We start from the raw sequence: 142195 nt of genomic DNA, 5'->3' as shown, positions 1-142195 counted from the left end.
TGTTGCAACTACTTGCATGACCTCCCACTGCTTGTTCTTACCAAAGGATTTTAATGATGTTAAGGTTGAGCTAAGGCACTTTACACAGCATTTAGAATATGGGATCAGCAACCTCACTGGAAGACTGAATGCTGCTACTGTGGCTATAAAAAGCATCATCTATACTATCTTCAAATCATTCATAGGGAGTATATGCATATTGTAAACATAAACAGAGTAGGAAGAGAGCCTTAGAATTCATCCACTCATTTCTGACAAACAATTAACCTACAATGTCCACGCCCATCTTGACTGCTAAGACACCAGCACAGGAACAGACAGATGCAACGGGTCTATGTTTGAAGTGCATCTTATGTTACTAAGTTTATTATGCAATCAAAATTAGCCCAGCTGATTAATTTAGACATATGAACTATTGTAGATACACTTTCACTTCCAAAGGATACCCAGAGAAAGATAAAAGTGCTGTAGATGATGTTGTAGATTTTACAGCTGCAGATAATGTGAAAGCGAAGCTTATTTAGTCTTTCAAGGAGAAGTTAGATTTTAATTGAGGTTAGGATGTCTAGAGTATGTAACTGAGCCTCCATTCTTAAAAGATCCATCGCACTTTGAATGAGCCTTTATCGTGTTAGTGGTAGACATGATTCAGCTATATGAAAGGAAGTTCACGGCCCAAGTAAACAACCTATCCAGTTAGTATTTGTCACAGTTAAGATAGTGGCATAACTTGGTTACAAACAAGCAGCTCTGGTACAGATGCTACAGTATGTTACAGCAAAGCAGCAGCTCTGCTTTAGTTAAGGCGGGGAAGCCCTTTCTGTTTAAAGGTTGGCTCTTAGTGCTCTAAAAGCCCCATGTTTACTTGAATTGCCTTGAAATTTGGTATGCCTCATGAGGATGGTGGGTAGAATTCATGATCCAAAGTTGGAGTTATTTGAACAAGGAGTTTGAGATCCAGCATTCCTTAAGGTTGACATTCTACCAATGGCTTTGTGTAGAATCAAACTATGTCTCTGATTGTGCCCCAAATGTCTGTCTGTCACTCAACATTTAGCCTAGCTACTGTAGAATACCTACCAGCCCTTGGGGGAAGTAATAGTGAAAATGTTATTCAAAAAAGTTAAGCTGTCTAGATGTGTACTAATGCCTTGCCACAGTAGTCTCAACTGCCAACCTACATAATGGTCACATAGGTAGCTGTAGTTATTGACAACAAAAACATTTTTCTGTTTTAAAAAAACAAACTGCTATTTGCTGACAAAATACTTAACATAGTTAGGGTTGGCTTGTGGTATTTCACACCCTTCCAAAATGAGTTCAGTGACATTCTAACCTATGAAAACCAGGAAGTGAATAGTTATGATACATACGTGCACGCACACACACATTCTGCCTTTGGAAATAGTGAAGAACACTCAGGGAATAGGGCATATGGACACTGGAAGACCGAGTATAAGGCAGATTGCCTCATATCACAATCATAGTTGTTCTTTGACAGGTGTTGCTCATGTCCATCCATGTTAGGTGTGTGTGCTTGCCACATGCACCAGTGCCGGAAGTTTTTTCCTCAGTGGTATATGTAGGGGACCAGCTCTGATGCCCTCTGGAGTGGCGCGCATATGTGCCGATATAAGGGGCTCCTCCGGCTTCTCCCTCCCTCAGTTTCTTCTTACTGCCAGTGACGGTGCTGGAACATCTCCTTGCTTCAGCAAGTACTCTTCCTATTATTCATTCATTGTGTAAATAGTTCGTGAGATAAGTAGTTCTTTTTGTTCTTTTAATAGTTAGCTAATAGTACTGTAGATAAGTTAGATAGTCCCCTAAAGGACTTAGCCCAGGGATGGGGCATGCCCTGGTCCCCGGGCTTCAAGCCTTGTGATGGCTGCAAAAAGCCTATGCCAATCAGCAACCCTCATCAAAGCTGCTTGAAGTGTTTGGGGGAAACCCTTGTTAGTGATAAATGTTGCATCTGCAAGAGCTTCAAGACAAGAACTAAAAAGGAGCGGAACATAAGACTTGGAGCACTCCTCATAGAATCGATCCTTGTGCCGGTCTCTGAGCCACCAAGATTGGACTCTGCACTGAGCACAGTGGCATTGGTGCGAAGTGCACCGCCGGCACTGGTCTCCCAACACCAGTCCCTGGTACTTGCTAAGAAGCAGAGGAAGCACACCGGGAGAGGGCATTCCCGACATCCCATCCTGAAAAGAGACCAGAGAGCAGCCTGTGTGGGGCAACATGTCTCTAGAGCTCAGCCAGGCATGTGCATCACTGGCTAGGCTATCCAGCCCTCCTAGGGACCCACCAGCCACCCTGGGTAGTGGCGGAGGTCCCATCCATGCTGGCGGACTTCGAGGCCGCAAAAGATATCATGTCTTTGCCATTGCCACAGACGCCTCGTCAAGACCTAGCCATCTCTAGAGGGAAGCCCAGCACTGGGGCCCATGCAATGGGCTCTGTCTGGGTGGCCTCGCTCCCCGGCACTGCGGTGGTCGATATCGAAGCAGTGATCACTGGGATGTGTTTCCGAACTGCTCATACCGACCGGAGTTCCCGGCACCATTCGCTAGACTCTCGGCACCGGTTGCCCGAGATGTGGCATCGCTTGCACAATGGTCGGCGCAGAGCAGTAGCACACCACCGGTCCCTGGAATCATGGCACTAGTCACTGGAGCAAGGGCATCACTCCTTGGGGCAAAGAAGTTAACCAGGACCATGATACTGATCCCTGGGACCATAAAACCGGTCCCCGGCACCCAGACGCAGATTGCCGGATTCATGGCACTGATCCCAGGGGTCGGGGTGGCGCTCTCTGCCATCTCATTCTTGGTCGCCGGACTCCCAGCACCATTCCCAGAGCTTTAGCCGTCGATCGCCACTGTACCGTTGCTGATCCGCCGAGCTCTGCCACTGGTCCCCAGACAGGCGACACCGGGACCCTGAGCCCCAACTGCAGATGCTGGGATAGTAGGTGTGGAGGTGATCTGGATGTAGTGTTGGCACTGCAATGGTCTCCAAGTCAGGAACTTTCCTCCTCTGGCTTGGAGGCTGAGGAGATAGTGGGTCTCTCGTATTGGGTGCACCCAGCCAGATCGGGCCACCAGCCAGAGCAATGGCCCACAACGTGGTACTGTTGGAACCTGTGGGGGTTCCCCCAGGCATCGGAGACCCACATGTAGTGTTCAGGGTTGGGGCATCAGAGAGGAGGTCAGCGACAGTTTTCCGCCGCCTTTGGACTCGGAGGCAGGTTCTGAGCAAAGTGCCCAGGAGCACCCTCTGGCCTCAGTGTAGGCCTGCCATGCAGGGGATGCTGAGCCTGCCCCTTCCCCCACCCTCATCTCCTCGTCATCCTCACCTGACGAGGCAGTGGCGGGACCATCCCAGGCAGTGCCACAGGACAATGCCAAGGCATACCAGGAGCTGCTAAAGTGGGTGACAGCAAACCTAAGATTGGAAACAGAGAAGTTGGTGGAACTCTGACACTTTATTTGACAGTTTAGCTGTGATGACCCTGTCTAGAGTGGTGCTCCTAGTACACAAAGGGATAGTAAAGCTGGTGAAAGCCTTATGACAGACCCCATCCCCTCTCCCACCTATTTTCAACAGGGCTGAGAGGAAGTATTACATCCCAGTAAAGAGGTTTGAATATTTATATTCCCACCCAGCTCGGAACTTTTTAGTGGTCTCTGTGGCCAACGAGAGAGATAGGCAGGGGCACCCCAGCCCAACTCCCAAAAACAAAGACAGCAAGAGGCTAGACTAATTTGGCAGAAAAGCTTATTCACCTGCCAGCCTCCAATCATGAGTGGAAAAACATCAGGCCTTACTCAGGAGGTATGATTTCAGTGTGTGGCAGTCTGTGGCCAAATTCGTGGACTTGCTACCGGGAGACTCCAGACAAGAGTTCTTGCCCATTTTAGATGAAGGGAGAAACGGGGCCAGGGCATCCCTTCAGGCTGCCTCTGACACGGTGGACTCAGCCCCTAAGATCATTGCTATGGCTGTGTCAATGAGCATCATGGCTGCTGTCTTCCAGGCTATTGATGGAGGCTCAATAATCAATCCAGGACTGCTCCTTCCATGGCCTTGCTCTGTTTGCAGAAGAGACAGACATGAGGTTACATGGGCTTAAGGACTCTAAGGCTACTCTATGTTCCCTGGGTCTCTATAGACTGGCCCCCGATAGAAAGAGGTTCAGACTGCAGTAACTTCAAAGACCAAGCAGTCAGGCGCGACCAGAACCCTACCACAAGAAGGGCAAGGGCTATAAGAGCTGTCAAGGCCAACAATCATCCCCTTCCTCCCACTCGGGCTCCTCCTGCTTCCCGCCTGGAAACAAGCAGGCACTTTGAGGATGTGCCCGAGGCTGACCTCCCGGTCTGCAACCAGAATCCTGCACCCCTCTTGTTTTCAAACAGCCTTTTTCCTTTCCTCCCCACTTGGGCTGCTATAACATCAGACCGGTGGGTCCTCAGCACTGTGGCAGTGGAGTATACCTGCAGTTTTTCTACCCCACCCTTCCCCATCCCTCTTCAGGGACCCTTCTCATGAGCAACTTCTTGCTGAAGCGGTGCAAGCCTTCCTGGGAGTAGGAGCCATAGAGGAAATCTCCATACATCTAAGGGGGAGGGGGTTTTACTCTCGGTACTTTGATACTGAAGGCCAACGGGGGTGGGAGGGAAGGGGTCTGCACCCCATATTGGACTCGCGAGGCGTCAACAGATATCTCAAGAAGTTGAAGTTCCTCCTGGCCTCCATTATCCCCTCCCTGGAAACTGGTACACCACCCTCGACTTGAAGGACGCGTATTTTCATATTTCCATTTTCCACGGACACAGAAGGTTCCTCTGGTTTGTAGTAGGACAAACCCACTACCAGTTCGCAGTGCTTCCATTCGGCCTGGCAACTGTGTCAAGGGTATTCACTAAATGCATGGTGGTGGTCACAGCCTACCTGAGGTGCCAGGGCATTCAAATCTACCCATACCTAGACAATTGGCTTATCAAGGGTCGTTTGCGGGCATAAGTCCAGTGCAGTGTCTAGTTGGTGCAAGCCATGTGCCAAGCACTAGGTCTGTTGTAAATGAACAAAAATACACATTGGTCCCAGTACGTAGAATAGAGTTCATCGGGGCAGCTCTGGACTCCACCCGAGTCAGGGCCTTTCTCCCAGAGTCCAGATACAAGGCAATGTCAGGTCTCATCACCCAACTCACCAGTCATCCTATCACCACAGCCAGGATATGCCTCAGGCTGCTAGGGCACATGGCGGCGAGCACTTATGTAGTTCAACATGCACAACTACATCTCAGGCCACTCCCAGATGTGGCTGGCATCAGTCTATACCCCAGCCAGGCTCCATCTGGACAAAGTCCTCACAGTTCTGCTGCAAGTACTTACTACTCTGGAGTGGTGGTCCAACCCGGTAAATATATCCGAAGGAATATCCTTTGCGATCCCAAAACCCACAATGGTGCTAGTGCTGGACGTGTTGGACTTGGGCCTGGGAGCCCACCTTGGATCACTAAAGACCCAGGGGCGGTGGTCCTGGGAAGAGCTGGTACTGTACATCAATGTTAGGGAGCTCAGGCCCATCCAGTTGGCTTGTTAAGTGTTCTTTTTGCAACTGTCCCATCAGGTGTTACAAGTGTTGACGGACAATAGGGCCTCCATGTTCTATGTGAATAGACAAGGAGGAGCATGGTCCTCGGCCCTCTCTCAAGAAGCCCTTTGACTGTGGAACTGCATGCCATACACACTGAAGCTCTACATCTCCCTGGTGTCTGAAACATGCTGGCGGATTGCCTCAAGCAAGTGGCTCTTTTCTCATCACGAGTGGTCCCTCCACTCAGAGGTCGTCAGAATGATTTTCCAGAGGTGGGGAACTCCCCAAGTGGACCTGTCCGCCACCAGGCAGAACAGGAAGTGCCATCGGTTCTGTTCCCTTCAAGGGCTCAACAGCAGATCACCTAGTCCTCTCTAGGCTCACTGGCCCTCCCTTCAAGCCTCTAGCCTCCTGTTCTCTTTCACAGCAGTCCTGGAAGGTTACTTTCCTTGTGGCTATCATTTCAGCGAGGTGAGTCTCCGAGATTGAAGCCCTTACATTGGAACCCTTGTACACAGTGTTCAACAAGGTTCAGTTGCATCCACACCCGGCCTTCCTGCCAGAGGTGGTAGTGTCTTCTCATGTTAGCCGGGACATTTTCCTCCAAGTATTCTGCCTGAAGCCTCGCTCGTCCAATGAGGAGAGGCGCTTGCATACCTTGGATGTCCGGCAGGCTCTGGCTTTCTACTTAGAGCGTGCCAAGCCCTTCCTTAGATGACTCAACTCTTCATCGCAGTGGCTGACAGGATGAAAGGCCTCCCAATGTCTTCTCAGAGGCTTTCATCTTGGATTACTAACCTGCATCTCTACTTGCTATGAGTTGGTGCAGGTCGTACCTCCACCAATAATAAAATAATAATATATGGAGATATCCTATCTCCTAGAACTGGAAGGGACCCTGAAAGCTCATCGAATCCAGCCCCCTGCCTTCACTAGCAGGACCAAGTACTGATTTTGCCCCAGATCCCTAAGTGGCCCCCTCAAGGATTGAATTCACAACCCTGGGTTTAGCAGGCCAATGCTCAAACCACTGAGCTATCCCTCCCCCATAGTGACAGTCCATTCAACTAGAGCTCAGGCATAGTCAGCAGCCTTCCTAGCACAAGTCCCTATCCAGGACATCTGCAGGGCTGCAATGTGGTCATTGGTACACACCTTCACAACCCACTATGCCATCACTCGGCAGGCCAGAGATGACGCTGGCTTTGGCAGTGCTGTGTTGCAATTGACACGTCCATAAACTTTTACCCGCCTCCAGAGATACGGCTTGGGAGTCACCTAACATGGAATGGACATGGGCAAGCACTTGAAGAAAAAACAGTTACTAACCTTCCATAACTCTTGTTCTTCGAGATGTGTTGCTCATGTCCATTCCATGACCCGCCCTCCTTCCCCTCTGTCAGAGTTCTGGCAAGAAGAAACTGAGGGAGGGAGAGCCCCTTATACAGTTGCATACGCATGCCGCTCTGGAGCCAATCCCCTATGGATACCACTGAGGGAAAAGCTTCCGGCACTGATGCATGTGGCGAGCACACACACCTAACACATCTTGAAGAACAACAGTTATGGAAAGTTAGTAACCATTTTTTCTACCAAGTTTCTCAAACGAATCCCTCCATCATTCAATACAGCTGTACCTAACGGTGAATGCATCTGTAGTACATGCAGATAATTCTTAGTGGATAGTGCCAGCTCCAAGGGGGACAATTAAGGGTGCATTGGAATATACCTATACTTTGTGTGTTCTGGTTTTTCTTTGAGTGATGGTCCCTATGTGTATTTACTATGGGGTCACCTACATTCCATGTGCCTGCGATGAATTTTTCACTAGCAGTGTATTGGTCTGCACCTGCTCCTCCTTATGCTCTCAACCAAGGGCTTGAGGGGCAGCATACACTGACCTCCTATCCCGTTCCTTTCTACCACTTACCATCTGAGACAAAACTTCCTCAGTGGCCACAAGCTTTCCTAGCATTCCTGCTCTTAGGTTTAGCTGTTGTGAATAGTTGCTCTTTAGATAGTGTTTAGTAATCACGTCAGAGCTATGGTTTCCCCTAGTACCTGTACACTTTGTTACTTTCTCATCCTCAGAGGTCAGACCCAAGGACTCATCCAAACTCAGAAGTGAGGAGGGTAAAGGCAAGCACCCTGATAAAAAGTAAGAAGAATCACCTCCCACATCCTCTAAGGAAAGGGCTTATTCCCCCATAATCTCAGGCTCTGGTGAGATGCCATGTGCTGGTATGGGTGTATTTGGAGCTCAGAGAGCATGGTTCTCCTTTGAGTTGTCATCTGGTGTGAGAATTGGGTCTACAAATGTACTCTAATTGAGTTCAACTGTAAAAAGTGAGTAAGTTCATAAGATGTCACAATAACCTATAACAACCCAGACTGAGAGGAACAGGTGCAAGAAAACCAGACAAACTGAATTAGTCCATACAAAAAAGCCTGCTAATATAATTGACTCTATTGAGATCATATTTGATAAATCAGAAAATGTGGATCTGGAAATTAATTAGTCAAATTGGTGTGTTGGGTATTAGGACTAACTTATGGACAGAATGACAGGATGGGCTAGTCTACCTACCACACCCTTTTGTGTCCTTGAGACTTTGGGGAGAAAATAACAGATGGAGGCTACTGCTGTGAGCTTCTCCATCATGGCTGCCATCCCCACCATTTGCTGGGACCCTGGATCATCTTCATCCTAATCCTGAAAGATCTCTCGATCAGACCAGAGAGAGGGACCCAGGTAACATTACCACGTCTACTAGCTGTAGCTGAATCCCAACAGCACTTGGATGAAATGGGATCAGACTTTAACAACGACAGTTCCAGCCCACCTCAGCTATCGTCTTCTCTTTTCTCCAAAGGGAAAGTTATTACCATCTCTGACAAGGGGGTTTTCTTTCTAAAAATGCTCTCCTGGAAAAGAGAAGAAGTGATGGTAAAAAAAAAAAAAAACAAGCCTTACTTAATACTTTACCTTTCAAACATTTTAACAGTTTTTTCTTTAATAAAAGGTTAAAAAGATGTTTAATGTTTTATTTGCCATGGTATGAAGCAGCCTGAGGTCTCTGTGTACCAAACCTCAGACCTTGTTTTACACTGTATAATGTGATGGTGACTGGAGGAGAACATCTTTGGCCCACATATTCCATCTAAACTAATACATGTCACTCTGGGTGCTTCACCATAGGACTTGTGCACACTCAAGCACTCTTGGAGATTTTAATCAGCAGGGTCTGAGGGGCTACACCAATGTTTCCTCTAATTTTTCCCACTCTATGCAGAATGAATTTTATGTGCACCAATATGGAGGTGATGTCTGACACATCACCTTCATATTGGTGCACATAAAATTCATGGGGTGGGGTGGGGCTGAGGGGTTCTTGTGGGAGGGGGTTGGGGCAGAGGGTTGGGGTGCAGGTGTGTGAGGGCCCTGGCTGGCAGTGTGGGCTCTGGGGTGGGGCAGAGGGTTGGGGTGCAGGCGTGTGAAGGCTCTGGCTGAGGGCTTGGGTGGGGATGAGGGGTTTGGGGTGCAGGAGGGCACTATGGGGCTACTGCAGGAGAGAGGACATCCCCAATGCTCTCTCCCCGCAGAAGCCCCTAGGCTGGGGGGGAGAGGGGCCTGTCCCTTCCGTGGGATCTCTGGGGTTGGAGCTGCAGGATAGGTGCCCCTCCCCTAGCCCCAGCAGATCCAGGCCATGCCTGCAGCTGCTGCTCCCACTGCGCCGCCCCACCTGCAGCTGGGTCTGGGCTGCTCTGGGGTCGGGCTGGGCCCCAATCTGGCTGTGGCTGGGTCCGTGCCACTTTAGCCTTGCTTGGGCCCAATCTGGCCGTGCCTGGGTTTATGCTGCTGCGGCTACGCTGCCCTGGCTGCACCTGGACCCGATCTGCCCATGGTAGGTCCGGGCCACAGGACGAATTGGGGCCAGGGGAGGGATGCCGCCTGGCTCTGGGCGGGTTCCCTAAGCGTCTGCATAGTGCTAAATAGGCTGCTGCACGGCTGTGCAGCTTATAGGGAAGTTAGCTCTACACCTGCGCTCTATACATCCTCATGCTCTGGTGCGAGAGTATATAAAGAGGGACCCATTCCCTTCCAGTTCCTTCTCAACCATCCTCAACTCAAGCCAGAGCACTGCAGTGTCTGCTGCTAGTTGTCAGCATCCTTTTATCAGTATTTAATTCTATTCCTTATTATTCTTTTACTTAGGTTTGTGCTTCTGAGAGTAGGGGGTGTTTTCCAGCTGCCCCTTTTATTGTGCTGCCAGGGCCTTCCATTCTTGGCCATTGTTGTCTGGGGCCTCCCTGGTTGGGTTATGCCAAACCCCCCAGGCTTCAAAGTCTGTCAGCTCTGCCACAGGTCTTCGGCCCTCAGCAACAGGCATTCCAGCTGAGTCAAGGAGTGTCTCATCCTGTGAAAGTGTAAGGTCTACACCTCATTTAAAAACTGATCTTGCAAGGTCTGAGAGCTCCTTGAGGCTCGTGGAGCCTAATCTGTCCCAGTACACTGGCATCACACATTCAGGCGACAGTGGCGTCTTCCACAGCCCATGGGGCAGTTTTGGAAACTAACCATTCAAAAAGGAAAACCAAATTCCTGCAGAGAGACTCCAAAAGAGGGGGAAAGTCACTGTTCAAGACTGGAAATAGGGAGAGCTCATGCTCTGGTAATGGGTACTGCTACTGGCTCTGGTACCAAAGCACCAATACCCACCAAGACTTGTGGTCTACTTGCACCAAGAAATCTTCTAGCAAACCATGCTGAGAGGGATCGTCGTCGATACTGAAGCTGAGCCCTCTAGCCCCAGAGATTTCTCCAGGTGCTATGACTCTTAAGAAACTTTCTTCTAAGGTTCTGGTATCGCCCCCTTTAGGTCACAGCCACAAGAAGTGCATGGACCATCCCTCTGCACTGTCTCTGGTATATTTCTCCTTAGGGTGCATAACTATGGAGTGCATGAATCGTACTGCTGCACCCTCTTCCTGGTGCAGTCCCTGGCTTCTGCTGAGCACTACTCTGGCTCCCCACTTCTGTCCAGATTCCTCTCTCACAAAGACCACCTGCAGAGGAACTGGAATCACCCCTCTTAAAGGGTACTGAGAGAAACTCTTCCCCAGTATTGCTAAAGTTCTCTATCACTTGCAATACATCCCAGTATCAAATCTTGACTGCTGGTACCAACCCGATCACCAGCCGCACCTTTGCCTCCAAAATGGACATGGTTCCCAGTACCACTGCCTGGAGCTCCTTTATTGGATACAGGAGAAGATACCTCCTCTGACTTGGACATTTCTGTCCAGGATTGCACCTCCATCCCAAACCCATCTTCTTCACTGGAGGTGTTTCCTGGGGAAGAGATATGTTCATATCACCCCGGCAGAAATACCCCGAGGACCTTTTCTTTATGCACAACTGTAGTGGGTCTTCTGGAACCCCATGGCTCCTTAAAGTGAGCAGTATTGTAGCTTCCTGTAAGAGAGCCATTTTGGACCAGCAGCCACTGGTACCACACTAGCCTCACCCAGAAGTAGCCACAGAGGGGCAAAAATCAGCAGTTGAGGAGATGGCTCCATCTGTTTACCCCAAAATTTGGATCCAAGGCACCCTAATAATGGTCTGTCTATATCTGTAAACCAATTGCCAATTTTGCCCACCTAAGTAGGCCTGCCTTAGAGAAATTACCTAGGTTTTATCAGGCAGTTTGTCTCTGACCCTCAAAGGACTCCCCAGAACAGACTAGTTTTCTTGAACCTTGGGAGGACACAGATACAGACCTCCACTCAAAGGATTGACACTCAAGCAGTAATTCTTTTAAAACAAAATAATCATTTATGTAAACATAATATATAATCAAGAAAGAACACAGTATAACAACAAAAGCTACATAACAATACAATGGTGCATTGCATACACTAAGACAGCACAACATACTACATAAATCATAATGGAATACAATGTTGCATAATATAGTATTTAAATATACCACAATGTAACATATAGATACACGAACAAAGCCTTAAACATTACAATATTTATATATTAAATGGCAAACCTTAAACATTACTGAGTGGTGATCAGTCACTTACAGAATACATGCAGTGATCTTAAAATCCATTCATACACAGGCATCCAGATCGACAATTACCCCCATACATTCCTTATAATTAAAAAAAAAAAAAAAAACACTATACTTACTCTTATTCTTCTTAAATCCCATTGTTTCGTCTAAGGTCCTTCTGTTCTGTCAGGTATGGTGATTTCAGTTCTACTTCTGAGCTTGTCTGTTTTGCGGTCTGCTGTTGTTTTCTCCAGCCACTGCTCACCCACTGTGAAGCCTGTCAGCTGTCTTATATATGATTTTTGACTCTTTCTGATTGGCCAAACAGGTATGCTAATGACTGGCATTGAGAGAGCAACCAATCAGACATTCCGATCAATCAAGCTGGACCTGTTTGAGAACCTGCCTCTTACCTGACTGACCCCTCCCTTCATGTATTGGAGTCAACTCAATCTCACCTTAGTGAACTTTACTTCACCCTGTTACCCTACAATTTGGACCTCAGGCACTCCAATAATGGTTTGCCTACAACTATGCAATTTATTCCATCCAAATGGGTAATAAGTAAGGCTAAGATTATGTCAGGGGGGTCATGGTCATGGTCATGGAATTTGTGACTTTCAGGGACTTCCCTGACAGTGGGGGCCCCCACAGCTGACCAGCCACCCTGTAGAAAAACTGCTGACTGACTGTGCTGCTTAGGGTGTACTGAGCATGCTCACACGAACTGAGCATGCTCAGTAACATCTGCTGAAGCCAGTAGAGAGGAACCCCTGCAGCCGTCCAGACTCTGCAGGTGACTCCTGCAACTGGCCAGCACCGGCGGGGACCCTGGAGCACCCCAGCTGCCACCGCTGGTAGGGCCCCCCCGTGCAGCTGCTCAGCCACCACTAGCAGCCGATCCCATCCTCTCCCCCAGCCCCCACAGGCAGAGGGATCCCGGAGCTGCTCAGTGGCTGCTGGAAGGGGCCCCCATGGCTCCCCAGACACCAGTGGCGGTGGGATCCCCGCAGCTGACTGGCTGCCACCGCTGGTGGGGACCCACGAGCTGCCCAGCCGCCGGTGGCAGAGGAACCCTGGAATGCTCAGCAGCCGCAGGGACCCCTGCAGCTCCCCGGCTGCTGCTGGCAGGGCCGCCCCCTGCAGCTGCTCAGCCGCTGCGAACAGCTGCCCCCCACCTCACAGCTCCTGACCACCTCCGGCCACAGCAGAGGGACCCCGGAGTTGCTCAGCGGCTGCTCAAAGCACCCACCCCCAACTCCCCAACCAACGGTGGCAGAGGACTCCCCCGCCCCCTGCTCCAGCGCCACAGCACAATGGGGACCCTGCAGCTCCCAGCTGCTGAAGGCAGGGGAGAGACAGGGTGGTGGACCCTCCTTCGTCCCCATTTTGTCAGGGATATTTTTAGTAAAAGTCAGGGACAGGTCACGGGCAAGAAACAAAAAAATCACAGAAGCTGTGACCTGTCCCTGACTTTTACTAAAAATATCCCTGACAAAATTGTAGCCTTAGTAATAAGGTGGTGGCCAGTCCTAGAGGAATTGCCAGGGTCTTATCAGGGGACTTGTCTCTGACCTGCAGAGGACTCCCCAGAGCAGGTTAATTCTGCTAACCCTTGGAAGGACACAGATACAGGCCACCACTCAAAGGATTGACATGCAAACAGTAATTCTTTGAAAAGAAAGCATCATTTATTTAAAGGAGATAAGCAATTACAATATATTTAATAAAGCAAGAAAAATACATCATTCTACAAAACATAATATGTAAAACGGCATAATAAAATAAGAGACAGCATAGGAAACATATCATACATCGGTCATATAGCAGGTACAATATGATGCTTAAGGCACACAGAGATCTCTCGGACACATGCATAAAGCCCGAATACGTTATATTGCACTCATCATAAAGTAACAAACAGAACTTCTATGCATATGTACAAGAAAATATTACAATACATTAAAGAAACATTATTATTTACATTAACATTCTGTGAGCGGTGGCCAGACACAGAATGGGTGGGGCAGATCTCACTCAGAGGCAGGCATCTAGCTTTTATTTACAGGCACACCCAGACTTTTTTTTTTTTTTTTTTTTTAAATTAGACGGAAAAATCAGACTTACACGTACTCACTCAAAATCCCTCTGATTCGTCTCCAGGGGTCCTTCTGTTCTGTCACTTTGGAGATATCTGCTCCGGGGAGGACTGCTGCTGCTGCTTCATGAAGCTGCTCTTGCCGCCTGCTCTGAAACGGCCATTGCTGCCTTAGAAGCTACTTGGAAGCTTCGGTTGCCGCTGCCTCTGTGGGTAGCTGCTTCTGGAAGCTTCTGCTTTTGCTTCAGATTTATTCCCTACAGCTCTGCAGCTCAGGTACTATATATGCCCACACACTTAAGCCTGCTGGCTATCAGCCTTATATATTGGTTGCTTTCTCAAATCCAGCTCATTTGCATAGGTCTTTCCTGCCCAATTAGACCAGCTCAGCCAATCAACTTCCAGTTATTAGCATAGACTCTCATCCTGTCTAGATCCTCCCCTTGCTGCATAGATTGTCCCCTGGAGGTCATCCTTAGCATAGCTCCTCCCTCTCATCCTCCCCTGGAGGTCTTGGGAGACTTGCTGAGTCATTCCCCATTGAACTATCTAAACCTGTATAATTGCAACCACCATTTTGGTTTTCTGACTCTAAACTATCATTAATTCCTACTTATGTAAAGCCTTAATCCTAAAACTAACTATAGTTTTATGCAAGCCAAAGTGTTATGATATTGCCAACACCATTGTCATGCCAATCTGGAGAGGTGCAATTTATGATGTTTAAACCACGTTTTCAGTTTTTGAATGCGAGTCTCTAGCCAAGGTGCTGCAAGGATTTTCAGAGCAGCTAAAAGCAAAATCTTTTGTTACAACCCCAGTTACCTGTCTGCTATTGATTTTGATTTTTCTTAGTAAAATCATTATGCCCGCCATTTTGGATTTCTAGCTAAATCTGCTATAAATTATCACTCTAATATTTGTAAAAAGCCTTACATCTATAACCAACTATATTTTATGAATGTCTAATATTAATACTGTCACCACTTTTGTTATGCTAATTGGGGCAGGTAAAATTCACAGTTTTTCTCGCTCTCTGCCTGCTTCCAGCTGTGTGGCACAGTGCTGTCTTTGGTGCTGATTTCTTTACATGGGGTTTAGAATAGCTTAGAAAGCCTCTTGTATCACATCCAGTAAATTGTCATCCTGCCTTGCTGAGGGGGTTATGCCCCTGCCCCCATACTCTGCAGATGAAGAGATTAGACTCCCTCTGGAGAAAGTCCAGGAACCGCCACACTTCCTGGTGAACATTCTACTTCCTAGGGCGAGGTTGTCTTACCCTATTTAGGGTAAGTAGATTTACTATCACCAATCTACTGTATGGCAGACACCTGCCATCATCCCATCCATGTTGAAGAGGGCTGACAAACAGTATTATGTACTGGCCAAAGGGATAGAATTTTTTCCCCTCCCATCCTTGGTAGTGGATTTTTTCCCCTCCCATCCTTTTTTCCTACCAACTCCTGGGTAATGGATGCAGTAAACAAGAAGCCATTGAGAAGCTTGTTCCAAATCGACTCTCTCAGATAAAGGGCTCAACTGGCTGGAGCTTCTGGGCAAAAAGAGCTACTCCTCAGCTGCTTTGCAGTTTAGGGTTGCAAACTATTGAGCCTCGATAATGAAATATGCTTTAGATTAAACACGTACATTTTATTGACTATCTGCCACAAGATCAAAGAGTCATTTTAAGCCCTTATTTCAGAAGGCCAGATGATCACGAAGGCTACCTAGATTCAATAGCAATCGCTGTCATTCAGTGAGCCTCGGCTATAAAACCTCCAGCATTCCCACGGAGGTTTAGAAAACAGTGAAGGACCTTCTTTTTGAAGCTCTTCAGTAGTGACACCAACCGCTCACTCCACTCTCAAGAATTGCAGGATGACTCTGAACTGTTGGGATCTATAGGCCTGCAACAAAGATGATTTAGCAAACTGCAGCCTGCTCAACAATCTTGACCCTTTCAATATCAGACCTACAGGAGTCCTGCAAACCCCTCCAGAAAGAGGTCCAGACCTCACAAGAAGGGGCTCTCACCCTTTATGTTGACCTCCCAGTCTGCACCTTCAAACAGCCATTTTGACTGCTTGGTCTAGGGTCACAATCTACCCCCTTCTTTGGCTCTCATGCTGCTGAAACCCCCCCTCAATTGATTCTTTGGGGACTCTCTCTCCAATTATCTACCTGACTGGGACTTCATCACACAGATAGATGCTAAAGGTGGTTTTAATGGGACATTGTATCCAACTCCATTCCCTCCACCCTTCCCTTCTCATGAAGGTCTCCTAAGCAGGAGGTTCGACCTCTCCTGCTTCTGCAGGTGATAGAGCTAGTTCCCCCTGAATTTGCCAGAAAGGGGTTTTATTCCAGGTACTTCCTGTTTCCCACACAGCCAGAGGATGGAGGTAATCTGTGGATCTGAAGTCTCTGAATACTTTTATGTTTCGGCAATATTATTTTTATTATTAATTTTGCAAAATTGCAATTTAGCAGTAATAACTCAATCCTTAGATCCTGGGGACTGGTTCGTTGTTTTCAATCTCCAGGATGCATACATTTACGTAGGTATTCACCCATCTCAAAGACACTCATCATTAGCATGGATCATTACCAGTATCCTATCATCCCCTTTGGCCTTTCATCTTCCACAAGTGTCTTTCCAAAGGTCCTCTTCGCCATCGCAGCTCAGCTGCATCAGTGGGGAATAGCTGTCTTTCCTCATCTGGCTGATTGGTACCTCCAGAGTTGTTACTTCCTTGAGATCCAGGCAGCAACCATCAATGGTTTTTGTCTAAACATGGAAAAAAATATCTACCCTTCTACTGGTACAGTGCATAGAGTTAACTGGAGTTACTCTGGACTCAACTGCTAGAATCTACCTACCTATAGAAAGGTTTGCCATGATGGCCAGTCTTATCTCTACCCTACAGCAGAGCCCACAATTTATAGCAAGGACTTGCCTACAGGCCCTTAGGCCACATGTTGGCCTGCACATGTGTGACCCCTCCCCTTCCTCCCATGCAAGGACTACAACTTCAATGCCTTCAGGCCTGGCTCAGGACTGTTTATATCCCTGACAGTCTATCCAAACAAGTGACCAGATCTCCGAGAGTTCTCTGCTCCCTTAACTGATGCAAGGATCTTTTCAAAGTTTGTGTGGAAGTTGCATTTTTTGCATCCACTCCCCTAAAGGTTCATTACCATGGATATTTCCCTGCTGGGTAAGGGTAACCACTTCCAAGGCTCTGTAGGCCAGGGGAAACGGACTCCTCAAGAAGTTTCTGTCCAGATCAACATTCTCAAGCTCAGGGTGTTGCACCAAAAAATGGATTTTTGGCATTCCTAGCCTACTGCCCATGTAATCTGTCTTTCCCGAGGTATAAGTTTCCGGAGTTGTTAAGGAAAACACTAAAGGACATGGATATAACCTTCCAATAAAGTAATTGACATAGGCAGTATACTTTTCCAAAATAAAGTATTTTATTAATGTAGCTAATAATCCCTAATCCAGTATGATCTAAAAATCCTAAACAAGGCACAAAACCTCTTATACTAGTGGTTCTCAAACTGTGGGTCGCAACCCCCTTTGAATGGGGTCGCCAGGGCTGGCTTAGGCTTGCTGGGGCTGAAGCCCTGGGCAGCAGGACTCAGGCTGCAGACACCACACCTTGAGCTTCAGCTTTGGCTCCCCCTGCCCAGAACAGAGGGGCTTGGGCTTTGCCCCCCCCTCTGGGGGGGGGGGGAAGACAGTGGGCCTTGAACGGGCTCAGGCTTCAGTCCCCCCTCCTGGGGTCGGGAAGTAACTTTTGGTGTGAGAAGGGGTCATGGTGCAATGACGTTTGAGAACCCCTGCCTTACACAAATCCCTTATTGGAAGTTTAAAAGAGCATTTAAACTATGACAGCATATGGTGTAAATGATTCCAAGAAAGCGCTTTGCTACAAATGTCCAGTTTGTAACAAATCATGGACAGCAGTTCTTGAATTTGCTCTAAATTTTACATAGATAAGTCACAATTAGTAACAGTATTTTATGCATTCTTAGTTACCCCCCCCCCCATATGCTAAGTTATAGTTAAAACTAACATGCTTACTTTATAAATCCTTTGGTATCCTTCTTTGGTTGCTGATGAAGTGGCTTTTCTCCTCCTTTGCACAAAGGTGGAAAGGAAGGACAGAGAGCACAAAGCCTGTGGGTCAAAGGGTGATTTAGTCAACGCTGAGAGAACAAGGTTGAGGTCCCACTGGGGGCAATAGGTTGTGTGTGGGAAAGTCCTGAGGAGACACTTCCAAAACCTGGTAGTCAACAGGTGTATAAATATGGAGTGCCCTTCCACGCAGGTAGTGGGGATGGAAGACACTGATAGCCAGCCTGCCATGGAATTGAGGGTGAGTCCAAACGTCTTCAGGGACAGGAAGTAGTCTAAAAGGAGGGGAATGTTCACTTCCTCGGGGCGAAACCCCTCTCTGCTGGGCCCAGAGGGTGAAGCATTTCCACTTGGGCTGATAAGAACGCCTCATGGACTCTTTCCTGTGGCTCAAAAGGATGTCTTGTAATGTCAACAAACATTCCCGTTCTAGAGAAGATGCCCATCCAAATACCAAGTTCTAATATGAAACGTCTGTGGATCAGGATGTCTTATCCTGCTGTTGTACTGCATGAGTAGTTCCAAGAAAGAGGGTAAGGGAATTGGGGGACGGGCCAATGTGGAGAAGTTTGGGAAACCAAAACTGGCGGGACCAGAACAGGGCTATCAGGATGGACCTGGTCCTCTCCCGTCTGATTTTGTGGAGGATTCGTGGAATGAGAGAGAAAGAGGAAATGTGTAGTTGATCTGGTCTGACCAGTAGAAGATGAAGGCATTGCCTTGAGAATGGATACCAACCCTCCCTGGAGGGGTATGTACTCCATTTGTTGTTGATGTGAGAAACAAAGAGGTCTCTGGTTGGAGTTCCCCATTAGCAGAAGATGTTTTTCACTATGGAGTTGTGCAGCTCCCATTCGTGATCAGTGATGAATCTTCTGCTTGGAGAGTCTGCAATCATGTTTTGAGTCTCTGGAAGATAGGCTGCCAACCCGGAAGTAAATTGAATAGAACCTTATGCCCTGATAGAGCACGTCCCTTCAACCTATCGCTCCCCTTTGTAGTAAGAAGTCCACTTCTAGGGTGAGGATGCTAGCTAGGGTGAGGGTGTGAGTGTGGTCCCTGAAAAGGGATCGGGGCAGGGGATGTGGATGAAGTAGTGTGGTGAACTCGATTGTATAGTCAGACATCCAGGACCCACTTGTCCATTGTTATTTTACCAGCTTGGAGTGCAAAGGAGTGCTAGATGACCCCCAAAGGGGGTGGGTTGGTTGCATGGTGGTAGGCACAGCAGATACATTTCAACAGGTACATTGTCATGGCAATGCCCCCAATGTTATTTCCTTATCTGGTATTTCTCCATCTTTCTCATAACAAAGTTATTTTTCACAAACAGCTCTTGATGGCTTAAAACCTCAAATTCTTGCTTCGGTTGTCAACACGCAACTCACGTCAAGTACACTTTATCCACACTAGGCCTATATTACATGGATATACAGATTATGTATGGATATACATCTCCCAACACCTGGTGTCAACAGTACGCATTCTATAACTGGAGCAGAGAACTGTCCCCGAACGAGCAGATCCCTCATCTTAATGGAGGCTGACCCTGAAAATGTGCACGGCTTGGTACCAGCAGATGTTGGTCTGCGCAATTTTTTATCATGCTTGTGTGCCTTGGAACGCTGCCACTTCTCTGTGGCTGGAACTCATGGAAGGCACATCATCCTTTGGCTTGGAGGAAGACTTACTGCTGTGCTTATGTGCATGCTTCCTTGCCTCCCAGCTAGCTCCAGCACTGGGTCTGTAGTTGCAGTACCACTGGAGCTGGAATTGAGCTCTGCAGCCAGAGGCGCACTCCTGAGTTCCACAGGCCAATGTATGGGGGTGGGCGGGGGCAGAGGAGTGTTCCCTGTCCTGGTTTTGACTTCAGACTCATGGCAACCTCTATGAGGTGCTTCTAGAGGTGAAGATCCTGGCCTTCCTGGGTACGGCTTGGGAAGGACTGGCACATACTGCACCTGGATGAAATGTGGGCATCTTCCAAGCAGTAGAGGCAGCGTTGGTGCTTGTCACTGACTGAGAATGAACTTGGGCAGGAGGCACAGATCTTTAAACTTGGAATCTTCATCATAATCCACTACCTGCATGTGGGTGCTGGGGGAAGGGGGAGAATTGGAAAACACATTCCCCCAGAGTCCAAATCCTACTAAAACTACTACTAAAAACTAGACTATGACAAAACAGCAACAACAGTAGACTAAAACTAGCTATATATAGAATTTCTAAACTTGTTTGCTTTTAAAAGTGCATCAAAGATGAGAGGACACTAGCAGCTCCAACTCAGACTATGCAGCGGTGAGAAGGAACTGGAGGCGCAGTCAGTTCACCCTACTCTTTATTACCTTGGACAAAACCATAAGGAAAAGCAAGGGTGCATGTGTGGATCAATGGACACTACTACTTTCAAATTCTTCAGCTCCGCAGGCATGGCATGCTTGCATAACCCCTCAGTGGAATACAATAGGGACCATCACTCGAAGAAGAATAAATGGATTAAAAACTGGTTAAGTGATAGGTAGGTTTCAAGGTGTATTTAAAACAGGTAATTAACAAATGGCTATGGTTCTAGTGGGGTCCTCTGAGAATTGATTCTTGGCCCTATGGTATTTAATCTTTTTATCAATGACTTGGGGGAAAAAAAAACAATTATTAAAAAAATTTGCAGATGGACACAAATTGGAAGATAGTAAATAATGAAGACAAGTCACTGATATAGAGCAATTTGGATCACTTGGTAAGATGGGCTCAAGCAAGCAATGTGCATTTCAATATGACAAATGTAAGCTTATACATCTAGGAACAAATAATTTAGGTCGTACTTACAGCATAGGAGACTATCTTGGGAAGCAGCAACTCTCAAAAAGACTTGGGTGATGTGGTGGATAATCTACTGAACATGATCTCCCAGTGTGATGCTGTGGCCAAAAAGGCTAATGTGATCGTGGGATGTATAAACAGAATACAGAGTAGAAGTAGGGAGTTTATATTACCTCTGTATTTGGCACTGGTGTAACTGCTACTGGAATTGTGTCCAGTTCTGGTGACCACTTTTCAATAAGGATTTTGAAAATTTGGAGAGGATTCAGAGAAGAGGTACAAGAATGACTGCAGGATTGGAAAACATGCCTTGTAGTGAGACTCCAGGAGCTCAATCTATTTAGCTTATCAAAGGGGGAGACTTGCTCACAGTCTGCAAGTACCTACATGGGAGAACAGACATTTGGTAACAGATGGCTCTTTAATCTAGCTGACCAAGGTATGACAAGATCCACTGGTGACTGCAAGTTCAAGCTAGACACATTCAGACTAGAAATAAGGTGCACATTTTTAACAGTCAGGGTAATTAATCATTGGAACATCCCACCAGGGGTTATGGTAGATTCCCCGTCACTGCAGATTTTAAAATCAAGATTGGATGTTTTTCTAGAAAACGTGCTCTAGTTCAATCACAGCTATTGAACTTCAAGCCAGAATTATTACAGGGAAATCCTATGGCCTGTGTTATGTAAGTCAGACTAATTGATCACAAAGGTTATTTATGAAACCTTAAAAATCAAAAACAGTGTCTAGTTTAGCCAAGAGTTACTGGGATGGATGCAGGAATTAGTGGGTGAAATTCTGTGGCCTATTTTATGCAGGTGGTCAGACTGAAAGATAAGTTGTCCCTTGTGGCTTTAATCTTGTATGAATTTCAGATTTTTCCCAAACGTATTATATTGAAAAGCATGACATATAGGTCACTACCTTGTAAAAGGCTATCAGACTTCATGAACCACTGATCAGATCTATTGTAGCAAGACTGTCAGTTGTTTGCTGGGAAACAAAAATAAAACAACCCACAAGTTTTGCTGGTTCAAAATTTTTTTTAAAGAAAACACTGAAGTGACTATAAGCCATTTATATATATATATATATATATATATATATATATATATATATATATATATATATACACACACACACACACACACACACACACACACACACAGTCAGAACCTCAAATGAAACTGTAGGCAGTCCAGGCTTGATCATATTGTTGCTTGCAGTATTTCTTAATCTTCAAACAGATGCACCAAGTTTTCATAAAGATCACTAGATCGCTACAGTTGAGGTTATTTTTGTACACTATGCTTTATTATTTAAACATTAGTCAGTAAATTTCTAAACATTCTATCTCCTTTATACAGGAAAATAAGCCATATGTATGTTCTCATATTTTTCATGTAAAGAGAATACTTAATGCAGGCCATTCTCACAGGGATGGATTTGCTGAACATTGTTTTTCCAAAACAAAAAATTAAAGTTTGTTTGTTGGAGTAATTGCTGCAGTGTTTTTCTACCTTTACTGTAGAGTGTCTTACTTTTATCTCTAAGTAACCCTTGTAATCTTTAGATGACATCTTCCAAACTAAATTCTAATTTCCTAGTCCCAAATCATTAAGCTGATCCTTTCTGTGAAAGTGCACTAGAAACCATCTAGGTTATCTGCTTGCATGGGATTATTGGCTGCATTTAAAAAAAAAGTTAGACGTTGCCTAAAATGTAATGCCTTGTCACCACTTCCTTTCTCTCGCTAATATAAGAACCTGGACAAAGCCCAAGTGCAGCACAAGCTATGAGTTTCATAAATATGGTAGCTCTATTATAGGTTTTTGTGGCAGTTCAGCCCAAAGAGGCTAAGTCACCCTCAGAAGCTATAGATTTGTTACAACAGGTGAGAGCAAGGAAAAAAACCTTTTGGAAACAGTAGCTTTTGTCAGAGAAAAATGCCAGAGACAAAAGAGAGGGGAAGAAGAAGAAACAGAAATGCTCGAAACACTGTAAAAACTATTCTTTTGCTATAAAGCTTTGTCAGAAGCCTGGATTGAAATACTTGCCTGGGTCTGAAGAGAAACTGATACTATATGAACTCAGAGGATTTGCAGGGCAATGAATAAGAGACATTACAAAATCATAGAATATTACAGATACAAAATTAAACAGAAGATGGGGCAAATTCAACATTAGTTCCTGGTTCTTTTTAGCTTCTGTTTTGAGAAGCCAAAAGGGTAATGGTACATTACAGCATGCATAAACTTTAGGTATTTATACTGTTTTGGTACAACAGTTAAGACTTAAGTTAGTACCGCAACTTTACCTTGACATATAGGATTTTGAACTTAAAGTTGTTTGTAGTTAAATTAAAAAAATCCCCTTAAGTTTAGGAATACAAACTATTTAGAAAACAATGCTGAAACTAGAGGTCCTGAGCTTCTGTTTTGAATCAAATGCTTATCAGACATTCACTTTCAAATGGAAAAGTCTTCTGGTCATGCCCCAAGCACTGGAAGCTAGTTGTATCTATAGATTAAAGATAAAAAGTGAGGGGAAAAATCATTACAAATGGTGAAGCAGATCCAACCACCCTCCTGTGAATAAGAAAGTGCTGGTTTAGATAAAAAGTTAATTCCTGTGTAGTAAATCTAGTATCTTGCTTAAAAGGGGCTCAGTTAACTTAAATCACATGCTCTAAAAACTGTTCTCCCTTAGTTAAGTTGCTATCATCTTAGAAACCTTAAAAATCTGATTTGAAAATCTATTTCTAAGTTATTGGTGTAAATGCTCAACAAGCAGTCAGCCTATTTGTTTTGATACACAAAGGTATATTTATGTGCTTTTTAGGCACTCATTGGAATATAATGGCCTTGGTTCACTTACAATTTTTTGATGTACTTTTTCCTATTTGTAGGTCTCCAAAGGCCATGCTTAATGACGGAAGAAAAACTTAAAAAAAAAAAAAAAAAATCTAGTCCCCCAAATACATGTGCACAATTTTGATAAGTTACAATAGTCTATGTAACCTAGAATTTGGTAATTAACACCTATGGGAAAAGAAACGGTTTCATATCCTTAATCGTATCTCAGTATCCACTTTTGAATATGGAAACAGATTTTCCTGTATTTGTCAGACCTTTATTAGAGACTGTATCTGTTTAGAAACACACACAATAAGTTGCCCCCACACCTAAGCATACTGAAAAGGCAGGTACTTACTGTTGCAGAGATTTCAATTCAGAAGGCAAATCGCAACCTACATAAACTCCATTTGCTAGGCTGTATTCCAAAAGAGCACTGAAACAGGGATCCTACCCAAAAAAAAAAAAAAAAAAAAAGTGATGTTTAAACACAGTAGCACATTTTGAATTCATTTGTGTATTTAAGAGAGTATTAACAGGTGATGCAAGAGTACAGGAGACCTAAATTTATTTGAATAAAGTATGTGTCAAAAAATAGAACCTGCAGACTGGTTAACAAAAGGTAATTAAATAATGTTGCTGCATTTAGCTGGAATTTACATTCTCTACGGATAGATTAGTATGTGCTCCTAAAAGTATGAGACATTTCTGAACCCTACATTCTGGAAAAGCACACTAACATTATCTTTTTGATCCATTATAAATGATAAAGCTAATACACACAGGCAGGTGGTGATTCTAAATACACAGAATGCTTATTAGCTGTAGTCCCCTCCATTTCCTTACCTGGAAATGAAAGTGTTTTGCTCCATCCTCTCATCTTAGTCAACATGGATTTACAAAGCAGTATTTTTAGGTAACAATCATGATGTTTAGGTTGATTTGGATACATTGTTAATACCGTGTTAGATTCCCTTTAGGCTTAGTATTCCTAAACTAATCCAAGGACTCTTAGGGCTTCTTTTGGGAAGATTGATTTCTAAATTATAAATCCATATTGACCAAGATCAGAGGAGAGACTAAAACACTTTCATTTCCAGGTAAGGCTGAAGATGGTAACTTAAAAGAATGATGCTTCACACTAATTTTATCCATCTAAAGTAGGGTGACCAGATGTCCCGATTTTATAGGGACAGTCACGATTTTTGGGTCTTTTTCTTATAGCTCCTATTACACCCTCCCCCTGTCCCGATTTTTCACATTTGCTGTCTGGTCACCCTAATCTAAACATATCTAGAGTGTCCCTATAGGGTAGGGAAGATCGTCAATAGGATGGCTTAGACTAAGGAAAATTCTGGCTGTCCTACTTCTATGTATTTGCTTACCCTTAGGTCCTTTAGAGATGCAGAAGACATGGACAAAAAGCTAAATATTCTAAAGACTTGTAAGTGATATCTGAAAGTATTTTGACATTGTGGATGCCAATGCCCATTATATTTCTTAGGACATGGAAGTCAATAGCTGTAGTACTAATATATACAAAGTCCCAGCGCCACTGAAGCCACAAGTTGAGAAATTAAAAATATTCTAGGAAACTAGAAACAGTATGCTAAGGTTCCACCTTGGTGGCATCTCTGGTTTCTAGGTGAAATTTACAAGTAAAAACTCTCCCCTCCCCCAACTGCCCATCCTCCAAACTCTCTCTGGGATCTGAAAGTCAGGTCAGATGCTTTCACGTTTGTACATCACCACCATCAATAGGAGATCATACAGGCCAAATTCTAACTTTATTTTACATCTGTGCAACCCCATTGAAAGCAACATCCAATGGAGCTTCTGTACATGGGAGCAGAATGTGGCTCCACAATGAAAACAATTATAAAATCTACTAATACATTTGCTAAAAGAGAATCCAGCTCACAAACCTAGCACTGCAGAGATAATGCAGCTAACATGAGTAAACAAAATGTATGACTTGACTTTTAGTGACATGTCACTAAAGTCAAGAGATAAGGTGCCAGCTATGCATAGGGACAGGTATACGTTAGGTTAGAAGATGCCACTTTAATCACTTTTCAAAGCAGAACTACACAAAAAAAAAAGATAGTTACCTTTTCGTAAGTGGTGTTCTTCAAGATGTGTTGCTCATGTCTATTCCACAATAGGTGTGTATACTCGCCATGTGCACTGGTGCCGGAAGTTTTTCCCCTAGCAGTACGGGGGGGAAGAGCCCCCCGCGACCTCTGGAGTGGTGCCTGCCTGGCGCGGTATAAGGGGAGCTGCGCGCTCCCCCCACCCTCAGTTCGTTCTTGCCAGACAACTCCGGCAGAGGGAAAGGAGGGCGGGATGTGGAATAGACACGAGCAACACATCTCGAAGAACACCAGTTACGAAAAGGTAACTGTCTTTTCTTCTTCGAGTGATTGCTCATGTGTATTCCACAATAGGCGATTGCAAGCTATACTTTCTGGAGGTGGGTAGGAGTTCACAAGTTCTTGGGACGGAGTACCGCCCTGCTGAACCTGGCATTATCCCTGCTTTGGGAGACTATCGCATAGTGCGAGGTGAACGTGTGAACCGAAGACCACATGGCGGCCCTACAAATGTCCTGTATAGGGACGTGGGCCATGAAGGCAGCCGATGAGTCCTGCGCCCAGGTCAAGTGTGCCCTCACAATGGGCAGTGGGGGGACACCCGGCAGCTCATAACAGGAGCAGATGCACAAAGTGATCTAGTTGGAAAGCCGCTGAGTGGGAAATCAGCTGGTCTCTCGTGTGCTCAGTCGAGGGGATGAACAGTTGCGAGGACTTTCTGAACGGCTTGGTCCGCTTGAGGTAGAAAGCCAGAGCCCGCCTCACATTGAGTGTGTGGAGACGGCGCTCCTCACTAGTTGCGTGAGGCTTGGGGCAGAGGACTGGTAGAAAAATATCCTCTGACCCATGTGGTAGGCAGAGACCATCTTCGGGAGGAATGCAGGGTGTGGGTGGAGCCAGACCTTGTCCTTATGAAAGACCGTATATGGCGGCTCAGAGGTCGGCCCTGAGCTCCGAGACCCACCTGGCCAACGTGATAGCAACCAGGAAGGCCACCTTCCACGAGAGGTGAGACCAGGAACATGTGGCCAACGGTTCAAATGAGGGCCCCGTAAGATGAGCCAGCACCAGATTCAGGTCTCATTGTGGGACCAGGGGCTTAGAATATGGGTAAAGCCGGTCCAAACCCTTAAGGAACCGGCCAGTCATAGCATGGGAGAACACAGTGTGTCCTTGCACCGGGGGATGGAAGGCAGATATGGCCGCCAGGTGTACCCTGACTGACGAGGGTGCCAGGCCCTGGGCCCTCAGGTAGAGGAGGCCATCAAGGATAAGCTGGATCGGGGCGGCCGTTGGGGACACACTTTGTTCCGTCACCCACCTAGAAAAACGAGACCCATTCGCCATGTAGGAGCGGCGAGTGGAGGGCCATCTACTTTCGAGGAGGACACGCTGAACCTGTTCTGAGCATGTCCTCTCCTTGCCACCTAGCCACTGAGCAGTCACGCTGTGAGGTGAAAAGCTGCCAGGTTGGGGTGGAGGAGGTGGCCCTGGTACTGAGAGAGCAGGTCCAAGCGGAGTGGCAATGGCCATGGCGGAGCCACCGCCAGGCCCGAGAAGGTCCCGTACTAGTGTTGCCTGGGCCACGCTGGGGCAATGAGGAGGACCCTGGCTTTGTCCATCTTTGTTTTCTCCAGGACCCTGCTTATCAGAGGGAATGGGGGAAAAAGGCGTAGAGAAGCTGACCTGACCAGGACAGGATAAAGGCATCGGAGATAGCGCCCTTCCCTAGGCCCCCCCCGGAGCAGAACTGGGGGCATTGTCGGTTCTGCCGGGTCATGAACAGGTCCACCTGGGGAGTTCCCCACCTTTGGAAGAGCTGGTGGGCCACTTCCGGGTGTAGAGACCACTCACGAGGAGAGGAAAAGTCTCTGTTCAGGAGATCCGCCCTCATGTTCTGGACGCCCGGCAGGTGAAAGGCTTTTAGGTGGATGTCGTGGGCTATACAGCAGTCCCACAGACTGAGGGCTTCGTGGCAGAGAATTGGGCCCCGCCTTGCCTTTTGATATAGAACATTGAGGCCATGTTGTCCATGAGGACCCTGACGACCCTTGCCCTTCAGGTGCGAGCGGAAGGCCAGACACGCCAGTCAGGCCCTGAGTTCCTTGATGTTTATGTTTAGGGTCAGGTCTTGCAGAGACCACAGGCCTTGGGTCTGAAAATTCCCCACATGGGCCCCCCAGCCCAGGTCCGATGCATCGGACACCAGGTCTAACGATGGGGCTCTGTCCCTGAACAAGATCCATTGGAGCATATTGCTTGGTGTGGACCGCCACCGCAGGGAGGCGATCACTGAGTTCGGCACGGTGAGGACTTTGTACATTCTGTCCGTGGCCTGGGAGAACTGCGAGGCCAGCCAGAGCTGGAGGGGCCTCATCCTGAGTCTGGCATGGCGGACCACATACGTGCACGCCGACATGTGACCTAGCAGTTGCAGGCAAGCCCTGGCTGTCGTTACCAGGAACACTGTCTGGGGGCAGAGAGGCCCTGGCCGACGTTGCCTCCAGGACTGCCCCGATAAACTCTATGCATTATACCGGGACTAACGCGGACTTGGTGTTTACCAACAGGCCCAGGGCGGTGCATGTGGACAGGAGGAGTGCCACATGATCCCCCACCTGCGATTGGGAGGTGCCCTTGACCAGCCAGTCGTCCAGATAGGGGGAATATCTGGACCCCCCGGCGCCTGAGGTAGGCCGCTACCATTGACATGCACTTTGTAAAGACCCTGGGGGCAGTGGACAGACCAAATGGGAGGACCGTGAATTGGTAGTGATTCTGTCCCACCACGATACAGAGGGAGCACCGGTGCCCTTTGAATACATGGATGTGGAAGTACGTGTCCTGTAGATCGAGGGCAGTGTACCAGTCCCTGGGATTCAGGGAGGGGATGATAGAGGCCAGGAACCCCTGCGGAACTTGAGTTTCACCATGTCCTGGTTCAAGCCTTGCAGGTCCATGATGGGCCCAAGCCCCGCTTTGGCCTTCGGGATAAGGAAATACCGTAATACCCCTTGCCCAGGAACTTCTTGGGCACCGCCTCTATCACTCCTAGTTCCAGGAGCCGCCCGACCTCCTGCTCAAGCAGAACCTCATGTGATGGGTCCCCCAGGAGGGACGGGTTGGCCGGGAGAAGATAAACTGAAGGATGTAACCTTGGGAGATGGTTTTGAGGACCCATCGGTCTGAGGTGAGCCTGACCATTCCAGGAGGAAAGCACACTACCGATTGGAAAAAGGGAGCTTTATTGGGGGTGGATCCCTGCTGAGAACTGGCGGGGTACCCCCGAGTATCCCGTCAAAACCACCTTTTACCCGCCTGCTTGTCCTTAGAGGACCCAGGCTGGGGGGCAGGCCGAAACTGCCTTTGCAGGCATTTTCTATAGTCCCGCTGCTTCTTATGGGCAGCCTCGTACTTCGGGAGGGCGGCCTGGGCGAGAGCCTGCTGCGGCTTGAACTTGAGTTTTGACGGAGCAGGGACATAGAGGCCCAAGGTCTGGATGGTCGTATGGGAGTCTTTCATGCCGTGCAGCCTTGTGTCTGTTTCTTCAGCAAACAGAGCCTTCCCGTCGAAAGGGAGATCCTGCACTGACGACTGTGCTTCACTGGATAGCCCAGAGAGCAGGAGCCATGATGCCCGTCTCATGGACACCGCTGAGGCCATGGACTGTGTGGCCATGTCCGCTGCATCCGAAGCAGCTTGCAGGGATGCTCTCGCGGCAGCTGCCCCTTCCTCCACAAGCACCTTAAACTCCTTTCTATCATGCTCCCGGAGGGAGTCCTCAAACTTGGGGAGGGATCCCCAGAGATTAAACTCGTAGCGACCCAGAAGAGCCTGATGGTTTGCTACTCTATCCTGGAAGCTTGATGACAAATAAACTTTTCTCCCGAATGCATCAAGCCTCTGAGAGTCTATGTTCTTAGGGATCGGGGCTGGCTGCCCCTGTCGTTCCCTGTGGTTGACCGACTCGACCACCAAGGAGTTGGGCACCAGGTGGCTATACAAATACTTGTGCTCCTTAGTGGGTACAAAGTACTTGCATTCCGACTTCTTAGAGATGGGTGCCAACAAGGCTGGTGTTTGCCACAGGGCATTTGAAATTCTTGCCGCCCCTTCATGGAGCGGCCACCCTGCCCGGTGCCGAAGGGGACAGCACATTGAACAGGGAGTCTGAGGGCTCTTCTTCCTGAAGGTGGAGGCTCACTGCTACCCTTTTTAAGAGGTCTTGGTGGGCCCAGTAGTCGTCCTGTGGGGCTGCAATCAGCTCCTCCAGATAGGGCGAGGAGGCCGGTGCGGTGCTTTGGGTGTCGGCTGGCACCGGAGGATCCACCACCTGGTCGGACTCCGGTTGTGGTGCCGAGGACACGAGTCCCACCCACTCCTTTCTTGGCGGTCTAGGGATGGAAGCCAACAGTGCTTCCGACGTTCCAGCCACCGAGCGAGTCCCCACTGGGAGCTGCGCCGGCGGCCACAGTGCCCAATGGGCCGGCCACGATGCTCAGTGCCACTGAGGGTTAGGGGAGCGCGCAGCTCCCCTTATACCGCACCAGGCAGGTGCCACTCAGAAATCGCAGAGGGCGCTCCCCCCTACGGGTACTGCTAGGGGAAAAACTTCTGGCACCAATGCATGTGGCGAGCACGCACACCTATTGTGGAATACACATGAGCAATCACTCAAAGAAGAAGAAAGCAGTGTTCAACACTGTTTTGAAAAAAGTTTCATATAAAGGAGAATGAAGAGGCATTGTTTTTCACACCAAGTACACAAAAACTCAAAACAGTTCATAGCTCCAAAATACCATACAATTACTGCACACATTTCTGTTGTTTTTGTTTTTTCCCTGTTTAAAAAAAAAACACCACCTTACTTTTACAAGAACATGAGGATTTCCCACCAGAATAAGCAAAGCCTTTGGTCTGGTAATTGCCACATTAAATCGTTTTGCATTAGAGAGGAATCCCAAGTAGTATCTATCATCATCAAATGAGCCCTCATTTGATCGTACCTAAAATTAATAGACAAACAAAGCAACAGTCAATAAGTGAGAAGGAAACTCACCAAAATGTACTGCAGTCATAATTTGTTTTCTTTTCTACTGTAGTAAGGATGGATCAGAGTAAGCATATAAGAAGCACAACTTCACCCCGCCAACTATGTTGCCACTCTAGATAGCCCTACACAAGGCAAGTTCTCCAGATGAGACTGCTTAAGGAGAATGGTGTGTAAAGTGGTCCCAGTGAAGCAGCAATCAGGAGTGTCAATCCTAATTCATGAGAAATTAGTAGTACACATCTTAATGAAGAGTACCATCTTAGTACATTATTTAATTGTATTGGTGAAGGTAGGTAATGCTCAGGAGAAGTTCTACTTGATTGACCCACAGACTAAGCTATAGTATTTGTATATGGAATAGTATTGCACGCTTTCTTACAATGCCCAGACATGCCTCAAACCTAAATGGAGGGACCATCTTCTACAGACAACTGGTACTCTGGGACCACAACTTATTACACTTCACATTGTTCCCTTGTACTCTCCCTGTATGTTATATCCACCTATTGTCTCCTATTTAGATTAGGAACTCTTTGGGGCAGAGACCATTTTCACTTGTGTGTGCGCACGCATGCACCCAAGCTCAATGGGACGTCATGGTTAGGGTGCTAGCATGGAACTCAAGAGCTAGCAATACCTGCTCTACCAGACTTTCTATGCAACTCAGGGCAAGTCACTTATCTCTGTACCTCAGTATCCTCACAGGTGTGTTGTGAGGATAAATAAGGCCTGGTCTACACTAGGCGTTTATGTCGAAGTTAGCGCCGTTACATCGAATTAACCTGCACCCGTCCACACCGCGAAGCTATTTAGTTCGACATAGAGGTCTCTTTAATTCGACTTCTGTACTCCTCCCCGACGAGGGGAGTAGCGCTAAATTCGACATGGCCATGTCGAATTAGGCTAGGTGTGGATGGAAATCGACGCTAATAGCTCCGGGAGCTATCCCAGAGTGCACCACTCTGTTGACGCTCTGGACAGCAGTCTGAGCTCGGATGCTCTGACCAGCCACACAGGAAAAGCCCCGGGAAAATTTGAATTCCTTTTCCTCTCTGGGCAGTTTGAATCTCATTTCCTGTCTGGACATCGTGGCGAGCTCAGCAGCACTGGCAACGATGCAGAGCTCTCCAGCAGTGATGGCCGTGCAATCTCAGAATAGAAAGAGGGCCCCAGCATGGACTGATCGGGAAGTCTTGGATCTGATCGCTGTGTGGGGCGATGAGTCCGTGCTTTCCGAGCTGCGCTCCAAGAAACGGAATGCAAAGATCTACGAGAAGATCTCTAAAAAGACATGTCAGAGAGAGGATACAGCCGGGATGCAACGCAGTGCCGCGTGAAAATCAAGGAGCTGAGACAAGGCTACCAGAAGACCAAAGAGGCAAACGGACGCTCCGGATCCCATCCCCAGACATCCCGTTTCTACGAGGCACTGCATTCCATCCTAGGTGCGGCCGCCACCACTACCCCACCACTGACCGTGGACGGGATATTGTCCACGGCCGGTTCCTCGGACATGTTAGCGGACGGGGAAGAGGAGGAAGGAGATGAGGAGGACAAGGCAGTCGACAGCGCTTACAACGCTGATTTCCCCGACAGCCAGGATCTCTTCATCACCCTTACAGAGATCCCCTACCAACCGTCCCCAGCCGTTAACCCGGACACAGAATCTGGGGAAGGATCAGCCAGTAAGTGTTTTAAACATCTAAACATTTATTTTTAACAGAACAGGAATATTAAGAACAACAAAAATGGGTTTCTCATGATTAGTTTGCCCTAGGCGCTTAACGTTTCAGTCCTGGGCAGTGCAACTATTGAAAAAAAAATCTAACAATGTCCGGTTTAGCATGATTGTTCTGCCCAAGCCGCTCTACTGTTTAGTCCCTGCCAGTGCAGCTACAGTAAAATGCGGTCTATATGTCCGGGGATAGAGCAGAAATCCTCCTGGGACATCTCGAGGAAGCTCTCCTGGAGGTAATTGGAAAGCCTTTGCATCAGGTTCCTGGGGAGAGCGGCCTTATTGGGTCCTCCGTAGTAGGAAACGTTTCCGCGCCACGAGACAAGCAAGTACTCAGGGATCATTGCCCTGCACAGCAGGGCGGCATACGGCCCTGGTCTTTGGAGGCTTTCCTGAAGCATTCTTTCCTTCTCACTGTCTGAGATCCTCATCAGGGTGATGTCGCTCATGGTGACCTGCTTTGAATTAGGTAGGGGAATGTTAGTGTTGGGACTGCTTGCCCGTTCCTTTACTGAACTGTAACCGCTGGTTTGCAGCCACGTGGTGTAGGCGTGAGAGGGGCAGCATACAGGGATCTTTCCCGGGGACAGCCATGAGGGGGTGGGACAGGGGCAGAGTTCCTGCTTGCCGGATTGCTGGCAGCAGGGACTGACATTGCTTTCAATGTGAAATGAGGCCAGTGCTAATATTAAAGTTTTAAGCTGCCACAAGTCTACGGCTTACCATGTCTGCCTGCTACAGAAATTCCGGTGTCCTGCCCCGCTTCTCAAATCTGCTGTGCAAGACCCCAGGCACTGAATGCGAAGGCCGAGAATTCGACCTTGTGCTGAGTGCGCATGTGATAGGTGCTGTGCATGGTCTTGTTCACAGAGAAAGACTATGTTCTTTGTTCACAACTACATTTATCTTTCTGAGGAATTCACTCCCTTTTTCCCATTCCCACAGCCACATCTGCGACTGTCTCACAACCTAGCCTGGCATCACACTCCCAGAGGCTAGCGCAGATTAGGCGTAGGAAGAAGAGGACACGGGAGGACATGTTCTCGGAGCTTATGGCCTGCTCCCGAGCCCAGGCAGCACAGCAGATCCAGTGGCGGGAGAACTTGTTCCAAATGCACCAAGCAAACATGGATCGGGAGGACAGGTGGCGGCAGGAAGACCAGCAGGCGACTCAAACGCTGCTTGGACTACTGAGGGAGCAAACGGACACGCTCCGGCGCCTTGTGGATGTTCTGCAGGACCGGAGGCAGGAGGACAGAGCCCCGCTGCAGTCTCTCTCTAACCGCCCTCCCCCGCCACCAAGTCCCATACCCCCCTCACCGAAAGTGCAAAGAAGGAGGGGCGGCAGAGTCCGTGCTAACTCTCACTCCACCCCTGCAGAGAGCTCTAGTAGTAGAAGGCTCTCATTCCCCAAAATTTGACAAGTTCTTTCCTTCCCGCCTCACACAAGCCCCCGTCAAAGTTTCACCTCCCAGTTCCATGTGTAGTTGATAATAAAAAATACGTTTCTGTTAATTACTATTTCCATCATGTTCTTTTGGAGGAGGGGGGGAAGCGGTTGGTAATTGGACAGGACAGTCACCTTTGGCAGGGTACATAGGCGGGGGCAGGTCCAGCAGCAGGGCACATACACAGTGCAGTGACTAGTTGCCCTGGTCAGTCTGGGAGGTGGTTTTCATGTTCTGTGGTGGGGAAGGGCAGTTACAGATCTTAAGCGGCGGTCCTTATCCTGGATCATAGAGCCACGCAGCAGGGGATCTGTAACCGTCCTCCCCCCGCCACAAAGTCACATCGCGCCCCCCCATACACACAGTCCCGAGGAGTGACAGGCTCCGTTGAAACAACCAGTCCACCACAGCGGAGCCTGTCAATCCTGGAGTTTAGAAGCTTCATTTGCATCAGTACACTACACCCGCTCCCCACCACAATCTACGTCCCAGTTTTAAAACATTCCCGCGAAAACAGTAATAAAGACAACGGTGTTCATTAACAAAGTAGAAGTGATTTTATTTCTAAACGTGTGCTGGAAGGGGGTGAAGGGGGTATGTAACTGGAGAGGATAGTCAACATTAACTGGGTAAAGAAACGGGGGCAGGTTCAGCTTCTCTGTACACTAACTTAAAAATCACAGGTTACCCTGCTCAGTCAGGAACCTAGCTTTCAAAGCCTCCCGGATGCACAGCGCGTCCCACTAGTCTCTTCTAATCGCCCGGCTGTCTGGCTGGGCATAATCAGAAGCCAGGCTATTTGCCTCAACCTCCCACCCCGCCATAAAGGTCTCCCCCTTGCTCTCACAGAGATTGTGGAGCACACAGCAAGCTGCTATAACAATGGGGATATTGGTTTCGCTGAGATCACAGCGAGTCAGTAAGCTTCTCCATCTCCCCTTGAGACGGCCAAAAGCACACTCCACCACCATTCTGCACTTGCTCAGCCGGTAGTTGAAGAGTTCTTTTTCACTGTCCAGTGCGCCAGTATAGGGCTTCATGAGCCAGGGCATTAGCGGGTAGGCTGGGTCCCCGAGGATGACTATAGGCATCTCCACATCCCCAACAGTTATTTTGTGGTCCGGGAAGTAAATACCTTGCTGCAGCCGTCTAAACAGACCAGAGTTCCTGAAAACACGAGCGTCATGAACCTTGCCTGGCCATCCGACGTAGATGTTCGTAAAACGTCCCCTGTGGTCCACCAGTGCTTGCAGCACCATGGAAAAGTACCCCTTTCTGTTAATGTACTGGCTGGCCTGGTGGTCCGGTGCCAGGATAGGGATGTGAGTTCCATCTATGGCCCCACTGCAGTTTGGGAATCCCATCGCTGTGAAGCCATCTATGATCGCCTCCACATTTCCCAGGGTCACTACCTTTGACAGCAGTACATCAACGATTGCCTTGGCTACTTGCATCACAACAACCCCCGTGGTAGATTTGCCCACGCCAAAGTGGTTCGCGACTGACCGGTAGCTGTCTGGCGTTGCGAGCTTCCAGAGGGCTATGGCCACTCGCTTCTGGACAGTCAGGGCTGCTCGCATCCGGGTGTCCTTGCGCTTCAGAGACAGCAACTCACAAAGTTCAAGGAAAGTTCCCTTCCGCATGCGAAAGATTCGCAGCCACTGGGATTCATCCCAGACCTGCAGCACTATGCGGTCCCACCACTCAGTGCTTGTTTCCCGGGCCCAGAATCGCCATTCCACGGCATCAACATGACCCATTGCCACCGTGATGTCCTCGGTGCTGGGTCCCGTGCTTTCTGAGAGGTCTGTGCTACTCTCAGACTTCAGGCCCTCACCGCGGTGCCGTAGCCTCCTCGCCTGACTTATCTGCATCTGCCTCAGGGAAAGGTGGATGATGAGCTGCGAGGCGTTGAGAGCGGCCACAACTGCAGCGATGGTCGCAGCGGGCTCCATGCTCGCAGTGCTGTGGCGTCCGCGCTGTCACTGACTAGAAAAGTGCGCGAACTGATTTCCCGCTGGCGCTTTCAGGGAGGGAGGGCGGGAGTGATGAACGGATGACGACAGTTACCCAAAAGCACCCTCGAGACATTTTTTTTACCCAGAAGGCATTTGCGGCTCCACCCAGAATTCCAATGGGCAGCGGGGACTGCGGGAACTGTGGGATAGCTGCCCACAGTGCACCGCTTCCAATGTCAACGCTTTCCCCGTTACTGTGGACTCACAAAGTCGAATTACTGTCCTTAGTGTGGACACACACGTTCGACTTGCAATATCGATTCCAAAAATTCGATTTAAGTAAAATCGAACTACTCTCGTAGTGTAGACATACCCTAAGTTAAAGACTGTGAGGCACTCATACTATGGTAATGGAGCTAAGATCGAGATAAGTACTATCACAATACAAGTAATATGGCTTGGAAGCATTAGATTTTTATCTGTAAATGTTGATAAATGTCAATTTCACCATACAGAAACCAGTGAAAAAGTATTTCCATTGATAATAGAAATTCACAGATCGGTAAAGCAAGAAAAATGCTGCTTGAGAAATTAGAGTTTGATTTAAGGCTATTTAGTTTGTATATTTTGACATACGATACTGAAATTTGGTTTTAATGGTTACGAGGCTTTAACTTTTTGAATCTCAAAATCTACTGTCATTAATTGGCTGACCCCCTCATAATTTTCTGCAACTCTGAAATTTAAAGTTAATAAAAATTTAAAAAAATGCTTAAAAATAAACAGATTATCCATCAAAACTATATAAATAAAAATCAAATTCTGCCAAGCCTACAAATTTACGAGATGATAAGATAGTTCAGTCTCCATCCATGTTTGGTGTTGGTGCTTTTAGAGAGACTACCAGCAAAGGTATCAAATAAGGCAGTGATTCTCATTAAGAAGTGGGCTGAATGTTAACTTTCACCTGTAGACAGGTTCATTATCATAGTGATTAAAAGTGTTCTCCTCTATAGTTACTAGCTTAAATCTACACAATATTCAATACCCCGATTTATGTTTAAATGCATTCTAAGTTTGAAGTAAAGTCATACCCTTGTATAAAATAAACCTTGTGACTAAAATGGAAGAGATAATTGTTACAATATAAACGTAAATATTTACCAACTACTACAAAATAATATCTGACATACTACAGTATTTGCTTGTACTTAGAAAAGGAAGTAGTATCTTAGGTGCTGTGATACATAAGTGGTAGATAAAAAATATGTTGCCTTTTAAAATGGGGATTACTGTTGTATAAAAAAAAATTGCATTTTTACATACTGTCGATATGATGATCACCAAGTACTCCTGCCCTTGAAACTCCTCTACAGAACCAACTTTAATATCCATCAAATCAACATTTCGCAGAAGAAATCTAATTTTTTCTACCTATAAAACAAAAATATTTGAAGGAATTTGTTTTTAGATGAAATAACTAGTATCTTTCATACAAAGTGTATCAAAAATAGGACCTAATGTACAAAATTGTATACCTCTCAAAGTATTTGCATCTGGATTGAGAGCAAATGTTCTAACTGGGAATGATTAACAAGAGCTTCTAGATAAAGTACAAAGTTAACATGGGGGAGTGTCATACCTGTTGCCAACCTAATAGGTAAAGTACCCAATAACACAGTTTAGGTGTGATTATTTGTCTATGGACAAAGTGAATCTCAACATTTTAACCTGCATCTGATACTTTTTCAGTTTCAAATTAGTTCACACTTCTTGGCCTTTTCATCACATTAATATAGCTCTCAAGAATTTCAACATTACAAAATTTCTTGGTGTGAATTGAGTTACTATCCAGTCTCTCCACAGTTTTCTCAACTGCTTCTGTAAGTAGGCAGAAGACCAACTGTGATGGATCTGGGGACTTTAATGAGAGGAAGAGGAGCAGAATGTGTCTTTTTTCATTATTGCTAGCTTTTTATCTGATAGTTTAATAGAAATATTAAATATGATTGACAGTACAATACATAATGCGGCTAGAAAAGTAGTCCAAAGTTAGCAATATTTTCTTGCAATAAACAGCACTAGTAGTGAATCAAAAATATGAGTTTAAATACAGAAACTTATCATTTATAAGCATCCAAATCAGACCTGTTTACGATACGGTGTAATCACCCCAATATCAGTCACCGACACTGCATTGTTAATGTGTTTCGCAAGAAGGCAACAATAACGCATTACTTGAACTGCTTCTGTAGGATTAAACCAAGAGGGGTTGTGTCCTTCACGTGTTTCACTGCCCTGCATTAGGAGAGAAGACAATAAAGACCATATATTTAGGGTTGTTGCAAATTTAGTGATGAATACCTGCTGATTATCTTCTTAATACTTAGGAGTTGGTTTGGAAAGGAGTGTTATACAGCAGTGTTGGCTAATTTGATTAAATGTATCTACATGGTCTAGAATTAGATTGAGGAAAAACAAACAAGTCCTTCTCCAATTACTGCACTTCCAAGCACATGAAATTTATGTTACTAGAGAAGAGTTTCCCACCTATCAAATCTTCCTTAATTCCCCAACCCCATTTTAGTAAGAATATTTTACGTACCCTCATGCCATGAAAAATTAGTGGAAACCCCTTCCTCGGTAATTTTTCCCAGCCCAACAAAGAAGTTACTACTGAAGGGTCTGCACAAACTTCCAGCTCTTTATGATAAAACAGTTTAGATGGCAACGTAAGCAGTGTAGAATGTGATCTGTAATTCTTCAAAAGCTTTGTAACCTGCAAGGAAGAAAACTCAAAGTTCATGAAATGAAACTGCCCACATACCATTACATCCTGCAATTCTTGTCTTTCTCCCAGCACAGACAGAGAAGTTTATTGTCTGCGCTTTTCCTCTAATCCCTTCACTTGCCCCAGTGACCCCATCCCATCACCTGATCTCCTCCACACCTACTCTCATCCCCTCACTCTTTTCCTTAATCCCTCTCCCTCACATCTAACTCTTTTTCCTGACAATACAAGCATACTTAAGTCTCTCCCTTCTTTAAAAAAACCCTCTTAAACCCATTTGTCTCTCCAACTACCCATCTCCCTTTTGTCTCTAAGTTCGTTGAATGTGCTATCTACAGTCACTGTCTGGAGTTCCTCTACTTCAGCTGCATCCTAGACCCTGTTCCAATCCAGCTTATGCCTCTTTCACACCACTGAAACCACTCCTGCTAAAACCTCTAATGACCTCTTCCTAGCTAAAGCTCAGGACCAATACTACATTTTCATGCCCTTTGGCCCATCAGCCCCATTTGATATTATCTACCACACTCTTCTTCCTGAAATATTGTCTTCCGTGACTATCTTCTCTTAGTCCTCCTCCTACCTCTAATTGTTCTTTCAGCGTGTTCTTCAGGAATCCTCTCATCTTCCCTCCAACTTTCTGTGTCGGTTCCACAAAGCTCTGTCCTTGGTCCCCTTTTCTTCTTCTACAATTTATCTCTGAGTAATCTCATCCACAGACACAAATTCAGCTAACATCTCTAGGAAGACAACTCACCGATTTATGTGTCTACTCCAGACCCGTCTTCTTCTATTCATATTAAAATATCAACCTCTCTCTGTGACATCTCCTTGTGGAGGTGTAGCTGCCAGCTGAAGTTGAATATGGCTAAAAACAGCTTCTAATAATCCATCCTAAGCCCTCACCATTACCTCCTCTCTCAATCATTGTAGACAACTCCACCATCCTCTCACTCACACCAATAACTGTATCATTTTTTACTCTGCCCTTTCTCTAGGTCCTCACAGATTGTGTCTATATCTTATCTAAGAGAAGGACTTGCCTATCTATCTACACAGCCAGAACTCTTATCCAATCTCTCATCATCTTAAATCTTGATTACTGCATTAAGATTCTTATCCATTAAGAATGCTGCTGCTAAGATCATTTTCCTAGACCATCGCTTTCTTTTGCACCCCTCCACTGGCTTCTTCTTCTCTACTGAATCAAAAATAAGTTTCTTGTCTTCATTTTCAAGGACCTTCACAGTCAAACCCCATCTTATCTATCATCTCTCATTCCCGATCAAGCTGACACATTCCCAATTGGCCCATAATTGGAGCCAGTCTCCATCACTCACTTGTTAAATTTTCAAACAACCACCTTCATGCTTTCTCACGTGCTGTCCCTCAGGCTTGGAAGGCTCCTCCCCTGTAAATATCTGCAAAAACTACCTCATCATCAACCCTTTAAATCCCTCCTCAAAATGCTGCTTTGCTGCCCTGCCTATAGAAAACTTGACAATGGTTAGGCTGCTCATGTGCAGAGATCACTGCCTATCACACTAATTCCTTGTACTCCCCCATCTAGCTACATCTATCTGTCTCATCTTATTCTCAGATTATAAGCTTATGAGGGCAGGGATCTGTTTTTTTTGCACTGCACCTTGATAAATGGGGTCTATGACGAAGGCTCCTAGGTACTACAGTAACATAAACAACACTAATTCATCTCCATAGCACAGCAGCAATTCTTGGCTGCTCTAGTGCAGACTATACAAACTCATGGATCTCTTGTGCTTAAAGAAGAATAGAACTGATTTTTTTGTAGTAAAAGTTCTATGACAAGATCTACTGTAGTTTTTTTTTTAAAAACTGTTTTTTATTAAATACTTCTTTCTTCCCAAATGCTATAATGTAATTCCCAGTAGACTCCATAATATTTAGACTCAGCACTCAGCTAAAATAAATCTTAATGAAAGGGAACCAATTATGGGATTTTTAACCTTGCTACTGAAGAAAGAAAAGGGGACAAGCTCATTTTACGTGCATACAATTATACAGCCAAAAGCCTAAAAAAGAATGCTAAACGCCATCTTCTTGCCCTTCCTCTCTTCTCTGTGGCTATTATTATCCGCTGTGACCCTGTGTGATCTCAGGTTAAGTAAGGCTGGGCTAGTTCAGCCTCTTGGATGGGGATAACTGCTGCAGGAAGCGGTACTGGTGATTTATTAAATATTTTTCTTTCAAGTGAATCAGTACAACCAATGCTTCAGAATGACATCAGTGGACACCGTGCTACTTTGGGCAAAACGTACCACAGGCTCAGATCACTTGTGTTACTTAACTATTCTTTGCCTTTTTGGAAAAAGAAAGGTGCTAGCTTGAACATCTGAGCGAATTCCAATTCCAGTAATCATAATCAGTTTAAGTTCTCCTGCTGTTTCCATTGAACATGCTATTAGAGTTTTTTTGTTTTAGCTCTGTGGTGAATGAAGTAGTTTTACAGTTTTGTTATACAGTAGACAATATAACAGAGAATCACTTCTTTCCAGCAATTCTATAAAAGCTCATTTTCTGCTGCTGCAATATTATCTTTCCACCTTTTATGTGGAAAGATTCACAGATTTATACTTTCTATGTTAAAAGGTGGCCTAAAATTGGGAGGTGGGGCAATTGTGCCTGTGGGGCATCTTTATGGATAGATGAATGTCTGAACATTTTTCTTACATTTGTTTTTATTAATATTAAATACTGGGGTAGGGTTTCTGAGTTGCTTTTTCTACTAAAAAAGCAAGTCCTGTTTATCTTTGGAGTTTTATGGAGGACTGAGGAACTACTGGAGTTATGAAATCACAGAAGACTGAAGGCTTGTCTACATGAATACTTAGTTTGCAGCAAGATAGGATGTAGATCTGACCTGCACTAGCCTAATGCGCATTAAGTGTCCATGTGGACCCTGATGCCATACACTAACAGTTCACTAGTGCAGGGGTTCTCAACCCTTTTTCTTTTTGAGCCCCTGCAACATACTATAAAAACTCCAGGGCCCGGGGAGGCTCGGGACTTCAGCTGCAGGGTGGTGGTGGTGGTGCAGTGCATGTGTGTTTCTGGGATTCTGGCCTGTGGGGCACAGGGCTCCAGCTGCTGGATGGTGTACTCGGGCATAGGTATAGTTTGACTTTCTATTTTAGGGATCAGGGCCAGGCGGGGCTCGGGCCAGCTCCGGGAAGGGAGCACCACCCTTCACCCCAACTCACCTCAGCAGGCCACTCAGCCTGTCTGTGTTGGGGGTGTGGGGCGCAACCAAAAATTATAACTCAAAGAGCATGCTCAGCTCAAAAAGTATGAAAGGCGCTCATGGTGCAGGGAGAGAGGTAGCTAAGGGCTATGCATGGGCAAGAGGTAGCTCAGGGTGCAGGGAGAAAGGTAGCTAGGAGCTGTGTGCAGGCAGGGGATAGCAAGGGACTGTGTGCTGGGAGGGCCCCCCCAGACCTGCCCTGTTGTCTCTGCTACCGAAGGGCTCTGCTGTCCCTGAAGCCAGATTCCCCCGTCCAGGCTGCTCTTACTGGCTGTGTGAGCAGGCAAAGGGGGCTGGGAGCTGAGGAGCAGCTGTAGACCCAGGCACCAGGAGACGGGGGAGCACCATGGCTGCCCACTCCATGACACCAGTGAGAGGAGCAGCTGTCCTGTACTGCCCAGGTGTGGCTTCCCATTGTTGACCTGGGCAGGTGGTGGGAGTGAGTGAGTGAGTGTGCGTGCTTTTCCAACGTTTGTATCAGATCTTGCAATTGTAGTGATGGTGTAATGATGAGTGAAGGTATGCACAGAGGACCAAGTAGCTGCTCTCCAAACATCCAGTATGGGTACACCCGTTAGAAAAGCTAGAGATAGATTGAGATCTCATTAATGGGCTGACAGTCTCTGTGAAGGAGGGGTATTCACTATCTCAATACACTGTAATGATACAGGAAGTAATCTGTCAGGAAAATGTTTCTGCTGAAACTGTTTGCCATCTTACTCTGTCAGCACACAAAACAAAGAGCTGAGGAGATCGTCTGAAAGGCTCAGTCCTCTCCAGGGAGACGGCTAATACTTACGTATAAAGTATGCAGATGATCCTCATCCCTATTTGAGTGTGGCTTCAAGAAAAAAACATAGGTAAATACATTAAAATTTTTGGATGTGCTCTCAAAGCTGCCTGGATCTTTGATAAACAGCATATATAGAGGTCCTGCTATGAGACCCTGACGCTCACCCACTCTTCTGGCTGACGTAATAGGAATGAGGCAGGATGTCTTCTGATACAGGTGAGACAAAGAACAGGCGGCCATAGGCTCAAATGGCGGCCCATTAAAGAAGCTATAGTCTGGGGGTCCAAATGGAAAATCCTGCCTAAAACTGAAATATGTAGCATCCGTCTGCAGAAATGGTTAACACATTTTTATGAAGGGATTAATCCCCAAGAGTGATTTGTTGGTGTGTTGTATTATGCAGTGGTAATTGAGAATGATGGGTGCTTTTGTAAATCATGTCAAATTGCCTTCATGGATTTCTTGAAAAAGTCCAAGTAATGACTCTTCTTTAATACGTGTATAATTATACATAGATTTCATCCCACAGTAATTTCATGATCGCAAATTTACTTTAAATATGTTCTCTGCTTGTTGTTTTGTCTATATGTGTAATTTATGATTCGCTTACATAATATAATGTGATTATTTTACCTGCTATTCCAACAGTAACATCTATTGGGTACTGTCCAGTGCTGCCAACATCAGCTATTGAAAAGAATACAGCTTTCACTGTAATGAAGAACGTCAACAAGATGTCTAGGACACTTGGCCAAGATTACAGTGTTTTGACATTTGATGAGGCTATATATTGTAAGGCTAAAGAGATTCAGGGGAGATGCCCAGAGGAATTTCAGACAACAGACAACTGAGTTCAGCCACACTCGAAGGATGCACAGGCAAAGCAAGGCATGTTGGGTCACACAAGTACTTGTGGCCAGATGGCCTAATAGCCTTAGTTATGGTTAGATTGTGATAGTGGGGTCTGACTTAAGAGATAAAGTACAACTAGCGAATAGTCTGAGATTTCTCTAGAAAAGAAAATCCATTGAATTTGCAGAATGGAGTAGGGCCCCTGTGACACTGGCAGATCAGGTGACCTCTCATGCCAAGGTCCCCACGTCTCAATTGAACACTGACAATTACATAAATGAGCCAGACTGATTCCAGCTATGTGTTAATATTGTTAAAACAGGTATTAAAATTATAAGTATGTGTTTGGTATTTAGAGGTTATTGAATGCTTGTGAGTAGCTATGTGCATTAATCTTCACTTATAACATCTATATCCTACATTGTAAAGGTAATATTTGAGCAGTTGTACTGTGAGTGGGGACATCACCAGACAGGAGAGATACATTAATTAGTGTGAAGGCCTGATCTTCAACAGAAGGTATTACCCCCCCCCCCCAAAGGAAGGGTCCATCGATACCAGATAGATTATTGTGGGACGTTACAACTGGAATTTCCCTACATACGGTCAATAAGAGGACAAAAGATGCAAGCGGATTCCTCCCATCGGCTGAGTTTGCAGCTCAGACCACGTGGCAGATGGGGCGAAAAATCCCAAGAGAAGGAAAGGACAGTTACCTGTTCCGTAACTGGCGTTCTTCAAGATGTGTTGCTCCTGTCTATTCCACAGTAGGTGTGCATGCGCGCCATGTGTACTGGTGCCGGAAGTTTTTCCCTTAGCAGAACCCATAGTGGGAGAGCACCACTGTGACCCCTGGAGATATAGCCTCTATATCGCGCTATCAGGGGAGGTGAGCACTCCCCCCACACTCAGTTCCTTCTTGACAGACAACTCCGACAGAGGGGAAGGAGGGTGGGGTGTGGAATAGACAGGAGCAACACATCTCGAAGAACGCCAGTTACAGAACAGGTAACTGTCCTTTCTTCTTCGAGTGATTGCTCCTGTGTATTCCACAGTAGGTGACTCCAAGCTATATCTGACAGAGGTGGGTAGGAGTTTAAAGGTTATCGGGACGGAGTACCGCCCTAGCAAACCCGGCGTCATCCCGTGCTTGGGAGATAATTGCATAGTGTGAGGAAAAGGTGTGGACAGAGGACCACGTGGCAGCCCTACATATGTCGTGGATAGGGACGTGGGCTACATAGGCGGCCGACGAGGCTTGCGCTCTCGTGGAATGGGCCTTTACGATAGGTGGCGGGGGAACCCCTGCCAAGTCATAACACGTGCTTATGCACGAGGTGATCCAGTGGGAAAGGCGCTGCATGAAGACCGGTTGCCCTCTCATATGCTCGGCCAACGCAATGAACAGTTGCGAGGATTTCCTGAACGGCCTGGTCCGATCCAGATAAAAGGACAGCGCCCTACGTACGTCTAGCGTGTGTAGGTGGCATACTTCGCTGGAAGAATGGGGCTTAGGACAGAGTACCGGTAGGAAGATGTCCTGTTCCATATGGAAGGCGGAGACCACCTTGGGGAGAAACGCCGGGTGCGGGCGAAGCCGGACCTTATCCTTATGGAAGACTGTATATGGGGGTTCCGAGGTCAGGACCCTAAGCTCCGAGCCCTGACGGGCTGAGGTGATAGCCACCAAGAAAGCCACTTTCCAGAAGAGGTGGGACAAAGAACAGGTGGCCAGGGGCTCAAAGGGAGGGCCCATGAGGCGGGATAGCACTAGGTTCAGATCCCATTGCGGGACCGGGGCCCTGGTGTACAGGAACGTACGGTCCAACCCCTTCAAGAAACGGGAGGTCATCTTAAGGGAAAAAACTGAGTGTGAAAAGCTGAAATGGCCGCTAAGCGTACCCTGACGGAGGCTGGAACCAGGCCTTGGATCCTAAGGGACAGGAGGTAATCTAGAATAAGTTGGAGGGATGCGGATGACGGGGAAGCGCCCTGGTCTCCCGCCCACCTAGAAAACCTAAACCATTTGGCCAGGTAGGTCTGTCGAATAGACAGCTTTCTGCTCTACAGCAGAATATGCCAGACATCCTGCGAACACCTTCCCTCCTCCTCGTTTAACCATGGAGCAGCCATGCTGTCAAGTGAAGCGCGGCTAGGTTGGGATGGAAGAGTAATCCCCTCTCCTGGGAGAGGAGATCCGGGCAAAGCGGCAGCCTCCATTGGGGGGGGGGCGTTAACAGTTGCAGGAGGGTCCCGTACCAATACTGGTGGGCCCGATCCGGGGCTATGAGTATGACCCTCGACCTGTCTGCCTTTATCTTCTGAAGGACCTTGCCTATCATTGGAAACGGTGGAAAGGCATAGAACAGCTGGCATCATGAATCCGGGCAGAGAAAGACCTTGTAGTTGGTATCACAATATCAACTGTAAATCAGTACTCAACTCTGACGATCATTCTGGTACCAGGGCTGAAGAATGTACTGGTGCCGACATGCTGTTTACCGATGCCTAAAAGGGTACAAACATGCTGAATCCCTGCCATATTTATTAGCTTGAACAGATACGGATACTGCTAACAGTCTCTGCACAGGAGCTGAGAAGACAGATGGGCCTGATACAAGAAAAGCAATGCCAGTGCAATAGATTCCTGCTTCACAGGAGAGCCTGGGATGGAGATGCATAACAAATCCTTTGCTGACTCATAAGCTTGCAAGGTTGTCAGTACTGAAACAGCATCCACTGCCCGTCCTGATGACGGTACCGGAGTTGACGGCATAGTACAGATATCCATGGTATCAGGGAGACATGGGTCAATGGCCCAGTTCCACCATGAGTACCTAAAGAGTCCCAATGATGTTCTAAGTCCTTTTTTGAATAGGATATTTCTTCAACTTCAAGGGGTTTTGATCTGACATGTCCCCTCTTTTGGGTAAGCCCCTGAGAGGAAAGCTAACCCTTCTTTCTCCGTGGAGAAGATTCTCCAAGTCCAGAGGTTTGTCAGAGACAACCACAGCAGCAGTCCGCACAAGGGTGGCAGGGTGTTTGCTTAAGGGCCTTGGGACTGAAGCAGTCCTTATCACATGCTCCATGAGGCACTGAACAGGCACATGTCTCTGGAAATCTGTGTTCTTTTCTTGAGCAAATGGCAGATATTGCACCCCTCCTAATGTGTCCCTTGCCAAGGCACAAAAGGGAGCGTGTATGGTGATCACTATTTGGGATCACTGGGCTGGCACATGAGTGGAATGTGCAATCATTCAAAGAAGAACTTTTAGTGAGCAGCAGCAGTTTCACATGCACACAGTGCACAGCAGGCTACTGCGGGGTGGATTTACATCCCAGCTTGCCACAACTAAGTATTCATTGAGACAAGCCCTGAAAGGTGGATAATGGGAAAGGGAAGGGATTTTAACTCAACGTTAAGCATTTTGTTTTTTTTTCCCCCTAACATTTATATTACTCACTGTCTAAACACATAGTTGAGGGGAAAAGCCATCTTTGAAGGGGTAGACATGTTAAATCTTTAATAAATAAGGAACAAGAAAAAACTCATAATACACACTTGAAATCTTCCAACAAAACCACAGAAGACCAAACTTGGTGTTGCTTTCTGATGTATAAATGAATAAGACAGGTGAAACACCCCCGCTCTCCCATCCACACATTTTTTCTTAGGGCAGTTCACCTTTTTTTTTTTTTTTAAATAATAGTAAGAAAACTGCAGTTTAACTTACCAACAGAGGATTGTACGATCCATAAACACCAAAAGTATCCTCATTTCGCTGATACAGAGATCGTGACATTAGTCTTTCCAGCATGGATATATTTAATCCATAAGCCATTGCAAGTGAAGATTTTATTACCGGTCCTAACTGCATTGGATCTCCAGCAAGCACTATCTGCAGAAGCAGTAAAAACCCTCTTCTGTATTAGAATTGACACAAAGTTAGATGAATACTTTTTTTTTTTTTTTAAACAGAGTTAAAAAAATCAATTGCTGTTACAATAGTGTAGACATTCTTTCTCAAATGTCTAACACTATTCAGTGGGCGGAAGGAAGGTGCAAAGTAATGATTAACTTGATGGCTGATTTTATTGCATAAGTCTACAAGGTTTTTATTCTTTTAAAGAAAAAATATGATACAACATAGTTATTTGCACCTGAAAAAATGGTCACCCACCTTTTTCATAACTGTTGTTTGAGATGTGTTGCTCATTTCCATTCCATTCTAGATGTGCACGCGCCCATGTACATGGTCGTTGGAGAGTTTTGCTTTAGCGGTATCTGTAGGACCAGCTGTGGCACCCCCTTGAGTGCCATGCTCAGGCGTCGGTATATCAGGCGCCGCCGGCCCTACGCCCTCTCTGTTCCTTCTTGCCGGCAACTCCAATAGAGGGGCAGGAGGGTGGGTAATGGAATGGACATGAGCAACACATCTCTAAGAACAGTTACGGAAAAGCTGGGTAACTTTTTTCTTCTTCTAGTGCTTGCTCATGTCGATTCCATTCTAGATGGCTCACAAGCAGTATCAATGGAGATGGGTTCAGAGTTCATGGTCTTGTATCTTGCAGCACTGCTCTGCCAAAGCCAGTGTCATCTTGAGCTTGCTGTGTAAGCACAAAATGAGACGTGAACGTATGGACAGACAACCAGGTAGCGACCCTACAGATTTCTTGGATTGCTACCTGTGCCAGGAAAGCCACTGACGACGCTTGTGTCCTAGTCGAGTATGCCATCATGATCACTGGCGGAGGCACTTTTGCCAGCTCATAGCAGTAGCGGATGTTGGCTGTGGTCCAGGATGAAATCCTCTGAGCAGACACTGGGCGACCTTTCATTCTGTCTGCCACTGCAACGAACAACTGCGTTGACTTATGGAACAGTCTTGTTCTATCTATATAGAAGGCCAGTGCCCTCCAGATGTCCAGGATGTGTAGTCCGCTCTCATCTGATGCATGAGGCTTTGGAAAGAAGGGTATAGCCCTGAGTTATGATGTCCAGCATCCAGCGGTCCAAGGTGACCCACACCCCGGCCGAATGGTAGGGACGAAGACAAAGGAAAGGACAGGGTGTATCTGGGGAATTGACTGGGGTGTTGCTCTGGAGTGCACCTTCAAAATGAGTGCTTCTGGCCTGCAGGATGCTTCGTTGGCTGGGCTGTGCGGGTGAGTGGCAGGAGAAAGGGTGGAGATGACAAAACTTGTGTCTCTATCCCTTCTCCTAGCAGACCCTGACGAGGCTGCCAAGGCCTGGGCGGTGGGGGGGTGGCAAGAACTGCTTCCATACAAACTGCAGTGTATGCATGCCCAGCGAGTGAAGGGTGGCCTGAGTGTCCTTCAACCCATGCAGCCTTGCATTCGTTTGTTCAGAGAAGAGACCATTCCATTGAATGGGCAGTCCTGGATCGAGGTCTGCATCTTGTGGGAAGAGGCGGTGCTCTAAAGCCAGGAGCTGCGCCTCATAACAGCCACCATTGCGACCAGTCTAGCCACCAGGCCTGCCGCATCCCACGCCATTTGGAGAGAGCACCTAACCACTATGGTGCCTTCGTCCACCAGGGTGCCGAATTCTTAGCCAAACTCTGCAAGAGGGACTCTTTGAACTCATGGAGGGAGTCCCATAAAGTAAAATTGTATCTACCCAAGAGGACCTGATGATTCGCCACCTGGAACTGAAGGCTTGCAGTGGAATAAGTTTTTCTCCCCAAAAGGTCCAGTCTTTTGGCCTCTTTATTTTTGGGAGTTGAGCTGTTGTCCCCTTGCTTGTCTTTTTTGTTGGCTGCAGAGACAACCAGTGAGCCTGGAGGTGGGTGAGTATAAAGATACTCGAACACTCTGGCCAAGACAAAGTACTTCTTTTTGGCCCTTTTGGAGGTGGGAGGGATGGAAGATGTGGTTTGCCAGAGGGTCATGGCAATTTTGAGGACCTCCATCATGCCCTGATAGTGCAATATGGGCCAGGGTAGAGGCTGAGAAGATGTTGAACAAGGTGTCTGCCTGCTCAGCCATCTCTTCCACCTCTAGGCCTAAATTCTCAGCCATCCGTCGAAGCAGGGCCTGGTGTTCTTTAAAGTTGTCAGGCGGGTCCTCAAGTATCCCGCGACCGCCTGGTCCAGAGATAAGATGACGACTGTACCACTAGGGGAGGTTTAGGGATGGGTGCAGCCTCCTCTACCCCAACCTCTGAGTACGACTCATGCACTGAGTCCAGTGCTGTCGGTACTGCCAACTGTTGCTCCGAGGCAGTGGCAGATGACTGGTGCAAAGGGGGCATCGTCATGACTGGCATGCCCCACGCATTCCAATAAGGCTATTGCGCTGGCCACTGGCCGTGCTGCCAAGGTGGCGCCGTCAATGTTGAGACAGCCTCGGGAGCCCAATCGCGCTGGTGGATTCTGGGCGAGGGGTTGAACTGCCCTTCTGTGCAGAGGAGTCCCCTTCTGGTGACCACTGTGGGCCATCTACGCCCGCGTGCCTGCTGACTATCGCTGGAGACCAGTGCCTGAAGTGAGAGTATTGGTGTCGGTATCGAGGGGACCGGAGTTGTGACAGGGAGCACTCCCATGGGGCTGGCGACTGAGATCTGCGCCAAGAGGACAACTGGCGGGAAGATGAACGGTGCCGGCAATACGGAGACCAGTGCCTCCCCTTAGGCAATCCACGTTGAGATGGCGGGGATCGCGATTGTGGTGCCGGAGACAGAGGGCGAACCCCAGAGGATCTGAGCTGCGACTCCGGAGATCTGTGGCATGGAGGAGAGCACTGCCTTGTCTCAGGGGATTGGTGGTGCTCCATTGCCCTGAGGGGTCTTAGCGGATGGCTTGCCCTCGTGGGGAGCCTTTGCCATTTCCTGCGGTGATGGTGGTGGCATTTGCTCTCTCAGTGCCAGGGGAGGTTGGGAAGATGTTGATGCTGCCATGAGTTTGGGTCCCCTACCACTCCCAGGAGTCAGTGATGGATCCTTTAAGGGGTAAGTTCAGTGCTGGGGGTACGCTGCGCACTGAGGGCGAGGTACTAGGTGAGTCTTGGCAGGACGGCTCAGAAGCTGGGCAAAGGGCAGCCTCCATGAGGAGAGCTCCAAACGAGTATCCCGCTTTTTCTGAGTCCTGTGTCGAAAATTTTTACAAATATGACACTTGTCCTTCACATGCGATTCCCCCAAGCACTTGAGGCAGCTGCTGTGGAGGTCACTTACAAGGATAGGCCTGTTACAGTCCGCGCAGGGCTTAAACCCCGGAGACCGGGGCATGCCCTGCCTGGGGCGAAGTCCCCACTGGGACTCTAACTTCTAACAACTACTTAACACTAACTTCTATAACAAACTATTTACAAGGCCCTAAAGCTCAGTCAGAAGAGATGAAACTGCTAGCCCTTGCTGTGCGAGGAAAGGTGCTCCGACTAACCACCATGGGCGGTAAGAAGGAACTGAGAGGACATAGGACCAGCGGTGCCTGAAATACCGATGCATGAGCGTGGCACTCAAGGGGGCACCAGAGCTGGCCGTATGGATACTGCTAAGGCAAAATCTCAGACGACCATGCACGTGGGCACGCGCATACTTAGAATGGAATCACCATGAGCAAGCACTTGAACAAATATGTTTTAGCAAGATAGTATTTATTATGAAAAGTACTCAAAACTATTACTTAAGAGTAGAAAATGCTGAAAATTAGAGCATATGTTTAAAACTTAAGAACTTCAAATTAAGTGGCAACATGTATTTACAACATAATACAATACAATACACTATTAACAAGCCCTAATACAAGTTCCCAGAACTGCACAATCATTTCCTGGAAATAGCAACTTATCCTATCACAAGCCATGAAGTGATCACATTAGAAATATGAGGTTGTTACCGGAAGTGAAAAAAGCAAGCCTAAAACCCTTTTTAAAAAACATACATCACTAAGATACATACCTGTCCATTAACTTCTGAAATCAACCCAAGTGGAATCAAGCATTCTGGTTCACTTGCCTGTCCTGCTTCATCCACAAATACATGTGTGAAATGCCCAAGCCTAGAGTTAAATAAAATCACTTCAGACAGCTGTTTTAGGGTTAGTATATTCTGCCACCCTGTGGTTGACCTGGCAAAATAATTCTGAAAAAAAATTACAAGGATCAAGTCTGTGTGCTATATGCAGTCACATCTTCAACATGAAAGGTATTTCAACACATGACAGCTTTAAAATATTGCTGGGGACAAAGCAAAAACCTCGTAAACTTAGCCCTCATTTGTGACATATCTTTCAAAATATGTGACATATCAGAAACATTTCCTATCTTTTTCTTTAACTTGGTCAGAATAGACAATTTAAGTTGACATAGAAATCACACTTTTCTTCACCCTCCCTTTGCCTCCCCCTCCCCGCCCCATATAAGCTGGAGAATGCCATTAGTTTAGAGCTGACATTCTCTGTGTTGTGTTCCAGCACAGCAATGCTAGTGTTGCATGTGTTGTGTTGTGCAGGTAGCAGCAAGAAGAAGAGAGACACACATGGTTTCAAGGGAGCTAAGTGCTTTAGCAGCAATAACCAAAAAATGACTTAGTCAGCATTACTTGTGATGATGTTGTGAAGGCCAAGACTATAACAGGGTTAATAAAAGAACTAGATAAATTAATGGAAGATAAGTCCATCAATGGCTATTAGCCAGGATGGGCAGGGATGGTGTCCCTAGCTTCTGTTTGCCAGAAGCTGGGAATGAGCGACAGGAAATGGATCAATTGATGATTAACTGTTCTGTTCATTCCCTCTCGGGTACCTAGCATTGGCCACTGTTGGTAGACAGGATACTAGGCTAGATGGACCTTTGGTCCGACTCAATGTGGCCGTTCTTATGTTTTTGTGTTCTTGGTTCCAAGTGCAGCATGCCCTACAGTGTTAACTCCTAAAATGCTTTCAATTACAGTTGGTCCTTGGCAATACACATAACTGCTAGGGAATCACAATTGTGCCAAACAGTCTCCTCACTTTGATGGGATTTTGATCTTTAAATTACGTATTTTGAAAATAATGTCATTTGAGATAATTTTGTAGTTCAACTATGCTGAAAGGGTTAACTAAAATTTAATATGGCTGTAAGCTTAAGCTGGGAATGCAATGTTTTACTACTACTTGTTAACAGTTGCCCTGTTTAAACAGATTAAACTACTTTGCAGAGTACCCCCCAATATTGATTTCATAGCCCCAAGTGTCCAAATCTATTAATGACATGCATCCACAGTACCTTACTCCTATTTGATAAAACATTCCTGCACTGCTACATGTGGTAATTATTATCCTGAACCGTGATGCATTCCAAATATCGTCACCATCTTTGCAGTAAAGTTTTACTGTATCACTGATTGTCTGAAAACACAAGACACTTATTTACTACAAGTATTTTTTATAAAACCGCCACACACCAAGCTCATGATGTGTAAGTTCTAGAGGCTAGCTTGAAGTTCAAAACCACTAAATATTTTATGCACAAAAATATTTTAATAAGATTTTATTTTGGAAGCTTTAAGTATTTCTTGGACCCAGCAATGCACTTTGAGGTGAGTTTTTCCTGAGTTTGCCCAAACAAGGAGGAGGAGTGCAAAATAAACCACTTTATTTTTACTACAAAAAATAAGACTATTTTATTTATTCTTAGTTTTGTAAGATCAAATTTGAACATATGTACAACCAGGACACAGCACAAATAGAAACTGTCAAAAAGGGCTGTGAAGATAGTCCATATCTCCCTTTGTAAATAAATTCAGACTTCATTAGTTTGGAAAAAAAATAAGGGCTTGTCTACATGATGGTGTAATGTGTTCTTTGGGGGTGTGATTTCTAAAGTGCACAAATATGTAGTGCATTAATTAATCTGTGTAGACCCTGCTGATATGCACTAAAGGTTCCCTAGTGAACACTACATTAAAGCACATTAGGGAACCTTTTATGCATACCAGCAGGGTCTACATGGACTAATTAATGTTAGTGCCCTTCAGAAATAATACCCTCAAAGGGCACATTGCCCATCCATGTAAGGACAAGCCCTAAGAAGAGATGTACATAAAACAATGACCGTCAAAGAAAAGATCAATTGCTCTGTGACACAACACAAGAACACAACATTAAAGGATGAAAAAAACACGTAAAGCCAACTTAATAAAATGAAAACCACACAAACAGTGCCAACAAAAAAATTTTTTTTTAAATGCAATGAATAATTGACCATTGGAAAATTCCTGCTGCATATTATTTGACCAAATAAACTTAGTAAAATTAAAAAGAAGAATTCTTAAAGAAAAAACCCATCAGCAGCATCACTATTTAGGACAAAATGACAAGGGTTGTCATTACTTCTGTTTCAGGGCATGGCGAGGTGCAGGATTTTAGGCATCCAATATAAGTCACAACTCAAACCAGGATACCCACTACTGCAGATAGACCATTAGTCTGTTCTGGTACGGATGTTCTGGTGTTATGAACGTAACCGAAGAGATGATTAAAATAAGTAGATAAATGTGTATGTTACTGTGGCACTCTCAGGAAGCAAATTAAGATTTACTGGAAGCTGGGCCATGGTAAGAGCTGCCCAAGGTACCCGGGCCACTGTGGGGAACCCTGGACCCTCCACCTGCCCTGGGTGGTGCACCCTGGGTGGCAGGGACGTGGCCTAGGGGCTGTTCTCACCCCCTGCCCAAGTGGAGGGCCCGGGGCTCCCCAGTTTTCTGGGTGGCTCTTACCAGCCTAGGGCAGTGGTCCCCAAACTGTGGGGCACACCCCCTCAGGGAGGCAGAGAGGAACATATGGGGGGCGTGGCAGGGCCCAAATCAGCCCCGGGGGGGGGGAAGAGACCACTGCCCAGCCACATCTCTGGCCCCCAGTTCCTGCAAGGGGACAGGGTGGTTGGGGAGGGGGGGTGGAGGCATGACTGAAAAAGCTTGGGGACCCCAGCCTAAGGTGACCATACATCCCATTTTGGCCCCAGATGTCCCGACTTTTTTGGCAAAACTGGGCATTTGTCCCATTTGCGCTTGCCAACCAGTTTTGCCAAAAAGGGGGTCGGGGAGGTGATGAGCAATGGGGCTCAGGCCAGCCCTGCACGGGGCAAGAGGGGGACTTGGGCTACTGGCTTGGACCAGCTCAGGAGGCAGGAGAAAGGCTTGGACCAGCTCTGTGTGGGATGGGGGACGGAGGGGTATATGCTCACCCTACCCCAGGTTCTGTCTTCCGGCCTGCCCAGGGCCTCAAGGGGAAGAGGAGCAGGGCGGAGGGACCCTGGGGGGCAGTGTTCCCTCTAGTTTTTCCCACCCAGGTGCAGAATGACCCATCACCTCCATATTGGTGCACTTAACAAAATTCATGTGGCGGGGGTGGGGCTAAGGGTTTGGAGTGTGGGAGGGAGTTCAGAGCTGGGTCAAAAGGTGGAGGTGGGATGGGGGTGCAGGTTCTGGGGATAAGTTCTGGGAATGAGGGGCTCAGGGCTGGGTCAGAGGTTTGGCGTATGGGGAGGTGCTGGATCTGGCTTGGGGTGCAGGCTCTGGGGTGGGGCTGGGGGTGAGGTGTTTGGGGTGCAGGCTGCCTCAGGGCTATGGTGGGGAGAGAGAGGATTCCCCCCAGCTTTCACCCCCCGCAGCAGCACCTGGGCTGGGGGGGAGAGGTGCCTCTCTCCCAGTCGCAGCAGGTCTGGGTCGGGCTGGGATCGGGGAGGGGCGCCTCTCCCCCAGCCACGGCAGGTCCGGGGTTGGGTTGGGATGCCTCTGCCCCAGCTGATCTGGGGCTGGTGGGGAGAGGCGCCTACCTCCGCCGTGGCAGGTCCTTGGCTGGGGAAGAGGCGCCTCCCCCCGCCACCGGACACACTGTACCTCAGAGTGCCACCCTGAAACTCCCATATTCACCATTGTCATATAATTAGGATACGTTTCATACAAAATATGCTTTCTGAGGTATCATTTTAAAAGTCTTGATCTATTGATCATTAATATCCTGTTGGATTGTATGTGCTATCACTGTATGTGAAGTTATGAAGTTTTGCTATGTATGTGTTACTAAAATATGTTCTGAAGATGGGAACACCCACAAACAGCTTTTCAGGGACAACTATGGATTAGCCAGACAGCAGTTAATGGCTCAGCCAGACAGCGGTTAATGGCTCATCAACACCCATCAAGGAAAGAATCCATTATCCCAGAAATTGTATACAATGGAGACTTCTCAGAGAGAACACACAGACAATGGAGACTGCTCGACCAATAGGGGCAGACCCTTACATCACAAACATAGATCTTTGCAGCAAGCTGGAAGAAACTATAAAAGAGGGGAAGTGACATCATTACTGGACCTCTCTCCCCCGCAACTCAATACCTGGAAGAAACGCCTGTTGGATAAAGACTTTGAACTAAGGAGGCTAGCCCCAGGCTGGAAAAGAATCCCAGCCTACATGTTGAGGAGCTGTAACCTGCTTGCACCATCTGTCAGGGTGAGAGACTGCTTGATTCAAATCCTGTTTAAATGTGTAAAAGTCAGATTTAAAATTTATTTTTGTTTCTTAAATGTCCAACTTTGATCTCTATGGTTGCTATTTATATTCATTTAAAATTTATTTCTGTAGTTAATAAATCTCTTTTATATTTTACCTAAAACAATGTGCTTTTTTTCCCCTTTAAGTGCTTGGGAAATCTCAGCTCAGTCTACAAAGGCTAGTGTGTGTCCTCTCCACATCGAGGGAGATATGGACTGGGTAATGAACTTACACTGATCAGGCTTTTGACCAGGGCAAGATGGGACAGTTCTGAGGTGCAGCAAGACTGGGAAGGAGCTGGGGGGAGCCTCTCTATTGTTGATTCATCAGTGTCTGGCAAAGCATCCATGTAACTCAGTTGGGTGTGTCCCTGCCTGTGGATGTCTGTAAATGCAAAACATGTCAGAGGTTTGTGGCTTAACAACAGCATCACAGGGTGACAGGGATACCTAGGCTGGTGGGACAGAGGGCTCAGCGGTGCCACGGTCCAGGTTGCACCCCGGGAACGCTGTCTCAGTTACATACATACAACTCAATGCATTATGGAGCAGATTCTATCACCCTTTTTAACACTGAGTAGTATCTTACTGTTTGAAGTAGTCCTGTTGACATAAATGGCCTACTTGCAGAAAAAAAGCATTACACAATGAGTTTAAGTATAGGCTCAAATTCTAGCACCTCGTTTACCACAATTGATGTATCTTCCCCAATTGTTTATCTAGTGAATTATTTTTAACCCTAAAAATATAAATAGTATTTTCCTCAGTGAGTCTAATAAACAGAGGAAAGTCCTAAGAGTAACATTTTAAGATTAAAAGTATGCATCCTTTTTTAGTATTTTAATTTAAAAGTTTTTACAAAATTTACCTCTTCACACCTGCAGCTAGCATTAACTCTGACCATAGCTCCTGGTTTTAGGAGGTTACTATCATGCAGTCGTAAGCAAACTAAATCCGTTGCACTGTTGGATGGTGCACAGACCAAAATTCGACTGTCTGGTAAAGTATAATGTACCTGCATTTTAAAAAAAGTGCAGCTTTTAAAAACATTTCATTTGGAAAAACTATATTCATTACAAATAAAGCAAGCACATATTTCAAATATTTAATATAATTCAGAATTATTTAGAATACAATTACAAATGTTTCTACATTTGTCATGTTGCAGTTCAGTCAAATCTCAAGGAAACATCTTTGCCTAGACTGGAAATTCATTCATCATCATCAGATTGAAACATACACACCATGAATGCAGGGTATGCGCTTTTAAAGCAGTGGTTAAATACTGTTCACTGGGGCTTTAAACAAAAATACTGAATTAAAAAACTGACTATATGTTGTTTATGAACACAAGCTTGTACAGAAGTCTTCTCTTGGATTTATTTTCACAAGGAGAGAGTTGAACTGAAATACCCTCTAAGTGTTAGCATGTTTTTTTAAAAGCTATTTTTAGTTTTGATTATAAGTATTTGAGGCAATTCCAGATGATTATTGTTTTGCTTGTTTGTTCACTATTACCTGTAAGATAGCTTCTATTATTGTTACAGTTTTTCCAGTTCCCGGTGGTCCGAAGAGAATATAAGGAGTTGGACGGCATTCACCACTAAGTATCCTCTTCACTGCTAATTTCTGATGCTCATTCAGCACAGGATTGAAAAATTCACAGTCTCTCTGTTCAGGTGTCATGATTCCATTGACTATACTCAAAACAGATGAGCATTACAAATACACAAGGAGAGTTTTTTTTTTTTTTTTTTAATTAGTATTTCAGTTAAACAGATTTTGATTTAATGTGATCTATACTTATATTATAAATATTTTAAAAAGATAGCGATAGCTAAAAATTTATCTGACAACTCTTTAAATTCCCAATCTCAAGTAATAACAATTAAAATAGTAAAACAGGGCCTTCAGTTTTAAAGGTGCAAGGAGCCATTCATAGATTTTTAAGGCCAGAAAGGACCACAATAATCATCTAGTCTTACCTCCTACATAACACAGGCCAAAGAACTTCACTCCAGTGAACTCTACATCAAGCCCATACATAACTTCTGTTTGACCTTTAGAGCATATCTTCAAGAAGGACATCCAAGTCTTGATTTAAAGACTTCACATGACGAAGATTCTGCCATATTCCTAAGTAAGCTGTTCCAATGATTAATTATCCTCAACATTAAAATGTGTGCCTTACTTCTGGTGAGAATTTGTCTAGCTTCAGCTTCCCACTGTTGAATCTCATTATGCTTTTTTTCCCCCCACTGAAGAGTCATCTATAAGAAATTACTTCCTCACATAGATACTTGTAGACTATGATCAAGTAACCTCTTAGCTTTCTCTCAGATAAATTAATTTGAGGTTCTTAAATCTTTCACTCTAAGGTATGTATTCCAGACCTCCAATCATTCTTGCAGCTCTTCTTTTCTGAAACTTTTCAACATCCTTTTTGAAGCGTGAGCACGAAAACTGGACACAGTATTCTAGTAATGCTGTATAACGAGGTAATGCTTCTTCCCTACTTCTAACTTACTTTTTCCCTACTTATGCATCCAAGGATCACGTTCACCTCTGAGCTATATCATCACATTGTGAACTCACGTTCAGTTAACTATCTACCATGACCCTTAAGTCCTTTTCAGTGTCACTCCATTCCATGATTCAGTCAACCATCTTGTAAGTATGACCTACAGTCTTTTCTTCTAGATAGAAGTATGACTTTGCACTTGACTGTATTAAAACATATAGTTCAAATGTTCCAACCTTACCAAATGATTGGTAACATCTGGATCATTCTGGATAATTGACCTGTCCCCATCACTATTTACTAGGGCTATTGATTAAATCACAATTAACACACACGATTAACTAAAAAAAATTTTTTAAACAAACAAACCAAAAAACCCCCACCCAGATCTTGGTACATTGAGGAAGTTCCAGAAGACTGTAAAAAAGCTAATATTTATATTTTATCTTTTTTTTCCACATTGATAGAATATTGAGAAAGCTTAGCATTGGGCCAAGAACAGATCTTTGCAGGATCCCACTAAAAATACCCCCAATGGATAATTATTCTCATTTGCAATCTTTTGTTAACCAGTTTTTAATTCATTTAATAAGGGCTACATAGATTTTGTATAGTGCTCATTTTAAAAAAATCAGAATGGCGTGTGAGACTATGGCAAAGGCCCTAGAGAAGTCCAAGTATCTCACGTGAACAGTTACCTTTATCAACCAACCTTGTAATCTCATCTAAAATTATATCAAGTTTGTTTGATGAGACCTATTTTCTATTAAAAAAGCCCCATATTGATTGGCATTAATTACATGACAATTCTTTAATTATTTACTGTGTCCCGTAACAGCTTTTCCATGATTTTGCCTGGGACAGATGTTAGGCCAAACAACCCTTTTTAAATATTAGCTTTTTTCCAGTCCTTTGAAACTTCCTCAACATACCAAGATCTGGGTGGTTTTTTTGGTTGTTTGTTTAAAAACCACATACATACATACATACATACATACATACATACATACATACACACACACTCTCCATCCTCCAAACCAGTTTACCAGTGCAACTGTCAAATCCAAAACATCAGTACAAGATGGAAAGAAAATATTAAAACATACTCAGTTTACTTGTCTGTGTAGCAACAGTCACCATTCGAGGCACAGCCACTATGTTTCTCTCCTTTGGCACTATGCATTTTGTTTGCTCATTTTGCATTTTCTTTTTCTGAAAAGAGCACTATAGAAGACAGACAGACAGACAGACACACACACAAAAAAATCAAGGGTAAGCACGGCTATAACTGTACAGTAACTATTCTCTCTTGGAAATGCTTTTAAGACAGTTAGAAATGTTTAGCATTTCCTCCCATTTAACTGCATATCAACTGAAAAAGTGGGGGGGGGGGAAGGAGAGGGGGGAGGGAGACTGACAAAGAGGGAAGAAAAAAAACCCTAGACAAATACCCTCACATCCTACTTGAACGAAAGAAAAAAAAAAGTTACTCGTGACACCTTCATCTTAAAACACTGTTGCTAATTGCACAGATATTCTGCAGATTTGGATGAGGTTTCAAAAGTTAGCATTGGTTTGTTTTTATCCCCTATGAGAACTGCCAGTATGTACATTTTTAGCTATTTTAAAGGAATAGCCACCTCTTTTTATGGAGGCGTTTAATCAGGAGTCACATCAAGAGTGGATCAATCGCATCAGGAAGCATAATTATGCCTCACAATAAGGATTCTCATTTGCTCCTATAGTCAGTATGATTTGCTGCCCAGTATCTATGTTTTTTTTTTTTTTAAAAGGAGCTTATGAAAACCAGTCTAAAGCAAATCTGGCCACCCAAACTCATAGTTTCATAAGCAGTTTCCCTTTCAGAAATCAAAATCACGGACCACAGGTTGACCCACTCGAAGTACTGAACTGTGAAACAAGATCTTCACCACCAGAAGGAAAACATCATAAATACACCAGACATAACAATGCATTCACTGTTGTGCTGTGGTCCTCTCTCAGACTATATCTGCAGTAGCTAACTGTTGCCATTTAAGTGTAAAAGATTATAAGAAATACATTTATAGTAGATTTACCATGTCTTTCTTCTTGGTATACTGTTCATGATCATCAGCAACAGTACGACATCCCATATTATTCCAAGTCTTGACAACTTGTGGGGATTGTAAAACCAGAGTATCTGGAAATAACACTTTGGGTTTAAGGAAGGGGAAAGAGAAAAAGAGCAAAGTTCTGAAAATGCATTTTACATGACTATCAATATAGCTACATTAAGATACTTGCTGTCAATGTTTAATTATAACTGAAACATCAGCTTCTTTCCTTGCACTTGAATTAGATGTGTCCAATTTATGAGATTTTGATGTAAAAACCTTAGGTATGGTGAGGTAGGAATTGGAAGGTAAAATTGAAGTCCATATTCACATTTCTGTAGGCTGTAGAGCTCATCAGAAATGTGCAACTCTTTTCAATAAAGAGGCCATTATATTTAGCCAACTCTAACAGAGGAGGATTACATAAAAAGTGAAAAGTTGAAAGCAGGAATTCTGCATCTTCCCTATATTCCTCCTGCATTTTTCCCAATTTACCCAAGCTGGGAAGTCCTACAGAACTCTTTCACATTGTGCGAAACATAGTGGCACCAGTAGTTAGAAATTGATTAGATTTGTTAGTTCTAATTGGAGTCAAACTGCTTTCCTCATGTATAGACACCACAGAGAGGAAATCAGTTTTCATAGTGGTTGCTCTGTGACAAAGGATTGCTGCTTTCTGGACAAAGATATGGGGTAATTTAGGTGAATGGATAGAAGCCCCAGAGAAACACTGCGTTTTTAAATCTGACCAGAAGAGTACAGTACATTAACTTCACATCAGTGTTTACTGAAGAGGAGGAAAAATGCCATAGCCCATTGGAAGGTTACCTTTTTCACCCAGATAGATGCCTTGTTCAACTGCAAACTGGCATCGCCTGCTGGTAGTCCTGTCAACAGAATAGCAATAGTGTGGATTAAACTAAAAACGAAAGTTTCCATAGAATACAGCAATACTCACTTCCTCTCTGAGTCAATGCTATATATCAAAGACTTAAATGAAACATTAAGCCTCTATAACATCATATACTTCTTCCCTCAAGTCCTATTTTCATGTGGTACTTAGCTGAAGGATTACTTGGTCCAGTTTCCTTTATAGGCATATTTCACTAAACTTTAAAATAGAAAAATTGATAAAATATGAAAAAAGCGTTTCTCATTAAAGGACAAAAGTTTCCTTGAATTTCAGAGATAAGCAGAATAGGAAGATATTTTTCCTTAAAAAACAAACGTAAAAAAACCCCAACTTGTTTTATTAAGGAAGACGAAGTGATGATTTTTTACTGAAAATAATGCTTTCTAAAAAAGTTTTGATGTTGGCAGCATACGAAAAAAAAATATAGTGAGGTCAATATCAGCCATTCTTGTCCTGCTCTGATGCCATAAAGTTATTTCAATTACAGAGTCTGATTTTCCATTGCTTAGCACCTAGAGTAGTCATTTACATGTAAAAGAATGGGTGTAAAAATGTAAATCACCCCCTTTCTGATTTGATAGCATTTTGCACAGATATAAATGAGTACAGAAGATGCCAGGCAGCGGACTATCCAGTTCTGAGATTTTGTTTGTCCTTCACCTTCATGTGAACTTCTCAGAACTAAGCAAATGGTCATGTAATACGACTAACATAATAAAGGACAGTGAAATACAGCTTTTTAAAAGTCTACAAAAATACCTATTGAATGCAAATTCTACATCCATGGGTTCAGAGTTGTAAACCTGTTCAAACTCTGGGTTAAGTCTCAGAGTAGCATCTTCATTGTGAATCTGAGAGAGAGAGAAAAGACAGTTTATTAGTCATGTAAGATTTGAGGGCACTCAGCACTCCATAGGATCAGATCCCTTATGTTTGTTATGTTTGAAAAATCTCCTGAAACATTTGCTCATACTAGGTAAAAACAAAAAATGGATAACATCTACCACATAATTTCATATTTCTACATAAGAGTTTTACAGAGTTTGCTTTTAATGGGTGAAATGTGTAGTGTTGAGAAGAAGCAAAAGCTTCTGTCTTCCAAGTACACAGTATGAAATAAAGTAGAATCAATAATTTGGGAGAGAGTAACTGAAATGAATCCAGTTTCACAAAAGCTAAATAATTATCCTTTAACTCTCAGTTTCCCCTTAGTTTTGTGGACTACAATATTTCTTAGCAGAAAAGCTAACTCACTCACCTCAGTAACATAGGCAATGTACTCTATTATATGCTCAGAGTAGTCTTGACTTTTTAGTATCACTTTGTCACCTAGTTTTTAAAAAAAATTAAATACAATGTTTAGTATAAAAATACTGTTACAAGATATTGGAAAATTCTCACTGCAATACTAGCCACTGGTGGGAGGGGCAATACAGTGAAACTTAATGAGTTTCAAGGATCCTGCAAATTCACCAATGAAGTGACATCACTGAAGATGATGCACTTGTGCACACCTCGGCTCGATTTAGTCTTACATTCTTAAAACTGGTAGTGTGTGTGTGTGTGTGTGTGTGTGTGTGTGTGTGTGTGTGTGTGTGTGTGTGTGTGTGTGTGTGTGTGTGTGTGTGTGTGTGTGTGTGTGTGTGTGTGTGTGTGTGTGTGAGAGAGAGAGAGAGAGAGAGAGAGAGAGAGAGACTTCTAAGGCACCTATTGAGGTATGCTACTAACACAGTTTCAGCACTATTTATTGGATAACATCCTACACATTGCAACGAATTTCAAAAATTCTGACCTCAAAAAGTTAACTCCTTTAACCTGGTTTTTCATTTAGCCTCTCACATGTTCTCTAGTTTAGTATAATACTAGAGAGTATATTTTCTATGGAAAACTCAATTACTACTGTACATCAGAATCCATAATATACCAGGACAAGCCATGAAAGCAGACACACACATATTGCCTCTTCAAAGCATAACATCTCCAGAAATCAAACATTCTGAGGCATTATAATAAAGTATATTGGCATAATGTTCCATTTATCTAGGTGCCAGGGTTAATAGCTGTCTCTCCAAATGTTTTTTAATAGAAAACATGGAAAAGATAAAATGCATCCGTTTCTATTGTGTAGATTGAGAATATTGCTCATCTTGCTATTCAGCTTTTACAATTTAATTAAGTGTAAACCATCACCTGCATATAAGGAAGGTCTTCCCTCTGCCAACCCTGGCACTTCCAGTACCAAGAAGTTTCCATTCTTTTTCAAAATGATTCCACTCATGCTAAATTCTTTGATCTCCATTTCAGCATGGATCTCCTCAAGCCAGAGCAGGGTAGAAAGGTTTGCTTTATAGTTAGACACATTCAATCGCTGAAAATTTTAAAAAAGTACGTTATGTGTATTGCAATAGTGTCTAGCAGGGCCGGCTCTGGCTTTTTTGCCGCCCCAGGCAAAAAAGCCGCCGGCCGCCCCCCCCTTGCGGGGGGGGGGGGAGAGGGCGGCCAGAGCCCCGGGGGGAGGGCGGCGAGCCCCGGCGGCGGCTCCGCTCTCCCCCCGGTGGCCGGGGGGGAGAGCGCCGGGGGGGGGGTGGAAGGGTGGCCGGAGCCCTGGGAGGAGGGCGGCGAGCCCCAGCTGGGGCTCCACTCTGCCCCCCGGCGGCCAGAGCGCAGGGGGCAGGGCGGCGAGCCCCGCTCTCCCCGGGGGCCGGAGCGCCGCGCCGCCCCCCTCCAGGTGCCGCCCCAAGCACAAGCTTGGTGGGCTGGTGCCTGGAGCCAGCCCTGGTGTCTAGAAGCCACAACAAAAATCTGAGTCCCTTGTGTTAGGCACCATACAACATATATATGAAGACACAGTTCCTGCCTCAAAAGGTGTACAACCTAAGTAGACAATAACAGACAAAAGTAGGGGAGAACAGAGGCACAGAATGACATGACTTGCCCAAAATCACACAGAAGTTAGTGGTAGAGCTGGAAACGTAACTCAAGTCTCCCAGTTCAGTGCCTTATCCACTAGGCCATGATACCTTTCTAATTAAATGTATCAAGTGATAATGGGGATTTGGGAAGAGCATCAGGCTTAATTTACCATTTTCATGTACATGAACAGGGATTTTCAGAAGAGTCTAAGCTGGTTAGGCACCCAAATCCATCAAAGTTCAAGAATTCCCTTTGGTAAATCCAAGCCACAGTACTTCTACACTTTTTGCATTATAATCTGTGAGAGGTCTCTAAAAAAATTAGCTTACAGGGTAAATACAGAAGTACCCTGGTTTTAGCTGTATTTTATTTAGATCACACTACTAATTTTGTAACGAAAACGAGTAGTTCCAAAAATATCTAAGATTTATTTGACCTTTAAGTAAGCATAAGGTTCTCAGAAAGCATTTTTCTAACACCAAATACCAGCCAACCCACCCCCGCACCCTAAAATAACATGCTGAGCTTCTAGGGAAAAAAATAAGAGAATGAACTATTGGAAGAGTCAGAAGGTGTCTTTGTCTTAATTATAAAATAATTTTAATGAGAAGAACTAATAGAAAGGAAAATATTGTGGTTTTTATTTGTATTTAATTCCTTACTTTCAAAAGAAGAAAGCAAGATCCAGTACTAGCACTAAAAAGTAGACAAAATAATTGTAGTTCTTGGTATTAGGGAAGCTATTGGTTCACAGGAAATGGATAAGGCAAAAAATGTTACTGATTTATGCAGTTCAAAAGGCTCTTTTAAAAAGAACAGCAACAACAAAAAGCATTCAGGCTACCCTAGTTCCTTGTAACTTCCTAGGGGAAAAGCGTGTGGGACTGATTTTAGACCACTTATTTTTCAACTGGCCAACATTACTCACATTTACACTGCCAAGGCAGGCGTGTCATTGCACAGCTGGAGGAACACTCAAGACGGGACTGACTGAAAGAATCTCCCTGTCAAACATTACTCCAAGAGGGATCACTTATGAGACTTAACAACAGAGGATGTGCAGCGTGCAGCTCAGGATGGATAGAGACGGTAGAATCTTATTTGTGCCCTAAACTATATGCATCTGAAGAAGTGGGCTGTAGTCCACGAAAGCTTATGCTCTAATAAATTTGTTAGTCTCTAAGGTGCCACAAGTACTCCTGTTCTTCTTTAAACTATTTCTGACAGTGCAGGAGGGATTCAAATTCAGATTACAGTGTGATTCTCACCTTTTTCCCAAATCACAAATAAAAAAGAAATGAGCATTGTCTATTGAATGCAGAAGAAGCGGCACTAGCGGATTTTTAACAAATACTCTCACTGTATTCTGTGCCACGTTTAGTAGCAGATTTAGCTTATCACAGGGGTTCTCAAACTGTGGGTTGGGACCCCAAAGTGGGTCGTGATCCTGTTTTAATGGAGTTGCCAGGACTGGCGTTAGACTTGCTGGGGCTCAGGGCTGAAGCAAAAGCCCAAGTCCCACCACCGGGGCTGAAACCAAAGCCTGAGAGCTTCATCCCTGGGTGGTGGGGCTCAGGCTTCAGCTTCAGCCCTGGGCGACGAAGATCAGGTTACAGGCCCCCACCCAGGGCGGTGGGGCTCAGGGCTTTGGTGCCCACTCCTGGGGTCATGCAGTAATTTTTGTTGTCAGAAGAGGGTCGTGGAGCAATGAAGTTTGAGAACCCCTGGCTTATCACAAGGCTAACATACAGAGATCGTTCTTGGCTTGTGAAAGACTGGCATGTGTCAGAACATACAGGTCATATGGCGTTTCTTGGAAGCAGTCTCATGGCCTTGCTGTCTTATTGCAATGCCTCAGTTGTACCCTTCAGAGGCCACTTGTCAAACCAGACAACAGGTTTTTGGTTAAGTCACAATCGGGATTCAGAGTCCTAGGTGAGTCCCTCTCTGAGCTGAAGCAGTTACGCTTAGACCGTAAAAAGGTAGCTACATGATTCTGAAAGAAACACAAGGAAATGCTGACCAGAAGCCAGGACTTTGAGCTCTGTAGACAAAGAGCTATCATGTTTATGGCTGTTTGGTTTTATATTTTTTATTTGGAGATTATAAAAATTATCAATCTGCATGAAGGGAATGTGACCAGAGAATTCGCTGGTTTATGTTATGTTGTTTGAACAGCAGTCCTTTAAAATAATCCAGAAACCAGAGAGAAGATTCTCCCACCCCCCGCCTGCAAAAAAACCCCCTCAAATCTTCTGTGAACTCTCTCTCCAATCATTCAGACTCAGGTCCTGACACAGGGAATTTTGGGGAAGAGCTGGGACACTGATGAGTTGTGAAACACTGCATTATCCAGAAAGCAGTATAGTAATAAACTCTCTAGAGTTGCTCCAGCCTACTTCACAAACCCTGTCCTTCTCCTCCTACCTATTCCTGTTAATCCTGTGCCTACTTCCTCTCTGTTCCTTCCCACAATCATACTCTGTTATTTCAAGAAACATATTCTCTTGCAGCTCTGGCATCTGAGGTGGCCTTTTCCATACAGCACTCTAATATACTCCCCATCCATTTTCAAACTCTCACTTGCCTAGGCCTTCTAATTTCTTCTCTGGTTCAGGGCCTGCAATATGCTGACTCCCAGTAAAGTCAAGAGAGCATCTACCAGGATCAGACTCTTATTTTCTAATTAGATTCTGTAGAACTACATGATACCCATGAGGGCAGGGGACTGGACTCGACTCTATGACCTCTCGAGGTTCCTTCCAGTCCTAGAATCTATCAATCTAGTCACAGGTATTTTTAGTAAAAGTCATGGACAGATCACGGACAGTAAACAAAAATTCACGACCTGTGGCCTGTCCATGACTTTTACTATATAACCTTAACTAAAACTTGGGCAGGGGGCCACGTGTGCTCTGGGGAGGTGGTGCAGGGGCAACACAGGTGCTGGGGCAGGTGGGGTGGCCAAGACCCCACTAGTGCTGGGGGGGTTTGCCAGGTGGGGGCATGTGACCCACGACCCCTGCTGGTGATGGGGGGGAGGGGACGCATGGCCCGGGACCCATGCTAGTGCTGGGGAGGGAGAAGGAGGGCGGACAGCAGCCCAGGACCCCTGCTGGTACTGTAGGGGGAGGATTGGCGAGGCTGGCAGGCTCCCTACCTGGCTCTGCATGTCCCTGCAGCTCCTAGGGAGAGGGGCAATGAGCGGCTCTCCGCGTGCTGCTCCCACCACAAGTGCTGGCTCTGTAGCTCCATTGACCGAGAACCCCAACAATGGGAGCTGTGGGGGCGGGAGCTGCAGAGCCCCCCTGGCCCTTCCGGCTAGTAGCTGCAGGGACATGCCAGTGGGAGCCGGGGAACCCCCCACCCCAAGGTAAGTGCTGCCCCGCACCCCAACCCCCTGCCCATAGCCCCCTCCCACACACCCAAACTGCTGCTGCAGGCAGCACCTGAGCCAGCATCGGCCGTTGCAGAAGTCACGGAATCTGACACAGACATGCAGCCTTAACCATTATATATGAACACAGCAGCTACACAGGAGTATGTGGACGTGTGTTCAGGTTGGCATTTATAAAGATGCAAAGAGAGATTTTACACTTGCATATATATGTGCACACATACCTCTGCAAGGAGAGGTTGAAAACTCAGTATGTCCAATTTCTGCTCCACACATTTTCTTAATCTATCTGGTATGGGATAGTGTGGTAGGAAACTTGGAAGATGTCTTCTACAACTTCTAAAATGAGAATTCAAAGTTACTTCAAGTCAGTATATTTAGGTTGCACAAAGTAGTTCTTACAAACTGAATTTAGCTGGTTAGTGTGGATTTCTTTACTAAAGAACAAAAAAAAAAAATCAAGATTCTGTAGTTACTAAAATAAGCATCAGTTTTAAAAAAATAAAAGAGCTTCACATGAAGGACCACAAGTTAGCAAATACCAGCCTCAAGGCTACAAAGACAGCAATACCAAAACACAAGTACAGTAAATGAAACTTTTGTCAGTTTAGGTTCAAACAAAAACCAGGAACAGAAGTTTGCTACATTGCGGTGGGGTGTGGGGAAGAGAATGTTGTTATAGAAGCATATTTTACTTTCAAATGTTCTGACCAACTTTTTCCTCACTAACGAAGGTGTTGTGGTGAACAATTTAATGTTAGTTATAGTTTTAGAGTATCTGTTAAGTATATTTTGTCTGTTAAAATTTACTTATCTAAGGACCGCTTCCTGTTTTTCATTCAGGATTTTTCTAGGGTTTGTATTGTCAAGACCCAGCTACATCAAATGACTTGATCAAAATCTCACATATCAGTAATTCAGTCAAGGGACTTCCCGGGTTTCTGTCTTGCTGTCTAAAACACAATTAGATTGCACCAATCCTACTAGTGGGTGCGCTCTGGCAACACCTTTACTACTAATTAGCCTCTAACTCATTCATAAGTGTATAACATGCAGCAGCAGGACAGTTTGTGAATCATAAGAAAAACATCTATAAAGAAAGTTAGAATAGTTTGCTAAACAAGGAAAAACTATTTCAGCCAATGGAATTTTGAAGAAAACCCCCCAGTTTTTATTTATCTTTTTCCAGTTTACTGAATGAATAGTAGTTACAACAGGAGATAAGCTAGTTCAGTACGATAAACTGCCCTGGAACTAAAGTTACACATTTACTTCAATCAGCATTATATAAAGGTATGCCTTTCCATATCCTTCATATTAGACACAGCTGAATGTGGATTATTTGATAGTACCTTTTGTGTTCTGTTACAGGCACTGTGGTCTTCATGTGCTGTAACTCTGGAATAACTTTATACTTTCTTACTGAGAATGGTTCAGTGGCTGCTATTAGAGATTCCTCTTCATTTATTACAGTTACTTCAATGTAACGTCCAATAATAAAATCAGAAAAACAAAGCAACAGAAGTTCTTTGCAGCGGCCAGGGTTTCTTCAAGTAAACAAGCAAAAATAAGTTAGGTTCTTCAAAACCACAGATTTTACTTATCAGTTCAGCGATCACAATGTTGAAAGAGACTGATCAGGTTTTGAGGGACCTCCCTAAAAATCAAGTAATGGCTGATTTAGAAGAATTCTTCATATTCACAAAATTTGAAAGAGTTTTAGTTGAGTCCAGCTACCATTTCCTAAAAGTTTTAAAAAAAACTAAGCACTAAAAAAATCCAAATATTAACGAGCCTGAACTTGAAAAAAAGTTTAAAGGGCAACTGTACTTTAGAAGTATCAGTCTGAAAATTTCCTGTGTACAGTCACTCCACTGCTGAAAGGCCCTCATCCAAGATGCATCTCATTACACAGCAGCAAAAACTCTGCTCTATTGGAGGTCTGTGTTCCTCTGCATGGACCTCCAGCAGCTGACAGAGATAATGAGGAAGAGGGAGGTCCCAGCCTGACTCCTCAAAGACATGCATTTCCTGTCAGCAGAGAAAGTGGCAACAAGGGGAGTGCAAATTCCTGCAAAAGAGAGTTTGAGGAGCTTATGCTCCAGACTATCAGAGCTCTTATCCCACACAACCCATTCATTTAATCCCTTTCCAGGTTCTGTCCCAGCATTGGGCCCAGTACCAAATTTTCTCCTCACCTCTCCAACACATAGAACTTAGTTCTGATCCTCTACCCCAACCCCCCCGCCCACCAGCTGTCTGACTCTTAACTAGCTCTGTCACTGAAACTTACAACAAACATTAAGTCCCAGATCAACAAAGGTGTGTAGGATCCTTACTTTCACTGAAATTAAGAGCCTAAATACCTTTGAGGATCTGGGCTTGCGTGCCTATAAAGGTGCTCAGCCTTATACAAAACAACTACCAAGTGATCTCCAAGCCCTCCACTTATCCCACACCTGTTTCCTCCCTAAAGGTTCAGAATCCTCTTACTGTTCTTTCTCAAGAAGATATGTACAGAGTTATCCAATCCACATATAGTAGGGTCCCAAGCTCTGGTCACACTTTCCACGATAGTTCAGCAATAGAAGGGGAGCACACAGAAAACAATCTGTATTTCTTCTCCTTCAGAGGTGGATTTCACAAACAGATCCTACCCTAAAAGAAGGTTTTTCTCCAATTTCTATTAGGGCTACTCTATCTAAAACAGCTCTCATAAAAATTGGAAATTAAGTTGCTGCACCATTGATTTAGTGACAGTGCAGCAATGGAGATGGAAAAACAGGATAAAATTGTGCTATGTTTAAAATTAGAATCACACAAGCGCGATGCACATTTATAACACGGCTTCACAAAAATAAAATATTTTGCATGGCATGTGCCTCTGTTATTAAATGGAAGAGTTTTCTTTAATCAGCTAACCTCATTCTTCTTGTGAAGCAGAACCTGTGTGCTCTATGGAGTTAAACTACAGAAATCCAATATGTAGGCAAACAAAAAAAGTCAAGTTTCCAGAACAGCTCAATTTTGAATATCCCAGGACAGAGCATTCATAAAGCTCAGGACTTAAACAAGACTATCCATAAAAATATGCACTTTGGGTATTTTTTTGCTCAAAGTAAGACCATGTCTTACTAGTGTTATTAAAAGAGGTACTCACTCATTCTGCTTTGTTTGTCCATTTACTTCTTTACCCTCAAAAAAAAATCACTAACCTTTCTGTTACTGTTTTCTTTGAGATGCATTGCTCAAGTCCATTCCCATGTAGGTGTGTGCGTGCCGCGTGCACAGACACAGGAAGATTTTACCCTCAGTAGTATCTGCCGGGTCAGTCCCAGCACCCCCTGGAGTCTCACCCTCATGGTGCCATAGAGGGGCCTGCCACCCCTTCAGTTCCTTCTTGGCAGCAACTCTGACAGAGGGGTAGGTGGGTGGGCTTGGGAATGACATGAGCAACACATCTTGAAGAACAACAGTTACGGAAAGATTAGTGATAGTTTTTTCTTCTTTGTGGACTTGCTCATGTCCATTTCTATGTAGAGGATTCCCAAGCAGTTAGAGGAAGTGGGTTCAGAGTTCAACAACAAGCAGACTGTAGCACTGCTTTGCCAAATCCAGCATCATCTCTGGCCTGCTGCGTGATGGCATAATGGGTTGCAAAGGTGTGGACTGAAGACCATGTGGCTGCTCTACAGATATCCTGGATGCGAACCTGTGCCACAAATGCCAGTGAAGATGCTTGCGCCCTTGTGGAGCGTGCTGTCAGTGCCAGAGAAGGGACCTTTGCCAAGTCATAGCACATGCGAATACACAAGGTAATCCATGAAGAAATTCTTTAGGCTGAGACTGGGAGGCCCTTCAGCCTATCAACCACTGCTACAAAGAGCTGAGTAGTCTTCCTAAACTATCTGATCCGATCTAGGTAAAAAGCCAGCACCTACCTGACTATTTGCAGGTGGCTTCAGGAAGAACACAGGGAGGAAAACGTCCTGGTTATTGTGGAACTGCAATACCATCTTTGGGAGGAAGGCCAGGTGGGGGCGGAACTAAACCTTGTCCTTGATGAAAACTATGTAGGGCGGTTCTGAAGCAGGGCCCTGATTTCTGAGACCTTCCTGCCCAATATGATGGCTATGAGGAAGGCCACCTTCTATGATAAGTAGAGCAAAGATCATGTTGCCAAAGGCTCGAATGGTGCCCCCGTCAGTCTTGAGGAGGACCAAGTTAAGATCCCAAGGGGGGATCGTCTATTTTACCTGCGGGTAGAGAGTCTGTCCAGTCCTTTAAGAAAACAGCTACAGAGCACAATAGCGAAGGTGGACCTGCCACTCACCCTGGGTGGAAGGCCAAGATAGCTGCCAGATGCACCCTGATCGAAGACACAGATAGTCTCTTGTTTTAGATGTAACAATTAGTCCAGGATGCACGGTTTTGTAGTTTGAGTGGGCAAGATCCCCTTCTGTCCAGCCCAGATAGAGAACCTTTTCCATTTCACCAGATAGCCATCCATCAGGGCCACCTTTCTGCTCCCTAACAGGACCTTCAGAACCGGTCCCAAGCATACTAACTCCAAAGGGTTCAGCCATGGAGCTTCCAAGTTGTCAGGTGGAGGGATCAAAGACCCAGATGAAGGAGATGTCCGTGATCCTGGGAGATCAAGTCTGGAAACAATGGTAGGGTGATCGGTTCTTTGACCGAGAGCTGCAAGAGGGTGGTGAACCAATGCTGGCGCGGCCATGCCAGCGCTACCAGGATCAGGCTCGCTTTGTCCCCTTTGACCTTCAGCAGAAACTTGTCTATGAGCGGAATAGGTGGGAATACATAGAGAAAATAGTCCTTCTAGGGAAGAAGGAACGCATCTGTGAGCGAGCCTGGACTGTGATTCTGGAAAGAACTGCAGACACTTCCTGTTGTATCTTATTGCAAACAGGTCTATATGGGGAGTTCCCCACCTCTGGAAAACATTCCCTATGACATCCGGGCAAATGGACCCCTCGTGATTGGAGAAGGATCTGCAGATCCTTGTGAACTTGTTCTGAGCTCCCAGAAGGTAAGAAGCCTCGAAGTGTATTGAGTGGGTTATGCAGAACTCCCATAAGTGGAGAGCTTCCTGGCATAGGTGAGAAGAGCGCGCTCCACTCTATCTGTTTATATAGCATATTGCTGTCATGTTATCTATAAGCACCGACACACATCTGCCCTCTAGACGGGGCTGGAATGTTTGGCAAGCAAGACGCACTGCTCGGAGTTCTTTCACGTAGATATATAGCAGGATCTCCTCCTGGGACCAGAGACCTTGAGTTCTGTGGTCCCCCAGGTGAGCTCCCCATTCCAACTCTGAAGCATCGATAGCTGCAGTTTCCTGAATGGAATGCCTGCACAAACCACCCCTGGATCCAGCCCCATAAGAGGGAGTTGATCACCGAAGGAGAAGTGTGAAAACTTTGTCCAGGAGGTTGCAGCCTGGCCAGTAAACTGTTGCTTGCCAGGCCTGCAGCGGTCTGAGTCGCAGCTTTGTGTGCTTTACCACATATGTAAAGGATGCCATGTGCCCCAGGAGCTTCAGGCAGGTCCTCGCAGAGGTGGTGGGATGTTTTCTGAGATGGTCTATGACAGAAGTCAGCACCTGGAATCTGGCTTCTGGGAGGGAGGCCTTGACCTGGACTGAGTCGAGAACAACCCCTACAAACTCTATCCAAAAGGGACAAGGATCGACTTTTGTGTATTCAGCAACAGGCCTACCATCTAGAAGGCTGACAGTATTAACTGGATGTGCTCTTTCACCTGGGTTCTGGACCGGTCTCTGACCAGCCAGCTGTATTCTTTGTTTTCTCAGGAAGGCCGCAACTACTGCCATGCACTTTGTGAAGACCCAAGGGACCTCTGAAAGGCTGAATGGCAATACTGTGAGCTGGTAGTGCACCTGTCCCACCATGAACAGCAGTAATCGTTTGTAGTCCAGGACTATAGAGATGTGAAAATATGCCTCCAAGTCGAGGGCAGCATACCAGTCTCCTGGATCCAGAGAGGGGATAATGGAGGCCAGGGAGCCTATGTGGAACTTCAGCTTCTTCATGAATTTGTTGAGGTTTTCCAGGTCTAGAATAGGTCTGAGACTGCCCTTAGCCTTGGGGATTAGGAAATATCAGGACTAAAATCCCCTGCCCCTTAACTCCAGAAGAACTTCCTCTACCATTCGCAGTTGCAGAAGTGTTCACAGCTCTCAGAGTAGGAGTTGCTCATGAGAAGGGTCCCTGAAGAGGGACAGGGAGGAAGGGTGTGAAGGAGGGGAATAACTATTCTAGAATGTATCCCAGTCCTATCATGCATAGCACCCAATGATCTGAGGTGATATGGGCCCATACCTGATAGAAGTGGGATAGCCGGTCCATAGAATAGGAGAGGTTGGATCCAGGTGAAGCTCTGTTACACTGTCCTCAGGCACATCCTCAAAACACCTATTTGGGACGCGAAGATTGCCTGGTGGGCCCAGATCCCTGGGTCGAGGAAGGCTGGTGAGCAGGTCTGTTCTTGTAATTCCTGTCCCTCCTTCTACCATAGTCCTGTCTTAGTTGCGATTGCTAGAATGGAGATAATGATTGTGGCTTGAAATGTTTTATTGGTGGGGTCAGGGTGTGCAGATCCAAAGATTTCAGCATGACCTTGAAGTCTTTCAAGCTGTGCAGTTTAATGTCTGTTTGCTCGAAAAACAGCGCTGTGCCTTTGAAAGGCAAGTGTTGAATAGTCTGCTGCACCTCGTGAGGGAGGCCCGAGGCCTGCAACCGGGAGGATCTCTGCATCACCACCGCCGATGCCACGGTCCTTGCAGCTGAGTTGGCTGCGTCCAGAGCTGCCTGCAAGGACGCCTTTGCCATGGCCCTGACCTCCTCAACCAAGGTTAAGAATTCTGCTCTGGACTCTTTGGGTAAATAGTTCTTTGAATTTTGTCATTGCTCCCCAGTTATTAAAATCATAACAACTATGGAGCACCTGTTAATTAGCAGTGAGAAGCTGGAGCCCCGTGGCATAGATCTTCCTGCCAAAGAGGTCCAGCTTCTCTGCGTTCTTAACCTTTGGGGTAGGATCCAGCTGCCTTTGTCTCTCATGCTGATCTACTACTAGGGATCCCAGAGAGGGAAGTGTGTAGTGATATTCAAACCCCTTTGCTGGGGCAAACTATTTTCTCTCCAGCCATAGTTTGCAGAGAGGTTGGAGTTTGCCACAGAGTCTTAACTGGCTCTAAAATGGCACTGTTTTGTGACAGGGCTACCCTTGACAGCTCTGATGGTGTCTCAGAGTTCCTCCAACTGGATCTCCAGGTTCTGAGCGACCCTCTTTAGCAGTTCCTGATGCGCCTTGGGGTTGTCTTGTGTGGGTGTCAAGGTTCCTGCAACTGCCTTGTCTGGTGAGAAAGAGGAGGATCCTAAGATTGGTACTGGCTCTTGTTCTTGTCCATCCAGTCCTGATGGGGCCCCTGGTACTGGTCCCTGGAGCACGGCACCAAGCTCGGTGCCTTGATCCTGTGCCTGGACTGTTAGAGGTGGTGGTGGTGGTAGCGGGGCTCAACACTCCAAAGCTACCGAATATGATCTCCTTGACTGAGGACCTTGAGCCTGATGAAATGCCCAATGAGTCCAGAAGGGCCATTGCATCGGCACCTGCCATTGCACTGGTCAGCCCATGAGTGGGAGTCCCTGGCTCATCTCGTCCATCCAGTACCATTAGTGCAATCCATGCTGGCTCTTTCTTGAGACATAGGACTCAGGTTCCGAGTCAGATGCTGAGGATTCACTCCTCGGACACTATGGGGGGTGCGATGCTAGACGGTGAGCAATTCCGGGATGGGGATGCTGCATCATCACCGGCTTCCCTTTTGACCACGGGTTCTCAAACTGGGGGGTCGGGACCCCTCAGGGGGTCACTAGATTATTACGTGAGGGGTCGTGAGCTGTCAACCTCCACCACAAACCCCTTTTCACCTCCAACATTTATAATAGTGTTAAATATAAAAAACGTGTTTTTAATTTGGGGGGTGGTGGGGGGAGGGTCGTACTCAGAGACTTGCCGTGTGAAAGAGGTCACCAGCACACAAAAGTCTGAGAACCACTGCTTTTGACAGTACTTGCCTCAGTGTCACATCTGCTCTTGTCTCTGGTGCTGGCTCACATCTAGGTGGCGACGGTAACACCAAGAGGGACATCAGACCTGTGCTGCCCAGAATGCCTCTAGTGTGGACAGGAGTGCCATTCCCGTGTTCCTATAGCACCAGAATTGATGGTTCCCTTTCTGTGGCAGGAGTCAATGGTGCTGCAGCAACACTTGTTGAGCTCAAGTGACCCTGCATGGGAGTCACTCTGCTGGAGTCTTTATGGCCGGTGGGCTTCGGGGTAGGAGAGTGCCCCTATCAGTTTTCCGCTTCTTCTTGCACGGGACCAGGGAGTGGGAGTGATGCCCGTGCACTCTCCTGTGCCAACCTCCTCTATACCAGCAAATTGTGGAGTCATACCATGCCAACGAGGAATCTTGCCTCAGTGCCGGGGAGGCCGGGATGCAGTGCCTGTCCCCCATGGAAGCCAGCATGCACCTTGTGGTGCCGAGTCAGAGTGACCTGGCTCCAAGAAGGATGAAGAGCCACCTCCATTAAGAGGAATTTTAGCCTCTGCTCCCTTTCCTTGAGTACAGGGCTTAAAACCTCTACAGATCCTGCACCAATCACACAGGCGAGATTCACCCAAAAGCCTGAGACAACTAGAGTGGGGGTCACCAAAAGGCATAAGTTTATGGCAAGCTCACATGGCTTACACCCCGGAAACCAAGGCATGCCCCGGTGCCTGGGTGGGAAAGAACCCGGTTAAGTGGGGTCCTTCACTACACTAACAACTATTACTAACTGTAACATTAACTACTAAACTTTTCTATAACTTTTTTACAGGAAAAAGTACAAGAAGCACAAGAAAAGTCCACTGGGGAGTACTTGCAGAGCAAGAATGAGCAGTTCCAGCAACCATCAAAGGCAGAAAGAAGAAACCGAGGGGGACAATGGGTCAGCAGGCCCCTATATACAGCACCATGAGGATGCAACTTGAGGGGTTGCTGGAGCCAACCTGACAGATACCACTGAGGGAAAAATCTTTCGGCGACTGTACACGCGGTATGCACACACCTACATGGGAATGGATATGAGCAAGCACTCAAAGAAGAACTAGATGTTTAAAAGGCAGACTGACCTAAAAATTAAAGTATTATGTTGCTGCCTTGTAAGTTCAAAAAGGATTGGACCAATTCTGCCTTCACATATACACATGCACTTCTCCAACTGACTGCAATGGGAAGTGCCTGGGTAATATCTCATCCTTAAGCTTCCTTCAGCAGAGCAGCTTAAAAAGAACAAAACCACACATACACTGCGGTGCATATGATCACAATGGAAGTCTTTCCATTAGGCGGTATGAAGATTTCCCCACTAGCTTCTGTCTCAACTGTTGGCTGTTCTTCCACATTTTGTCCATTTTCTCCACTGTACAGATTTTCATCTTCTCTGTTACCAAGATCTTCATTCTCTCTTGCTAAATCTGGATCCTTAGGATTAATTCCTTCTGTAGTAAATAGACAAATCACAGTAAGCGTTAATTACTGTATGACAGAGGTTTATAAAATTATGAATGGTGTGGAGAAAGTGAAAGTGTTATTTACCCCTTCACATAAACACAAGAACCAGGGGCCACCCAATTAAATAATAGGCAGCAAGTTTAAAAACAAACAAAAGGAAGTACTTTTTCACACAATGCACAGTTAACCCGTTCAACAACTTCCCCTGGCAACAAGTTCAAGTGAAAACTAAGTGGATTCAAAAGAGAATTAGATATATTTATGGAGGATAGTTCTATCAATGGCTATTAGCCAAGATGGTAAGGGATGCAACTCCTGTGCTGGGTGTCCCTAAGCCTTGGCTGCCAGATGCTGGGACTGGACAACAGAGGAGGGATCCTTGATAACTGCCCTGTTCTATTCATTCCCTTTGAAGCATCTGGCACTGGCCAGTGTTGGAAGACAGGATACCGGGCTAAATGGACTATTAGTCTGACCCAATATGGCCATTCTTACGTTCTTATTTACTGACAAGTGGGGCATGCAAGGTCCTACTGAAGGAACATACAGGCCTTTAAAGAGTTAGACATTACATATGTGTATGATTATCTCACACATACCCGGTAGGGTTCCATTATTCATAACAAATGCGTTATTCAATGGCTGGCACATAGGTTCTCTACTGTTATTGAGTGAATTGATGCTCCCTTTTGACAAATTCTCTTGTTTCACAGGAACAGATGGTGACAAAAATGCTGTTGGAGTCTTCTGGCCTTTTTCAGGCAACTGAAAGCTAAACTGCTTCTCTTTTTCCCAGCCAGCTAGTCTGCAGCTGATTAAGGAATGTGGTACATTTCCCTTATTCCTAGAAGTAATTAAACAGTTATCTGTAAATAACAATTCTAGGAAAAAGAGGTTACTTGCAACACAGAACACACAAATCAAGACAGAATCAAATTCAGTTACACTCCAATACATCCACCCTCACTGAAGTGTGGCATGCATATCAACTCCATTGAGAAGAATTTTCAGGATAACTAAAGTAAGACAAATATAAATAAATAAATAATAAAATAAAATAAAATAAAATAAAAGGATAAACCAGAGGATTAAGTTATCTGTGAAGTTTTAATATAAGCTAATGTAAGTAGGACCCAGGGATTAGGTTCTAGTACAGCATAGCAGATCAACAGAGGTTATACAATATTCCTCTGTATTTAGACTAGGAAATAACTGTTGGAACAGAGTCCATGACGTGCCAGCTATTGGTAAAGGTTGACTGTTTCATGGTGACCATTAAGGTGAGCAACATGGATGCGACTCAACTTTGATACTGTCTCTCCCTCTTTAAAAAAGGGAACGTTAGATATGTTCAAGGTCTGAAATTTAGAGTGTCAGGAATGGAAGAAGAAGAAGAAATAGCACAGTCAAAAGGGAAACCGTTAAGAGAATAATTTAGAGAGCTTACTCTATCCAAATGACCATGTTTTTACTCTCCCCTAGCTTAAGCGTTCCAAAGTTAGTCATTCTTGACACCTCCAGTCCTCCTTTGTCTCTCATTAAATTTTCATATGACTCATCCAAGTTCATTTCACTAGTGGCAGATAGTCTGTAAAAGTCATAATGACACTGTGTTGAATCAAAGTTATGTGGGTAGACTCAGGAAAATATAAAAATAAATATTACATTTAAAAAGATCCAACAAACTTAAGTATTTTCCTCAGTGTTTGAGTATAGAAGTCCCAAAATGCTTTCTCAGCCATCTACCATGACCCCGAGCTATCCAGTTACATTTACTAGGGGAAGCAATGATTTTAAAAAATATGTATGTATTACACCCACACAGCCTTTCTTTAGAGAGGTCAAAAATCTTGGATGTAGCCTGTAATGGCTTGGAACCAACCTACCCACCCTCAAAGGCCTGGTCCAACTCCCACTAAAGTATATGGGATGACACCTATTGACTTCACTGGGAGTTAAACCAGGCCCCAAATCAGCAAACAGAGCAGTTTTTCCATGAGCAACTTCTTATGGTCCATTGCCAGGAGCAGCTTTAGAATCGGGTACAAAGTGAAATGACTGGGTTGGGACAATTCTCATAAGTTTCCTTCTTCTGCTGCTGGCTTCATGGGAGTCCCTTTATGTATGTCTACAACATTTTAAAGGTGACTGCTGATGTCAGCCTAAACTTACAAAAAAAAAAAAAAAAAAAAAAAAAAAAAAGTAACATGCAACCCACACCAAAATCAAAAATACCCCCACCTGCAGTTTCCCCATCAGTATCAGTGACTGCAACTCTGGCTATGTCTAAATTATCTGGCTATGTCTAAATTATCAGTAAAAATTACAGTTTCCACCCTCAGTATTACAAAGATGTTCAACTCATATTGAGGGAAATTTCAAAGCAGTAATGAAAAAATACCTGAAATTACATATTCTGATTGAAATGAATTTTCTGTAGTTATCTAAGGCAACCGAAGAAAAAAAAATCAGTGCAGCTTTTCTTTAATAAAAAAGTTTTTGTTTTTTAAATTGCACTCAACCCCCACTAGATGTCTCCCACTGCTGTGACAGTGGACAGATATTCATCCCTACCCTTTACGATACTGGGGAATATGCTAAAATTGGCAAGTAGAAGACAACCCATAAGCTCTATTTTTAAAAACAGATAATTAAAGCAGTAGTTTAGTACTATGGACTTCATCCAGAAATAAAAGAAATGACAAATTTAGAAAACAAAATAAGGAAGAATACAAATGAATTGCATGGTAGTACAGAATATCAAGAATATAAGCAGGAGTTTTAGGGACACCAAAACAGCTGTATAGTGTTGCTGTCACAAGAGACTGTTAGTAGGACATAGTGCTACGGGAAGCATTTCAAGGTGATGAACACAGTTCTGCAGCATGTCCCTATAAACCAATTTAAACTGAACCATGGTCATCAGAATGAACCTCCTACTAGGGCTCAACGAGGGTTTTTAAAAACAGGTTTAAAAAGTTGTGGGAGGATAAATCATGTTATTTCCTTTCCCTTCTAAAAAAAGAGTTATGTTTAACTTCAAACATGAGAAGTTACCCATTCTTGTCTGAGGGAGCCATGCAGAGTGCTCTCCAAATGTAACATGACTGGTTACTCTCCACAACCACCACATTGACCAGGTCATGTCTACGAGGTGAATAACCATCAGGAAGTCTCAGAGAATCCAGAATGAAAAATATACTGTCATCTACTACGCCAATTCTTCCACAAACACTGGAAATACGAACCTGTAACATTTACACAAGTCTTATTGCATGTCACATGCTTAATTGGCTTAGGTAGTAACTTTTAAAACAGTAGTTCTCAAACTTTTGTACTGGTGACCCCTTTCACATAGCAAGCCTCTGAGTGCGACACCCCTTTTAAATTAAAAACACTTTTTAAAATATTTAGCACCATTATAAGTGCTGGATGCAAAGCGGGGTTTGGGGTGGAGGCTGACAGCTCACGACCCCCCACGTAATAACCTCATAACCCCTGAAGGGTCCTGACCCCCAGTTTGAGAATCCCTGTTTTAAAACAATCATCACAGAATAGTACATGTATCAAATATGTTTATAATTGAAGAAAACTGAATCCTAGGCATTTCACAGAACGTCTACAGATTTAGTATGCAATATTTCTATGAAAGAGGGTAAGGTAGTAATCACTACAGTGTTTCCTTAAATTTAAAAGTACCCAAACACAAGCAATTACATGTGCAGGGTAAAAATCATGCTTTAACCGTATGCTATAATACATTTATGGCTGACTATTGAGCTTCAAGATACCATAGCCATCGAAGAGTTCCCTCACCCTTCCATGGAAGTAATGGAAATGAGAGAACAGTAAAACCTAAAACTTTTCACCAGTTTGGTAAGCTGACAGTTTTATCTTTTAATTGGACACTCAACTGACTTAACACCTGTAAAGACTTATTTGTGGATATACTGGATATGTGGTGACTCAAGAAGGAATAGTAACATTTTCACTCACCAAAAAAGACAAAAAGAAGAACAGGAGTACTTGTGGCACCTTAGAGACTAACAAATTTATTAGAGCATAAGCTTTCGTGGACTACAGCCCACTTCTTCGGATGCATATAGAATGGAACATATAATGAGGAGATATATATACACACATACAGAGAGCATAAACAGGTGGGAGTTGTCTTACTAACTCTGAGAGGCCAATTAATTAAGAGAAAAAAAAAAAAAACTTTTGAAGTGATAATCAAGCTAGCCGAGTACAGACAGTGTGATAAGAAGTGTGAGAGTACTTACAAGGGGAGATAGTCAACGTTTGTAATTCATTGAATAAGGACTGGGAATGGCTGAGCCATTACAAACGTTGACTATCTCCCCTTGTAAGTACTCTCACACTTCTTATCACACTGTCTGTACTCGGCTAGCTTGATTATCACTTCAAAAGTTTTTTTTTTTTTTCTCTTAATTAATTGGCCTCTCAGAGTTAGTAAGACAACTCCCACCTGTTTATGCTCTCTGTATGTGTGTATATATATATCTCCTCATTATATGTTCCATTCTATATGCATCCGAAGAAGTGGGCTGTAGTCCACGAAAGCTTATGCTCTAATAAATTTGTTAGTCTCTAAGGTGCCACAAGTACTCCTGTTCTTCTTTTTGCGGATACAGACTAACACGGCTGTTACTCTGAAACTTGTCAAAAAAGACAAGCGTCCTTGTATAACCCAGAGCGCTTGGAAGACTTTTAAAGCAAACATAATAATAAGCACAGCATTTGAATAATGATATTCATTAGTTCTGGATCAAGTGTAAGTGTAAGTATAGATGTTTGAATTATGAGCAAGTCTGTGTATGACAGGATGCTTTGGGTATTTCTCAACAAGTGGTTGGTAGCTAAAACCACAAAAGCCAACCAATAAAAAACAACAAAATTCCCCACAACACATTTAAGATTCACCTCTCCCCCAACTTTGTTTTAGAAATAATCCCATATCAACTCATGAGCATTAGAATGAACTTAATTTTCTTTTTTCTTTTAGCTGAATACTTGTCAAATACTTAAGCCTCTTCATTTTCAGTTTAAACCAAAGCCCCCCCCCCCCGCAAAAAAAACTGTGTTTTACAAAAATTATTATTTGTTCCCCTGATTTTCACCCTACTTTTGTATCATTCAAAAATATAAAAAATAACTTGTTTTACTAGGAAAATACAATACATTGCATGAGATATATGTATTACGATAATACATTAGTCTGTGTGTATATGCAAAGCTGCCTGTTGAAGTAAGGTTCTGTATTAGTATGGAAGATACACACAATAAACAGGCACCCACGCAAGCTCTGAAGTGCATGCACATCTGAACATAATGATAAATCTTACGCCTACCGTGTACACATTTCAAGCTGTTAGCAGATAATGGTTTCAACATTATTCAAAGTTTTATTTAGGGATTAGAGATGTATTGTTTTCTTAAACTCAAAGGTGGCATTGTGTTTTGAGTTCTGTTTTAGTTCTGCAGCAAACCACACTGAATTCCGTTCAAAGCATTAATCTACTGAATACTTCCCCCCATCCTTACATCCACCAAAATAAATCCCGATATTTACCTAGAAAAATGAATAGTTTTTTGCACCGATTTTCAGTGGTTTTTGTTGTAGTAATAAACACCGATAAATTCCCAGGAAAAAATAAATACAATAAAAACTGAAAACAAAGGGCACTATCAATACTATAGTAGACCTACTAAGATAAGCAGACATTTTTCCTCCCATAGTACAGCGTGAATATTCCTCTGCCAAATGCCAAGAGCAATATGCAAAATACATACTTTGTCCACTCGCTTATATCTCAGTGGCTTTACAGAAACTGCTTCACTGCTCCATGTTGTTGGGTTAATAAAATATTCAGCTTGCACCCAGTCACCTTTACAAGGTTCGAAGCCTACAAAAACAGTGACATTTTTGCAAGTTAAGTTGTCATAAAAAGACAGTTGTGTAACTTTGTGGAAGTGTGTAGTGTTTTTGCTATAAGAGGGCATTTTGATTTGACATAATTTAAGGAACTTTAAAGTTACCTGCTAAAATGTGTTAAAAGTATACTTATTACAGCACTATATATTGAGTGCTACACGTAACAGGACATACAGAGAACTTCAGCACTTAATTTTAACTTTGTTTTATTTTTTGTGTCTACCAAAAATCAGGCCCTTGAGCTCCCACCCTGTTGCCTGATGGACTGTTGCAACAGGCTGAGACTTCACTGGGAGTGCACCAACTTTTTGACAGGGGAGGGGGGAATTTAATTCATAAGCTACACTTGCTAGGGATAAACCTTTGTCTTTAATACTTAACACAGATTGAGGAGTACCATTCTAAAGACACAAATGTTGGCCCTAATCTGGCAACAAGTTCTGCACAGGAAGCCACCTACATCTGTACAGAACTCCACTGAAGTCAGTACAGCTACATGGAGGTGCCAAGTGTCTACATAGGTGGCTTTGGATAGCCCACCCTACTTTGTGGAGAAACATTCACTGTTCAAGCTGTCATGTCAGCCAGCAGCATGAAGCCTATGCAGAGCTGTCCACACAGAGGATTTTAAAGCTTGTTTTAAAAAAAAAATAGCTACTGAATTTTACTAGGTGTCTGAAATAAGATTTTTTTTAAATGTTCATCGCAGTAAACAATGAAGATTAATTAAAATGTAATTTAATTTTACAATTTAAAAGCTTTCAGATGGCTAGCAACAATGAAAAGATCTCTGATCAAACTGTGATCCAAAGAAAGTCACAACATTTGCTAATCACTGATAGGGGAGTTGTTTAAAGGCCAAAACATCATCAACCTCAGGCTATGGCTACACTAGAGAGCTTGCAGCTGTGCCCCTGTATGCTGTCTAGTGTAGCTGCTCTAAAACAACGGAGGAGCGCTCTCCTGTCAGTTTAATTAATCCAGCCCCTGCACGCGCACACACACACACACACTCCCTCCCCTGCAAGCAGCGGTAGCTATGTTGGCAAGAGAAGCTCTCCCACTGACATAAGCATCAGTGTGGACAACGTTAAGTCAACATAAATTATGTCGTTCAGGGGGGTGGCTATTTCACACCCCTAAGTGACATAATTTATGTCGACTTAAGCTGTCGTGTAGCCATAGCTTCACATACTTAATACTTTTACTTGTGTTACAGCTTTACTACTAGTCAACAGTAAACTTCAGGTGTCACACAGTGATAAAACAAAGATGAACAGACTTTGGACTACAACTTATGTATTGTAAATCTGGCTAAATTTTAGCCACAAATTAAAAAAAATAAAATAATCCTAATTATTAGATATACATTATTTTAAAAGTTTAAGTTACAGGAGTGCAAAATAGCACCTGAAAGAGATACACCTCTACCCCGATATAACGTGACCCAATATAACATGAATTCGGATATAACGCGGTAAAGCAGCGCTCCAGGGGGGCGGGGCTGCGCGCTCTGGCGGATCAAAGCAAGTTCGATGTAACGTGGTTTCACCTATAACACGGTAAGATTTTTTGGCTCCCGAGGACAGCGTTATATCAGGGTAGAGGTGTAGATTCTACATTGAATGCAATAATTATGAAATCACACAGCTGCATTCCCTCAGGAATGTTTCAGCCTGTAGCAACATTTTTTTTTTTTTGGATAAGTGTAAAACCCTGCCTGAAAATAGGGTTTTAAAGTGAAATGTGTGGGACACTCTGGACCAGAGTTAGGAGTCAACTCTTTTTATATACTAACATGTTTATTTTCAAAGACGTATTAAATTTCACTAATTTCTCTATATTTAAAATGAGAAAGGGTGGGCTATACCTACTGTGAGAAGAAATTACCTCTCACATAAAGAAAGCCTACTTTCAATTAAAGTGATTTAGAGCTCAGTTTACAACACTCACAAATATGAAAAAAAATAGCTGTCTTCATCCCAGTTATTACTTTTACTCTAATACGGATTATCTGCTATTTGAAATATAAATTCTTGTAACGTGCACTAGACACTTAACACACAAGACTTTCGAGACCATTAAAATGGCTATCAAGATTTTTTTTCCCAAGTCATACCTTCACAAACCCGGTCCATGGAGAAAGAAGTTGTCCTATTAATATAGCCACCATCTTCAGTAAGAGATGTAATATTGCCAGTTAACATTTTAGTTTTTAATTCAGAAGAGTCGTGAGTAGGACTGCTATAGTTTTCCCATTTGTCTGAGACAGCTTCTACCTAAAGTGTGCAAAAATACAATATTCCCATAGCTGATATTTCTACTTCACAAATGATTAGGTTGGCAGCAAAGTTAAAAATACACTCAAGATGCCCCATGTGATGTACCAGATTTCAAGTATTTTAAACTACATTTTATAGCCAACCAAAACCACTATTTACAGGATTATATACCTGTTTTAGTTGTCAAAAAACTCATGCCTCCCCCCACCACAAAAGATTAAAAATACTATAAAAACAAAAGGAATCACTAGCAGTAACAATGATATAAAGGTGGAAAGGAACTTCACTGTCACAAACTTTTGTTTCAACTAGTTGCACCAGTGCTGATATTTATTATTATTGTTCATTAATCTATCAACTCTTCAATCTGCTTGCCCATCTCACTTTAAAATCAAGGCAGTATCTTACAGGGTCTCCTGGCAGGTTGGGAGAGAATTTGTTTTCAAACATTTATTAATTTTGTGCAAAAAATGACTGAAGCTAGAGCGTTTCCCATTCTGCGAATTAGCAAACTCAAGAATTCTTACCATTTGTCATCACTTTATACACTATAAAAAAAATGTAAAGGACTTTCAAGTGACAATTGGTAATTTTAAATTCATGGAGTTTTTTACCCCCATTCTTTTAAAATGTACTCTTTCATTTTATTAAGCAGGGAAACAGCTCCAGGCTGGTGTTTGCAAAATGTCAGCCTGAGAAGGGTCATGTAAATACAACCAGTTCCCTGATGTGCTAGAAGAAAGGAGCAGATACCATAGGCTCCTTAGCTGCCTGACCCATGGAAGCAGTAATGATTCCTTAATTATTTGGGAAGCTTAGGGCAGAGTTAGGAATCGCTGGCCTGAGAGAAATTCTCCCTACAAGGGCTAAGCAGCAGCAGCAGCTTTAAGAACCATGCCCTTGCTTCCAAGGAGTCACTGTTGTCACTAGACCAAAGTCCCCACCACACAAGTCACTGATATATCAGGAGAGTTCCTTCATCCCACAAGAATTCCCCCCTCTCTTTCAGGAGGCCTCCAGCACTCATAAGCCCCCTTCTCACCTCAAGAGTAATAGTTACTGAGGTCACTGTCCAAAAGCCCCTTACACCTCCAAGCAGCAGTTGGTGCTAGACTCTCACAATAAACTGTGTCTGGGTATATATGAGGAAACTGCACAGTGTAGGAGAAATTGGTCAGAGCAAGCAAAAGGACTAGATGGGGGAAAATACTCAAGCAGGTATTGTGGAAGTAAAGAGATATGGGATTACTTTAAGGAAAGCAAAATTAAATATATTTTATTATTAAACAGTGATATAATAAAAACTCACATATGTAATAAATATCCCATCACACAGTTTTCTTTTAAAGTGAATAAAAGGGAATGCAGTAGACTTTGATCATGTTCAGGCACTGCTGTGTTATCACCAATTTGGGGCACAGGAACTAACAGGATCTGTAAACAAACTTTATTGTTTTACTTAGAAATGAGCATGTAGAGGAGGGTTGGAACACTGGAGAAAGCATGCAGGTTTCGAGACAAAAAAATCAGTTTTCATTTTCTGAAGGGTTACAGGATCATAACCATCTAAAAAGCTATTTACATAAAAAGCTATTTACATAAAAATTATATGACTTGACAGTGTCCCTTTAAAAGGCTGATTGTGGCTTAGTGGTAGCACCAAAGAGGCCTTAAATTTTCAGCAACTGCACATCCCAGGAGGTGAAGCATGCAGAGACAACAAGCTCAAAGACCCAGCAGAAGAGTTAAGTGCACCACAGAAATTATTCAAAGGACAGGCTTTGACAGGTCATAGGAGCCTCCTGAATCCTCTCACAGAAGGGAAAAAAGAAGATAGTGCTGCAATCCAAAGTCTGTCCAAAAGGATTTAAAAAGGAGATAAAATATTGGAGGAAATCTTTAAGGCCAACCTCTTGTCAAACTACAAACAAGCAGTATAAATGAGAGGAGAATTAGACTCTTGCTACCATCGCAGTCAGTACTGTATTTGTTCAGTGGTAAGGCAGAGGATTTCATCTTTGTTAAACCAACATCTTTCAAAAGCATCGCATTCACTAGAGATCAAAAATTTAAGCTCATAAACTCACTACCACTCTTACAATCACTAATTTCTCTCTCCCAAATCAAAACCAAAACTGTGAGAAGCAGAAAAGGAATAATCTAGACTGTTGTGGAAACAAAAGCAGAAAATAAAATGTAAGACAAGAAGAAATTTGATTTTGGTAGTGTTAATTCCACATTAGGATAATAAGTGTTTTTGAAGAGAAAGGGAAAGAAAAGTGCATAACTTGAAGAAAGAAAAAAAAAAAAAAAAAAGGGTGGGTGGGTGGGGGGATACTGCCATGCACTACAATAGCAGAACTTGTACCATATAGGTATGAGTGTGTAGATATGGGTTTAAGCTATGTTTCCATACCCACATTTCTGACAAATATTACTTTTATATAGGTTAAACTCTGAGGGGGAGATTCTGTGCTGCACCTCCAAGACACAAAGAACGGAACTTGTAGTCCTGGGGAAGAAAAGGCAAAGGTGTCTTTAAGACATTTTCTTGGTTCCAAGCTGCTTCATGGCCCCAGAATAATTTAGGCAGTCCAGGGAGATACTTTAACCATCCCTGGCAGCCTATGGATGGTTCCATCTCCCCATCTCCTCTTGGAGGCAGCCTGCACTGGGGCTTGTGATGCATCCAATACAGGCCTGTTTATGGTAGCCCTATGCCATGTCTGTGCCAGGGAAATTCCTCTCTGATTGGTTGCAGGGCCTTTACAGCCCCGGTATGAATTGCAGTATCCCAGCAAACATTCAGAGTTGTCAGGCTGGTGCAAAATGGAGTTAGGAATTTATTTATTTATTTATTTAATTTTATTTATTATTATTAGGAGACTGGCAGACCTCAAATCCTTACTTATTCCACTTTTTGTAAGTACGTATGCCAATATGCATCTGAGAAGCCCTTAGTCAGCAGCATTATTTTATTGGATGAACATTTGCAGGACTTTCCTTTAGTTTTCACTTAGCGAAATCCATTTAGTCAAACTAATACAGTAACTCCTCACTTAAAGTATCAGAGGGGTAGCCGTGTTAGTCTGGATCTGTAAAAAGCAACAGAGAGTCCTGTGGCACCTTTAAGACTAACAGGTTAGTCTTAAAGGTGCCACAGGACTCTCTGTTGCTCCTCACTTAAAGTCGTCCCAGTTAACATTGTTTCGTTGCTGATCAATTAGGGAACATGCTTGTTTAAAGTTGTGCAATGTTCCCTTCTAACGTCATTTGGCAGCTGCCTGCTTTGTCCACTGCTTGAAGGAAAAGCAGTCCATTGCAGCTAGCTGATGGGGGCTTGTAACCAGGGTGGACTGGCAGCCCCCCTATCAGCTCCCCGCTCCCCTAAGTTCCCAGCAGGCTATCAATTGCTGGCAGTTCAGCTGTCCCTCCCCCCACTGCCATGTGCTGCTCCCAGAGACTCTTGCTTGCTGTGCAGGAGGGGAAGGGTGGGGCGCTAATGTCAGGGTGTCCCCTCCCCCCGCTCCTGCACCCCGCTTATCCCTTCTCCATATAGAGCAGGGAGGAGACACGGACGGAGAGAGACAGAGAGAGCTTGGGGCAGCAGCTGCTGTCTCAACTTCCTGATCCACTTAAAAGACAATGCACTTAAGAGTGGGTCACCTTACTTAAAGGGGCAGTGTGCATCTCTCTCCCACAAACAAGGTGTGCCTCTGTCTCTACCTGCTATGCTATCTCCCCTCCCTCGTGTTCGTGCTGCCTTGTGTGAGAGGCTACATTAACAACAATGTGTTAACCCTTGAGGGCTCAGCTGAGTGCTAGTTCATCATTTAGCAGCAAGGCATTCCCTGGGAAATATCCCTCCCTCTTCCATCCGCTAACTTCACCACCTCAACCAAGCTACACAATCATCATAGCTGTGAACAGTATTAAACTCTTTGTTTAAAACGTATACTGTGTGTATGTCTATATAATATATAGTTTTTTGTCTGGTGAAAAAAAATTTCCCTGGAACCTAACCCCCACCCCATTTACATTAATTCTTATGGGGAAAATTGGATTCGCTTAACATCATTTCGCTTAAAGTCGCATTTTTCAGGAACATAACTACAATGTTAAGCGAGGAGTTACTGTACTAAGACGGTAAGATAGTATTTATTGCACCGAGAGCTAAAAATACAGAATAGGAGGTATTTTCAAAAGCAATTAGTGTTAGTCAACTCTACCACTGGAATTAGTGGCCATTGACTTAAATGGGAGAAGAGTCTGGCCAACGCCATGTACTTTTCAAAATATCATCCTAAACACATACCAAATATGACATTTTCAGGCAAGCAACTGTATAGAATCCCTATAGAAACTACAGCAATCAAAGAGTATTTCTCTCATGGAACACCACCTCGTATTAAGATGGCATACCCACTATGAAAAATAATTTGGGAATTAGAAAGTGAGTCTGAACATACAATGTGGGTTAAAGAATGTTAAGTGGTATGATCTCAGAACATATGCTGCAATCAAATGGTAGTTCAGAAGGTCCATAAGAGTCACAGAAAAGGCTCGTCCCAAGCTTCAAGGGGGGATTCACTACCACAGTGCAATACACTCTCCACAAAACAACTATGACTGGAAATCCATCCTAAGTTACTGCTGGCAACTGATCAAAATTTCCTGCTAGTGTTGCAGAGTAGGGTTGGTTTACATATGAAAGAAAGGCATTTAGAGGCAGGTACCCTGTATGAATCACCTTTTCATGTTCTGTATGTATATATTAGAGTTACCATATTTCCACAATCAAAAAAAGAGAGCATGGGGGGGGGGGAAGCCCTGCCCTAGCCCCACCCCCAGCCACTCCCTCCCATTTCCCACCCCCTGACTGCCCCCCTCAGAACCCCAACCCCCCTGCTTCTTGTCCCCTGACTGCCCCCTGCTGAGAACCCCTCACCTTAACTGCCCCCCTAGGACCCTACCTGTCCCCTGACTGCCCCAACCCTTATCCACTCGCATGGGTGGCAGGGTTGTAGAAATTTTGGTGGTGCCCAGAACCCCCCCCCCCACCTAAGGCTCTGGGACGGGGGTTGGGTGGGGGGAGGAGGTCTGGGGTGCAGGTCCTGGGCTGGGGATTAGGGTGCAGGAGGGGTGCAGGGTGCAGGCTCTGGGATAGAGTTTGGGTGCTGGGTGCAGGCTCCGGGCTGGGGCAGGGGGTGGGTATGCAGGAGGGGGCGAGGGGTGCAGGCTCTGGGATGGAGTTGGGGGGGGATGCAGTGCAAAGGGAGGGGGTGCAGACTTTGGGAGGGAGTTTGAGGGCAGGAGGGGATGTGTGGGAAGGGGGGAGGGGGTTTGGGAGGGAGTTTGGGGATAGGAGGGGATGCAGGGGTGAGGGCTGTGGGTCTGAGGATGAGGGGTTCATGATGCAGGAGGAGGCTCAGGGCTGGGGCAGAGGATTAGGGTGCGGGGGGATGAGGGCTGGGGCTGAAGCGTTTGGGGCATTGGAGAGGCTCAGGGCTAGGGTGGAAGGGCAGGGTAAGGGCAGCCTGTCTTCCCATTAGTGGATGGGGATGCTAGGACCCGGGGGCAGCAGACAGCAGTTGCTGCTGGCTCTGGCAGTACAAGCAGGAAAGGGAGAGGCAGTCAGGGAGAGAGGGGCCCACGGGGGGGGGGATGCGCAGGGGGGGTGGCAGGTGGAGGCTGGGGACCCATCCAACCCTCCCCCGTTCCCTGACTGCCCCTCCCCCCCCGACTCCCCTTACCATTCTGGCTCCACATGTAGGCAAAACACGCTGCCCGGTGGGTCGGTTTGTGTGTTACACAGGGCTGCAGACAGAGGGAGGGGGGAGCAGGGGAGGGCTCTGACTGCTGGAGGCCAATGGGAGCGGCTCAATCAGCCCAGCCGCCCAATCAGCAGCCGCACTCTGTATGGAAGGGAGGGAGGGAGGCGAGGGAGAAAAAACACCTGGACATTTTAACCTTGTTACCAATTCCTCCCGGACGGCTATTTAGAGATGCAAAAGCCGGACATGTCCGGGGAAATACGGACGGATGGTAACCCTATATTTTATATATATATATATACACACACACACACACACTTACTATATGTACCATTCTATGCATCTGAAGAAGTGGGCTGTAGCCCATGAAAGCTTATGCTCAAATAAATTTGTTAGTCTCTAAGATGCCATAAGTACTTCTGTTCTTTTTGAGATACTATAGGTCAGGGGTCAGCAACCTTTCAGAAGTGGTGTGCCGAGTCTTCATTTATTCACTCTAATTTAAGGTTTCGCGTGCCAGTCATACATTTGAATGTTTTTAGAAGGTCTCTTTCCATAAGTCTATAATATATAACTAAACTATTGTTGTATGTAAAGTAAATAAGGTTTTTAAAATGTTTAAGAAGCTTCATTTAAAATTAAATTAAAATGCAGAGTCCCCCAGACCGGTGGCCAGGAACCGGCAGTGTGAGTGCCACTGAAAATCAGCTTGCGTGCCGCCTTCGGAACACGTGCCATAGGTTGCCTACTATAGGTACTCAGTAACTGGTCACTGGAATGTTTACTGTGTGTACATATGTGTTTAATTTAATAGGAAGGCTGTTAAGAAATTAGGAGGAAGGCAACACAACGGCCCTGGATAAGTAACCTGGTGAACATCTCAAGGGGGCTAAGAAACAATGTGTGAAATATTAAGTTGAGAAGGCACTACTTACAGGTGCCAGCTGAGTTACAAGATTTTTTTTTAAACCAAGCTTTGGAACAGATTAAAAGGATACTAAACAGTTAAAAAAAAAAGAAAGTACTTTTGGAGGGTGGGAGTGTTGTCAGTGAGCTGTTCACAGAAGAACAAAACAGGTTGGCACGGAAAGACCCAGGCAGGCCCAATGAAGGAGGCCTGAAGAGTCAGGCCTTACAAAGCTCTAGGGCAGGGGTTCTCAACCTTTTTCCTCTCTGAATCCCCCCTCCACATGCTATAAAAACTCCAAGGGGGGGAAGAGGGGCTCAGGCCTTTGACATAGACATAGTTTGACTTCTATTTGGGGGGTGAAGGGCGGGGGCCAGCAGGGCTCGAGCCACATCCGCATGGCGGGGGTCCAGGAGGGAGTGCCACCTCCAGCCCCTGACTCACCTCAGCAGGCCACCCACCCTGTCTGGGTTGGGATAGGGTGCAACCAAAAATTAAAAACTCAAAGGTGTGGGGGGGGTTAGCTTAAAAAGTTTGAACACAGCTTAGGGTGCACGGAGGGAGTAGCTAGGGGCTGTGTGCGGGCAGGGGGGTAGCTCAAGGTACAGGGAAGGGGTAGCTGGGGCTGTTTGCACACAGAGGGTGGCTAGGGCTGTGTGCGGGCAGGGGGGTAGCTCAAGGTACAGGGAGGGGGTAGCTGGGGCTGTTTGCACACAGAGGGTGACTAGGGCTGTGTGCGGGCAGGGGGGTAGCTCAGGCTGTTTGCACGCAGAGAGTGCCTAGGGCTGTGTGCAGGCAGGGGGGCAGCTCAGGGTGCAGGGAGGGGGTAGCTGGGGCTGTGTGTGGGCAGGGGGTAGCTCAGGGTGCAGAGAGGGTGTAACCTCAGGGTGTAGGGAGAGGGGCTGTGTGCTGGGAGGACTCCCCTGCAGTCCCTGTTCCTGGAGGGGTCTGCCAGCCATGGAGCCAGGCAGCTCTTACCAGCTATCTCTGGGGGAGCAAAGGGGGCTGGGAGCTGAAGAACAGCTTCAACCCGGGGCACCAGCAGGATACGAGGGAATGCTGCTGTTCCTTGCTCCATGGCACCAGCCAGAGCAGCAGCTGCCCTGCACTGCCTCCGACCTGGCCAGGGGGCAAGGAGAGAAAATGGGGGGGGTAAGTGAGAGAAGGGAGAGGTGTGGAGCTGCCCCCAGGACTGCCATGCTCTTGCTCTGCAGTTTGGGGAGGAGAGGAAAAACCCTCCATGTCCCCAGCTGTGCGCATGGGCTCAGAGCTTCTGCCCCACAGGGAGCACCAAGGCTTGGGGCTTCGGTCCCACGCCTCCCGGCTTCAGCCCTGCAGTGTGCACCGAAGATTGGGGCTTCAGCCCCATGGGGGGCGCTGGGGCTTGGGCTCTGGGTTTCAGCCATGGAGCGCCACAGCCCCCCTGAAAGGGCTCATGGGCCCCCTGTTGAGAACCTCTGCTTTAGGGAATAGTAAGTCTTAGGGAAGATAGATATGAGTATAGACAAGGGGTTCTTAAACTTCATTGCACCACGACCCCCTTCTGACAACAAAAATTACTATATGACCCCAAGAGGGGGGAACCGAAGCCTGTGCCCACCCAAACCCCATTGCCCTGGGCGTGGGGGGGGGGGGGGAGGGTTCCAAAGCCTGTTGGGGCCAAAACTGAAGCCCAAAGGCTACTGCCCCAGGCTTTGACCCCAGGTGGTTGGGCTTGGGCTTTGGTCTTGGACCCTGCAAATCTAATGCCAGCCCTGGCAACCCCATTAAAACAGGGTCCTGACCCACTTTGGGGTCCCGATGCACAGTTTGAGAACCACCGGTATAGACGATTTTATTGTTTTAATCCGCTCTCTTATGTCGTGCTGTGTGCCTACTGTTGAGATTAAACAGCATTTTAAGAAAGCTTTCTGGTCACTGGTCATAGCTCCAGAAGGGAAGCTATGGGTGCTAAGCCCAGTCACACATGTAGAGTAATCAGGGTTGATATACAAGGGGCTGTAGCCCAAAACTCAGTCTAAGAATGGGGAAAATCAGGGGATTCCATCCTAGGACAGGTGAATGAAAGAAGCCTAACACCTTGGGGAGAGGCACCCTCAGAGAGGAGTCAAAGGTGCAACTACATCCATAACCATTACAAGCATTCAGATGCTAAGGTATGGTAGGCCATAAAAGTACATGGATATATATCAGATACCACTGTGCAGGAGCTATTGCAAAATACACTGCTCTACAGCCAAAATGCTTCTGAAATAAATGTAGTCAAACTTTACTAATTCTGGGTCACGGAGAAAGAAAATGATGCTTAAAATTGTTGATTGGCTCTAGTTTTCAAGATATGCTATTGGGTCAGTATATATGACTTTGACTTGGGAATGGCGGAGGATAAGTGAGTTATAAAGGGAAGGGATCTCAATTTAAACCAGAAATGACTAAAATACATCTTTGACTGGATCTATGAATATATCTATGACCAGGTTTGGACAGTACTTGCTTTTTAGGCAAAACAATGAATGATGCAATCTGAAGCTGGTATTGCATCATACATGATATGAATTGGATCATGTTATTCCTAGAAGTCATGGATGATGCAATCATAACGAAGCTTACATCACTCTGCTGAACAAATTGTCCTATATCAGCTCTAGAAATCATACAGTGTCATGCTCTCTTACTTGTCAGTGTTTGATTTTGCAAAGGGACACATTTCTATTTAGCCAAAGTGAGCAGAGATGCCTCGTACTTGTGTGAACAGGGCAGATAACTTCTGCTATGTTTGTGGTGAAGTTACTTTTGCATCACAAAAGCGCAGTATAACCACTAAGGTTAAGAAAGCCTATCACCTTTATTTTGGCTGCAAAATTGGAGATCAGGACAAGAGGTGGGCACCACACATATGCTGCAACACTTGTGCAACAAATCTTCGCCAGTGGTTGAACAGGAAAAGGAAATCTATGCCTTTTGCAGTGCCAATGACTTGGAGAGAGCCAACAGATCATACCAGCAATTGTTACTTCTGCATGGTGCCTCCAGTTGGGAAAGGTGTGTCAAAGAAGAAAAAGTGGACTGCGCATTATCCAAACATTCCATCAGCTATACGCCCAGTACCCCACAGAGGACTGCCGATTCCTGATGCACCAGAATCATTCTCACTTGAGTCAGATGAGGAAGAGGCTGAAACTTCTGGTCCTGATCCATCAATGTAACAGGACCCACATTTTCTCCCATCCTCCTCCTCTGAACCACACCTCAGAACACAAGGTGAACTGAATGACCTTGTCAGGGATTTGGAACTACTCAAGAGTAAGGCAGAGCTGTTGGGCTCCAGACTACAGCAGTGGAATCTCCTGGCAGGTGATGTTAGGGTTTCCATGTTCCGTGACCGTCAAAAGGATCTTGTCCCATTCTTCTTCATGGAAGGTGATCTTGTAGCCTGCAACAACATCGATGGTGTGATGGCAGCCCTCAACCTCGTTCATGATCCAGATGAGCGGAGACTGTTCATTGATTCATCGAAGATGGGTCTTAAAGCTGTTTTACTGCATAATGGCAATGTTTTGCCATCAATTCCAGTTGGTCATGCAGTCCATATGAAGGAAACCTATGACAACATGAAACAACTTTTGAGGTGCATAAACTATGACCAACATCAGTGGCAGCTTTGTGGCGATTTGAAGGTTGTTGCTCTCTTGCTTGGTCTGCAGACTGGATACACAAAGTACTGCTGTTTTCTCTGCGAATGGGATAGTTGTGCAAGAGATTCCCACTACATCGAGAAAGATTGGCCACTCCGACAGTCATTGGAGCCTGGGAGGAAAAGTGTTCAGCATTCACCACTTGTTGAATCAAGGAAGATTTTGTTACCATCCTTACACATCGAGCTGGGTCTGATGAAGAACTTTGTCAAGGCCATTGACAAAACACAAGCAGCTTTCAAGTACCTCCGTGGAAAATTTCCAAGGTTAAGTGAAGCTAAGATAAAGGAAGGTGTCTTTGTTGGTCCTCAGATTCGTGAACTTCTTCGAGATGATGCATTTGACCATGCACTGCGTTGGCAAGGAAAAGACGGCATGGAAAGCCTTCCAGTTAGTGGCAATAAATTTTCTCGGCAACAACAAGGCAGACAACTACAGGTTGTTGGTGGAAAACCTCCTCAAGGCATACAAAAACCTTGGTTGCAACATGTCACTAAAGATGCATTTTTTGCACTCTCATCTAGATTTTTTTCCACCAAACTGAAGAGCAGTGAGCGAAGAGCACGGCGAGCGATTTCACCGGGACATTGTAACAATGGAGAAACACTATCAGGGCAAATGGAGCCCATCAATGCTTGCAGACTATTGCTGGACAGTGACAAGAGATGCTCCATTTAATGAATACAAGAGACAAGCCAAGAAGCGCGAGTAGACACTGAATAGGACTAAACTATGTACATAATAGTTTTTTGCCTTTTGTTTCATAATAAATTTTATTTATATAACCCTTTTGCTGATTTTTAAAGAGTTACATAAACAGGACAGGTGAAATATTATCATGTAAAGCAGGCCTGCACAACATGCGGCCCGCGTGGGCTCACTGTGCGGCCCGCGTGGGTTGAGTAGGTGGGCTCACTGTGCGGCCCGTGGGGGGGTGAGTAGGCAAATGGGCAGGTAGTCGCAGGGAGTGAGTCGGCGAGCCGGGGGAGGGAGGCTGAGGAGGCGAGCGGCAAATCGGTGGCTGACCTGTTCTACTGATCTGGTCTGGCTCCCATCCCCTTTCCCAGGGCCAGCTCCAGGCACCAGCAAAACAAGCAGGTGCTTGGGGCAGCACATTTCTAGGGGCGGCATTCTGGCACCGGCCATCATAGGCGCCGACTCTGGGGCATGGGGAAATAGTGCCCCCACTGCCCCAGCTTGCCTCCGCTCCACCTGCTCCGCTGAGAGCGCCACCGCCACTCCGCTTCTCCCCCCTCCCTCCCAGGCTTGCCGTGTGCGAAACAGCGGTTTCATGCATCAAGGCTGGGAGGGAGGACAAGCCGAGTGGCGGGGCACTCGGGGGAGGCGGTGGTGGTGGAGCAGAGGTGAGCTGGAGCGGGGAGTGGTTCCTCTACCCTTCCCCCCCGTTACTTCCTGCACCCTCCCACCCTAGCTCACCTCCGCTCTGCCTGCTCCCCTGAACGCACCACTGTTCCACTTCTCTGCCCTCCCTCGTCTGAAGCGGAGCAGCAGCACACCAGGGGGAGCAGGTGGAGCGTAGGTGAGCTAGGGCGGGAGGTCACGGGGGGCCCGCAGGAAGCAATGGTGGGGGGGAAATGTGGCACACTGGGGGAGGAGGCAGGGCTGGGGATTTGGGGAAGGGGTTCAGAAGGGGTGGAGTTGCGGCGGGGCCGGGGGCAGAGGGGCACGAAAAAAAAACGTGGGAGCGGCCAAAAAATTTTTTGCTTGGAGCGGCAAAAATCCTAGAGCCCTCTCCAAGTGTTGCAGCTGTCTGGAGGTGCCTGCCTTCCACACCTTCCTCATTTACACCTCATTCATTCAACAGGGCAATTGATTACAAAATGGGGGGGGGGGGGGAAGAGATCTTATTCTACTTCTAGCAAAAAGACATTTTTCTTTTACCTTAATTATACTACCTTTGGGGCCCGCTATAACAAATTACCGAGGTTCAATACTGCTGTTTTGGTGGGGTGACGTTGGGGAAGGAGGGTTTGTTTCTGCGGGGCAGGTGGTGCTGGGGGGGTTTCGGCAGCGCCGGGGGGGGGTGTTTTTGTGGGGCGGGTGGCGCGGTGTTGTGTTTTGGGTGGCGCTGGGGCAGGGTTGGCAGCTCTCGGGGGGTTTCGGCCCTCAGCTGTTTTCTTTGGAGTAATATGGCCCTCGCCACTTTATGAGTTGTGCAGGCCTGATGTAAAGCAACCATAAACACATGAAAAGACCTAAGTTTACAATTTATGATTAAAACTCTACTATCTACACAATAGACAGACATATAATGTAAAAACTTAAATAGCTTAGAAACAGTAGCCAATCAGTTGTTTTAATTGTCATATTTGAATTCAGCACATCAAAATATATAATAAATGGCACATTTTATCTCTGAAGCAGACGACTTCTCAAAAATTGTAGACCGGTGATATTTAAGTTTTCCTCTTACACATTTTCATATAGGAAGGTAAAGATATTCTTATGAATACATTTACAGTTATATGAATTGACAAGTACCAATACACTTTTCAACCTTAAAGAAACATTAGGTAATTTAAATTATTAACAATACCCAGGTCTGAATAAGGTATGAGTGCCTCAGGGTTTATTTTATATCAATTGGGATTAGTTCCTAATCCAATTTGCTTTCACCTTATTTCAGTTTGTGTCACTCATTTTTGGAGAAGGTGAGGAACAATAAAATTTGAAAAGAAATGGAATACTGATCCAACTCTCATAAGAAAAGGGAAGATACATGTTCCTATTCTGCTCCATGGGGAAACTTATACTTAAACTGTTTTGTCATCTATAATTTCTAAAATCTCAATCATCTTTAATGATCTTATTTTACTTAAATTTTAGTTACTCTGATAAACAGTGTAATGGGACAAGACAATAAGATACTTTTACTTGCTATTGGTTTTATTTTTAATGACATTTTCCTATCAGTAAGATGATTCCTATACAGTTGCTATATTTCTAAATTAGAATCCCACATCAAAATCCATAAATCCCATGCCCATTTGCAAAATCAGGGCCGTCTATATATGTATTATCCTACAGCACATGGAAATCAAGGACCCAATCCCGCAAACACAAGAACGCTTCTTAGAATTTCTCACATAAATAATGATTGCAGGATCAGATCCTAATCTTCTATATCAGTAGAGCCCTACCAAATTCACAGTCCCTTTTGGTCAATTTCATGGTCATAGAATTTAAAAAAAAATCATAAATATCATTATTTCAGCTATTTAAATCTGAAATTTTACAGTGTAATTGTAGGGGTCCTGACCCAAAAAGGAGTTGGGGGGGGTCACAAGGTTATTGTAGGGGGAGTTGTGGTACTGCTACCCTTACTTTTACGCTGCTGCTGGAGGCAACGCTGCCTTCAGAGCTGGATGCCCAGCTAACTGCCACCACTCTCTAGCTGCCCAGCTCTGAAGGCAGTGAAGAAGTAAGGGTGGCAATACTGAAACGCCCCTAAAATAAACCTGTGACCCCCAACTCCCTTTTTTTGGGTCAGGACCCCCCCCCCCAATTTGAGAAACGCTGGTCTCTGCCATGAAATCTTTTATCGTATGCTATACAGCTCACAAAAGACCATATTTCATGGGGGGAGACCATATTTCACAGGCCATGATGCGTTTTTCGTAGCTGTGAATTTGGTAAGGCCCTATCAGAAACAGGGAATTCATTTGGGGTGTCCAAGGCACTGAAATTAAAAAAAAATTATGAGGCTTAGTGTCCTACATATTGTCCAGCTATCATTTCAACGAAATGTATCCTTTTCTCTTCTCCCTGAGATTTTGGGCATTCCCTACCCCGCCCATCCCTTCAATGGGAAAAAGGGTTAAATGAGTAATTTGGATGCACGTTTGGTAGTGTGGGACCCCAATAATTAAAGGCACTGTGACAAGTAAACCTGACCATAGTAATACAAACAACTACTTCAGAAATCATCCAGACAGAAAAATCTTTAGAGAAGTTTCCTTACAAAGGCAGTTCATAATACAAAATGCTAGACCAATTGAACTACTCATTCATGTCTTACCCTGATCGCCTTCAATCCATTAGATGTTTTATCCTCTTCAACAATAGCGATGACTTTCTGGCCAATGTTCAGTGGCACACCGCTCATCACAGCATCACTTGTGAAACAAATCAAGTCATCAATCATCCCATAATCATGGCAAAATCTTGTCACTACTCCTTGTACGGTTTTTAACTCTTTATCATCTGAAAGGGGGAAAATACGTTTAGATGCTTATATAAAAACAAAACTATTTTTTCCATGAAAATGTATAACTGTGGTAGTTATCATAAATGCCATGTAATGGAAACAATTCTCAACTTGTTTGCAACCAAAATATTGCCACACTGAACCTGAGAAATTTATTTTCAAAGTCTAAGTTGTGAGGAATGTGAACAGTAAGCAATCAGCATAAATGATATATAAAACTGGATTCTGAAAAATAGTTCTAATAATTTAAGACAGTAGCTCTCAACCTTTCTAGTTTACTGTTTCCCATTCAGGAGTCTGATTTGTCTTGCATACCCCCAAGTTTCACCTGACTTAAAAATTACTTGCTTACAAAATCAGACATAAAAATATAAAAGTGCCACGGCACACTATTATTGAAAGAATTGCTTACTTTATCAATTTTACCATAAATTATAAAATAAATTAATTGAAATATAAATATTGTACTTAGATTTCAGTCTATAGTTTATACTGCTGTATATACAAATCACTGTCTGTATGAAATTTTATTTTGTAATGATTTTTCTAGCGCTTTTTATGTAGCCTATTGTAAAAGTGGCAAATATCTAGATGAGTTGATGTACCTCCTAGAATACCTCTGTGTACACACGTACCTCTGGTTGAGAGCCACTGATCTAAGGTACTGCTGTAGGTCAGCAAATTTATTTAAGATAAGGGCTGAGATTTTGTGCTACACCTCTGGAAATACAAACAGTCCTAGTGGTTTTACATTTTGAAAACAAATGGGGGAAAGGAAAAATTGTACTTTTTTGGCTGTCACCATCCTTGTGAGTTTACTCAACTGCACTGTGCTACAGTTTGAGACTTAGAAAGTGAAACTGACTAGAAACAAAAGTTAAATTGATGGTCAATTGCTCTTGGCCATTTTCACTGGCCAAGAGCAATAAATCTCAATTCATGTCTCAAACAAATTTGATAACCTGTTACTAACAACACCTTAAATTATTAAAGCTACAGTATTTTAAGAATCCCAAGTTACATATCTATGGTTTTTGCTTGCTTTTTGCATTACACTAATTTTAGACACTGAAAACAAATTTCTTAGTGCTGCACGTTTTAGTAAGCCACCTTCATGCCCACTCTATTCGGTGCTTATCTGGAGACCCATATGGCCCAATTGTTATTTAGGAAGCCTGAGGAGCAGCTCTAAGTCAATACAGGCTCCCCAGGGCTGCCTATGCTTCTGGTGCACATCAGAATTGCTATAGCCCCAAACCCTACCTATGCAGGTACATTCTAGGCCAGGGAATATGGTGTTGGGATCCAGCGAAGGGATGCCTCCAGCAGCCCCATTGAAGAAATTCTCCTCCAATACCTAGCAGGCTGTTTATAGCTCCTGTACAGGGATGGAGCAGCACAGAGGGGCTTGGAGAGATGGTTGGGAGAATGCCACCCATAATTTCTCAAACTGACTCTCTCTATAGAATCAAGTTGTCTTTTAAAATTTCTCTTTTAAAAACAAAAAAATTTAAACTATGCTGACAGTGTTCCTTTAAAAAATCATCAGTGTTGCTGTTTGGATGGGGTTTTTACAATGGTATTAAATCTAAACCCTCTCGTTTGAAGAAAGAATAGTCCCACACAAACAAATTTTCTGATGCCCCAATCTACAGAGACGATGCCTTGTAAACTAGCATTCCTGTGGTATCTTATGCAACAATAACCACAGAACACACTATTTGAAAATAGACAAGCATAAAGGTCTTCTGATAGAAGTGAATTGTACAGTTGAAATTGGAAACTTCGACACAATTATGCAACAGCCAGGAATTCTACCCAGAGTGGAGCATAAATAACCTAAACTGTGAGGAAATGTTCTCTTAGAAAGTCTCATTAGAACCCAATACAACAGGGGTGAGCAAACTATGGGCCACATTCAGCCCATGGGACCGTCCTGCCTGGCCTCTGAGCTCCTGGTCCGGGAGACTAGCCCATGGCCCCTCCCCTGCTGTCCCCCCTCCCCTGCAGCCTCAGCTCGCTCGCTCCACCGCCGACACAATGCTGTGGGCAGTGGGGCTGTGAGCTCCTGGAGCAGCGCAGCTGCAGAGCTCGGCCTGACCCGGTGCTCTGTGCTGCGTGGTGACGGCGGTGGCTGTAGCGCCGCCAGCCACCGGTGCTCCAGGCAGCACAGTAAGGGGGTAGGGGGGGTTGGTTAGAGGGCAAGGGAGTTCGGGGGGTGGGCAGGGGTCAGGGTAGTCGGGGTAGGAACAAGGGGTTGAATGGGGGCCGGGTCCCGGGGGGCAGTCAGGGAGGAGGGGGGGTTGGATGGGGCAGTAGGGGGCTGTCAGGGGCAGCGATTCCGGTGGCAGTCAGGGGACGGGGAGAAGGGGTGGTTGGATGGGGCAGGGGACCCAGGGGGGGCCGTCAGGAATAAGAGGAGGGGTTGGATGGGGCGGCGGGAGACCAGGGGCAGTCAGGGGACAGGAAGTGGGGGTGTGTGGATGAGGCCATGGTCCCAGAGGGGCCGTCAGGGAACAGGGAGAGTTGGATGGAGCCGGAGTCCCGGGGTGAGAGGGGGCTGGAGGGCAGATAGGAGGTGGGGGGCCAGGCCATGACCCCCTCTCCTAACCGGCCCTCCATACAATTTAGAAAACCCGATACGGCTCTCAGGCCAAAAAGTTTGCCCGCCCCGCTATACAAAGAACAAGACAAAACCCACATACATTATATTTCTTCACATGAACTTCTAATTGGAGAAATAAACTACTGGGTTATTCTGAACAGAGGTAAACCAACATTCCAACTCTGTACATTCCAACAATACCTTTTATCTAGTACTTTGAAAACAGAAAGGAAGCTTCAGAATACCCCTGTAACGTAGGTGCTACACATTTTTATCCCAATTTCCAGATAGGGAAGCTGAGGCACCAACGATAAAAGATGTGGGAGCCCATAATCACACAAGTCCTTGTTTCTCAACTCCCTATCCTGTGCTCAGACCATTAGGTGCTACCTCCTAACACTAGACAAGTGACACAGCAAAGAAGGCGCCTTTGTGCTGCCGCCGCCACAGGGAGCTGATTTCCGGCAGACAGGCCGGATGTTTGTTGACTGGTATTTTGAAATAAACCAGACAAGTTACTTGGTTAAGAACAGGTCCCCATCTCTCTGCCCCCCAGAGACCTCTCCAGGCTGGGGGCCTGTCCAGCTCAGAGCTAGGGACAGGATCTCCCTGCCCGCACCCGCAGCACAAAGCACAGCTGGCATCAATGGCACAGGCTAGAGCCACCCTCACCTCTGACCAGCCACAGGGACTACTGCTCCCACAGGGAGGCGCGTGACGCAGGCAGCTCAGCCTGGAGCATCGCGGGGAGAGGAGCTGGCCTCACAGGCCTGCCCTAGGGCCCGCTGGCCTACAGGGCTGCCCGCGGGGCTGCGGCGAGTCAGGGAGCGATACCTGTGGCCGCCGGCCGCTTCTCTCCGAGTCCCTCCCCGTCTGCCCGCCGCCAGAAGTAGGCCAGGGCTCTGGACAGCAGCTGGAGCATCCCCAGCCCTGAGTGGGGCGCGAGCGCTGGGGCCCGCCCGCGCCACCTGCAGCCTCCAGACGCTAGACAGGAGCCTGAGAACTTCGATGGAAGCTTCACGCCCCACACCCGCTCTACTCCCGGCTTCAGTCGCCGCTCCCCGGAGTCACGTGACGGCACGCCTCCCTCCCCCCACGTGGGCGCGGCGGCGGTTCGTCGCGGGGTGAAGGGGGCTGAGAGCCTAACCTTGCGCAGGCGCAGTAGTGGGCTCTGCGCGCGGGGATCTAACCGCTGTTCTCTGTCGCAGCCCGAGGCCCTGGTAGAAGCGGCAGCGGTGCAGGTCCCGAGGTCACATGCAGGGCAGCGCCCCTCGCACACAGAGCGCTGGGCAGGAGGGTTGTTCCCTGCTGTGTTGGGCATCCAAGCTCCGTCCCCCTGCTCTGAAGGTCGGGGATGGATCCTTCCCCCTCGGGGCCAGACTCCTTCACATGCCCTAGGGAGCCCACCACCTCTGAACAAGCCATTGTGGCCTCTTCCCCGGGGTGCCCCACTTCCACATGCCACGGGGGCCTGACCTGCCTGGGGGGGGGGTACCCACAGCAGGAGGCCAAGCCATGGGGTGATGCACAGCAGGGGCAGGAAACCTGTGGGTGTTACCAGGCAGCATCTCTATGCTCTTGACCCATAAGGACTGTTGCTATTCGCAGGCATGAGCCAGGAACTCGAGTTTCTAATGCTAACAAGCCCTAGTCGCAGGAACCTTGGCTGGTGCAGGGCCCATGATGCACCTGGAAGGGGAGGCCACAATTTACAAGGTGCTGGTCTGGCTAGCTGTCAGGGGAATGCTGTGGAGGGATGCAGAGTAGCACTAAATCCAGTGCTTTGGTCATTGGAGATGGACCCAAACCCTGTTTCCTGACATCAGACGTGGATTTATTTTGGAGATACCACAGAGCCAAAGATACCCTTGTACCCTCCTATTGGTGTGCTCCTATAACTGTCTTTCCATAATTCTGTACTGTGCTAGGGTTGCCAACTTTCTAATCGCACAAAACCAAACACCCTTGCCCAGTCCCCTGTCCCGCCCATTCCCTGAAGTTCTGCCCCTTCTCCGAGGCCCCCCTCACTCCATTCACCCTCCCTCTGTCGTTCGCTGTCCCCCACTGTCACTCACTTTCACCTTCACCGGGCTGGGGTATGGAGTTGGGGTTGGCGTGTGGGAGGGTCTCCAGCTGAGGGTGTGGGCTCTGGGGTGGGGCCAGAAATGAGGGGTTCAGGGTGCAGAAGGGGGCTCTGGGCTGGGGTTGGGGTGCGGGAGGGCATGCAGGATGTGGGTTCTGGGAGGGAGTTTGGGTGCAGAAGGAGGCTCAGGTTGGGGGCAAGGGGTTTGGGTGTAAGAGGGGGTGAGGGCTCCGACTGGGATTGTGGGCTTTGGGATGGGGACGAGGGGTTTGGGGTGCTACATAGCTGGTGCTTGGGGCAGGGGCAGCGTGCGGAGCTCCCCTGGCCGCCCCTGCGCCTAGGAGCCAGATGAGCTGGACATGCCAGCCACTTCCAGGAGCCATGCAAAACCAGTGCAGGCAGGGAGCCTGCCTTAGCCCCACTGCGCCAACGACTGGACTTTCAGCGGCCAGGTCAGTGGTGCTGACTGGAGCCAACAGGGTCCCTTTTCGACGGGGTGTTCCAGTCGAAAACCGGATGCCTGGCAACTCTATATTGTGCCTAGGATGTTTGCACCCTTATCTGCCAGTTCATGCTTTCAAGGGTGATGTACGTACCTGCTCATTTGAGCATGTCTGTCATTACAGCCACTAGAAGTGGTACATAAATACCTTGAGGGAAGATAGTCAGACATACAAATGTAGCATGTTATTATATAGATTCTTATATAGATTATTTATTCTCATGTCATCTAAATTTTACAGGATTTTATCAGAATTACTACTTTTGCTTGTTTTGAAACTTGGCATAATTAAATTTTACACCAAATATTCTTAATCTGATTTGGGAGGAAAAAATATGTATTTTTCCTTCATTATTTTTCTTTCAATCAATGACTCCAGGGGAAATGTAATTTTAGTGAATCTGCTAGTTCAGTATCTTGAGTTTCGATTATGCATTTTCCCCAGTCTTCCTTTTTTAACTGAGATTGAGTAGCGTTCTTCAAATATTTCTTACGCTGGGGCATTGGTTTGGAAGAGTAGCGCGTGTCCGTGTCTGAGAGAGATGAGGTAAAAACACTCAGAAGGACATAGAGATGGAGAAAAGCAGCCTCATGGAGAGCCAGAGAAGCCCTGGTAACATAACCCTTTGATAAAAGCTAAGAGAGAGAACTTTTGGGTAAAGTGCTGACTGAAAGAAACTTGGAACTGTGAGGAATGAAACCAGTCTCCTGTTGTTTGATTTCTAATTTGTTCAGGGAAAGAGGACTTTGTACAGTCTTTATAAATAAGCAGGATTACATCAAAGAAATACCCAATGTCATTATCAAAAAGAACAGGAGTACTTGTGGTACCTTAGAGACTAACACATTTATTTGAGCATAAGCTTTTGTGGGCTACAGCCCACTTCATCAAATGCATTTAGTGGAAAATACAGTAGGAAGATATATATATACACAGAGAACATGAAACAATGGGTGTGACCATACACAATTGACAAGGAGATGTGAGGAACTGGGGGGGGGGGAGGGAGAATAAGCATGGGGAAATAGTTTTCTTAAAAAAGTTTATGCACTTCAGGGTGTTTAACAAATATATATTATTTCAGAAACTCTGTGTCTTTCCCCTCCCCCCCTACAGTTCCTCACATCTCCTTGTCAGTTGCTGGAAATGGGCCATTTTCATTACCACTACAAACAGTCCTTTTTCTCTCCCACTGATAATAGCTCACCTTAACTGATCACTCTCCTTATAGTGTGTATGGTAACACCCATTGTTTCATGTTCTCTGTGTATATATATATCTTCCTACTGTATTTTCCACTCTATGCATCCGATGAAGTGGGCTATAGCCCACGAAAGCTTATGCTCAAATAAATTTGTTAGTCTCTAAGGTGCCACAAGTACTCCTGTTCTTTTTGCGGATACAGACTAACATGCTGCTACTCTGAAAAATGTCATTATGAGTTTCTCTTACTAACGGAAGCAACCTGCCAGTCCCATAATATTTTATTGAGGATCACACTATGCAATTATTATCTATTTTATCATTGGAGAAAGACACAGATGGTAGAAATATTTGCATAGCGTTCTTCCATGAACAAAAAGGAACATAGGATTAATTATTTAGGGCCAATCTGTGCTAAGCTACATAGTGTATCTTCAACATAAACTACAGTCATCTATGATACACGATGAATTGCTAAGTCTTTAGTCTGTTCAAAACAATTGTCAAATTTTAATTATTTGATTTTTTTGTAATAGTGGCTGATATTCACCTTTTTTGTTGAAGAATTTAATGTTTAATATTAGTACATATTGAAAAATGATGGCTTTTCTGAAGTTTTTGAAGCATACTCTGAAAGGTGCTGTTTTTTCAATGTACTGCAGTTTGAACTGTTTATTGGTTACAGTGCAGTTTTAAGTGTGTACAAAAGACCCTCTAATTGCTGTAGCTGTCATGATGCCAATATCTTGAGGGTAGATGCATTCCTGTATTTTTTCATTTCCTACTAAGCAGAAAGAAGAGATTCAGTTGGACCATGACTATTGCATGTTACTGTTGCCTACTAGAATGTTAATTGTATTGTTTGACTAAAACTATGTTCTGTAAGGCTCAGTGCCAATATGAGTCAAATGTGCAAAGTTTATCTGAACATTCTGAGAAAACCAAGATTTAGTCATCAAAATATATTCACAAAAAATTCATTGGAAAGAGGCAAAGCATTCTTCTTGGTAGACACAGAGTTTCTGAAATAATATATATTTGTTAAACACCCTGAAGTGCATAAACTTTTTCTCTTATAAACTTTATTTAAGAAAACACTATACTTTCAAGTGTTCTCTCTCCTGTGAAATAAGAACTAAATTATTTGGAAATAATTCTATGTAAAACATTATTATTGGATATGGTAACATATATAACTTTGTTAAATTTATTATATATATTTTATTTAAATGTCTGTTATAATGTAGCACACTCATTTGGAAAAACATAAAGTTTAAATGTTTGCGTACCTATGGGTTTGATTTGGAATCAGGCTTATGAGAATATAGTACAGTCATCTTCCAGTGTATTCTCTTCATTAAAATTCAGGAGGCATTACTCTGTTCCCTGGCTTAACTGCAGTTTTTGCTGTGCTTTTGTTCCGTATGAATAGATGTTGTTGAAAGCCAAAGTGGAAGAGCAAACTTTTCAACGGCAGAATGAATCACTGAGCAGTGAGAATATCACAAAGTGTACAGACAATTCTACTCACAAAACTATTTTAAACTGACAACTAACTTTTCAATTTAAGGTAAGCATGCAGGTTTTTAACTGTTGAAAACTGTACAATAAATTATAATAATCTACCTATTATTGAAGGCATCAGAATGGGTTGGAAAAGAGAGAAGTGAACAAAAAAATTAGCTAAATTTACAAACCTAATGATTGTTACTAGATACCATTTTAAAAAAGCAATAAAATATGTTATAACTGAAGTATTCTGAATAAATGAATCCATCTGAATCATTTTAAAGTCTAAATATAATTTTTAGATCTTTGAGGATGATGCTTAAAGCCAAATGAAAATTAGGATATAAACATGTTTAGAAAAACTTCACAGTCTCTTAATAATGTTTAAAAGAAAAAAAAAACTTTAGTTTTAGATATATCTACAAAGTTTACACTTAAATCACTAAATGCTAATTTTCTTTTGCTCTAGATCTTCTTCTAAAGATCTTTCTTAAATCCAATTTTATGAAATTAACTACGGTGTAAACAAAAAAGTGTTTTAGACATAAACACTTTTATTTACACTACAGTATAGTATTGTTGACTATGGATATAGGAAATTCTCTTCTTGTATAGAGCTTAATTAGTTAATGTTTGTACAGTACTTTGAAGATGTAAACTGCTAAGCACTAATTATTATTATTATTATTAGTTTATTATTTAATTTATTAAATTCTAACTGGATGAAGAGCAGTTTTAGTGCTCATGTGTCTAAAGATGTACAAAAACAAAACCACACTTTTTGGTATCTGCTTTTAGTTTGCATTTTCATGGTTTTTTAAAAATTTACCTCTATAAAGTGTTATGACCAGGGAAGAAGGTTACAGAGAAGAATTTAATTATGACAGGATGCCAACTTTGGAGCGTGGAAAGCAAGAGAATGGAAATTATGTACCAGATATCAAATCTAGTGACCTTCAGATATCAACGAGGTTTCATCCTTGTTTTAGTTATAGAACATGGATCTTTTCTTTGTTGATGGGGGTAAGTATTTTAAACATACTATTGCATTTCATACTGCAAGGAAAGTCTTGATAACTGTGAAGTTGTTCCTTTTGGGAAAGTTAATGAAATTAATCTCTTTACTGATGATGTTCAGGAGATGAAAATGTATAAATATTAAAATTCTATGTTCAAACAGAAACATATTTAGCAACTGTAAATACATTTTCTAGCTAAATACATCACTTTTGTAAATCTGTTCAAGGCAGTGGTTTTATACCAAGGCTGAATTTGACCTGTAGTGTCCAAACATCACAATCTGAGAACATAAATCTGTTAGTGGCAAATATCAGGACACAGTCTCCCAGCAAGATGGTGACTGATCCTTTTCTTGGTCAGGATCTCTCCCAGGGGTCCAAAGATGCTGGTGCCTTTGTCTTCTTAAGTGAAAGGGACAACTTGGAAAGGTTTTCTGCCCCTTTCTTTCATAGTCTAGTGAACCTTTGAAGAGGATTCTTCTGAAGGTTACCCCTCAAACCAAAGTTTATCCAGACAGTGAGGAGGGTGACATGGAGTCTGGTGGTGAAAGAGGCTCCATTCTCTTTCTTCCTTCACTTGTGTTTGCTAAAATGGAAATTGTTCTGTTTCCTGGCATTACTTTGACTTACAGTAATTCCAAGCCTCGTTCACCTTCAGATCCTTGAGTTCTTCAGTTCAGTCCACTTCCCTAACTAATTCCCTTGTTTTTTTTACAGTTTGCCCTTTTGAAATTGAGGACCAAGTTACAGATTTAGTTTTGTTTATCCTTCCATTTAGTTTAAACTGAATTAGCTCATGATCACTCAAACCAAGGCTGTCCCCTACCCATTCTTCTATGTGGTCCTCACTATTCATCAATACTAGATCTAAAATGGCATCACCTCTTATTGGTTTGGTGACTATTTGGTGAAGAAATCTGTCAGCTATCACATCCAGGAAAATCTGGACCTTACTATTATTAGTAGCACCTGTCCTCCAAACTATAGCTGAGAAGTTAAAGTCTCCCATAATCACACAATTCCCAGTAGTATTTATTTCATTAAAACATTAAAAAGGTCTCTATCCACATTGGATCCTGGGAGTCTATAGCACACCCCAAGCACTATCCCAGGGGACCCTCTGGCAGCTTTCTTTCTGAAAGTGATTTTGACTCAAACAGACTCTCTTTTATCCATTCCATCACTTCTAATTGCTTTAGAGCAGGGGTCGGCAACGTTCGGCACGCGGCTCGCCAGGCTAAGCACTCTGGTGGGCCGGGCCAGTTTTATTTACCTGCTGACGCGGCAGGTTCGGCCGATCGCGGCCCCCACTGGCCACGGTTCGCTGTCCCGGGCCAATGGGGGTGGCGAGAAGCCGCGGCCAGCACATCGCTCGCCCACTCCACTTCCTGCCGCCCCCATTGGCCCGGGACAGCGAACCGCAGCCAGTGGGGGCCGTGATCGGCCGAACCTGCTGCGTCAGCAGGTAAACAAACTGGCCCGGCCCACCAGAGTGCTTACCCTGGCGAGCTGTGTGCTGAACGTTGCCGACCCCTGCTTTAGAGTCTACCTCAAAATTAATATACAATGCTACTCCACCACCTTTCCTTTATTTCTGTCTTTCCCGAACAGCACATACTCTTCAATATCTGTACTCCAGTCATGACTACAATTCCACCAGATTCCAGTGAGAATCTAGCAGCATCATTTGTTCCCACATGAAGGACAATCATGGATTCTTTCCTGCTCCAACTAGGATACTCTTCACCCTCAAGTTCACATCCTGTATCTTAGCTTCCCGCAGAGAGCACACCCTTCTGTTCTCTAGATCAGCTGTGGTGACAGGCCTGTTAGTTCTTCTTAGTAGAGAGTCACCAGTCACATAGACCTGCCTCTTCCTGGTGTTAGTGTGATTGTCTGGTCTGACTTCTGTTCTTTCTTGCTGCAAGTCCCCTTGTCTTTTGTTCTCCCTTGCAATCTTCTGCAAGTCATCCTCTGTCCTCCGTGGCTCTAAACTCTTCCCCTCTTCTTGTAGGAGTAGCCACTCTTCTCTTCTTCTTTGCCCTCCCACCTAGTTAGTTACTGCCTTCTGTGCCCCTCCTTCATTTTACAACTCAGCATATTTGTTCTTGAGCTCTATTTCTCCTTCACTCGCCGGTCTTTTCCTCTGCTTGGTTCTCACAGTCACATGTTTCCACTGGCCACTTTCCTCACCCACAGTTCTCCAGTCCAGCTTACATTGGCAAGTCTTGACTTTTCCCTTCAGCCTCCTCTTGCCTTCCCTCCATCATCATCTTCAATCAACCATCATTTCTACCTGCATCCATTATGCCATTTCTTTCAAGGGTGTACTTCAGCAGATAATGGCTCAGACTACCATACTCATGATGAAACCCAAAGTGGGCCAACAAGGGAATGAGATGCGGATGCTTGTCTCTCAATGTGGGCTCAGTCTGATGCTCTGCTTAGGCCAGTTAGGCCTGGTCTACACTAGCAGGAAGGATCGATCTAAGTTACGCAACTTCAGTTACGTGAATAACGTAGCTGAAGTCAACATACTTAGACCTACTCACCGCAGTGTCTTCACTGCGGTGAGTCAACTGCTGCCGCTCTCCCGTTGACTCTGCCTGCGCCTCTTGCAGCGGTGGAGTACAGGAGTCGACGGGAGAGCGCTAAGGGGTCGATTTATTGCGTCTAGACAAGACATGATAAATCGACCCCTGCTGGATCGATCGCTGCCCGCCGATTTGGCAGGTAGTGTAGACATACCCTCAGTCTCACCTGTTCTTCATGGAATGGGCCAATTCACTTCCCAGGGCACACTGCTATCTCCCTTTCATTAGCCATCTGACAAACTGGCTCTCTGCTCAGAGTGGGAAGATATAAAATGCAGCACTGAAAGCACCTCCAAGATATAGTATACATAAAATATAAGAATAATTGGGTGGTATAGTGGTTTAAAACAGTAGAAGCATGATAATATCTGCATTATTTGCTTGGATCTTGGTGTATCTGCAGTTTTAGGAAGTGGAAGCCATAGAATTTGCACTCTCCTACATGGAAATAACTCAAGAAGGCAATAATGGGACATGAATGTATTGTTTTTCCTATGTTCTGAACCAATTAGGCCCATTAATCTTCTAAGGTCTGAGTTCATTCCCACCTAAATAAAAATGATTATTTTACTGTTGACTTCAAGTGGACCTGGATTAGATCCACAATCTGTGAATTCAGTAAAACAAACAAGGGTAATACTCAAAATAAATATCTATTTCTTAAAAACAAAACAAAAAACCCCCAGATGATTTAAAAGGGTATTTAGGTGAGGGTCACTGAGATTCACAGGGCAAACTGCAAACAAGAAAAACACAGCAGCAGGGGTGGCTCTATGTATTTTGCTGCCCCAAGCATGGCAGTCAGGCAGCTTTCGGCGGCGTGCCTGCAGGAGGTCCGCCGGTCCCGCGGCTTCAGCGGCAATTCGGCGGCGGGTACGCCAAAGCCGAGGGACCGGCGGACCTCCTGCAGGCATGCCGCTGAAGGCTCCCTGACTTCTGCCCCCACAGGACCGGCAGGCCGTCCCCAGCACGCGCTTGGTGCGCTGGTGCCTGGAGCCGCCCCTGCACAGCAGTATGGTGGAGAAAGGTAAGAAACCAGTCCTTTCATCAGTGTATTCAAAAACTCATACTGATTTTAATTCTGCATGTAGCATGGGCCAGATTGGGTATAACAATTAATACTTGCATGTGTGCATATAAATAGTATTCTGTATTCTGCCCTGTAAAATTGAATAAATGGTGAGACTGTAATTCTCCAAAAGGGGTTATAATAATTCATACATTTCTAAATCAATTATGTATTTGTGAGGGCCTTAGTATAAATATAACAGGAAAAGCCAAAATTGAAAACCAGACTACATTTATGATTGGTCAGCTTTGTACAGGTAAGGTTTTTTCATAATCCAAAGCTCAGCACACGGAATTCTTGAATTGCATATACAAGGTTTGGAACAATGTAAAAACCTGATTGTTCAAAACTATATGCCAAAAAGCATTCATGTACAATTTTGTGAGCATAAATTTAGAGGTTCAGTTGAGAGCCCTTTGATATTTTGGTCCTAAAAGGTTCATTTTTATAATCAAGCTATTTCAAAATTCAATTATGATATGACTACCTTCTAAGTATTTCTTTATATATTTGCCAAGTCATTAGACAATACTTAGCTCAGATGTGCTTGTACAATCCAATATTGTTTTAAGAGCCAGCAAAGCATGTTCTTTTGACCTGTACAGCTTTTGATGTTTTGCTTCATTATCAATTGTACAAAGACTGTGTTATTAAAAGTTCAAAAGTACTTTATTTTGAAAGGATTACTGGTTTTCATCTGTCCATTTGCTCTTTTTATACATTTTGACATTAATTTATACCATATTGTTGCTTTGCAGACTTGCCTTCTTGTTACTTCTGGATTTTCACTTTATCTGGGAAATATTTTTCCATCTGAAATGGATTATTTACGTTGTGCAGCAGGTTCAGTAAGCATTCTTAATTAATTGCTGTGGCTGTCTGAGAATGCACACCATAATAAATAATTTTATGAACTTAATTTCCTTTTAATCTGTCTCTCTTCTTCATGCTCAAACTTTCTCCACCCACGTCATCATTTTATCCAACATTATACCTCCTCTCCCACCCACACAATAAATGTTCCATATGTAGGTTTTCGCTGTACATTAAAGCTAAAGGGTTTTCACAAAGAATTGTTAGTAATATTGTGCTTGTTAAACAGCTGCCTGGTTTCTCACCAAAAGTGAGATGTGGGATGGGATGCAGTGATGCCCATGTATATTTTTTATATTATAAATTGTCTCCTGCTGCAGAGAAACCTCTAGGGAGGAAATTGCGGTTAAGATTCCCTTGTGGTCCCTCACCGTATATTGTATCTGGTGGGTAGATGCTATTATGATAGATGGGTTTCATTCTCTCTCTCTCTCTCTCTCGGGTTTTATAAGGTGTACGTTACCAAGGTATCTAAATGTTAACAGAATGAAAGGTGTTCTATAAATATTATTACTTTATTAGTAAAATCTGTAATAATTTGACACTCTAACCATTGAACAACAAAGATAGGATTTTATGATATTGTTCCACTGCTGTGGTAATTTTTTTCATCTATCAAAATTTTGCAACAGACACCAGTTTGAGAGTTAAAGAATAAGGTTGGTAGAACAGATCACGTTAAGCTATACACAACCATGGTCAATTTTTCCTATGGCATTTATCATCTCCATTTTAGATCTCGGTGGGTATGATGAAGTTAGCTCAGATTCCTTTGTATACTGAAATACTCTACTGTGTCATTGTTATTTTGGTGATATATATATATATATATATGTAGCAATCTTGTTTCTAATTTAGGGCAAGACTGATACTTTATTCTGAGTAAAGGACAGTGTAGCTGTATGACCACAGAAGCAGCTCAGGGAAGAGATTGTGATTCAGAGAGTGCAACAGGAGAAAAACAAAAGTATTCTAAGGTTCACTTTGCCTCTTCTCTTTGTGTCTTGCATCAAGTGCAACTTGGTCAGACTCATGGGTCAAAAAGAGAGTATAAAGTCTTTACCAACATATTACAAATTGGGAAATCAATGGCAAAACTCCCATTAACTTCAGTGGGAGCAGGATTAGGCCCTGTGTTAATGTTAACATGGGGGAGGGGAAGGGATTGTTGCTTTCACTCATTTAATCATTTTTCTTCCTTTAAAAATGTTCCCTCCTTTTTTGCTAACGTTAAAAATTGTAAATTAAGTGCTGGAGAGACACTATCGAGCATGTTAGCTAAATGCTAATCTGCTGTTATACTGGTTCTCACTGGCAAATTGACACTGTACAAATGTGGGACTCAAAGGGTGAACCCTGGCCTCAGTGAAGTCAATGGTAAAACTCCCATTGACTTCAGTGGGGCTGGGATTTGACCCAAAATATCCCTTGGACACAGAAGATGATTAATAGAGCTGAAAAAAATAATTGTTTTTTTGGTTCAGTGGCTGAGCTAAAAAATCTGGAAAAAAACATTTGTTTAGTTTCGACCCAAATTGAATTTTTTTTTCTCACTGAAACAATAAAAACAAAAAAATATTATTCACATTGACCACCGTGTTTCAAATGGTGATTCAAAAGGACATTATGAAATGAAATGTTAATTTGAAATGATGTTTTCTAAATGAAATGTTGATTAAAATGGATGTTTTCCAAACAGGGTAGAAATGGGTTGTTTTGCAAATGTTGAAATGAAACATTTTGACATGTCCAAGATATTTTTTTCCCAGGGTTATTTTTGACCTGAATTCACAAATATGTCTGTGCCCTCCACAATGCATTTTTCAGCAAATTTGCTATTTACTGAAAAAAATTGCCTAGCTCTAATGATTAGTGAAGGAAGCACAGATGATGTGGAATTAATTTTTTTGGCTAAAAACCATTTTCTATAACTTTATTTTCATAGTTTTCTGTTTCACTTATAAATATCTTCTAACACTGCAGTAACATCCTAAATGTGTGGAATGGAATGGAGCCTGCAATGAGATACAAACCTCATAAGGATGAACACTTGTGAGATAATAAGGTCTCTTCAGGAAAGTTTTCCTTTATGGAATGTAGACTATTTTTTCCCAGTACAACTCGCTATAGGCCACATTCTGCCCTCACATATAAACAGCTTCCAGTGAAGTCACAGGGGTCACAAGTACAGTTCTGAAGACATAATATAACCCCACAAATTAGTTTTACAAGGATCTTCAAAATTGAACTATCGTGAAAGCTGGTCAATTTTTAGGTCTAACAACTTTGGCTTTGTCTCTTTAAAATAACACGAAGGGTCCAGGGTTTCTTTTGTCTGCTTTAGAACTTTAGGCTTGCTGGAATTAATTTAAACTAACAAAGGCATGACATTTCTCCAGAAAGACCGCTGTTCTTTCATTGAAAGCCTAGCTATTGCAGCATACACTTAACAGTGAGAGACACTGTAGTTCATTACTGCTCTGAATCCCCTGGAATATTAAAATACAACCCATACTTGTTGCGTTTGAGACAAGTGTGGCAGCCTTTGCTCTGAATCTCCAAGCTTTTGTTTGCTTGTTTGACCCTTCATATTATTTGAATATATGTTTATGATTTATTTATTTCTCCTTTTTCCCTCATATTATTCATTCGTTTTCTAATGCAAAATGGATAAAGGAAAATTATTACAATATGTACCAGATCCTCTAAGAAACATGTATACTATTCTTATTAACATACATTTATGGGTTTTTTTGTAAGCAATTCTATTAATCTTTTGCTTCATTTATTTTTTCTAGTGTATCCCTTCAGCAGTTGTGAGTTTTGCTATAGCAAGAAACAAAGTTAATGTGGTAAGTGCTTGGAGGTTATATGATTATTAATCTTTTATTCTTTGGTTAGCTGAAAAAAATTCTTTTTGCAATTGTTTTACAGATACCCAATTTCCAGATTCTATTTGTTTCTACATTTGCTGTAACAACAACGTGTTTAATTTGGTTTGGATGCAAACTTGTTCTTAATCCATCGGCAATAAATGTGAGTTATGAAAAAATTATCAGCCATCTATGTATTTGTCTTTCTCATAGACTTAGAGACTTTAAAGCCAGAAGGGACCATTAAGATCATCTATTCCAGGGGTTCCCAAACTTTGGTTAGCGGCTTGGTCAGGGTAAGCCCCTGGCAGGCCACGAGACGCTTTGTTTACCTGAGCGTCTGCAGGTATGCCTGCTCTCAGCTCTCAGTGGCCGCGGTTCACCGTTCCCGGCCAATGGGAGCTGCGGGAAGTGACGCGGGCCGGGCCACCGCTTCCCGCAGCTCCCATTGGCTGGGAACGGTGAACCATGGCCACTGGGAGCTGCGAGGGGCCATACCTGCGGATGCTCAGGTAAACAAAGCATCTTGCAGCCCACCAGGGGCTTACTCCGAACAAGCTGTGAACCAAGTTTGGGAACCCCTGATCTAATCTGACCTCCTGCACATTGCAGGTCACAGAACCTTGCCTACCTACTCCTATAATAGATTCATAACTTCTGGCTGAGTAACTGAAGTCCTTAAATCATGATTTAAAGACTTCAAGTTACAAGTTACAAAGTCACCATTTACTCTACTTTAAACCTGCAAATGACTCATGTCCCATGCTGCAGGTGAAAAACCCCAGGGTCTCTGCCAATCTAACCTGTGGGAAAATTCATTCCTGACCTCTCCTCTGTCTTTACATAACACATTGCTGACTAAGTTCATCAATAGTGTAATTTTATTTCAGTCAATGCAGTTATAACAGGGATTAATTTGGCCCCATAAACCTACATATTATGGAATGTATCAGAAGGAATTATTCAGCAGAAATTTTCTGTAGTATTCTGAGTCACAAAAGGCAGAAAGAGTATATAACTTGGGCCAGATCCTCAGCTGAGGTCAATGAGCATTTGCTAGCCAGGAATGGTAGGAGAACCTACCCACACTCCCTATTCTGACAGCTGAGATAAATGGAAGGTACAAGAGTCTGTTTTGACTTGGCACCACCCAATGATCTTTCTACATGGGAGGAGGGGAGTGTCTGCCAGATGTAGGATCATGGGCAGTGGGTGAAGCCCAAGGCCCCACCCCCTCTTGTTGCTCTCAGCCCTCCCATGGCCCGGGGCAGGGCTGAGAGCTCTGCTCCTCCCTCCCCATGGCCCCAGGTGGGGGGTGGTGCTGAGAGCTCAGTCTGGCCACGGGTGGGGGGTGAGAGCTTGGCCCTGGCCAGGCCTGTGGCGGAGCTCTTGGCCTTGGCCGGAGCTCTGAGCCCAGAGCCCTACCCCTGTTCTGCCCCCACTCTGTCTCTTTCCCCTGAAGCCCCACCCCCTGCTCACTTTTTTCCTCCCCTTCCATTGAGGCCTCAAGACCAGAAAAGCTTCTCTAGCCCCGGGGCGTAGTGGGGGGAGATTTTTCTGGGGACTCAAATTGGCCAGGGCTCCGTGGGCCATGTGGTAATCTGCCACTTCCCCCCCAGAGGTGTGAGGTTTGAGGAGGCTTAGCTTTCCCCAGGCTCCATTACATGCTGCCCATGTGTAGGATCTCTTTGGATCATGGCTTTTGTCTCTGTAGAAGGCTTCCTATTCAGAGGAAAGGCTGGCTTATTATGGAAGGTTATAAAAATTATATGGGTGAAAGCTGTACAACTAACTTGGAAGAAAAAAACATATGCAAATCATTTCCCCAGTTGTCTTCCTATAGTGGTCCATGTACCCAGATTCTTGAATTAGACCCTCACATGTGCCTTCAAATTGATTAAATGGAAGTTTCTCTAGATCTTGCCTGGAATAATGCTCAGAAAGAGCCATTGGAGAGAGTAAGATCAGAAGAGAAAGGAAAAGCTGACTTGGTGGACATCTTTAGATTAGCCAAGCTTTAATTTTTTTTTAATGATGCTGGAATATAAGAAGTGAGGAGAGGTCCCAAACCTTGGTATTTTAGTGGATTGCATCTTCAGGCTAAGTCTGATCTTTTCCTTTTTCTTCTTTGACTGATAGGTGACCTCAGGAACAAACCTACAAAAAGCCTTTTATGACTAACATTTCTTTTGGAGTTCTTCACTGGTTAACTGGCATCCAGTCAATGAAGTTGACAACAGTCAACCAAAGAAGAATTCATCCACATTAGAATTGTTCTTACATTCAGCAATCACCATTAAAAAGTCAACATACAAAACAGCTAACATATAGTGGTATCGAATTCACACAATATTCCCTATACCTAGAAAAGAAAATACATATGGTATCTCAGATATCAATATGAGGTAATGTTGCTAAATTTTATTTCTTTATTTTTAATGGTGACCATTATATCTTACCTCTTTGGCCATCTACTAGACATTTAAAAAGTATAACAGAAAGCCACCAATATATAAATAAATAAATTGGAAATGAATGTTCTGTCCTTGCCTGTTAGCACCCAGAGAGTGTATCTCTGAATGTGTTTAACATAGTATTGTAAGTTGCTTTGAGATCTGTACACAAAGAACACTTTATAAAAGTTAGTTGTTGTTAGTATTATATAAGGCTTTTTCCAAAAACATTCTGACTGTTGCTAGCCCCAGTACAGTTACATCAGATTAGGAAGAGCAGAAACACTAGTGTAGAAAAAATATTGGCAGACCTTTAACTATTCTGTCATCTGCACCATTAGATGGTGGCTAAAATCCATACTGAGGCACCTAAATAACTGGTCTGATTTTCAGAGGTACAGAGCTTTCAAGTTAATAGTACAGTAGCTCTGAATATTTACTTTAGAACTTTTGAAAATCAGATCACTTTTATATATGTGCCTAAATTTAGACACCTACATTTGAAAATTTTGACCTTTAGCTCTAGTTCCTTTTGAGTGATTGTGTACCTATACATTCCACTGCAGGTGTATGTGCGCCCAGAGCACTCTAGTCGGAGACTGTTGACAGCAGTACCACAAGGCGGTACATGCGTCATTGTTCACAGAGCCTAGGGTGTAAAAGGGGAATGTTCACAGACTGCCTCTCAGTTCCTTCTCACCCCGCATGGCAAGAGTTGCAACTCCCTGTAGCTTTTGCTTAGGTTTGTCAGCTTTTGAGAAATTACTCCTTTATAATGTATACAGTTAATTTATTAGTTGTTTATAGTGTAATTAGTGGAGTTATAGACTGGGGCCCTGGTGGATTTATTATGAAGGAATCCCCTGGCTTCAAGCAGTGTGCCACTTGCAGGGTCATTACCCTGTTAGGATGGACACAAAAAGCTGCTTTATCTGCCTTGGTGAAGTGCCTTTGAGGGACAAATACCCTGTGTGTAACTTGTTCCCCACCAGAACGAAAAAAACAGAGAGATTTTCACCTCAAAGTGCATCTGATGAAGGAGTCAATCTGTCCTGTGTCAGAACCAGACCTTGACTACTAGAGATCAGATTCCACATTGATGAGGAATGCCCCTCCAGTTCCAAATCATAAATCCAGGGATAACACCATCCTTGTTCTCCTCGCCAGCCTCACTGAAGTGCTCCAGGCATTCCGACTTTGATAGACAGTCAAAGTCCCAGTCCTTGCCTCGCAAGAAGTACTCAATTAAGTCCTCTGGTTGAGGATTCAGAGCTTAAATACAAGCATAGGCCTTCCCCGGTGCTGTTTGATGCAGAAGTATTGACTCTGGCTTCCCCAAGGCCATCAAGACTGGTGTCTTCATCTTTATCATATCTGTCTTTTCCACATCCAACAAACTGGGCACTGGTGGCACTGTCACTGAGCACTTACCTTTGATTTTGCAGGCTTTCTAGTGGCAGAGGACCTACAGTGCATTCCACTGTTGCAATGCCCAGCACCGCCATTGGCATTGTTGGCTTTATCTCTGCAGCATTGATGTCTTCGTCTTCTCACCCTTCCATGTCGGCATTGCTGGCTCCATCAATACCATTGGCACTTCCAGCTCTGATTCCATCATCAGAGTTCCAGCCTGTTTCGTTCACTTGCTCCCTTAATGCCATAGGATCACCAGTAGGTGTGCCCATTATCTAGACCCCTGCATACACCAACAGGGACTGCTTCTCCATTTACTGTGAAGAGTTACATCTCTTCCTCTGATTTGGACCATGAAAGTCTGGTATCCCTACTGAGGTTTCAGTCACCCTATATATCTTGTTTTAGAGACATTAGGACTCCACATTAGGACTAGCAAAGGATGTATTACCCTCCATAACCTTACTGGTCCTGGGATGTTCTAGAGAATCCAGACCTCCATCGGAGCTGTGATCCAGGAGGAGGTCCCCTTCTCCTTTATAGGAGTCCTCCAGAGAAGCCCCTTTTACAATACCACAGCCTCCTCTAGTGCCTGGGGAGGAAGGAGAGATAATGGAGGAACCCCTAGATGTGTTCCACACTCCCACATATCCTCTTCTCTGGCTGAGACTGCCACCCCAGAATCAACATTCCCCCTTCTGGAGAATTTCAAGGTCTTCCAGGACTTTATAAGGAGGGTGACCACATCCCTGGGGGTGTAATCAGAGGTTGTGCAAGACAACCCCTGTAAGCTCTTGGACATATTACAATCACCTGTCCTAGGAAGAATTGTCCTTCCTATTAATGAAGCCTTGATGGAACTGGCCAAAACCTTTTGGCAGATTCCAGCTTCCATCCTCCCAACATTTAAAGTGGGTGGATAGACACTACCAGGTTCCTCACAAAGATTTTGACTATTTCTTTACCCAACCTGGTGGTTATGGCTGCCAGTGAATGTTCTAGGAAGTCACAACCTAAGGCTACCTCCAAGCATAAAGAATGCAAGAAACTTGATATGTGTCGCAGGAAGGTTTACTCCACTACTAGCCTTCAGACGATGGTGTCTAATTTCCAGGCACTGTTATCCAATAAATGTTTGTTTATTGGTCAACAATTTCCAGATTCGCTGGCAAATTGACAGAGGAGTGCAGCGAGCAGTTTTTAGTCATCATTACTGAAGGTCACCTCACTGCTCGGACATCTCTCCAAGCAGCACTGACATGGACTCACCCTCTATAGCTACTGTCATCTCCATGAGATGTTCCTCTTGGCTAGCCCCGTGGGAGCTACAAAAGACAATAGAGGATTTGCCCTTCAAAGGGACTAAACGGTTTTCTCAGAAAACAGCTGATGCCATGCACAACTTAAAAAGACTCTTTGGCAATACTCCATGCTCTGGGAGCATACACTTCAACAACACAGAGAAAGCATTTTAGGTTTCAACCATACTATGGAATCTCCTTTCAGCAGAGGTCACAAGGCACTGCCAAAAAGAGGTCTCAGCTTCCCAAACATCACCGGTTGGCATTGTCTACAGGTCCTTCTCAACCAGACATCTTCGATTTCTAAACAGATGTTTTGACTATTCTATGGAGGGCTGCATATTGACCATATCACTCTCCCTTCCTTTGGGAAGCATCTATCTCCCTGTTACAGTGCTTGGGAGTAGATTACAATGGACAAATGGGTGCTTAGGATTGTAAAGGAGAGATATGTCATCCAATTTACTTCCCTTCCTTTCCCCAACCTACCTTCCCCATCCCTTTTCAGGGACTCATCTCACAAAGCCATTCTATTTCAAGAGATATGCTCTCTTCTGGAACTGGAGGCTACAGAAGAAGTCCCTTACCACCACAGAGGGAAAGGTTTCTATTCCTGGTACTTCCTGATCCCAGAGAAGTTTGGTGGCCTTCGTCCCATTCTAGATCTAAGAAAGCTGAACAGTTTCATCAAGAAAATCAAGTTCAGGATGTCACACTCACTTCCATTATCCCTTCCCTGGAGATTGGCATGCTGACCTTGATTTGTAGGATGCATACTTACAAGTAGCAATACATCCTGGCCACAGGAAGTATCTTTCATTCACAGCAGGCAACAACTAGTACAAAGTGCTCCCCTATGGGCTGTCATCAGGGCAACTGCATGTTGTGGTAGCGGCCCATCTGTACAATTTAGGTGTTCAGAGTTTTCCTTACCTAGGCTATTGGCTTTTTCATGGAACAACAGGCATCCAGGTCCAAAACAGAATCCTCATCATCAAACAGATATTCTCTCAACTGGATCTGAAACTAAACTTAGACAAATCAAAGTTGCAACCAGCACAATACATAACCTTCATAGGAGCAGACCTTGATGCCACTACTGCAATGGCTTTCCTTCAGACAGAAAGATTTCAGTCTGTAGCCTCTCCATCTAAAAGCCTCAAGTCCAACCCCATGACAAGAGTGCATTCCTGCCTGCAGCTCGTGGTCTCTTGCACATATATAACTTTGCATGTCAGACTTCACCTTCGCTGTCTGCTGGCCTTGCTCCATTTGGTATTTTGGCCAACGAGGCACTCTCTGGACATACAGATTTGCATCCCTGTGTGAGTGCTTCAGTCTCTGGACAGATGGTTGAATATGGGGAATGTGTGCAAAGGAGTTCCCTTTCTGTCTCCAGAACTGACCTTAGAAACAGATGCATCTATGATAGGCTGTAGAGCCCATCTTGGTCCACTTTGGGTGCAAGCTCTTTGGTCACCTCAGGAAGTCTCTGCACATAAACCTTTAGAGCCCCAGGCTATTTGTCAGCTCTGCAAGACATTTATGTTCACTGTCAAAAACCAAGTGGTGCAAGTCCACAAAGACAATACCTCTGCTATGTTTCATGTCACCAGGCAGGGAGGTGCAAGGTCAATTCAGCTATGCCAAGAGGCTATCCAGCTTGGAACCTATGCAAAAGAAACAAAATTTCCCTGCAAGCTTTCCACCTTCTGGGAGTGAGGATCACTACTGCAGACTCCTTCAGTAAGGATTTCATAGACCACAATGAAGAAGGACATCCTTCTCCAGATCATCCGTCAAAGGGGATACCTAGTACTAGATTTGTTTGTGATCACCTGAACAATAAATGCAAAACAATTTGCTCAAGGGTGGGCTAAGAATCCCTGATGGATGCCTTTCTTATCTCATGGTCCAGTCACATACTATATACATTTTCTCCAGTACCTGTCATTCCAAGGGTATTCAGGAAACAGAAAAGAGACACGGCAACATTAATCCTAGTGGCACCAACTTGGCCAAGGCAGTAGTATTTCACAGACCTACATCGACTTTCTGTCCAGTCTCTGATAACTCTATCCCTATTCAAATTCTCCTGTCTCAGAATCATAGCAAGTCATGGAATTCCAACTTGCAGTCTCTTCACCTCATGGTATAGCTAATCACTGGTTGCATACTCATGAGAGATTGTGCTTCTGAGATGTCCAAGCTATTTTAGTGAGCAGCAGAAAAGATTTCCAGTAGAGCCACTACAGGAAAGTGAAAGAGATTTTCAGTCTGGGTGCATGTGATGGGGTTTCTGGGGTGAAACCTGGACTGTTGGACTCTTGAGCCCTCTGTCTAACCAACCTAGGGTATCCGTCTCATGCTGTGATGCTGTTGTTAATCCACAAACCTTTGGCAGGTACTGTACTTACACAGATATCCACAGGCAGGGCTACACCCAACTGAGTTACATGAATGCTTTCCCCAGCCACTCATGAACCAACAATAGAGAGGCTCCAGCCAATTCCTCCCAGCTCCCCAGCCTTGCACTCCAGAACTGTACTGTCTTGCCCTGGTCAGAAGCCTGACCAGTGTAAGTTCATTACCCAGTCCGCCCCTCCCTCAATGTGGAGAGGACACACACTAGCCTTTGTAAACTGAGCTGAGATTTCCCAAGCACTTCAACCAAAACACATTGTTTTAGGTAAAATATAAAACAGATTTATTAACTACGGAAAGATAGATTTTAAGTGATTATAAGTAGCAAGCATAGAGATCAAAGTTGGTTACTTAAGAAACAAAAATAAATTCGCAGTCTGAGTTCTACACACTAAACATGATTTGAATCAAACAGTGTCTCATCTTGAAGGATGGTATGGTTCCTCAATACACAGGCTGGGATGCTTTTCTAGCTTGAGACCAGCCTCCCCAGTTCAAAGTCTTTGTTCTCCAGATGTGTTTCCAGATGTTGAGTGTGGGGTGAGTGAGGCCAAGTCATAATGTCACTTCCCCTCTTTTATAGTTTCTTCCAGCTTTCTGGAAAGATATTTTGATGCGGGGATCAGGCAGTCTGTATTGGTCAAGCAGTCTCCATTGTCTGTGTGTTGTCTCTGAGAAGTCTTCTGGGATGGCATCGGGAGTGGATTTCCTTTAATGGGCCATCAGCCCTTCTGGCTACTCCATAGTTGTACCTGAAAGGCTGGTTGTGGGTTTTCCCAACCTCACAACATATTTCAGTAACACACACATAGCAAAACTTCATAACTTCTCATACAATGGTAGCACAGGATATTAATGTTCAACAGATCAAGACTTTTAAAATGATACCACACAAGGCATACTTTATACAAAATGACAGTAGTGAATATGGAGGTTCCAGGGAGCTGCTATGAGGTGCAGAGTGCCACAGTGCGATCTTAATGTTTATCTCCCCATCACAGAGGTTAGACTTCTACTGACTACCCATTACTCCTGAAATCATCTGCCTTTCATTTAGTTCCATGAGGGTCCACCTGGCTTCCATATCTGCAGTTCACACACCAGTTGATGGGTTTTCTATTTTCTCTCGGCCTTTGGTTTCAAGATTTCTCAAGTGTCTAGTCAATGCCTACCTGCTTGTGTCTGACCCTGTACCTTCATGGGACCTTAATCCTCTGGGACCCTCTAGTGACAATCTCACTATTTTTATTGTCTATGAAGATGGCATTTCTGGTGGTAACCACTTCTTCAAGGCGAGTTTCAGAACGTTCAGGCTCTTCTAGCTGACCCTCCTTTCAGTCTTTCATGAAGACAAAGTTTCCCTTAGGCCACACCCTAAATTCATGCCAAATGTGGTATCAGTTTTCCACCTGAATTACGCTATCCGTTGTTTTTCACAAAACCCCACTCTTCATAGGTGCTAACTTTTGTTTTTGCCGGTGGGTGCTTTTAAAGGGGAGCGTGTGTTGCGGGGGGGGGGGGGGGGGCACTCTGCTAGTTTTGGGAGGAGGCTATTTTCAGTATATTTATATACTTCTTTCATATTCTAGTTAATAAATGTATCTATCATTGGTATCTTTACTATTTTAATAATGATTCAGTTGTTATGAAGTACTTAATTACATTATCATGAATTACAGTATATTAAAATCATTCCAATCACCTACAAGCTGTCTTCACTAATGTCCCAGTTTAAATACATCATGTCTCACTGTAGATTTCTGGATAAAACTGTCAGCTATCTTATTTACTGCTAGTTCCCTGGTATTGTCTTGATGCACGTTAAGGACAGCTACATTATTCAGTTGCGACTCTCTCATTGATGACTGGAGATAATTTTTAAGTCTTCTGAAGCTGGAGAATGAGTTCAGGATGATAAAGGCACAGTGAGAGGATCCTTATGAATTTGCAGTACTCTGGAAACATAGTGCTTCCAGAGTACTGCAAATATCTCCAAGATCTCTTTCTTGATGGGTAACAGCTAATTTAGGCACCATCATTTTTTATGTATAGTTGGGATTATATATTGCCATGTGCATTACTTTGGATTTAACATTGAATTTCATCTGCCATTTTGTTGCCAAGTCACCCAGTTTTGTGAGATCTCTTTGTAATTCTTTGCAGTCTGTTCTGGACTTAAGTATCTTGAGTAATTTTGTATGGTCTGCAAACTTTGCCACCTTTTTGCAGATCATTTATGAATATGTTGAACAGCACTGGTCCCAGACCAGTACAAGCCCCTCGGGGGACACCACTATTTACTTCTCTCCATTCTGAAAATGGAGCATTTATTCCTGCCCTTTATTTCCTGTCTTTTAACTGGAGTGACTGGCAATGCTTTCAGGATCATCTAATGATCCTTAATGTAATTTAATGACAAGCCTTTTGTATCTTAATCACCCTACCTCTGTTTATAAACAAACTCCCTGCTCCAAAGGCAGAAGTTGTTAGCAGCACAGAATTCATCACATTTGACACTCAAGCTCTGGTTCCTGGGTGTTGAACACCCACAATTTTTTTTCCATGGGTTCCTGAGCTCCAGAGCACACACGGAGTCGGTGCCTATACCACTCTTCCAAAGCCAAAGAAAGACTCCACACCTTAGATATTTGCATAGCTTTGGCATTCTATCTAGATCACACTATGTTTAGAGCAGTGTTTCTCAATGACCAGTCCTTGAACTTGTGCCAGTCCCTGAGATCTCCCTGACAGTTTCAGAAGGCAGCAAGCCAGTCTTTGTTATCAAAAAGCTTGAGAAACACTGCTTTAGAGAATCTCCCTGGCTCTTTGTAGTGTCTGCGAAGGGAGTAAAGGCCATCTAGTGTCAATTCAGCATATTTCCGACTGGATTTATGACTGCATTAAACTCTGCTATGATCTTTCTAAAGTCTCTCCTCCACCAAGCATTATGTCTCACTCCACCAGGGCTTAGTCCACGTCATCAGTTTTTCTCAGCAACACTCTGATAACAGATATCTGCAGAGCAGCAACGTGGTCATCTGTACATACCTTTTCCAGACATTTCGCCATTGCTCAAGCCTCTCATGACAATGCCAACTTTGTCAAGTTCGTGCTAGTGTCTCTGTGCAGATGACCCAAAGTCCCACCACCTGGAAGGGAACTGCTGATGAGTCACCTGCAGTGGAAAATATATATGTCCAATCATTCCATAGAGGGAAAAGGTTACTTGCTTGTACAGTTACTGTTGTTCTTCAAGATGTGTTGTGCACATATACATTCCATGACCCTCCCATCTTTCCTACTACTGCAGACACTAGACACACAGCGGTGAGAAAAAATGGAGACGGAGGTGGTAGACAAGCCCCTTTTATGCCCTAGACTCAGTGCATGAGGAGAACAAAAGCACATGCACAATTTAGTTGTTCTGCTGGCAAGTCTCTGACTCGAGTGCGTTGGGTGCACATACACCTGCAGTAGAATTTATATGTGCACAAAACATTTAGAAGAACAAAAGTTACTGTACAGGTACGTAACCATTTTTTTCCAAGTTGCATGGTAATTTGCATTACCATACTATTATGTACTGCCAACTGTAGTGAGATTAAAGTATTTTGATCATAGTAATAATACTTAGCTCTTATATAGTGCTTTTCATCAGTATATCTAAAAGCACTTTACAAAGGAGGTGTCATAATCCCCATTTTACAGAAGGGAAAACTGAGGCACAGAAAGGGGGAGTGAATTATCCACGGTCAACCAACAGGTCAGTGGTAGAGCTCAGAATTGAGCCCACATCCCTCAGGCTAGTGCTCTATCCACTCAACCATACTGCCACCTCAGAGACTTCAGTGCAGATTAAAACACAGTGTGTGTGTGTATGGTGAGGGGGGAGGGTGGAATTTGGGTATAGTGTTAGAAATTTAGAAACATGTAGAAGTTAGAGAGAGGTAAATTTATAACCCAAACAAATGTAATTTCCTATTTGCCAAATTCTATAGACAATCACAAGATATCTTTGGCTGATTTGTCATACTTTTCCAAGACATCTGAAAACAGATAAATTGCATATTGATTCTGTGGCCCAGATTCTCAGCTGTAGGTGTGGATTTTTGTGCTTCTCTGATCCTGGACTGGCTGTGCACCAGGCTGATCTATGGTTGCTAGGGTGGTTCTATACTACTGGAGGATCTCCTTACACTGGAGTGATCCTCTCAAGGCCAGCTATGCCACCTTAACGGCTGCTTTGCACTGGCTATGTAGTGCAAAGAGACTTCCGTAGGTGAGACAAATAGTTTATTCTAGCCTCTCTACTTGCCCATTTCATAACCATTATAATATCTCTCTGATGATTCATTATATGGCTCATGGAAACCGCACAGGGAACTATTAGTCATTAGGTCTGACATGGGTTTATTGCTAATAATTTGGAGGATATTGGACTCATAAATATTAAATCTCTGTTTAATTCAAAGCACTTTATGACTTAAAGCAACACCATCTGTGGAGGGCCTTTGTTATTCTTCAGCAATGTTACTCATCTTCACAGATAACTTTTAAAAAAATGTTGTAAATGTTAAAATAAATACCGTATGTGGGCCAATCCCAGGCTGTGCTGTGGCTGCTTTGTGGTGCTTCCCCAGTGCAAAATAGCCCTGGAGTTAGCATAGCCAGCCATTTGTGGATCACCCCAGCAAATGGGAATCTTCTGGTGACAAAGGGCATGTCTACACAGAAACTAGACAGCCATGGCTGGCCTGTGCTAGCTGACTTGGGCTCGCAGTGTTCAGGCTGCAGGACTATTTCATTGCTGTGTAGATTTCTGGGCTTGGGATGGAGCCTGGGGTCTAGCACCCTGTGAGATTGGAGGATCCCAGAGCTCAGGTTCCAGCCTGAGCCTGGAAGTTTTCATAGCAACGAAACAGCCCCGCAGCCCGAACTCCACGAGCCCGAGTCAGCTGGCACGGGCCAGCCACAGGTTTGTCTTTACTGTGTAAACATATCTAAAGAGTTTGCCTGCACTACCACATTCTTCCTCAGCTGTTAACATAAGAAGTGTGGCCAAGAAAAAGGGTATGTGACTGGGATCTCCCTGCATCCTGGCACTCTCTGGGTGCGATATCAGTCTTTTTGGACCATTGGCAGCCAATACAAGTTAGACACACCTTCAGGCAGCTCTGATTTATGCTGGGACAACAGTCTTGTGGATAACTGGCCCAGGATCTGTCAAGTGCAAAGGTGGCTTTGTCACGTTTGTTACCTACCCCCTTTCTCCAAGTGGCACTGCATGCTCCTCAGCCACAGAGGAGGATCATGAGGAGTGAATTCATGTGGTTCCAAAATCCTTTCCTAAAACATTATAAGATTTGAAACCCTCCCTAGCCAGATGTAGCATTTACAGAGGCAGGTGGTAGTTTCAGTGAGGATTTCTTCTAAAGTTTAGAAATATCTCTTTTAAAATTTGAAGTTGATACTTCAGCCAAATAGTATCTTTATTATTTTGTTGTTCTTTGTGCTGCCACTTTCTCTAGAAGCTAAATGTGTCAAGGATCACAATATGCCTAGACCTAAACATGACACAGTGAGGAAGATCAATTTCAGTGCCCAAAAGAAGGCCTCTGAAATCTGCCTGTTCTGATTTTCTTCAAGAAGCATGGTATGCAAGCTATATGTCCGAGACAAGGTATAACTTTGATCATTTAGAAAGCACGACTGACATGAAAGAACAATAGGAACTTATTAATCATGGATTAACAGTTTGCTAAAATTGTATAGATACAGTTACGTTTTTTAATATTACTTATTTAATGCAGTTTGATATGGGATTCTGTTGGCAGATAAATTTCAACTTGATTCTGCTAATTCTGCTGGAAATCTTCATGGCAACTACTGTGATCATTTCAGCTAGGTCTAATGAAGACTGCTGTAGGAGGAAGAAAGTAGGTTTTCCCTTAAGAACTACAATTTGTTAATTTAATTTTTGTTTGTTTTCTTAAGCATGTGTGTTTAAACAGGTCACTTCTCCCCTTCTTTCATTATGTTGACTAAGTACTAGTGACTTCATCTTTATATAATAATTTTATATTTAATTGTGTAATTGATTCAGAACAATAAATAAGAGAAATCAAGGTACAGGAGACACTTGTTTGCAGCAACACCTTGCAAGAACAACCGCCGCTTAAAAGCAATATTTCCCCTGGGAACTCTTTCCCTACTGTGAATTGTCTACTTGGTAACAGTAACATAGACGCCACATAAGAGCAACATTTGTGACAGTCATAGAATTGTAGAATATCAGGGCTGGAAGGGACCTCAGGAAGTCATCCAGTCCAACCCCCTGCTCAAAGCAGGACCAATTCCCAACTAAACCATCCCTGTTGTGATGTCACATCCAGGGGTGGAGATGGGGGGCAGATAAGGTGTTCCTTGCGGTGGGTGAGGTGCTGGCATAAGAGATAGCTATCCCACACTGGTAGAATCCTCATCTGGGGAATCTGACAAGTTTATGGCCCTTTTGCAACACTGTAGTAGTGCAAATGGGCTGCACTGTGGGAAACTGGCCCTGTATCTATGCCATTTTGTAATGCAGTGGTAATGCTGTTTGCTATGCAAAGCTATGTAGCAAACTGTGGCTTGATTTCCACTCTAACTATGCCAGTAAAGGCTGAAACTGCTGTGAGGGCAGCACACTCAGTTCCAGAGGGAAAATGGGATGAGTGAGAATGAATGTCTTCCATTACTTAACAGAAACTGTATAAGGGCTGGATTCTTCCACCTTTTGGGACTACTTTGTGTAGGAAGGTTCTGCACTACATGAGAAGGAGTGGCTTACTCTGGCCCTAATATGATAAGGAGTGGGGCCTCATGTTTTCTGAGTGGATTCCATTACAATTTAGGGCCTTCATTAGTAATGATGGAAATATATGAGCCTCAAAGATGAGAATACAAAGTAGGGGAAAATATGAAATATTTATGGTTCAGTGAAGGATATAGAAAATTTCTCCCTCTGAGAAAAAAATGCTTTGTGTCCACATATAAAACTTAATATGTTGTATTAACAATGCTTACATTGGACTAGTTTGTGCTTTTTGGGTCTCCTGAGATCCTATAGAAAACAATTGTGATTCAGAGAGCTATGATTCCTTCCCTTGCTCCCAGTGGGAGGAAATTTGCTGCTGACCCTTACTTCCCTTTTGATCATCTGCTATGGCCAGTGTGTTAGGGGGTGGAACCAATGCTCTACTCATTCCCTGGGAACAGGGCATGCAACACCTGCTCTTCCCCACAATCTTATAGTCAAGCTGTAGGCAGACTTCACAAGTGATTGGGGGGATACGTCTGACTGCCCCTTATACTGTGTAGAGTCAAGCCACAACCTGGCCCTTATTAAACTGCATACTTCTTTCAGATTATGTTTCTTTTTTACCTTTAGAGTACCGTATATGACAGTACCAGCGTTTTGAATGATGTCAGCTTTCCTACTCGAATTCTGAAATCCTATTCAGTAAGAAAAGCTTTGTTTTCTTGCGATATATGAATTTATTCTCTCATCTTTTCATGTACTGAACTCCTTTGAAGCCTGTGAGAGTTCTGTGTGTAATAGTTTCAGGAACAGGCTTGTTATAATATGGCAACATGAACATGAGATACGCGTGGATGTTGCAAGATAAATTCCAACTGTCCTAAACAGGAAGGAAAAGTCTACTTGATGATTAAATAAGAAACAATTGCAGACATGAGAATTTATTTTTGATTGAAAACACTGAATAAAATTGTAAACATGTAGAATGGGTTCAGTCCTACTCCCATTTTAACTAATGGAAGCTTTGCTGTAGTCTTTCATGAGTGTAGTATTGGCCTCAAACATTTCTCATGTCATAAATGCATCCATTAACATCTATGAGACATCCTACCTACACAACTGAAATGACTGTAAAAACGTAGTCAAATTCATTGCTAATTATTTTGGTGCTCTAATTTTTTCAGGTAATTGAAGTGATTATTGGAATTTCTGCAGTATTTGGTGGAATAATTGCTTTGAATATGGATGTGTTAGTCTCAGGTCCATACCTTTCAGTAACATTCTTTTGGATCTTAGTGGCTGTAAGTACTACACTATTAAATGTAGCTTTTTATACATTGTCTCTCTAAGCCTGATGTTTATTTGGCTCTCAAATTAATTTTCAATCACTGCCTTACAAAAAATTAATGCTTTTTAACGATTGTGCTAGATTATCTAACATGCCTGCTTTTTGATTTACAACACTGTATTAGAATGTAAGTGCCTTACTTAGGTAAAATTCCCATTGAAATCAGCAATAAAATAAGGCTATTAAATAGGTTATTCTTTACTAAACAGGTCTATGTTTTTAAAATACCATCTTTCGGTTTGCAAAATTAAGATCTGGGTTGAATTTCACTACAATGAAATCCTTAGGATGCCATTGTCAGCCTATCATCTTGATTAAATGGCTGTCCCAATTACATACTTGAACCTGCTAATAATTGGTGGTGAACATTCATCTCAGTGTAAAACCCTTCATGATGATAACAACATAATGAGAGCTGCAGATAGGAGAAGAAGATTCATAAGGGGGTAACTGCAAGCCTCCATTCCACTGAGGGGACAGGTAATGGAGAAGCCACTGGGTCCATGCTTACATGGATCCGGTGGTTGGCAATCTCCTCAGCACAAAATGGAGAGGGACACCAGTCCCCGGCTGAATTCACCCAGAATCCTTTAGCGTGCTAAATTCAAGCTCAGTAGGATGTTAGCACATCGAAGACCTACTGACTTAGGCTACGTGGGTAATAGTCTCATCTTGATAGGTATAGATTTAGTAGTACAGAACACTCCATTAATGGCAATAAAGTTTTTGAGGTAATTTTTCTTCCCATTAAATTAGTACACCTCTACACTGATATAACACGACCCGATATACATGAATTCGGATATAACACGGTAAAGCAGTGCTCCGGGGGGGGGGCTGCACACTCCGGCAGATCAAAGCAAGTTCGATATAATGCGGTTTCACCTACAACACGGTAAAATTTTTTGGCTCCTAAGGACAGCGTTATATCAGGGTAGAGGTGTACCATAAATATTGCCTATACAGTGTTATACAAAATTATAACTTTATAACAAAATTTCACATTATTTGGAGCAAACTGAGGACCCAATTCTCAGCTAGTGTAAATCAATGTAGCTCCACTGCAGTCAATGAAGCTATGCCAATTTACACCAGCTGAGGAGCTAGTTCTTAATGTTTTCTAATGTCTTGGTGTCCTTTTCAGTGCTTTCCAAGTGCCATTGCAAGTCATGTAGCTGCTGAATATCCAAGTAAATGTCTGGTAAGTATATGTGCAATGTTCAGATATTGTGCTGTAATGGAATATTATGAATAAAGTCCTTTGGTGATAATCATACAACTAATATATGTTCACGGTAAAGTGACCATAAAAAGTTCTATACTAAATATAACAAAATAGATGTCAGGGGTCCTTGGAATACTCAATTAATACTGTTAGAAAGGAGGCTAATGGAGTGCTTGGCTCTGTACTTATAAAGTTAATTGTACTAAAATAGAGTTCAGTTGGCTTTCCTCATGTGATATACCATTAGTGCATTAAACAAAATAGATTTTTAATTGATTAAAATGTACAAAATATTTATTTGTACTGGATATTTCAGGGGAAGTTGTGGACATTACTACAGAGATGGTAAGGAGAGTCAGCAGGGGCACAAAATGGGTCTGCCTCACCAAACAGCTAGTAGTCCAAATTCTGTTCTCAGTTAGACCCATGCAGCCACACTTAAGACAGTAGTGATCTACGGCGGTAATTGAAACAGAATTTGACCCTACAGAATTATCTTTGAATGAAAACCAGCCTATTATTGTCATAAGGAAACTAACCTGAAACCACCAAAATCTGCTGGTTTAGTTATTTAGCATGTATAGATCGCATGGGGGGGAGGGATAGCTCAGTAATAATGTTTGGCTGTAATTCTCACTGTTTCATGTAAACGAAAAAAATAATAGTGTCCCTTCCATGCTAGCCCTCCTAATCCATTTTTGTTTCCTCTGCCTGTACTTGAAAGACATATTCAAAACAAAACAAAACAATACAACAGCCCTCTTGAACTCTGAATGGAAATGAGTTTAAATGTACTACAAAGCAATAGAGTTCTTAGCTAGTAGCATTTAGCCTCCATAGTGAATATTCATTTATTTGAATTCCTGCTTCTGTACATACTTAGAGGAGAGATCTGAGCATGGGTGGCTTGCAGATTGGGCCCTTTCTATATATTTTTACCACACACTCCCATTACACTTGCTGCAGACAGAAGTGGAATCAAGAACCAATGTTATTTGTTCTTATTTTTATTTCTTTAACACAAGTTTAACATCTTAATTTAAAGTTTAATATCTTGTTTTAACTAGGTTGAGGTCCTGATTGCCATAAGTAGTGTCACTTCTCCATTGTTGTTCACTGCTTCTGGATACTTATCCTTCAGTATCATGCGAGTTATTGACATCTTTAAAAATTATCCACCAGGAGTTAAAGTACGTATTTTACTCTTTTGAAAAATTAGCATCCATCAATTAGCAATTCAGATGGAGTAAATAAAGAGTATTATGAGTTATGTATCATAAGAATATAGAGAGCTGTATTACGGAGGATGACTAAAATGTTCTGGAAATTACTCTAAAAACTTATATAACATCCTAAAACTATCCTTTCTATAGTTATTTTGAACCATCCTATAGAAGACTATAACAGGGTTATAGTTCTCCATCAAATTCTATAGAATGGTTAAAAATAACCTATAAGAAGGTAATTATTTTTTATTTAAATTCCATAGAACTTTTCCATAACAGCTCAGCAAGTGTTCATAAAATTGTGGCTAACAAACTTCAAAGTTCTAAACTTTCAACTCATTTCCTAGGATGCCTACCAGTAAGTGGCACAGTGGAATAGAGTGCTAAATGTTCACCTGTAAACACTTGGGTTCATTCAAAGCTTGGTTTGGGGAAAAATTAATAGAGTTTGTAGATCCCAGTAGCCTGTGTTGCTGAGGAAATGTACTACTACATTCTGCACCAGCTCAAGTTTCCTGAGGGCTTCATGCCCAGGTACTCAAAGATATGTGAATAGAAAGTGAATGATTTACACCAAACTAAAACTAACAAATTTCACCCAACTCTGTTCAAGACTTTTCAATGCAGTTTAGTTTTCCAAAACAACAAAGTGTTTGATCAGTCAGCTAGAGAAAAAGTAAGGTGTCATACTGAGACATGTAAACTGTGGGAGAACTTCAGAAAATATGAAGTGAGAGAAGGCAGAAAAGACAGGTATGATAGTTAAATACCTAACAACTTATATACATTTTTATTTTTAGCAATCTTACGATATACTTCTGTTACTTCTGATGCTGATGCTGTTAATTCAGGCAATGCTTACCATTGGCACTGTCATCCAGTGTGTAAGTTACAAGACAAAAATGAAGCTGCATGATTCATCTTGGGCAATGCCACAGATTAATAAACAGGAGTACAGAACAATGGAGGTAAGCGTCTAATATCTGACTATAATTTTATAATATCTATAGTTTGTGAATGATTTTCTGTAATACTTGAGCAATTTATTCCCAATTATCACCTAAAATTGCCCTTTAAAAATGTAAGGGGTGTATTTATTCATGCTAAGGCTGAATTTCACCCCGAATGACTTATTTTCCTGGTTAAATTAGGATACTCAGTACAGTAATAGTTTTCTTAGTTGACTTGAGATATTCTGTGTATAACAGACTGGTAATGGGACACGGAACCCTTAAAGAGTGATAACACTTACGAAGCGTGACTGTAAAAATGATTTGCTGGGTTCCAGGTTTATTGTTTCTCAGTTACTTCCAGAATGAACTGTTCAGTTTATAAGTAAAATGCTTGTTATTTCTAGCCACCAGTCCTGCACATTTCTTCTGTGGGTAAGGCCAGCTGTTTGCTTGAGAGGAAGAAAGGCCTTGAGATTGAAGCCCATTACTAAGATCAAGATCGGGGATATATTCCTGCCTAGGTCATAGATTTTCCGTGTGACCTTCATAGATTTTAAGACCAGAAAAGACCTTTGTGATCATCTAGTCTGATCTGCATAACACAGGCCACAGGACTTCTCTGAGTTAATTCCTACTTCAAGTCCGATAGCTGTGTTTCAATTAGAGAATATCTTTTAGAAAAACATCCAACCTTGATTTTAAGATTGCCAGTGATGGAGAATCCACTGCTACCCTTGGTAGGTTCCTAGCAGACAAGTGTGCCAGCCAAAAGAACCCCAAACCAAACAAAAAAAACCCAACAACCAAAAACCCACCTACTGGCACCCTTGTTGGAAGTATCAGCAAAGAAGCCAAGGATCAAATCAGGCTGTGACTAAATCTACGCTCTGGTCACTCAAGGTTAGGGTTGAGGATATTAAACAGTGTGAGGAATCTTGAACTGCATTTCTAGTCCTGTATCAGTTCTGGGGAAATGTACAGTAATCTTCAATTTTGTCCATTTGGCACCTTTCACAAGCAAATTAATTAAACTAATTTAAAAGAAACAGATAAATGTCCTCTTTTGCTGGCTGTTTCTATTCAGAAAAAAATATTATGGAAATATATCGGGACTTAGTAGAATTAAGAGTGAGCCAATATATTTATGAGAATTTGGTGCTAATACAAAATTAGTGTAGAAGGACTATATACATACAAGCCTTTTTGGAGAACAAATAAATGTATATGGTGAGTGTAATATGATGAGTCCCATTGGATTCTGCAAGCTCTGAAGTTTGACTAAGGTCTGCTGAACTCCTCATCTGATAACTTTGTTGGCTCAGTGAGGTATATTTTCCTGAATAAATGGGATCTGACCCATTATGCATAAAATAAGTAATAGCTATTTCATTAATAAAGATGTTTTATTATTAATTACATGCTGCAGGTTCCTACTGAAGCCTCTAATGTGGTATTCTCTGAAGGATAGTGTAGAAGGGGCACTGCCACCTCCCAAGCACCTCCTTGCAGCTGAGGTTGGCTGGGCATCTAACTCCCCTTAAAGGGCAATCCTTGTGAACACCTTCCCCTGCCAGAGCTGACCTTCACCCAAAGATAGGCTCGACAATGGCTAACAGCTGGTCATGTCCTGAAGCCAGGGGAGCACCTCCTATTCAGCTGCAGCCAGCAAGTCTACTAAATTCTTGACAATGTTCTTGTCCTCCTCAGTATGATGTGACCGGGACTTGGGCTCCACTGTGTGTGCTTTAAGTAATTAATACAGTGGATATCTTACTCCATATTTTGGAGCATGTGTTCAGCACATGCAGTACTCCTGAATGTCTAGTTCACAAGCAACTTCTGAGGTGGTCAACAACACAGAGGTTTCACCGTGGCTGAACTGATTTAAAGTTACTGCTGCTTGGTCTCTTGGAGAGGAGCCTCCCTGGATACAAACACAAGCACAGCCATCGGAATTAAAAATGTCTCTATCCAAGTCCAACCTCCATTCAGGTCTTCCAAACACTAAGGACTGTGCTCTTTTTTTTATAGCTGTTAACACTTCACTCAGCAGCACCCACTTCTGGTCCAGTGGAACACTGCCACTTCCCAGTCTACCTACCTAGTATATGTGGCAGCTTTGAAGCTGTGATTTGTTCCCCATACCAGCTACAGGAGGCAGCACTGAAGTGCTTATTGATTCTTTTTTAGAAAAAAAAATTTTTTTTTTAAGAAAAATGTTAAAGACAGAAGATGTTTAGAACTTTTCATAATACCTATAACCTGTTTTGATTGATATTTTTAAAATGTCAGATTATTCAGTGATTTTATTTTGAAAATGTTGTATCTATCTATATTATCTATTGCAAAAATAACTACATATATATATATTGCAAAACTTTCAAAATACAGCATATAATCATATTATATATATATGAATTAATATTCCTAAATTCCCTGGAACAATACATTTGAATCCCAGCCAGGCTGAGTAAGCTTCATCATCTTTTCAAATGAGGTAAAACTGAGTTGTCTTTTATAGTTATTATTATTTGTATTGCAATAGCACCTAAGAGCCTCAGTCGTGGATCAGGGCCCCGTTGTGCTAGGTGCTGTACAAACACAGAACAAGCCCTGCTTCAAAGTGTTTACTTCTCTGTGTAGGGTTTTCAGCTGAAATCTTAAAAAACAAAGTCCTACTTTATGAATTAAAGGAGGGTAGTATAATTAAAGCCAATCAACATAGGTTTATGGCAAATAGATCCTGTCAAACTAACTTGATATGTTTTTTTTGTGAGATGACAAGTTTGGTTGATAAAGGTAATAGTGCTGATGTAATATACTTAGACTTCTGTAAATTATTTGACTTGGTACCCACATAACATTTTGATTAAAAAACTAAAATAATAAAAAATTACTATGGCACATATTAAATGGATTGAAAACTGGTTAACATATATCTCAATGTAATTGTAAACAGGGAATCAACACTGAGCTGGTGTTTCTAGTGGGTTCCTTCATGGATCGACTCCTGGCCCTACTTTATTTAACATTTTTAATAATGACCTGGAAGAAAACATAAAATCATCACTGATAAAGTTTGCAGATAACACAGAAATTGGGGGGAGCGGTGAATAATGAAAAGGTCAGGTCACTGATACAGTGCAATCAGGATTGCTTGGTAAACTGGGCATATACAACCAATATGTATTTTAATACGGCTAAATGTAAATGTATACATCTAGGAACAAAGAATGTAGACCATACTTACAGGACGGGGGACTCTATCCTAGGAAGCAGTGACTCTGAAAAAGATTTGGGGGTCATGGTTAATAATCAGCTAAACATGAGCACCCAGTGCAATGCTGTGGCCAAAAAGGCTAATATGATCAAAAGGGCTAATATGATCATAAACAGGGAAGTCTTGAGTAAAGGTAGAGAGGTTATTTTACCTCTGTTTTTAGCACTGGTGTGACCACTGCTGGAATATTGTGTCCAGTTCTGGTGTCCAAAATTCAGGAAGGATGTTGATAAATTGGAGAGGGTTCAAAGAAGAGCCATGAGAATGATTAAAGAATTAGCAAACATGCCTTATAGTGATAGACTAAAATAGCTCAGTCTATTAGCTTAACAAAAAGGTTTTAAGTGGCGACTTGACAACAGTCTGTAAGTACCTACATGGGGATCAATATTTGATATTTGATAGGGGCTCTGCAATCTAGAAGACAAAGGTATAACAGGATCCAATGGCCGAAAGTTGAAGGTAGACAAATTCAGACTGGAAATAAGATGTAAACATTTAACAATGAGGGTAATTAGCCATTGGAACAATTTACCAATGGTTGTGGTGGATTTCCATCACTGGCAATTTTTAAATCAAGATTGGATTTTTTTAAAAATATATACTCAAGTTCAAAAGAAATTATTCTGGGTAAGTTCTACAGCCTATGTTATATGAGGTCAGATTAAATATCACAATGGATCCTTCTGGCTTTGGAATCCATGAATCTGTGTGCATGGATATTAAAGATCCTATGGCACTTCTGTAAAAATAGGGATTTGTCCCAGTGTCCTTAGCCAGAATTTCCATATTGGCCATTCTTGGCAATGTGTTGTGCATCAGTGAGTTGATGCACTTGACCCTAGGGTGGCTTCACTTCAGTGATGCTGTATGGTTATGATTTCTGAAGTGTTTTAGGATTCTTCAGGATGAAAGCCATTAATTAAATGCAAAATAGAAAAAAAATTTATGATAAGTTTTAATAAATCAGCCCACAATCTTATTTCTGTGTTCTCCTGCATATTTACTTGCTTTAATCATTAACTAAAACACTGTTTGAAACCTGTTTGCCTCTAGGTTTCCAATAATACCATAAAGGATTTTGACAAAGACAAAGCCTGGAAAGCTGTTGTGGTACAGATGGCTCAGTAAGGTGGATTCAGCAAGTAGAATAGAATACAATAAATCAACTGTTAGATTTAAAGCTTCTTAACCGTAGCAGTTTGTAGACAGTGCTATAGCTCCAGCTGTAGGGACCAAGGAATAACAAAATTTATTTTCAAGCTAAATACTGTACCTTTCTAATAAATTTGAAATATATAGGTGAAATTTCTTAATGCAACTTTATCTTTTGTGTAAGAATATTATTTGATGTTAGGTTGCTGATAGTATCTAAATGTTTAGTGTTCTGTTGCTTTAAAAGATCCCTTTGGAAACAAGGTCATAAATTACTTATGGGTAATGGAGATATGATTTTTTAAATAAATATGGCAATACACAGTAGGTCTCATTTGTTTGCAAAAGGCTAATATAACTGCAATTATGCAGTCAATATAACTGATAAATGCTTTTGTAAAGTTATGAGTACAGGTCATAATTGATAATTTTGCTTATACTTCACTTTTGTAGGAGTTGTAAAGGTGTTTTGCATCTCAATACTTTGTATAAAATAAAGGTCTTTATCACAAGGAGTCTAGATGTGGATTGAAGTCCAGTTTGCATAGACGAAAACGTACAATTCTTTAAAATATTTTTCTGTAACAAATTTATGGACTGTGAAAAAGGAGAAACAACCCTTAGTTGTTATCAGCCTTGAAAAGTCACGAAACTCTAAGTGCTTGGCACAAAATCTATAAATCTATTGACTCATCCTGTAACTTAATCAGAATGAAAAAAACAAAACAAGTAATATTATGTGGGATGACTGCTGGGCTGAATGCCTTGTTTCACTGGAATCTGTTTGCTCTTTCACATATGAAAATGTATCCTTCCTAAAAGTGATTTTTTTTCCCTTTTCATATTTTTATTTTGCTAACAACCTTTGATAATTATAAAATAAATCATGTTTAAATGAAGTGTTTATCCCTCAAAGTCCTATCTATTCCTCCTACTTTCTCATATATCTATCTCAAAGTCACATGGATTTGTGACAGCACAAGCATTTCCATGACAACTGGAGACCCTTTGGCTTGAGAGGCATTTTCCCTGCTGACAGGGCATTTTCCATGACGGGCCCTAGACTTTGGAATTCATTCCCTCCTTTAGTCCGAAATAATCCAAATCAGTTGATGTTAAGGGCACACTGCAAGCCATCTCTCTTTTCCCAGATTTTTGAGGAGAAAGGAATAAGCCAAGGGCCAGGATACATATAACGAGGGTGGAGATCTGCAGCTACATTAGGACTTTTTCTTTTCTGCTTTTGGGGAGCTTCATTTATTTTTGCATTTTTAATACATGGCAAAGGCTCTTATGGTTTTCAAGAACCACTTTAAAAACATTTATGCAACTGGGAAAAAAGGAAAAATACCCTCTCCATCCCCTTAAGATTATGGATGTATTTGGTGCAGCAGTTTATGACCAGCTAATCTATCCTTCACCAGAGGTTGCCAGAGACTTTTGGACCCATATTGAAAGCTGATGCTTTCTGTCTTAGATGTTACCATTCAAAGTTTGATATACCCATCCTTCATAAGAACATAAGAACATAAGAAAGGCTGTACCAGGTCAGACCAAAGGTCCATCTAGCCCAGTATCCTGTCTACCGACAGTGGCCAATGCCAGGTGCCCCAGAGGGAGTGAACCTAACAGGCAATGATCAAGTGATCTCTCTCCTGCCATCCATCTCCATCCTCTGACAGACAGAGGCTAGGGACACCATTCCTTACCCGTCCTGGCTAATAGCCATTAATGGACTTAACCACCATGAATTTATCCAGTTCTCTTTTAAACTCTGTTATAGTCCTAGCCTTCACAACCTTCTCAGGTAAGGAGTTCCACAAGTTGACTGTGTGCTGCGTGAAGAAGAACTTCCTTTTATTTGTTTTAAACCTGCTGCCTATTAATTTCATTGGATGACC

At 44.0% G+C, this 142195-nt stretch overlaps 2 protein-coding genes across 5 annotated transcripts; one reads left to right on the top strand and one right to left on the bottom strand.

Annotated features, from left to right (window-relative positions):
- Nucleotides 1-21905: 21905 nt before the first annotated feature.
- Nucleotides 21906-103913, bottom strand: MOV10L1 (Mov10 like RISC complex RNA helicase 1). The gene is made up of 27 exons (XM_054016281.1): nucleotides 103826-103913; nucleotides 100198-100382; nucleotides 85620-85779; nucleotides 83359-83471; nucleotides 80602-80792; nucleotides 78992-79117; nucleotides 78144-78388; nucleotides 77339-77531; nucleotides 69288-69482; nucleotides 68160-68274; nucleotides 63816-63993; nucleotides 62884-62954; nucleotides 62385-62476; nucleotides 61541-61599; nucleotides 60695-60810; nucleotides 59723-59840; nucleotides 57614-57792; nucleotides 56964-57110; nucleotides 52827-52948; nucleotides 51517-51616; nucleotides 47330-47494; nucleotides 38485-38658; nucleotides 38028-38177; nucleotides 37206-37313; nucleotides 30554-30691; nucleotides 23951-24042; nucleotides 21906-23257 (listed from the first exon to the last, which is right to left on the bottom strand). The coding sequence occupies exons 1-27, from the start codon at nucleotides 103911-103913 to the stop codon at nucleotides 23248-23250; spliced, it is 3630 nt and encodes a 1209-aa protein (XP_053872256.1). The 3' UTR covers nucleotides 21906-23247.
- Nucleotides 103914-108224: 4311 nt separating this feature from the next.
- MLC1 (modulator of VRAC current 1) lies at nucleotides 108225-140809 on the top strand. Of its 4 annotated transcripts, none has more exons than XM_054022133.1 (12): nucleotides 108225-108350; nucleotides 109129-109312; nucleotides 113730-113819; nucleotides 116643-116696; nucleotides 116779-116880; nucleotides 130143-130244; nucleotides 131738-131809; nucleotides 132292-132408; nucleotides 133600-133656; nucleotides 134748-134870; nucleotides 135707-135874; nucleotides 140196-140809. In XM_054022133.1, the coding sequence occupies exons 2-12, from the start codon at nucleotides 109133-109135 to the stop codon at nucleotides 140268-140270; spliced, it is 1140 nt and encodes a 379-aa protein (XP_053878108.1). In that variant the 5' UTR covers nucleotides 108225-108350; nucleotides 109129-109132; the 3' UTR covers nucleotides 140271-140809. The 4 variants fall into 4 exon arrangements, with proteins under 4 accessions (XP_053878108.1, XP_053878126.1, XP_053878116.1 ...); XM_054022141.1 differs by having other exon boundaries at nucleotides 108226-108350; nucleotides 109177-109312; XM_054022151.1 differs by lacking the exon at nucleotides 113730-113819.
- The last annotated feature ends 1386 nt before the right edge of the window (nucleotides 140810-142195 follow it).

The sequence above is a fragment of the Malaclemys terrapin genome, chromosome 1 (assembly GCF_027887155.1).
Source record: "Malaclemys terrapin pileata isolate rMalTer1 chromosome 1, rMalTer1.hap1, whole genome shotgun sequence".
Taxonomy (NCBI): domain Eukaryota; kingdom Metazoa; phylum Chordata; order Testudines; family Emydidae; genus Malaclemys; species Malaclemys terrapin.
Note: the sequence above shows the minus strand (reverse complement) of the source record. Positions and strands in the feature narration are given on the sequence as shown.

Excerpts from the sequence above, each read along its gene's own strand:
- MOV10L1 (XM_054016281.1), bottom strand. The coding sequence starts at position 103,913 with ATGCTCCAGCTGCTGTCCAGAGCCCTGGCCTACTTCTGGCGGCGGGCA. Across the intron at positions 69,483-77,338 it reads GTGATCATATGCACCGCAGT|AAACCCTGGCCGCTGCAAAG; the intron begins GTATGTGTGGTT and ends GTTTACTTGAAG. Across the intron at positions 60,811-61,540 it reads CATCTATCTGGGTGAAAAAG|TGTTATTTCCAGATACTCTG; the intron begins GTAACCTTCCAA and ends TTAAACCCAAAG.
- MLC1 (XM_054022133.1), top strand. The coding sequence starts at position 109,133 with ATGACCAGGGAAGAAGGTTACAGAGAAGAATTTAATTATGACAGGATG. Across the intron at positions 116,697-116,778 it reads CAAGAAACAAAGTTAATGTG|ATACCCAATTTCCAGATTCT; the intron begins GTAAGTGCTTGG and ends ATTGTTTTACAG. Across the intron at positions 130,245-131,737 it reads ACTGCTGTAGGAGGAAGAAA|AGTACCGTATATGACAGTAC; the intron begins GTAGGTTTTCCC and ends TTTTACCTTTAG.